The 132,534-nt window shown below is 44.3% G+C and overlaps 5 protein-coding genes and 1 long non-coding RNA gene across 21 annotated transcripts; 3 read left to right on the top strand and 3 right to left on the bottom strand.

The window, feature by feature from the left end:
* Window positions 1–1,596: 1,596 nt before the first annotated feature.
* Window positions 1,597–5,771, bottom strand: LOC147652647 (uncharacterized). Its single transcript, XR_015288299.1, has 2 exons — window positions 5,647–5,771; window positions 1,597–5,537 (listed from the first exon to the last, which is right to left on the bottom strand). It is a non-coding gene; the product is annotated as an uncharacterized LOC147652647 (long non-coding RNA).
* A 14,646-nt stretch (window positions 5,772–20,417) lies between these two features.
* Window positions 20,418–43,392, bottom strand: AREL1 (apoptosis resistant E3 ubiquitin protein ligase 1). 6 transcript variants are annotated; one of them, XM_086893315.1, is made up of 20 exons: window positions 43,292–43,392; window positions 38,184–38,444; window positions 36,979–37,038; window positions 36,090–36,316; window positions 34,187–34,424; window positions 33,035–33,204; window positions 32,776–32,956; window positions 31,817–32,064; window positions 30,027–30,104; window positions 29,378–29,519; window positions 28,869–28,990; window positions 27,068–27,143; window positions 26,553–26,662; window positions 25,864–26,043; window positions 25,600–25,725; window positions 25,295–25,424; window positions 25,155–25,213; window positions 24,875–24,964; window positions 23,726–23,901; window positions 20,418–23,551 (listed from the first exon to the last, which is right to left on the bottom strand). In XM_086893315.1, exons 2-20 carry the CDS (start codon window positions 38,272–38,274, stop codon window positions 23,449–23,451), a joined length of 2,607 nt encoding a protein of 868 aa, XP_086749441.1. In that variant the 5' UTR covers window positions 38,275–38,444; window positions 43,292–43,392; the 3' UTR covers window positions 20,418–23,448. The 6 variants fall into 6 exon arrangements, with proteins under 6 accessions (XP_086749441.1, XP_086749443.1, XP_086749442.1 ...); XM_086893317.1 differs by having other exon boundaries at window positions 36,120–36,316; window positions 43,292–43,378; XM_086893316.1 differs by having other exon boundaries at window positions 43,283–43,370.
* On the top strand, window positions 43,358–48,732 carry FCF1 (FCF1 rRNA-processing protein). Its single transcript, XM_086893324.1, has 8 exons — window positions 43,358–43,446; window positions 43,534–43,601; window positions 43,747–43,818; window positions 44,077–44,225; window positions 44,638–44,710; window positions 45,600–45,687; window positions 46,132–46,226; window positions 48,338–48,732. The coding sequence occupies exons 1-8, from the start codon at window positions 43,444–43,446 to the stop codon at window positions 48,384–48,386; spliced, it is 597 nt and encodes a 198-aa protein (XP_086749450.1). The 5' UTR covers window positions 43,358–43,443; the 3' UTR covers window positions 48,387–48,732.
* A 4,643-nt stretch (window positions 48,733–53,375) lies between these two features.
* YLPM1 (YLP motif containing 1) lies at window positions 53,376–88,669 on the top strand. Of its 11 annotated transcripts, none has more exons than XM_023927823.2 (21): window positions 53,376–54,487; window positions 59,602–59,838; window positions 60,748–60,942; window positions 62,112–62,854; window positions 64,990–67,302; window positions 69,601–69,706; window positions 71,499–71,976; window positions 73,148–73,240; window positions 73,609–73,783; window positions 73,942–74,087; window positions 74,458–74,612; window positions 75,237–75,299; window positions 75,590–75,709; window positions 75,991–76,167; window positions 76,386–76,469; window positions 76,699–76,782; window positions 78,255–78,341; window positions 81,318–81,369; window positions 86,178–86,308; window positions 87,722–87,903; window positions 88,269–88,669. In XM_023927823.2, exons 1-20 carry the CDS (start codon window positions 53,450–53,452, stop codon window positions 87,866–87,868), a joined length of 6,624 nt encoding a protein of 2,207 aa, XP_023783591.2. In that variant the 5' UTR covers window positions 53,376–53,449; the 3' UTR covers window positions 87,869–87,903; window positions 88,269–88,669. The 11 variants fall into 11 exon arrangements, 7 of the variants coding, with proteins under 7 accessions (XP_023783591.2, XP_023783594.2, XP_023783592.2 ...); XM_023927826.2 differs by having other exon boundaries at window positions 53,396–54,487; window positions 74,425–74,612; XM_023927824.2 differs by having other exon boundaries at window positions 53,396–54,487; window positions 71,736–71,976; window positions 74,425–74,612.
* Window positions 88,670–104,715: 16,046 nt separating this feature from the next.
* Window positions 104,716–113,814, bottom strand: PROX2 (prospero homeobox 2). The gene is made up of 5 exons (XM_086893325.1): window positions 113,535–113,814; window positions 108,811–113,426; window positions 108,206–108,317; window positions 107,548–107,742; window positions 104,716–107,447 (listed from the first exon to the last, which is right to left on the bottom strand). Exons 2-5 carry the CDS (start codon window positions 110,487–110,489, stop codon window positions 107,262–107,264), a joined length of 2,172 nt encoding a protein of 723 aa, XP_086749451.1. The 5' UTR covers window positions 110,490–113,426; window positions 113,535–113,814; the 3' UTR covers window positions 104,716–107,261.
* A 536-nt stretch (window positions 113,815–114,350) lies between these two features.
* DLST (dihydrolipoamide S-succinyltransferase) lies at window positions 114,351–130,874 on the top strand. Its single transcript, XM_086893322.1, has 15 exons — window positions 114,351–114,585; window positions 119,019–119,052; window positions 120,362–120,410; window positions 121,450–121,505; window positions 121,856–121,930; window positions 122,331–122,386; window positions 123,089–123,200; window positions 123,691–123,846; window positions 124,102–124,187; window positions 124,854–124,951; window positions 126,822–126,952; window positions 127,499–127,572; window positions 128,427–128,510; window positions 129,029–129,196; window positions 129,660–130,874. Exons 1-15 carry the CDS (start codon window positions 114,388–114,390, stop codon window positions 129,792–129,794), a joined length of 1,512 nt encoding a protein of 503 aa, XP_086749448.1. The 5' UTR covers window positions 114,351–114,387; the 3' UTR covers window positions 129,795–130,874.
* The last annotated feature ends 1,660 nt before the right edge of the window (window positions 130,875–132,534 follow it).

Consider the following 132,534-nt stretch of genomic DNA (forward strand, 5'->3'; position numbering starts at 1 on the left):
CCCTTCTTAGGAGAGGAGACATTCCAGCAACACCCACTTTGGCAAAGGGAAACAAACTACAACAGAGGAGCTTTAACCCCTGCCTGGCCAGGGAGACCCGGCCGCCGCCGGTCCGGCAGGCGGAGTGCAGCCCCCGCAGCCCGCCCCGACGCCCGGCCCGCAGCCACCCGCCGGGCCCCGACGCAGCTGGGAACGCTCAGGAAAGCGACCCCGGCTTTGGGAGCACGGAGCAGAAGACACGGATGCCAGAAGAATACACCGCTGCCCCTCAGCATCTGGGGACTTCTGGAGCAGCATCAGCACCGCTAGCTCTCTCGCTGCTCTGGATTGCATCTACCAGGAGAAAGGCACGGCAATGAGAAGAGTCTTGTTGGCTATCCCACACTGGCTCCAGAGCTCTTATATCTTCTCAACTCCATTCGGGGCTTTATAATCTTCCTTGTATAAGTTCAGAGTAGAAAAGGACACACCTCTAAACTCCAGGTCCTTTCAGGAGACATATTCCAGGAGCTTAGAGTAGATGTCCATTCTTCTCCCCATCTGCATCTGCCTGAGTACCAGGAGGTCGAGGGAGGACTTAAAATGACTGCTTTGTTTTATATGTGCTGAGAAAGACTGAGAGAAGAGTAGGAGGAGGGAGAACAGGGGCACAAATCCTCTTTCAGCCACACACATCAGCTTGACCTTGTGCTCTGCCACATCTCTACAGATCTCTGCTGCTCTTGGCCATCTTAGGCAAAGAGCAAATCCTCCCACTGGAGTGCAGACACTGTCCTTTTATTTGGGGTGGGCTCATTCCAACACAGAAGCATTGGTTACCTTAGTGGGTGACTAAAGGCCTCCTGCTGCATCTCTACATGCAAAGAGATAGATTAGGGCACTGCAAATGCTCACAGGAAGGAGATACTGAGATTCTGTCCCTGCAGTGGTCCTGTGGTGGCCTCGCGTGCAGCAGCTGGATGTCTGCAGGAGAGCACAAGGAATTCTGTGTGTGCACAGAGTGATCCTTTGGATACACCTTTGCATCTTTCAGCAGCTCACAGGGTAGGGGCTCCTTCAACCAGGTGCTGCAGCTCAGCCGCTGGGTTTAAAAGGCAAATTTTCATATCAATCCATGACTTGATCTGATTTCTTTTGTCCCTTCTGAAGTGTGGGGTGACTGCAACGTAGGACTACTGTCTCCTCTTCCTGTGCCCACTGCACCCCCAGCATGTTACAGCCCCATTCAACGGATGCTCCTCTCCCTTCAGCCTCTCCTACTGCAGGTGCTGCCTTTCCTGGTCCTCACCAAGCTGTCTGCTTTCCAACAGCTTTGTGGCAGAGGGGCCTGTCCAGCTCCCCCAGTTCTCTCTCTCCAGCCTCCAGAAGTTGTGCTCCTAAAGCCTCTCCTACTTGAAACCAGTGGCTCCATCTCCCTTCTTCTCATTGCCCCTCGACTTTCAGGCTCTCTCAGACCACAGCCACCCCCTTTTGGGATGGGAGCACTGCTGCCTACCCTCTAGTGTGCAGAGGAGCGGGGAAAGGAGCAAAAGCACAGTGAATGAATCCTCCTGAAAGCATGCTGGGTCTGGAGTGCAGCAGAACCTCAGCACATCATTTCTGGCTGGGGATGGCAAGTGAGGGAGATGGGAGGTAACTTCACAGGTGAGCAGGTGTCACCAGAATAATGGGCAGAGTGGGTTCAGGCTTCACCTTGGTGCTGGCAGCTGGCTTACAGAGCAGCAGAAATGCCAGAGGGTGCTTTGGCACTTCCTGGGATGCAATCAGCTTGCCTCTCTGTCCTGTATAGGGCAGAGACAGTCACAAGGCAGGAGTTTGCATGGCAGTGGATGTCATAAGCAATGCCCAGTAACAGTCGTGGCTTGTTTCTTTGTTCTGAGGAAGAAGAATGTCCTTTCCATCCTCACCTAATTACTTTCTTATGCAGCAGTGGAAAGAATGCTTATGCCTAAACCTGACACGAGAAAATTATCAATGCCATAAACAAAGCCATAAACAAAGCAGCCAAGAGCCAGGGTAGTGTTCAAAGCCAGAGCAGAAGACCCCAGAGCAGGGGGCACAAATGGATTCCTCCTTCCCAGAGGTGCTGGATCACCCCAGAGAAGAAGACGACTTCAGCATTCCCAGGGGACAACATGTGCACAGGAGCCTGCACTTGGGTAGGCACTTGGTACCCACCAAGGGTAGTGGGGCTGCAGGAGCTTGTGCCTCCCTAATGGGGCTGAGTAACAAGATGTGCAAACCCAACAGAGCCATCAACACCCCCCTGGCACCTCTTGCAGCCGCCCCTGGCTGCGATGGAGCCTGGCCCAGGGAGCTGGCATCCCTTCTCAAATGAGCTTAGCTCTGTGTTTACAGTAACCCCCTGGAGCTGGACACCGAGCTCTTTGCAGCCTCACACATGCAAACACTCCTTAGCTTTTTCAGGGATATGCTGATGCCATTTGATCCCACAGAAGTGCTGCAGCAGAGCAGGGGCCAGCTGAGGGCAGTGGCCCCCAGTCCCCCAAGGGCTGTCTGGCACAAGGAGCTGAGGGCACAGAGGTTATGTGTAGGTGCTCTGTGGCTCATATTTGGCCATTCCCAAAAACAAACCCATTGGAAAAAAGGAAGGATGTGGGGAGTCCTAATGCAGGTTGGGCTTCAGCATGCGGCACAGTGGGGGCTCAGCAGTCAAACATGAAATACCTCATTGCTCAGGAACTCGCACAGGCAGAGTGTGGATGGTTGGGCTGCTTGCTTCTGAGGTCAAGCCCGCACTTGGGAAGAGAAATCAGCAGCAGCAGAGTGAGGATCGGGCAATAAGCTGGCAAGCAGGGTTTGACAGCCCAGCCCCAGCAGCAGGGAGCACAGGGCTCCTCTGGGGACATGACCTTCAGGCAGGCAGCTCAAAGTGCTTTTTACTGCCTTCACTTCCTTTAATTCACCATGTGGCTTTGTCCATGCATTCTAGGGCCAGGGCACTGAGCTGAAAGAGGCAGACCTGGCAGCCGGTTCAGAAAGCAAGGGGCTCATCAGATCCTGCAGAGAAGAAGAGAATGTGTGGCCTGCATTGATGACACTTCTCACCTGGCCTGTCCATGGCAGAGAGGGTGGGGTGCTTGGGCAGCTGAGGATCAAAGCCACAGGGCCAGAGGCAGAGGGGCCAAGCAGGCTGTGACCTGGAGGGACAAGCTTAAGTCACATCATCTTGAGCCCTCTCAAAGGATAGGGAGAAGGGACTCTTCAAGACTGTGCTGATGGGGACCCCTCTGTGCTAGGCCCCCTCACACCTGCATTACCCCACCCATCGGGTCCACACCAGCTCTGCACAATTCTCTTGGGGCAGTAACACCTGGGAGCCATGCTTCCAGGGCCAGTTGGCCCCCAGATGTGGCTCCTGGCACTGTATCCCTTCGATTAATTAGCCCCTTTTCTTCCTCTTCAGAAGGGTTCACAACCCACATGTGCTTCTTCCTCTGCTGTGAGCATACCCGTAACGCACTGCAGATGGAACACATTCCATGGATTCAGAAGCTGCCTGCAGCTCCCGCAGAGGAAGAAGGAGTGATCCCCTTGCTCAGGGCTCAAGGGCTCAAGGGCAGGGGAAGGTTGGCCAGCCTCACTGGCTTAAAAATTGGGGTGTGGAGCCAGCCTTGCAGAGGTACAACTTGCAGCTTCTCTGAAAGGATCCAGCTCACACCAGGAGGGAGAGCAGGGCAGCCATGGGGAGCTGGATAGAGAAACAATTTCAAGGCAGCAGTACAGAGAGATCTCTGGAGAGGATCTCTGTGACCATGGGCATCAGAGAGGCAGGAAAAGCAGCCTCTGAATTTGCAAACAGACAGAAAATCCTCCATGGACAGCACTCCCACCCATTGCCTTTGCCGTGAGACACACGCAGCTCAGCACATTCATATTTATGCCACCCAGGGACGTAGACATTCCACCCAACAGACAAGGCACTACAGCCAGACACACAGCCTGGCCCTTCAGCCACCCCACACACTCTCGGTGCATCCCTCAGAGCCTTGGGGACATCTTGGCTTCTCCCTGGGAGGAGTCCACCAGCAGGCAGCTAAGAGCTGTGTAAGCAGTGGTTTGTTGTCAGAAAACAGAAGAGAAATTGTCCAGTTCTTTAGTCTAAAGCCAAGGTTTGCTGGTTTTATCATTCCTTCTGCTTCCATTTAACCAGGGCAATTGCTGGGATGAAGGCACAGACCAGGCAACTGGGTGTTCTACAACTGGGTTTCTTGGTCGTGCTGTTGGCTAAGCATATGTCCATGCACTCCCAAGGGCTGAGAGCACACGCTGAGAAAGAGGTTACAGGAGAAGACAAAGACATGCAACTAGGAGAAAAGACCTGGAGAGCAGGATCAGATGGCAGAACCCAAGGGATGGGAGTGCAGTGTGAGGCACAGAGGAGATTGCTGTGGGCTACTGCTGTAGAAAGGCCCTGGCTGGGCTGGCTGCAGAGCACAGCTGGTTCCTTATTTATTCATTACACTATTTAGAGCCCATTTGGCAACTGCTTGGGAGAAAAAAGAATGCTCAGTTAGAATGTGACTCATGTAGAGCTACAGCAGCTCAAGGGAGTCTGTCCATTTATAATTAATGAAGTCCTGTTTGAAATTATCTGACTGCAATCTTCCCTCTTCCCAAGAGGCTGGTCTGGCCTCTCTGCTTCTTCAATACCTGTAGCTGGAACTGCATGTGGCAGGGAACAGGGCCTAAAAATCAGGAAAGCCAGATCATGCCCTAGGAGCACAGATGCTGCCCTGACCAGGAAATCCATTCCATCATGTTCCCTGTGGAACAAGCTTGCTCAGGACATCAGCTGGATGGGAGACTTCAGCTGTTCCACTCATTTGTCAGCTGTCCTCACTAAGGAGGGAAAGGGAAGAAGGAAGCAGAACATCTTGCCATCTTTTATAGGTTGTGACCCAAAAAGAGGGAGGTCAGGGCACTGCTGAAAACAGTGGAAAGGGCCCTGATAGTGTGAATTTCCATAACCTTCTCTTCCCCTTTTCACTGGGGTCTCAATGCCAGAAGGCTATTCCTGTGGCAGCTGTTGAGCATCCACAGACTGGAAGGGAACAGGGAAGCAGGAACTGCAGGTTGAGGGTATGCAGGGAGCCTGAAGTGCTCTCCTAAGTGAAAAGTCTCCCTTCCTGGTGTCTGGTACAACTTCACAGGCAGCCCTTCTGAAAGAAACCACAATCTGTAGAAAATAGAAGAGATGCAAACCAGTTGATCCAGCAGTGAGGACAGAAGAAACCAGGCAATGCCCAGACTATGATGAAGAAGTTCTTCCTGAGAAATTCCTCCCATGCTGAATTTCTTAACAACAAAGAGATTACAAAAAACCAACTGAAGTAGTTTCATTCCTACTTCTCATTCAAAGTAATCTTCCTAAAAAGCAATAATTCATTTCCTTCAGGTTACTGTACCTTCCTTAAGAACCTCATTGTGGCTGCCCAGGACATGGGGAATTTTGACTTTTAAGTTCTTCAGCCCATCAGCTTTGCATAACAGAGTAAAACTGACGATGGTAGATCCTGAAATAAGAATGATTGGTGGGGTGATGTTACATCTGCATATTTGATTACTCTGCCATATTGAGATTGCAAGCTCACACTCATCACAGGATTTTAGGTGCTTTCCTACCAGTTTGGGCACTGCAATCGCTGTGTGAGCAGTGATCTCAGCTCATTACAACGCAGTGATTTCAAGGGGATGTTTAATAGCTTATTAATAAGTGAATCTTAGGGAACTGAAAAAAAAGTGGCAATTATTAGGTGGGATGTGTTAGAGCTTAAATAGTCATCACGCAACAGACTCATGCACTGACACTTTACAGTCCCATTGGGTAATTATTGGGATTAGGCTGAGTACCTAATTTCCCAGCTATGACTTCACAGGCTGGGAATCCAGCCCTCTGCTGACATCACAGCTCCACAAGTCTCCCTCACTAGTTACCATGCTGACGACTGTCAGGTGGTGACTACATATAGGTGTGGCACACAGCTTTAAGAAAGGACCCACACTCTTACAGGAAATAAGAATAGTGATGAATGAGAGTCTAACAAGGAAATAAATGCATGTCAGCTGCAGAGAAGATGAGCAAAGCCCCCTTTCTTGCCATACCACATCAGGTCATAATCTTCTGAGAAACGTAAGGAGCTGGAGATGGGGAAGCATCCACTTCCCACTCAGAGAGGGGCCCTGCCCTGCACAGAAGTCCATAACATGATTAAAGAGATGGCATTTGTGATTCTCCTTCCTCTCCCAGAGGAGTTTGGAGCTAAGGACAAAAGCAGGGACAATGTTCTCTGATGACGATGATTACCTCTGTACTCAGCTCCAGCATGCATTATCAGGCTATGCCTCTGCCTTCCCAGCCTCTCCCCATTTCAACCCATCTGAGCAGGCAAGGAAGACTTGCACAGCTCAAGCACAAAGCAGTGCCAACAGCACAGGTGGCCACCTGTCTTCTCTCCAGGCTGGCAAGCCCAGAGAGCAGAGGTGGCAGCTGAGGAAGGCAGCTGGCATCATCAGTGTGGGAGAGACCCTTTCCCTCCCTCCCAGAGCCAGGCCCTCTGCATCCCTGAGCCAAGAGAAGCTCCTGGAGGGTGGCAGGACTGAAGGAGATGGGGAGCTCCTGATATTTCTGGGGAGCATCAGGTCAGAACTGCCTGCTCTGAGGCTGTGCAAGCTGGGCTGGTCTATGGGCAGCAGAGGACCAGGAGGAAGGTACACAGGGCTACAGAGCAGGAAAGTTCTTCCCCAGCCAGGAGTGCAATCTGGGAACTGATGAAAATTAAGCAACAAAATTAAGGACATGGGCATGCTGAATGCTCCTGGCTGGGCACAAAGCTTGGCCAGGGCAACCCCAGGTGGCAGGAAAAGTGCTGTCTCTGGGGACCCCTCTCAATGCCACTTTGGTTCCTTGTTCCACAAGGAGATGGGACCCTGGCCTGAGTCACCCCAACCTTGCTGCCCACATTCAGCAAAGGCAGCTGCTCCTATGGCAGGTTGCTCTCAGTCAGGCTCTGCTTCCCTGCAAGCCTGGCTGGATCTGTGGGAGCTATGGAGGGTATGAACATCACTGACAAAAGCTTTAGGCTACACAAATCACCAAGAGGTAACAGTGAAGCTAAAATCCTATGTGAGAGCAAGTTTGGGGATCTGGGGAGTAAAGCAAAAGGCTTGAGCATGGACCTCATGTTTGAGTTCACCATGTGTAACTCAGGTGGTGTGGTATCAGCACCTTGTGCCCTGCCTCATCCCCACCATCCACAAGCTTCCTGTCAGCCTGTACCTAGGGCTGGCTTTCCTTCCCACACCAGAGAACTGCTGCTCCTCTTTGGTAGCCCACTGCTGCCACCAGTCCTTCCACTGGGACTGTGCTTCTCCCCAGCACAGCTTTCAGAATCCAGATCCAGGCCCAGCAAGACACATTTCCCAGCCCAGAAGGAACACCTGATTTCAGGACAAAAGTGCATGTGAAGTTTGGCCCTAGGAAGCAGCTGCCCCACTTATTTCAGTTCCCATGGCAATGCCAGCAGGGCGGGACTCCGATCTGCAGTGCCTCCATGACCACAAAGCTCCTGGGGATGTCAAGAAAAACCACAGAGGTTTCTCTTGAAAACAGAAACCATTGGTGTGGCCAGCTCTAGCCCTGTGCCTCCTCACCAGGACAGATCCACCCAAGGCCAATGCACCCCAGGGATGCATCTGTGTTACCCATACAAGCAGGGCAGCCTCTTCTGTGACAGCTCCAGTGCTGCTAAGCAGAGCCTGGGGGCTGAGGAATATTCCAGCTTGCCCCTTTCTTCCCTCACAGTCTGACTCTGAGTTGATGTGAACTACAGCTGACCTACAGCTCTCTGCCTCACCTGTCCCTGCCCTAGTATCCATATCCTATATGGCATCAGCTCCTTGGCCCCTGCTCAGTTCAAGCCTCCAGCTGGCTTCAGAGCCACTGCTAGAAACATTATAGCACACCTGTTCTTCAGATGAGGGTTTACAGCCAAGACTAGCACATCTGGATTGTAAAATAGACATTTGGAAGTTTATCAACATGTTTCCAAACAGTCTGAGTATGGCAGAAACTCTGTCTGGTTGCTTTAGTGGAGGAAGCAGCTGGGCTACGAGGATGGTTTGGTGCCCTTCTCACGCCCCATGCAGGTTGGGCTGAGCCTCTCCTCCCTCCCACCTTCCCCCAGAAACTGAACTGCCCCTTCCTGACACTAGTGGTCCAGGAAGCTGTGTCAGCAAGGCTCTAGGAAGGAAACAGGGAAGTGGAATCCAGTGCCCTTCCCACCCCAGAACCCGCTGACGCAGCTACACAAAGCCAAACATCTCCCAGAAACTCCACGTGCTCAGAAAATTGATTGTGAATCTGCACCATATGGGTTGGGAGGGAGGAACTGACTCCATCAGCTTGGTCCTGTGCAAAACTCAGCTGCCAACAGACTCCAGGGCTTTTGCTCTCAACAAAGTCTTGATCAGCAGCAGCACCAAGCTGCCACTAATGGGTTTGTCAGCACCAAGAAGATCTAAAGGAGGAACGTGGCCCACTGCCCTGAATTGTTTTAAGTGTGTAGCCCCTCTCATCGTATTTGCTTCTCAGATGTGCAGCACTCACACCGGTGCTAACAACAGACCTCCCACAGAAGCGTTCAGTAACATACTCTACAGGTTTTGGTTTCTTTCCAGTCATCCCCCACCAGCAGAAACACAGCTGATACTTAGGGGTGTGAGTGACAGAGGCAAGAGACACAACCTGTAAAGCTGATAGGGCAGCTCTACCCCCAGTATGCAGGAGAGCTTTGGTAATGTGGTGGCTGTTTCCCACAAGATCTTCAGATGGTCTGGGCCGAAGTTAATCAGCAGCTGATTAACAATCCTCTCATCTCCTTCCATTTTGACAGTCCATCTGCAGGTGAAGGCAACACTCCTGTCCTGCAGTTCTGACTACCTTACCATGCTCTCATCACCCCTGAAAGAGAAACCACCCTGCTACCATAGCGCTGAGCACTATTGGAGACCACTGAGCCGTTTGGAGACCGGGGCAAACATGTATTCTTTCATCAGCTTCACCCCAGTGAATATCTTCCCTCCCAAAGTCACATGCTCTCAGTAATACTGAATGACCTCTTTGGAGTCACTAATTCAAAGTGGTTCCAAATTCAAGAGGATTTAGTGGAGGAGCCTGGGGAGAGATAAAGGTGAGAAGGTCAGGGGTAACCCCAAAGCTTCAAACAGTGTACTTGTAGTGATGAAGATACAAATACATTTCTATGGTGCTTTGCACTCAGCCAATTTCTTTGTCTTTATGTACCTGTGTACAGCTCTCACATTAATTCAAGTGTTTTCTCCTGCCCTTTGGTCTATGAAATGTGGCAGGAGAAAACGCCTGAATTAATGTGAGAGCTGTACACAGGTCACTGCTTAGGGGGAACCACCATGTTTATCTGCTGCTACCACTGAGCACATATAACATTGTCTGAGGTCCATGCTAGGGCCCAGTTCTGCCACTGGATACTTCTTCCATGGGACTTGAGAACCCACAAAGTTGCTAGAAGGAATTCAGGTTGAAGCACTGCAAGACATAACAGAGAACAGGTTGGAAAATAAGGGAAGGGGATTCAAAACATCATTTGGATTTTGCCAAGCAAAATTCCCTTTTGCTTCTGCGTGTGTCAGTGGGTCCATCTGCCCAGACCATTCCAGATGGTGTACTTTTACTGAGAGAGGAGGCAGTGTAGAATTCACATTTCTCATTAAATTGAGCTGGTCACCTCTAAGAATACAGGTCAATGAGTGTGTTGTCTCTTCCTCCCCCTGGACTATAAATCTGACCCCCACCCCAGGCCCTCCCTCCCTGAGGCAGGCAGGTCCTGCTCATGACAGCCAGTGCTTTGTTTAGCAGCTGAGCCAACACTTCCTCCCAAGGGAGAACATAACTCTGTAGAGGCAGAGGTCAAGTGTGCTCTTCCCAAAGCTGAGGATTTGCCTTTGCCACTTAATCCAGCTTGAGATCTCACAGCCAACACAGTTTCTCCCAAGCCTGGGAACTCAGCCTTTGTGGGCAGACAAAAGCAGGCTGTCCTGGCAGTGGAGATCATCCCCTGGTGCTCTCCCACACACTCACAGACTGGTTGAGGTGGGATTTGACCTCTGGAGAAGGGCCCAGTCCCCTGCTCAGGCCAGGATGCTGGAGTCACATTCGATGGAGATTTTGAACCCCTCTGAAGATAGAGGCTCCACAGCCTCCCTGGGCAACTTGCTCCAGCATCATTAACTCTTTCCTGGCCTCTAACACAGGTGGCCATCCACCAACTTTGCTGTAATGGGTTTGGTCACCATCAGAGAAGGTGGAGGTGCCCCTCTTGGGAATGGGACACCTGTAGACCCACACATGCTTTTAGCTGCACTTCCTGGCTCCAGTCCCAAGGGGCTCCCCAAGTTGCAGGGCCTTGGTCAAGAGGAGCCTGGAGCCTCATTCTCCCCGACCATGAAAACACAGTGATAACAGATTCAGCCCTTGCCGTTTTCCCTGTTTCTTGCTTTCTGTTCAAGATAACTGAAGAAGCAGGGGTGAGGAGCAGGGGACATCACTTGGGAGGCAGACTTTTGTCTTTCAGAGTTGACTGCCTCTGAGATTTAGGAGGATTAACTCTTCAGCCCCTCCATAAATACCAGACTACCCCATGGCCACCCTCCCTACCAACCCTTGCAGTCAGCACAGATCCATGAGAATCCCAGGCCCACAAGCCTGTTTTCACAGGTCTGTGCCATTTCACCTCCTGGTGTTTTCTGGTTCTCATTATCTCTGCAGAGCTGATGACACTTAAGACACTTAATCTCCCTGGAGGCTTTCTCCGGCACTTTAAGTCTGACTTATGCAACATGTGCTGGTGTCCTATTCACCCAAGCTCACCTCTGGCTTGTTAACACCCTGGCTGGCCAAGGACCCTTCCCTGCCTGCCAGCAGATCTGAACCAGGCTGAACCTCTGCACTCACCGGAGTTAAAGCTTTGGCAACTTTCTTCTTCTACCCCTTTCTCTTATTCATTGACGGTCATTTATCACAGCAGCCTCTTCCTACAGGGGGCCCATGTCCACAGACCCAGATCTGCCCCTGCAGCTGCCAAGGAAATCCCAGGGGCAGGCACTGAACAAGGGCAAACCCAATTAGCAGCTGTCAGGTAACACTACCAATGACCTTAGCCTGGTTATGAACCCCAGCTGCTGGGAGGGCACCACCAGTTTAGGATGATCCCTTCCCAGGCCATCAGAATGCTTCTGGCAGGGAACACAGCCTCTTCCCCAGCTTTGTGACTTCTGCTTTTGTTAGAAACCAGTTCAGAAACACAAGAGTTTGGGAACCAAACAGCTCTTAACACTTATCACTGCTTGCCCCCAGAGAAAAGTCTAATTCCAAAGTACAGCTACAGCACATGAATATCTGTTTGCAACACCTCATTGGAGGAATTAAAAAGTGACAATGATACTGTACTTGGGACATGATGACAGCTGCTTCACCCAGCCAAACAAGACTGAGGCCAAGGCTGGTCCAGCCTACTAAATGGTGCTAGAGCTTCAGGCTGGGCCTGGTACCAAGCACTACAGTGGAGCCCCTCTACATGGCCCCTGGACATCTTTGCATTTGCAGGCCTGGCGACCTTGCCAAGCTTTTCTCCACTATCCTGCTATTTCTTTTCAGTCTGTTTCTTGCTTCTTGTCCACACTGCCTGCACAAGCTACTTTGCAGGAGGAAAGGTCATCTCTCACAAGCTGTGTTGTACTAATGTGAGGTGGGGTGAACAGCCTCTGCAGAGCAAACCTTCCACTTCTGCATTGTACTTGGATGCATTGACATCGCTTGTGTTATGGCAAGGGCCTGTCCTCTGTCCAAGCCAACCACCACCATCACACAGAGAGGAAGGCAACAGCACTATAACCTGGATGCCCCACACATTCCCTCCAAGACCTTTGCAGTGCTCACATCCAGCCAGGCCCACCAGGGAGGCACATTGAATGAGGGCAGCTGGACAGGAGCCCTGCAAAACCAACCAAGCCTCCACATACCGGCCACTGAATTTGCATCTGAAGCCACTAACAAATGAGGTGAAGGAAAAGCCTGGAAGGGTGACCAAGCTTGGGTTTGAGTCCCGACTCCAGAGCAGCTGGTGCAGTCTGGCAGGCAGTACACAGCTCAGCTGTCCTCAGCACCCTTGCTGAGCTGGAACTTCTTCCAGTGTTCCCATGAGCCAAGTGTGCCGTTCCACCTCCTTGAACTCCTGCAATCCCCACAATTGCAGATAGGGAAAGGACCCTCTGCCCCCCTCCCAAAGGAGACTTTATGCATCCAGGGTACAAGAGGGGGTAGTCGAGAGCAGCTGCTCAAGGTGGTTTGCAGTGATTCACCACAGCTGAACACCCTCAGCCCCTGGTCATGGACCCCAAGACCCCAGCAAGACATCATCTAGAGCACTAGTGCTCCTCAGCTCTTGTCATGCTGTGAGCTTCTCTCATAACATGGCTGCCCCTTCCCACTCTGCTTGCAGAGCTAGGGCAGGCTTTCTTCCAACTGGATGCCATCCAGAGCCTCCACTGAGGTCCAGAGAAGGGAGCAGGAGGTGCTCCAAGGGGCTGGGAGAAGGGACACAGACCACGGCTCAGGGGGTTAAGGTGGCATTGCAAGAACCCAGTACCTGGGTGCTAGGGTGAGAGGTATCACAAGGTCGGATTTTTCTATTGCTAAAACTTCAGAGATTTCTCTTTCCATCTGCCTTCCCACCATCTGCTGAGGCGACTACAAGGGAGAGGAGGTTTGCAAGGGTCACTCCTGGGCCAAAGCAGATGGAAAGGACCTGCTGCAAGCATTTTAATAGACATGGGCCAGACAGCTGCAATATGCCCCCCAGCCCTGCTGACAGCTCACTGGTTCATCCAGTGCACAGAGTACCACAGTGAAAGCTGGCTCACAACTGCACACACTGCCCCGGAGGCTTGTTTGCAACGACAAAGGGTCTGCAGCTGTACGAAGCAGTGAATTAACAAGCTGTTTAAGTCCTTCATTGGAGGCCTGAACAAACAGATGCTGCCAGGAGCTGGTCTCTCCCCCTCCTGGGGACCATCCTTCAGGTCAGAGATGTTTTTTCTTGGTGCTCTCTGAGGGGAAAAACCAGCAGAACCTTTGCTACCCAGAGCTCCAGGGCCTTCTCCTCTCCCTGTGCCTTTGAACCTTTTCCAAATTTCTCAGCTCTGCAGGCTTCCAGACCTGGCCTGCTGCAAACCTAATTAACTCTCTTGTTCATTTATGGTCTTTTGTCACTAAAGCGAGTAATTGGTGCACACAGGCAGCAGATCCTCATGTGCTCACATGAACTTGACTGCTCCCTTTGGTTTGCTGGGAAAGCCCTCTCCTGCTCACCAAGGGTGCCTGCAGTCCCTCTCTGTGGCCAGCCACTTCAGGATCATCTATGGAGAGCACGCTGCCTCCATTTCCAGCAAGCTCTCTCAGTACTTTTGCAATCAGAAGACGCAGTTCTTCTCAGGACGTGACACCTTTGAATTCAAGCAAGTCTAGACCGTGGACTGCACCTTAGCCCTTCTCCCTTGCCCTTGGGGTTTCTCATCACATGCTGTTGTTTGCTTGCTTGCTCATGCACACACACGCACACTCAGGAGCCTGCAGCCCAGTGGGGTGGCACAGACCCCAGGCCTGGCAGGGTTGCTGCTGCCACAGTAATTTCTCCCTGCATTGGTACTCACTCAAGTTTGCATACAGCCAGATGCATGTAAGAACAACATGACCCTGCTGCTCTTTTACCACCACCACCCTCCTCTGTGTTCCCTATTACCCCTGGCACCACAAGGATGGAGAACAGCAGAGAGAGGCAGGGCCCTTTCACAGGAGGATAGCTGGGCGGGATTATCCCAGGGCTCCTGGACCAAACAGACAGCTCTTCAGCCTTTGGAAACCTCCCTTGCCTCTGCTCCTTGGCCTTGTAGGGGTGGGGGAAGGGATCCCAATGAACATGTTTGTGCTGTTTTTCTTAATAGGGTGTTGTGTAACACAGAGGGAAGTGACTACACCGGGGACCCCAGCTGAGAACAGAGACTTTAATCCTGCTGCCCAGGAAAAACTTGGAAAAAATACCTACATCTGTTCTGTTGCATTAGGCTCATGGCTCAGAGGCTGACAGCTGACCCTGGCTGCTCATGATGCCAAGGTACAGCCCCTGCCAAACAGTGCCAGGGTAAATTACCGTGACTGATTAGAAAGGCAAAAGGCAGCCAGAGAAAACCGTGGAGAGTGCTCTTCCTGGACAGAAGGGAGAAGGCCAAGCCAGAGTTCATCAGAGTATTCCATCTTCTCCACTGCCATACTGGCAGAGAGGAAGGAGCAATAGTGGAAAAGAATAAGGCAGAGGATGAGATGGAGGGAGATGAACGAAGGTGAGGAGGCAGAAAAGAAACTACAGCTGCATCCACCTCTCCATGGGGCTCACCAAGGATGAGCTTCAGGAGACAGCCCTCCTTCTCCTCAAACCTGTTCCAGGCTGAGACCACAGAGGACAAAAGGTACTCTTTTATCTACAAGCAGGCTTCACAGCTCAGGAAGGGCGTAGGGCGGGTGTTGGCCCCACAGAGCAGTGCACACTCCCTGCTATGAGTCTGCCAGCTCCAGGACATGTAAGAGCACAGGTGTGGGGCTCCCTAATGCAGCACCACAACACAGCTCTCTTCCAGGCTCAGGCCTTGTCATCAACAACCCATACAACAATTCAGAGAGTGAAAAAGAAATTAGCTACCAAGCAAACAGAACAACAATACTGAAATTTGACTAACAGCAGACTCCTAGGCACTCTGGAAACATGTCGAAGACTTCTCACCATATTTGGTGGAGCTCTACATTGATACATCCACTGGAAACACAGTAAGTGCTGTGCTGGGACCACACGGAAGGAGGAAGAGCCCGTTTTCCATGTAATCCCTCTTAGAGACACAGCAGGGTGCTGAGGGTGGCCCTCCCCTATGTGAGAGGGGGTTTTCTGGAAAGACATTAGCACCCAGTGTTGTGAAGGATATGCCTGCTCCTTACTCATGTATTAAATTGGCTCAAGTCTAGTTAGCACAATGACAGGATTAAAGCAGATTCTACCTTCTTCCTACCTAGGGCCACCAGCTACCAAACACTCCTCCAGGTCAGCATCCAGCACAGGACAGTGGATAGCTTCAAGAAAATCAGGAAAAAACCTCCTTTCTGACTTCTGTCTGTCAGAGACAGGCTTTGGCCCTGAAGCAGGAATGTTTATTTGCTTTAAATCTTATTTAGCCATGGATGTTTTCATTATCCACATGCATGTCACACTCTTATCTGCCCTTAGGAGGATAGGCAGGAAAGCTCTTGCTTTCCTCAGTCCATATGTGGAGCAGACAGTTTTGATTGGCCACGTGCTTTTTTGCCTTTCAATCCCTGCTGGCTGTCACTTTGACCTTGTTCAACCAGACAAAGGCATGAGAAGCAGTGTGTTTCCTTCAGTCTCTTATAAACTTCAACACCACTATCTCATATCAAACTCTGTTCCTCTCCCCATCTCCATGGGTTACCTGTTCCATGCAATCCTAAACCTCCAGCACTAACTGAGCTTTTAAGGATCAAGGATCCTGCTGAGAAATGCAGTCAGAAAGTCCAGGTACTTTCTGACCAAGAAGCATTTCTGCACTTCCAAAAATGCCTCTTGAGTCCAACATCACCAGTCCCATGACTCTTTACCACCTTCCAAACCTCTGCTGTTGTTGACTGACCTGGTGCCTGCCTTTCCCTCTGCTCCTTACACTGCTGGGGAAGCAGCTCTGTCAAGGTCAGAGTTCAGGCCTGAATTAGCTCCACAGCATCAAGTGCATTACACCTCAGTAATGTATTTGTTACACAGCTCCTCTGACATTCTGCCACTTCAAACTTGAAGCTCAGCCCTGCCCAGGAGGAGGAACCAGAGGACATGAGGCACAGCAGAGACAACTCCTAGAAATACATTCTTAGAGCACTTTCCAAAGGCACTGCCAAGAGGCTTACTGACAGTGCTAACTGCAAAGTGTAAGGTTAGCTGGCCCAAGCCACCTCTACTCAAAAACAACCTGATGCAAAGAGTATTCAAGGAAGGCACTGGCCTGTGCAGGGGCCACTTCAGGACAGTTGCCCCCCAGAGGGTGATAACAGGGTCCTTTTTCCTTCCTGTCCCTGGAGCTGCTGCACTGTTCCAGCCACTTACTCATCCAAACTCACATCAGCTTACACTCTCCCAGGTTCTCTGGAAAGGCCAGTGGTGCCTGCAGTTAATAAAAAAAATCCATTATGCTGTAATGAGTCCTAAAAAGAGAATACCAATTCTTTCCACGCACCAGCTCAATTTTGATTTCCTGGTCCACACATTAAAACTCCCTCTCTCCTCACACACTGATGACTAACCTGTGTCTCAAAGCCTGAGGGAACACATCTAATCTGGTTAGTGTTACTGCTGTTGTTTGTTCGTATTTAAGCACATTACTCTTACTAAGCTATTTGTGCTGAGTCTCCTGAGAGAATGCTGCAAGCTAATCATACATATGTAAATCCAACTTCCTTTCATGCATTTTAAATGTGTTGCCTGTTGGAAAACAAAAGGACAAAGGGAACTGGTGCAACAGGGACTTGTGCAGAACCAGCAGATGCTTTCTAGATGCTCACTTCTCACACACTCCGGTTTGGGGATTAGAAGCACAGCAAGTGATTCTACCAGCCAACTTCTTTGGTAGATTAAGAAGTCTGCTGAACAAAAAAAAAACCAACAAAAAAAACCAACAAAAAAAACCCACAAAACCCCCACAAAACCAATAAAAAATAATAATAATAAAAAACCTAAACAAAAACAAACCAAAACAACAGACCCAGACAAGAGAGCTGAAGCTGGCCACTCTTAAAGGGAGCTACCGGTCCCCCTCTGGCGGCCAAGCACCGCATCAGGGTCTGGCTGCACACCAGGGCTGCCGCACGGCTGCTGGCCCTGCACCGCGGGAGCCACCCCAGCATCCCAGCGCCCGGGCAGGGTGGCTCGGCCAGGAAAGCTGCCGGGGAGCAAGGCTTCACAGCACGGAGCTGAGTCAGGGAGCAGGGCACACCTGGGGCTCCAGGGAGGATGTCGTGGAAGTCTTCTAAACCCGAAAAGATTCATTACGAGAACAGCCAGCAGCTGCCCAGCCCCTCCACCCTGACAGCCCATGGACGATCTATATCTGAGCCCTCGGTTTTTAATAGCAATACTGTGTAGCACATTCCCATCTTGAAACAGGGTCTCATTGTGCATGGAGCTATGCAACATCTGAACACAGAGTCCATAGGCTGTTTAGGATGGGGAGTAAAATGGAGAGAAAGAACAGAAGATGGACAGGAAACTAGTGAGCAGAAGGAAATAAGACAGCACAGCTCAGCATAGAAGAGAGCAGTCAGTGAGATGCTCTCAATGGGTGAGCACAAAGGCAACCATTCAATGTCTTGCTAGAAGACACCAAGGCAACATTTTTGGCCTATAATTTTTAGTTTCACCAATGTAGACAATTGCTACCAGTGTATTGCATGTTGCTCCCAATATAAAAGGGCCTAGGAGGGAGAAGACTGAATACCCCTGCTGACTGCTTTAGTCACAGACAAGAAGAGGCTGCCAATTTTCCCTAAGTGGTGGTCTGAGTCTGTTCCACACCAGCACTACAGTCCTCTGCAAATTTGAGCTAGCTTCTATTCAGCAAGCCACTTCTTCAGACAAACCTGAAACCCCCACAGCTACTTTCATCATCCTCCAAGAGGACTGCTGGGAATTTTATATCCTTGCACTTCTTCACCCACCGCTGTAAAAACAGCACTATCTTATCTCAAGGCAACCTCACACTTCAGCTACTGGAGCACAAGAAAGCCCCAAACAGCTGTTCCTTCTGGTAAGAGATGAGATTTCTAAAATTACTCAGAAAATTGCATGGGTTTACAGGCCTTCAGTATTATGTTAGCACAAATCCCTAAAATAAGGGGTGGGTATGGGCCAACATACAGCTTAAGTAGAGGATTGCTTCAAGAGGGTGAGAAGAATTTGGTTTTGGCCATGTAGTCACTCCCCACAAAACCACCTAACCTCAGTCTGGCCTTCACATGCCTCAGCAAAATCTCTGAAGCAATCTTAGGCCAATTCCAGTTTCTCCATCCCTCATACATTGCAAGAGGTCCATTTCCTTTGTCTGTATTCATTGCAGCTTTATACCAAGGTGGAGAGGCTTGGCTCTCAGCCTCACTCCCCACTTCCAACCCTGTGTGCAACTGCCCACACCTCAACACACTTTGTAGCACTGCATTCCTGCAGAAGGGTAGCTGGAAGCGAATCATCAGGAATTTTGGGTGAACTTCAGCTACAGCTGTTTTGTTTTACTGCAAAGAAGTTACGGCAAATTATGTCTAAAAATGAACACATTTATGCAGTAACACCTCCTCTCCTACAATCAAGTTTCATGCTCTGGAAAGCAGAGATTAGCATCTCTCACACATTCAATGGAAAAACCAAAGAGTAGAAGAGGAAGATTCTAAATCCTAGATTCTGCACTGTACAGCTGATGCCAAGACAGGCTGAGGTTCTGGTAGTCTTAGCTTTTCCCACAAGTGTTTCCCTTTTAGAGTTCCTGTAAACTCACATTCAAACTCTTTCTGTACTCATGTGCCAGGTCAGACACAAGATGGTAGCAGAACAGCCCAAACCACACAAAATGTAGTAATTCACTATGGGAACCAGGAATTACAGCTTGGTTCAACTGACCCCAACTCAGCCATAACACTAGGAAAGTAAGAACAGATCTTATCCAAATCAAGCATCATTTCCCCATTTTCTCATTCAGGTATCTGAAGAAATTCATTCTCCGTAGTTCCACAACGGAGGCAAAGCAAGCTGAGCAGAGGAACTGAATGCACAAAAATCCATTTTCCCAAGCAGCACACCATGATACACCTCAGGTCAAGTGGCTGTGTACGGAATCAAGGATCCAAAGATATCAACTCTGTGCTATTGCTGAATATACAAGCTGGGGCATGTGGGATTCCAGCATGAAGTGCATGGGCATGATTTCTCTCAGAGCCCCAACTCCATGCCAAGTGCCAGGATAAATGGAGGCTGTGGAGTCAGCAACAGGGCACTGTCACCAATCCAAGAAATCACAAGAAACTGGAGATCAGGATGGACAGCGTGAGCAGCCAGATGATATCATGCATCCTGTAAAGAGAGACTGCAACTTTATAACTTACTTCATGCTTAAGTAATCCAGCATGCTGAGCTCTCTCCTTCACACCCAGATAGTTTCTGAAAACTATAGGCTCAACTTTGCCCCCTTCTTATGAATTGTACTGGTCATGGCATGTAAAGGTATGTCCACATGGAGTGCTGTGCATCATTTTGCTCATGCCAGGTTTGCTGGCAAAGACACACACCTTTTAGTACCCTGGCCCCAACTCCAGCAGCTCTAGACTCACAACCTCTGCAATTTTCAGGGGACACCGGAACTTCAGTTTCTGTATTCGTCACCACTGCTTTATGGAATCTCCCTCATCTGAGTGCAGCATAAGACAATTCTGTTGCCACAGGAGCTTTTAAGTAATACCATGACCCAACACAGTGTTAGAGGCAATCCCTAAGAATTGCATGCTCCACTCATGCTCTTCTTTAGCCAGTGCTTATGCCCTGAAAGCCAGAATCAACACTAGATGCTGGTATCACATGTGAGAACATCCACCTAAAAATGTGGTGAAACACACACAGCCAGCCAATGCTCTGCTGGCTGAGGACAGGCTAAATCTTGTACAGCCCAGGAAATAGTGTTTCATCCTTTTACAGGCAGAAATGCTAATAGACAGAGAATCACCTTGAAGAATCATCTCACGTTTTAAAGTTATTATTTTAATCCTTAAGGTGTAAAGGACTCAAAAGCCCCCTCTTCTCCTGGCTTCACCTAATCTTGACAGTACTGTGAAGCACAAGCTCTACAAGCACCTGAAGCTCAAAGAGTCAGTGAGACAAAAAAAGTGATTGCACCAACTGCATTAATAATTTACATAAGAGTCCTTAAAATTATTTCTAGCATTACAAGCTGCTTCATAGTATTTTCCAGCCTACCTGCAATGAGGCCTCGCAGTAGCCTGCAAGCCCCAGCACAGAGTCTTGCCTCTTCGCAAAAGCTCACAGGTCCTGGCTTCAGTCAGTCATCCTGAAAGGCTGCAGGTGAAGAACCATACCCTCCCCCCGGCACCCAGCTTCTGCTAGACATCTGGAGATCTGGAGAGGCCCCTTACCCATAGACATCACCAGTTTGATTCCCTCTATAAATCCCAGAAAAATTGCTGAGCTAAGAAGGCAGCATTTTTAAAATATTTTATTTATTATACAAACTATTTACAAAATCAGCTACTGCAACCACAGGCTTCCAAATTTTGGCTGAACTTTGCCAGAAATTCACCAGAGGGAAGTAGGATTTGACCTGTATCATCCATAGCTCCTGTTTTCTATAAACATGCAACATGGCCTGCAGAAGCAGGCTGAAGCCAGGCCCTCTGCACCTCAAAGCAGCTTCAGGAAACACAGAACCTAAGATGGTATCAGGATCCTAAGGATTTCTACAGAAGAGCCTCACTATTAAGTGGCAATAAATAAGGAGTAAAAAAGGAAAGTAATGAGCCTCTGCCAGAGGTAACATACAAGTATAGGTGACCAAAGCACATCCCCATTGCCAGCACTAAGGGCAGCATTAAAAGTGACTGTACTGGGAAACGGTGTAAAGCTAGAGATAACTTTAGAAATATTATGGTGGAACTCAGGAACATGGGGGCAGCCTGTGCAAACAGAGGGGATGGGTTTAGTTGACTAAGAGTACCCATCCCAGTCCTGACTGCACTTGTGTTAAGAAGGAAGTCCTTGGCATCTTCACAGCTGCTGGGAAGTGTTGGGTGCTGGCTGCAATGAAATGAGAAGCATTAAGGAGCTCTTTCCAGTAGAAGTCCACTCACTGGTCAGCTACTTCATCCTCAGAATAAAAAAAGGCCAGCTCAAGAGAAGAAGGGAGAAGATTCCTGAGGAAGATGTCACTGTCAGAGCTGGCCCACAGCTACAGGACTGAAAACATCCTCAACCAGGTGAGGCTACATTATGGAAAAAAACACCAAGCTATGCCTCCCAATAAGCTGGAGTTAAGCTGAGCACCACCACCTCCTCTCAGTCCCTGGAGAAAACACTGAAGCAGCGGCATGGTGAACACAGGAGCTGTAACTCTACTGACCATGGAAGCCACCTGCAGTATAAATAAAATGGTACCATACTCTCCACCCAGAAAAGGTCAGAACCTTGCAGAATGCAGCCTGCACTTAAAAAGGGAGAACAGCCACTACTAATGTGATCTGTCAGAGCACAACAGTGGCAACTATCAAGCTGGCAGCCTCGCAGCACCTCAGTGCCAGTGAGAGAATGAATTCACAAGGCAAAGAAATCCCCCTGAGTAGTCTCAATGTTCAGCTGACTGCTTTTTGGCACCAAAATGGCTTATTTTTTTCTGTACAGAAATAACACACTCAGCCCAAGAATGACTAAGATGCTGCCTTTAAAAACATTTTATAGATGTAGAATATTTCCCACAAATTCACAGTCAATTCAACTAAGCTATATTTGAAAAGCACACACAGTTAACTTTAAATATCCATACTGTGCTCAAGTCTGACCAGATCAGCCTGAGGACAGCAGAAGGGGACTGAAGAGGATGATGTGACATTTTATCCAATACAAGGTTCTAAAATTAGCTCAGGGATGCCAGTCTGAGAATCCATTCTGGAAGAAGTCCAACAATTCCATAATCCAGTGAAAGCTTACACTGCAGGTAGTAGCAATGCATTTCTCCCACTTTGACTCCTGCATGCCTTTGACTTACTCGTTGACTGTAGAAAGCAAGGATCTTGAATTTTGCTTCGCTGAAGAACTCATCAAGATTCCCAGATTCCCCTTCCCTTTACTTCCCTGGGAAGGGCTGAATGGATTGCCAGCTACAACAGATCCCAATCATAAACTTACTTCTCATTCTGGTCTATCCACTCCTTTCCCCACAAGCCAGACAATGGTGGATGCAAGCTGTTGAGTGACCACATAAGTGAAATTCAAATTAACATTTTGTGCTGGAAAGCTAACAGCACTGAATGGAACATGTGGAAAGGAAAGAAGAAGAAAGATGGTAAGATTGGAAGGGCAGAAATCTAGCTGCGCTCCAGGCACCAGCAACTCCCTGGACACTCTGCCCAAAATGCAGTAGAGAAAGAGAAGCCTCAGGCTGCTGCATGATAGAGGTAGAAGCCAAGATCCTGTGGGATGCTGGGGTGGAGGTACCATGTTCTGCCCAGTAGCATCATCCCAACAACAAATGCAAGCACAGTGCACACTGTAGCTGCTTATTGATCTGCACATAACATACATACCCTGAAGGTGAATGTGGGATAGGCATTGGTGCTCAGCATTGAGGGATCACACTCATGCCCATACTTTCTCTCCTGAGGAAGGGAAGAGAAGGCAAGGGCATGGAATAGCTTCCTGTGCAACATCAACTGTCAGAAACATTCAATGGAGGAGAAACTCCTCTTCCAGTTCGTTTGCAGAGGCTAATTACCAGCCACTGCTGGAGAAGGGCGCTTCTGCTGCTGGGCCCTGGCGGAGGTAGTACAGGATCACTGTCAGGGCCAGCACTTGTGCTCCAGTTAGATTGTTTTCCTCTTTGGGTTACTCCCTCCAGTGGATACTGCCCTTTTTTCTCTGTGGCACAGGCAACAACAGCATCCAGAGCAAGATGGAGAGGGAGAACAGAAACCCTTCTGGGTCAGGTGCTGAGAGGATGGACAACTCTATTTTCCTCACAGATCATAGTGATCTATCAGGGAGCATCACTAGGGGAGTTGAGCCAAGGTAAAGGAAGTTACTAAGACTTCTTATGAGCCAAGGCTTCCAGCAGAGCTCCATGCTGGTCTTCCCTCTTCCTCCTAGAGAGCTACAGTAAAGGCAGCTCAGCAGATCTCCTGCACCTCAATGTAACTTCTGCTTATGAACTTCATCTTCTTACAGAAGGATGGGTATACAGGGTGCATGGAAATCAAGTGCAATATTTCCTTGACAAATGCACCAGTCCTTTTGCTTTTTTCACATTGAACCAAAGGGAGAACGAGGAAAAGGGAAAAGATGAGCTCTTGATGACATATTTGGGATACAGAAAGGCCACATGACATCTTCTGGATGACAAATTCCTTTACATGGAGTCTTTGCTCTGCCTTCACTGCCCAAGGGAAGGAGAACAAGCAGAGGATTGAACCTGGGTCTTGCCACAAAGAGCCGAGAGGCTAAATGGTCTCCTGGGAAAGGGAAATCACAGCATGCCAAATCCCTCGCAACCCTCGCTGATAGCTAGCTGCAGCATCTTGTGCACTTCTTCATAGGAGTCATAAGTAGGGAGGCACAGCTGGTTAAAACTGTAAAACAAAAGAAAAATACCATTCAAACTAGGTCTGAGAGGGAACCATCCCCATTAGCTGACTTTAGACGGATTGACACAAGCATCACACACGACATTGTTTGTCCACAACTAGCTGGTGTCATTCCCAAAGGCACCATGGAGAAAGTTCCTACCACCCCAGGATACTTGCCAGGTGTGGGCTGTCGGCAAAGTACTGTGAGTTGGAGCTGCAATGATCTGGAAAGATGGACAGAGTGCAGCAAACCCTCCTGGAGGCAGCTGGGAGGAACCAGTAGTGAACTGCAAAAGCCTGGCCAGCTCTTCCTGTGTGAAACTAGAGACCACAGTCCAAAACCACCTCATGACCTGTTACAAACCAAGAAAGGTAAACACAGGTCAGCCAAGGAAATCAAGCAAACGTATTAGCAACTTGTAAGAATATCGGTAAATTGCACTCACAAGCAAGTGTTCTATTAACAGTCAGAACTCATTTGTTTTACCAGGGTGACACATAGAGGCAAGTATTACATAGCTCCTAAACTAAGTTAAGAGATGTCCCACACTACTGTCTCCCACCAATCCCTTCCCTTAAAGCAGAAAGGATTCTTCTGCTTCTGCTCTCCCCACAGAGATTTTATTTTTAGAAGTACCTGCCTAGGCAATGAGGTAGGTTTACAATGCAGAAAATGCATTTCCTTCTTACACTATGTTAATGTTTTGGTTTTTCACATCATCTGGTACTTCTTCAGGCAAGTGGAACCATCCCAGTGTTTACAGATTGAAAATACAAGTTTCATCTCTTTTCATGTGGGGTGTTTTGGCAGCTTCCATTATTTTTCTAAACAAAGCTGCTACTATTCCCATACCCCTCCCACTGGGAAATGCAGAAAGGGATGAGAACCATTAGAGGGTACAAATTTAGGCTACTACATCAGTAGTACCACAGCACTGAACTCCAAACACTACATGTGGGCTGCAAGCATGTTTTTCAAGCATTTCTTAGAGATAAGTATATCACCATGAACATTTTCAGTAGCAGTAATTCCCACCAACTCCTCCTGACTCTCTGCTGAACTGTTCTTAATTAGAGCTTTGCTGGATTTTTTTAAAGAGACCGCTGCTGACAATTTTTACTTGTTGGTATCTGATTAAGCATCAGCTCTAGTCAGCCAGGCTGAAGGGATGTCTCTAGGGGGAAACATTATATCGTAATGTGCACAGTCCTACCTGACCCCTGAATTTTTCAGTTAGCCGTTCTGAAAACCTAAATTCCAACCAATTCTGTTGTATTTGTGATGACTGGTTTTGACAAGCAAGAAGGAGAAACCCTGTCATTTACCTTCTCACGGAAGTGCCAAGATCCTCCTACCACTACAGCATGTGCCTTGAAGTCACAGACACTGATATCTCCAGTACCACACATAAGCAGCTGGAAGGCAAGAAACTGCCGTCAGAAAGTCAGGAGCCCAGGAAACAAGGCAACAGCTACTGTGCACATTGCAGATGTTTAGAGTGCTTAGAGAATAAACATTTTGGCTTTTTCCCAGATCCAAAAAGCACTCCATTTGTCAGACAGGAAGGGAAGTAAAGGTAGAGCTGCTTAGGGAGGCAGCGATTACCTCAAGCTCATTCTCATCAAAAATAGCCAGGAGGTTCTCAGGAACTAACTCATTAAGACCTGGAAGAGAAGAGAAGAGCAGCATGTGCTATGCCCTGGGACATAAAGGCAGACAGGAGCAGGGAGCAGGCAGCATGTTACCTTTCAGGAAGTGATCCACCTCCTCTCTAACCTGATTCGCCAGTCTGTACTGTGCAAGCAGATTTAGGTACAAGATTTTGTTTTCATTGGTCACTGGTACTTGAGCCCCTCCTGCCACCAGTTCAACCACCTGCAAACAGAACACTTGGCCTGAGTGTGATCAGTAGCATTCCCCAAATCTGAACTCCCAAACACAAGAAACCCAGAGTAGGCTCAATTTTCTGGGGCATAGCAGAGTTCTCAGTCCCCACTGCTGCAGGCAATAGGGATTAAACTATCCCACTTTCAGGAGTTGCTTCCCTCACCTTCTCCAGCTGTCCTGTTTTGCTATACTTCTCTTCAGCAAAGACCAGATCCATCTCGCTCACATCATTGTTCAGTATGAAGCACACTTTGGATTTATAGAATTCTGGGTCATCCGTTTCAAAATACTGCGTGAAAGAATAAGAAAACGGGGACATAGAGGGAAGAACAAAAAAAGCCCTTACATTGTTAGCCAGAATTCTGGGTTCAACATTCAATTTCTCCCCAAACTAACACAGGCTTCAGACAGGGCTGGGAAGCTTTACCTTGTAATGCATGCGAAGTCCTATGATCTGAGCAAGGAAGGATCGAGTGAAGCGAGCTCGAACCAGTTGTTTATAAGCACCTCCCAGAGATGATTCATAAAGACACTTTCCTACTAGGCGGCCCGCAAATTCATATACTTTGAGTCGTAAATATGTGGGACGCCCTGGGTTTGGATGCACCTGCAAAGAAGAAGCAAATTGAAATATCCAAGCACCAGACTGACTAGCACAAATAGGAAATATGAGACCATTTCAACTCACTACATCTCTCAAGCTGGCCAAGGAGCTTTAGTGTCATGTCCTCAAAGCTAAGCAATAGAAATAAAATGCCTAAGCCTGCATAGGAAGAACATGAAATGTTTCTCATGCACAGGCAAGAAGCTGTATGAGAGCAGAAATGGAGTCTGAAATATTCACACCCAACAAAACCTCTAAACACTTTGATGTCACCTCCTCTTGCCCAAAAATCCAGCCTTCCCTGCTGACTTGCCACCCTCTACTGTTCATCCAGCCAGTTCTTCAGCACTTCAATGAGTTAAGATCATTAAGCAAAGCTTTGAGAAAGGCACAGGAAGGGACTATGAAGGCAAGCTAAAGAATGAGCAATGTAGCACACCACTTAACAGCAGCACTGTTTAACCATCAATGGTCACATTTCTGTGCATTCAGCATAGGAACTGCAGACTCACCAAGGCCTGGTTGTTATCACTAAAGCGGGTGAACAGCTGATTGGTGGTATCAAATAATGCCTTACAAATGAGCTCAAACCACTCTCTGCGTGGACCTCCCCAGTCCAGAGCTACAAAATAAAACAAGTTTGGTCATCCAAACTGGGTCATCAGTTCAAGAGTTTCATGCATACTGCTCAGTATTACCCAACACAAGGGTTCATCGCAATGAACAGCTCTGTAGCAATAAACAGGGACTGCAAAACTATAGGTTCTTCTCCCAAACCTAGTCCTAGTTGGGTTTCTGGTTTGGTTTTTTTTAGGCGTGGAGGGGCAGGATTTACATAAGGCTTCAGGTCCCTATGTAGGTATCGAATAGCACCAGCAGGATAATTCACTAACATCTGTGAGAAAATCAAAGGGCTGGAAAGCCACAGAAGAATGGACATACTACAAGAAATCAGAATTTCAGACTAAAACTACTCTGCCATAATTTCTTTTGTTTCTTCTGCATATATATTCACAGGATAACTCACCTTCTTCATCCTGAAAAATCACTTCAAAGTTTTTGCTCCAGTCAGAAACAGAAAAATTTCGTGTTGCTTTAAAAGACTGAAAAATAGAAAAAGAGAATACCCATACGCACCCCATACTCAATATGCAGTCCTGTACATGTGAACAGGCAAATGCAAAACCCCCATAGTCTAGAACTCAGAAGTATAAAAGTGAAAATTAGAAGCACCTAAGGCCTAATTCTTATTTGTCCAAAGCCACAGAACCCAATTCCTCATCTTCTGTTATGAGACACGTTACCCGCATAAAATACTGCTCATCTAAAATCAGTGTGAGGTCTTAGCACAGAAATATCACTCTCAAAGCTGCAAAGTATTGTTTGAAGTATTAAAATGCCTGTGGGAAGGAGCAATTTATGTAAAGCACTTTCAGCCCACGAATTAGATTTAAAATAGGAATGTTTCAAAGAGCACTACAAAATAGCTTGAAGAGAATTACTGAGTTCATACTTCCAGAAAGTCACGATGCAAACAAGTAATAAAATACCCCAAGTGTCTAAAATTTCCTGTGCCCTGATTCTGGACTCCAATTAAAGAAAATTAAAAAAACTACATGGCAGTCTTCAGTCATAGAGGTAGTTTTGGCTTAGTTTATCCTCAAAGAGGTTAGAACATCATGCTACTCATGCCCCTGGACTAAACACGTTCATTGTGCCTATCAACCTTGGTCACTAGAGCTTATATTTATTTTTATTATTATCATCATCATTGTTATTATGGCACAGGATTTATTTTGTTTTACTAGACCGTAACAATGCTCAAGACAGCGCAGGAATTTCCAAAGTAATAGGAAAAAGTAGTCATGGAAATACTGTTTAGAAATGAAGTAATTTTGTCCAAGCTATTAACTGAAACATAATCTCATAAACACTGCAAGCTGCTATATGCAGAAAATATTCTGAAACACAGATTTACTGAGTATAAATCAAGAGAAATCCCAGCCACTCTTGTTTTCCTCAGAAATGTTCTTTCCAGCTTTACAACATTACTGTTGTGAGACACAGGTGGAAACAGTAAGTCAGGATAACTGCCTTCCCAGCATACAAAGTATTTAGAATGTCACTTAAGCACTGCATTATATGAATGACTAAGTTCTATTTTGGAAACACAACAGGTCAGAAATGGTGAGGATTTTACTAAGGGACTCTGTATACAGAATATTTTATCATCACTCTGAACCACAACTAGTAGCCCGTTGCTGCAAGAGTTTCATTGCATGCAGCTCAGGAACATCTGACTTGACAGCTTATCTTGCTGAATGGCTCTCTGCCCAAAAAACAGTAGATAAAGACACAGGAGCTCTATGTTCTGTTCCCAGATCTAGGGAAGTAGACAGTCTTTCTCCAGGCCTTGAGTTCCAATGTAAAGTAGGGACAGAGTAGCATCAGCAGATTTCCTGCTTTCACAGGCTATGAATCCTTTTACAGAGTCACAGAATAATTCAAGTTGAAAAAGACCTCTAAGATCATAGATTCTAGCCTTTGACTGATCCCTACCTCATCAACTGTACCATGGCACTAAGTGCTACATCCAGGCATTTCTCGAACACTTCCAAGGATGATGACTTCACAACCTCCCTGAGCAGTCCTTTCCAATGTTTAACAACTCCTCAAGCTGCCTGCTGGCATCTGCCTTGAAACAGAGGGACTAACCATTTTTAGCATGGCTTCCCTAGCACATTCCATTTTGGACTTCTTTAGGCACTGAGCAGAATAAAAAGGATGGAGGAAGCACTGGGCTAAAGGAAAATCACTCATACACTCACCGACTCCAGCAGACAGTGGCGGCTGACCTTCAGCGTCACCTTTGAATGAGGCCTTTTCATATGCACCTGTCGTAGCTCTCGCTGAAAGAAGTTCACTTTGTCTTGGAAAGTTTCAGAGCCTCCTGAGAAGAGTGACAATTTGGGTGAGGCCTGAGCTGTCAACACCTCAAACATCTAGAGAGCATTCCTAAGATTAACTGCACAGATCAGCTTTAGAGCCCAGAAGTGCATTTACCACAGCAAGGTTTGGAGACAGAACTCTCAAGGTAGTTTTGCAATTAATCTTGCCGGTATTCATATTCACAGGTGCACTTTCAAAGAGCCTGACAGAGAAGCCAAGCTGAAAAGGAACAGCTGCTGTGATGAAGTACATTCACTGGAAGCATGATACTCCAGGAACCAGAGTTCTCATCAGAAGTCATTCAGTGCTGGCAATCTATTCCCCAGGGAAACTAGCAGACTCAAGTGCTAACTTCCTGACTACTGCACCCACCTCACTGTCCCTTTACCTATGTTTTTATGCAGAGAGCGAATGAAAGTGGCTGCCAAGATGTTCCTCTCCTTGCAGCTGAGCTCCACAGGAGGTTGGATCCCATCATCCACCACCAGTGTCAGTAATTTGTGCACAGGATCAGGACCAAGGTATGAAAACTAGCAGCAAAAAGATGCAAGAAAGGGTAAACCCATCATGCAGAAGGCACAGTATGTTCAGTAGACAGAGCAACACCACCTGTGCTCTTAAGACTTTCTCTGCTCCCCCATGTGTATGCAGTTAACAGGAAAACTATTTCAAGCATTCAGACTCCATTTAGGACGCTGCTTTAAACTTCACACACAAGTCTGAGGGCTTCAATGGACACAATCACAGCATTTTAGGAAAGCTATGAGGAAAATAACCAAGAAAAATGCAAAGGAATCAAGATTTTTGCCTAGCATTGGGACAAAAGGCAGGAAAGAGTGATAAGACTGGCTCCTAGCCACAAATACTAGCGAAACTTAGGCACTGAGAGGGAATTTCAGAGCTGAAGTTTATGCCACACAATGTTGTTCTGTGGGTGGAAGCCTTTCTCTCCAAAAGGAAAAAACAGCCTGTGATTCACAAGGATGACAAGCTAATAACATGGAGGTGCATTGACAGGTATGTGAAAAGAGGCTCACCTTTGTGCCAGGACACACTCTAAAGGTGAAAAGGCGCCATGGAATGATCTTCAGGTAAAATTCTTTCACTGAGAATTGCTGAGCAACCACAAGGAAAAGAAAGCATTAAATGTAACACATCTATTAAGGGGTGTCCCCGAAACACGTGAGGCAGAGGACAGATCCATAAGGCTAGACCTCCCTTCAACCCCAGGAACAGGTTTCTGCAGCATTTGGCACAATACTTACTTGAGAACCTTTAAAGTTCCACACAACTATAAGCAACTTGTTGCGTTTACCACAGCAGACTTCACTGCGTGCATTTATGACGCATGTGGGATGCCAGCATGACACAGATTTTATAGCAGTAAGCTATTGTGTTCAGTAGAACGTCACCAGTTGAATTGGAAAGTAATCTTAAGTACACTTGAGAAGCTAAATTCAGGACAAGATTCTAATGCACTGACAAAAAGGTTTTTGTCAAAGTCACACCAACAGACTACTCCTATTACTCCCAAATTTTCACGACCATTTCAAACGTCTTTTAAAAAGCACTTGAAATTGCTAAATTTATGAGATTTGCAGAAATTTATCCTCAGTGTATTTCTGCCAGAAAAAAAATACTAACTGTGCAACTCCTGTCTTCTGGAAAAGAAGTTAAAATTTTAGCATCTTTAGACAAAAGAAAACCATTTCCTACACAAACCTTTCCTAGCTGCAATGACTGGAAAAATTGACAATCAGCATTTATCCACAAACAAGCCAAATATGGACAGCAACTCTTTAAAATAGCAGCATGGTAACAGTTTTCTACTGTTTCTATTTCTATACACAGAGACATTCAGGGATACAATTATGCAAGCCTAAAAATCACATTTACAACTTGGCCACCCAAAGGGAGCTTCTAAAAGTACCCACTTCTGGTGATCTGCTTTACCAGGTAATGCAATAGAAAAGAGAATGGAAGTCCAAAACAATATACCAAGGTTGAAAGGATGCTGAGTTCACAGGGACATAGCACCCAAAATCAGTTCTTAGAGCCATGTGCAGTACAGATTCAGGAATCTCTAGCAGCTCCCTCCATCCTATAACTGCTTCACAGACTTCTTTCTCCCTTGGCAGGAAAGCAATTTCTGGATTAGTCTTTCACTTTGGTATAAATCACTACATTTTCCAAAATGCATTTGAAGAGATAGCTGAACAAAATGAATTTAAATTCATTATTAGATTTAGAGGAATTGTCTTTCTAGTTTCTGAACATTTTAGGCAGTAATAATGGAAAATGGTTACTGTTAATGTGTTCTTATTGTAAGAGAACCCTCAGTTTCTCCTGTTTCTTCTACTTATAAATTTACCCTTTGATCTCAGATCATTTTTTGTCTTTTCCTTTTCAGCAAAACATTCCAGAAACATGAGAAAGATATAAAATCCAAGAAGGTGAGAATCTCTTAAGTTGAAATTTACAAGTATCAGAAATTGAGAACAGGAATTTCAGGTCTGACCTGAAAAAAGCAAAGGAAAGGCAAACAGTATATCTACTGAGCAATCAGCAAGAAAATGTCCAGTAGGATTTGGATCAGACCTATAAAGATCCTAAAATCTAAAAACACAATCCTAAAACTTCAAGTTCTAAAATACATTCCTAAAACTGCCAAGGCTCATTTTAACATTATCCTCAGTCACAAGCTCCCCATTTGCCATAAGCAAATTTTTTAACCAAATCTGAAGCTAAGATATAAAGCACAAGGAAGCTCTTCAGTTACAGCATATTTCAAACATGCACTCAAGTGTGGTAACTTTATGATACCTACCTTAGGTGACACATAGCAGTACACTTTTTTAGGCTTCTTCACCTTCTCAGGGGTCTGGCTGTCAGAAGGAGAATCTTCATCTTCATCCTCAATTGCAGTAGAAGGACGGCGCTGGGAGGAGCTCAGGTGCATTGGTGGAAGTTGCCACTGAGTGTTGGTATAACTAGGAGCATCGTAAAGGTAAGCTTCAAAATAAATACTGACACCTGAGGTGGACACATTGCGTTCTACAATGTTCTTTTCATTCTCTGAGGGAATAGACATGAAAGAGTTGTGTAAATCCTAATGGAAACAAGAATGAAAAAGAATGCACTGGCCACGACCAAATCAGTAGCCTTGATTTTAAATTAAAGGTTACACATCCAAAGGAAAACCCAGTCAAATGAAACTTTGATAAAGAGAGCCCAGGAGTGGGATGAAAAGATTTCAAGATGGCCAAGTTCAAGAAGTTTGTTTAGTGACTGGTTGAAGAAAAGAGGCATTGAGAACCTCTCTCTCAGAGCACCAGGCTGAAGGCATGGCCACTTGACAGCCACACTGAAGTCTGGTTCACTCCTGAAGAAACCAGGAATTACAACATGGTGGAAAAAAAACCAAAAAAACCACGTAAGTTACATGAAGTGTTCTTCCTCCATATGACTTAAGACACAATACATGACTGGCTCAGATGTCAACAACTAGCAAGCAATAAAAATTGCCTAATTTCAGAGGTAAACCTCCTGAAATAGGGGAAAAACACTTGTTTTTATCTGCTGATGGATCAGAGTATCAGCCCCCAGAGATCTCCCCTGTTACAAGCAAGTTCATTTACCTTAGCGTTTTTAAATGAATAGGCTTTCCTTTAGCAAGTAAGCATGGCCAGTCTGCAGGGAAGCCACAAATAGCTCTGCTACATGACTGTGCAAAGCACACTGTAAGAGGACACCTGGAGAAATAACACTGATTAGGTCTTGACTCACCACTTAGAACAATGATGTCAAAATCACCATTGCTTATGGGCTGGTTCTGGTAGGAGATGCAGGCATGGAAACACCCCCTAGAGTGCAAGGTGAGTCGGAAGAACACCTCGCAAGTCTGCCGGTTGGACACCACAGACTTCTCAAACACCACATCAGAGCTCTCTTCTTCTTGAGGACCCAGCTAAACAGAAAACAAATTAATAAAAGGAGCTCTCCAGCTCATCTGAAGTCATGCAGCAAGGGGTGAGGTTGCACTCACCTCATGGATGGAGAGGCTGTAATTGTGCTCATCTATCAGGGACACAGAATTGCTGGTGGGATTGTCATACTCATCTCTGGGGGCTATCTGCAGAGTGTGCTGCTGCCCACATGTCAGCACCAGAGTGGAGAAATGGCAGACAATTTTGGTTTTGGAGGGAACCACCATTCCTGAAGCAGACAACAATAATTTACAGTCAAACAAATTCTAATGTGAAGCTACAAAAAGCAAAAGAAAAGCAACTAGGGGCACAATACCCTTGAAAATGGGTCAAATCTAAACACATTCTATGCCCCTACATTAAAAAAAGCCAAGTATCTGAGCATCTAAGTGTATGGTGTAGTGCATAGCATGTGCCTTGAATCAGACTTACTAAAGTAAACTAAGTTACTAGTACTCTAAAGAATGCTTTTTCACCATTCTAACTTTCTGTTCAGGAATTTGCTCCCACTGTACACACAAAATATAAGGTAGCTGACACCTAAGAAAACCTGCAAATGCAGCTTACCAATCAAACTTTATTTGGGTTAAACCCAAGCTTCTTTCTGAAGGGGTACTTTAGCAAGCTGTATATTTATTCACAAAGCAATGAACAGAGGTCCTTTCAATGACATGTACATCAAACATAAAAGATGCTAATTTGGGTCAAAAAAACAAAAGTAGAAGAAAACAAATTTTAGATGGACAAAAAGGAAATGTTTTTACATAAGTGTGTAATCAAAGGTATCAATGGCAACTGCTCCAGAAGCTTATAGGGATAGAGTAGGGTATTCAGAAAGAGGCAAATTATTACAGCATCTCCAACACAGATACAAATAACTCAATACTTTCACAAAAGACACTCTCTGACTACTAGATGGATTATGAAGAAGTTACTACAAAACAGAGAATGTGACAGAAGTGGATAGGGATTTTAAGCACTACTAATAACTTGTTCTATAAAGCAGTTTCTGTTTTGTTATGTACTGGTAGTCACAAGTATGTTTTACTCATGGGTCTGCTTCTGGGATCTACACATGACAGGAAGAAAATAGTGAAGTTTGTTAAACCCTTCCCTGTCACCTACCTATTTAAGCTGGAAACACATTTACCTACAGGCCTCCTATATCTCCAAGTCTACTTTGAGTCATTAAAGGGCCACTTAGATCTTACCTGGCTGGAAAACTTTGTAGTAGGGGCTGTATGCCACATTCAAGCCACCAAGTTTTACAGTGATTTCGTATCTCCCAGCCCTACGCACAGTGAAAGCCACTTTCACCACATTGGAATTGGGCTCCTGAAGCACTTCCTGGGTTACAGGAATATCAATCGCTAACTCCACATGGCAGATGTGAACTCGCAGCCCCACAGGCCGGTGAGCAGGGAAGGGCTGCCCATTTTTATAGTATAACTGCATGGGAAACAGAGAAGTCCAGGTCAGCAAAAACATACAGAGCACAGAGGAAGAGAAAACAATTTGCCTTAGGGCAGGGCAAGTACCTCAGCTCAGAAAAGGAAAAATAATTAATAGACATCTCTGTCACACAGACTGTATTCTCCAAATTGAACAGAGGGACAAGAGGGCATTGAACAGTCCCATTCACTTTTGTGCAGGGGTTCAAATGCATGCCCTGAAAAGAACATGCCTCCAGGCATTTCCCATCTGCACTTGTAGTGCAATATTACAGCAGAAATCATGAGAGCCCACCAGCAAAAGGAAAAAAGTAAAGCCATACCCTTTCAGAGAAACAAGCAGATCTTGTTCATTTGTACAGCTAAGCTCTGAAAAAACTCTTACCAATTTGTTACAGAAAAGAGTGTGATGAAGATGGTGACCTAAGGAGCTGACCCAGTCTTTACTGCTAAGAAGCATCATGATGAAAACAACATGTTAGATAAAGTCATAGGCAGCTTCATCACTGAACTGATCTCCTGGACAATCTCAGAAGGTAACATACCTCTAGTTCTTTACAAGGAACATACCTCTATGTATTCTTTCTTTACAAGGAAAGAGCTACACCTTGAAACTCTATATACATGGCTCTTCAAGAGCCAACAGCTTGTTGGCCAGAGCCTGCCTATCATCTGCAATCAGCCTGCGGTCAGAAAAAAGTTACTGTTATTCCCTGATTCTAGGTAAGAGAGGGTGTGGGGCCTGAAGTAGTTTTCATCTTGATTGACATCAGGAGAAACTAGTGTATGCAAAGCTACTGTTGAAGAATAAAGGGCTAAGCAAATGGCTAACAAGCATAAAGTGGAAAGGCACATTGCTGGAGCTCATGAGTGTCAGCAAGGTGAAGGAAATAAATTTAAATAGTGGGAATAGAACAAGCCCCCTTCTCCTCAGCATTTTCCACTGCCTGTCCTGGAGTTAGAACTCTTCACTCACCATCAAGCAGAAGGGTTTTCTTCACCTTCCCAAGAGAGATGGGTATGGCAACCTAGCTCAACCTTTCTTCTTATTTTGATACCCTCTTGGATGGGAAGGTGGGATAGAAAGATAGGCACATAAGCCCAGCAAAACCTGATCAAACCTTCTCCACATAGCTCCAAACTCTCATGTTCACTCATCTTACTTCCCCTACACTTGGCCTTTTGGGTTTAGAGGTAAACAAGAGTCCTTGGCAAGCTTTTACAGGTCTGACAGAATAACAATCCATTTTGCAGTTAATGAGGAGTGGCTATGAAGCTTTACAGCTCTTAGGTTGGTAAAATGCCCATTCCCACACCCTCAACTTCAGCTGCACAACCAAAAGGTAGCACCACGTTTGTTGAAGGCAAGGCTCAGCCTACTCACTTCCCAGTAAAGGAAGCAGCAGACAGGACAAGCCTGGCCTCCTCTGCCTCTTGAGAGACTTCTGAAGTGAGGGAGATGAGACTTTAAGAAGTGCAAACCTCAAATATACACTTACAGACTTTTGCAACATAGTAACAAAGTAAAACCACAGATAGCTTGACTACTCCTCAGTTACGTCTGGCTTAGCCCCAACAAAAAGCCACATTTGAAGAGTCCACTCCTATCTCAGACCTCTGTTCCTGCCCACAAAGCTGCATGGAAACAAAAATATTGCCTTACATGCACTCGGAAGGCCATGCTATGGCCCACCTCATAGGGGTCCTTCCAATCCCAGGAGATCTTGCAGGACCGGGGATCCAGGTAGTTGCCTCGCACGTAGTCATAAATAGTTCGCTCCCCGCGGCGTTCCCGGTCCTCATGCTGAAGGAAGCTGACTATACGTGCGGCAAGCTCAAAGAGGAACTTAATGGTGAAGAAGAAAGCTACAACAGATACTGTGATCCCACCTGCAGCAGGGAGAGAACAAAGGGTGGTTGCAGAAGCCAAGATGGCTGAGTCACGCTCTAAAAGCCCCTCTGTATCAGCCAAAGATGCCTTTCTGTTAATGATATTCCACTCAAATGCAAATTAGGTATTTAAGGCAGATGCTATTGTGTGAATATTTATTGTTTGTGTTATGATACACAAGTAAGGTTAGAAAATATCAAGTCTCTTAAAACTCTGCAAATGACTGCAAACAAAGGAAATAGTTAAAGGTGGCAGAGAGTCTCAGGTAAGGCTTGCAGACATCCCAACAAAGACACAGAATTCCTTTCAGGTAGCAAGTTAGAACTACAGAGATTCCTTTCAGGGAAACAGATAACCAGACAACTTCTGCATATCACATTATGGCTGGATTAAGAAGCATCACAGATGCAACTACCCTCCACTAGTTCTCAGAAGAAAAAGTAAGGGGATGGCTTAGGAATTAGGCCAATAAAAGGACTTTAGGATCAAGAAGAATGGTCAAGAGGCAAGTCTGCCAGATGAAGCGCACAGTGTGAGGTGACAGTAACTTCATGTTTGTTGGATAAACTCTGAACTAAAATTAAATCAAAGGCTTTCAAGAAACACTTCTAAAGCCTATGGAGAGGTCATGAAATACAGTGGCAGCCTTTCCTTCACTTACCAATAATGTAAAACATCAGGTCCCTTCGGTGAGACACACAGCCGAGGATCACAGCTGCATCTAGAACACAAAATAGGCCAAGTCCAGTCTAGTGACTTCCTCACACACACTGGCCTATATTTAATCTATGGTTCCTCAGAAAAAATGCCTACTGATCACTTGTCTTCCTCTCCAAGGATATCCCTAAAGCATTATTCCATAAAATTGAAATACGTGAACAGCAAAACACGTTATAGTCCTCCCTCCATCACAGATTCCCATTCAGATTCAGGGATCCATAAGAAGGACAACATATCAGCCCTTTGAAAACAGTGACAGCAGGCTCTGGGTACTGCAAGAAGGAGGTATTTTTTGCAGGATCACCAACTTCAACAACAGTGGCCAAAGCCACTCATCCAAACTGTCACACCTAGTTGCAAGCCATGAAGTTATCGTCTACTCTGATATGAAAGCATATTACAGAGCCACCACCAAAATGGACAGAAGCTGACCCTTAGCCAGCAACCTTGGAAGAAAAAACTATGGAATAAAAGGGTTGCAGACAAGACCATCCCCATTTGCTCATAGTAAACAAAATCCTTCTAGGCCAGAGGTGAATCTATTTTTGCCCTGCAAGTCCACAGCAGAATGTATGAATGCAACTGGAAAAGAGTCTATTTGTATTTTCCTTCTCACTTCTGCAAACTGGAGCATTTCTGCTGAAACTCTCACTGATCAACACAAAAGCTAAAACCTTCTGTTTGTACACCATTAAGCTTACAGCAATTTTAAGAGACACCAATCTAGACTCAAGTTTTCACTGAGGGGACTGCTAAACAAACATGTAGTAAAAATACCACACCCAGAACAACATGCTGTTTGGTTGATAAGACATAGCTGACAGATGGAACAAGAGCAGCAGCAAGGAACGCGTGTGACAATTAGACAAAGGATTTGGCATACAGTGATGCATACAATATAGCTCACCATGTCACCATTCAGTTAGTGAGAAGCTACATTGTGCATTCAAGCTGCCCTTTTTTTTTAAACACAAAAGGGGAGTTATTCATCAGTCATTTCGACAGCAGCGATAATGGACATCAGCATGCAGAAAGCTTAAACAAGGCATTTCCCCCCAACAATAGCCATGACTTTCTAGCCCAGCAAATCCCCTTTGCTGGCCTCGGCACAAAGTCCAGCCCTCCAACCAAAGAGCAATCACATACCTTTACACAAGTGCCCATGTTCTAAAAGCCAAAAAGATGGTACCCATTCTTCAGCATCCTTCCGCCTTGTGCCCAGATCTGGGACACACATCAGCAAGAAGAGGCCATAGAGAAGATTATCACAGAAAGAATAACTCTTGGAACTTGCATCACAGAATCACTGCTGCAAAATAAGGACTTGAGCACAGTAGTTTCTTCCTCTTTGTGGAAAAACAGTTGTCCTGCAGTGCTTTTCCCTTAGCCCGCAGTTTGCTAGCTTTCCTGGAAAAGTAAAAAAAGAAGAGAGAAACGTTAGATGTCTACATTGTGGATAAATCTAGCAAGCAGAAACACATGAGAGGTGCAAGATGCAAGAGCATCACTAGACATCAAATCCATGAGAGGTGTTATAAAAGTACCACTGTAGATGAGGTGCAAAGCTTAACCATATCCTCAACCTCTATCTGTCATAATCTCATTTCATTATAGGGCCCCCTAAAACTTGCATATTCATATTAAAACAAAACACATCCTTGCCTCCATAGGTTTCATGGAGCAGCTAAGAACCTGCATGCTGTTCATAAAGGAGTATTAAGGATGGAAGCAAGAACTGATAGCCTAGGAGGACTACAGAGAGATTGTCTCAACAGTCAAGGATCAGGTTAGAAAAGCTAAAGCCCTGATAGAACTGAACCTTGTCAGGGATATCAAGGGCACCATGAAGACTTTCTATAGGTACATTGGTGATAAAGAAAGACTAGGGAAAACATGTGTCCTCTCCAGAAGGAAACAAGACCTGGTTATGCAGGACAACAAGAAGGCTGAGGTACTTAACTTTTTCCCCTCAGCCTTCACCAGCGACTGCTCCAGCCACAGCAACCAAGTCACAGAAGACAAATGTAGAGAAAATGAAGAACTGCCCACTGCACTAGAAGATCAGAGGGATTTTTTGCAAAGGCATGTAGTGATAGGACATAGGACAAAAGGAAGGACTTCAAACTGAAAGCGTGTAGGTTTAGATTAGATATAAGGAAGAAATTCTTCAACATGAGTAGTGAGGAACGAGATCAGGTTGCCCAGAGAAGTTGTGGCTGCTCCATCCTTGGAAATGTTCACAACCAAGTGGCTTTGAACAACCTGGTCTAGTGGAAAGCATCCCTGCCAATATCAGGGAAGTTGGAATTAAATGATCTTTAAAGTCTCTTTCAAGCCAAACCATTCTTACAGTCAAGGTAGTCCTTCATACCCAACAAATATATATACTATCTTCAAAATTATTTTGCCCAGATTTAAAAGGCTATTTGTAGTCAAGCCTCAAAATAAAAGAAAACAGGTTTTTCAGAATTCTTGAACCACAAACAAACTAGATTTTGGGTTTGGTACTGTTGATTTAGGTATTCAGGAAATTGAGATCCCCATAAGGGATTTCAGCTTCAGCAGTACTATCCACTAAATTACAGTTTACTGTCAGGATTGAGATAAAAAAATTAAAATTTAACAGCAAGGATTGACGCAGCCCACAAAAACCAGGACACATGCCAGAAGAAAAACCACAGAGCCTACACAATCAGTATCTGCTCATTCAGAGCACAGATTACATAAAGGAGTGAGAATGAAATGAACAGAGCCAGGCTCACCAAGGCAGCTGTGTGTTAAAATAGTCACCTCTTTGGGGATGTGATGTGCTCTTCCTGCCTGCCATTCCACAACCTCAGCTGTCACTTCTTCCTTAGACCCCACTCATCTATTTTCCTCTTCAGATGGCTCTTATTTTCCTCCATGCCAATAATCATACAGACCTGGCTGCCTTTACACACTTTTACTAACCCTTCTAATATACATGAAAATCAACCAGCAAACCTGTGCAGAGTTTTTTGGTTGTGCTGCAGAAACAGCCAGACTTTCACTGTCTTTTCCTCACCCACCTCTCAAGGAAAGTCCCACCCACTCATCTATTTTCTTCCTTCCTCTACTTTTCCTCAGTGCAACAGTGTTGCAGTCCCCAGGGCATAAATTCTCATTCTCCTCCTAAGTAAAGCATCAGCTTTCTAAAATTATAAATTTCTCCCTGTTAAGGACCACACAATTAAGGACCTACCAATTTCCTTGGTATTTTAGCTATTTCAACAGTACATATCCAAGATGTGCTACAAATGACTGGCTGAAACTCTGCTCTAGCTTGGCCTGGCTGTGGAATGCGTGTGACTGCTCCCCACACAGATGGGGAATTTCACAGAAACTTATCAATATTAGGAATCTACAAGATCTCCTTCCAGCATCTTCATGTCACAAAAAACCGACAAAGTTGTCTCTGTGGGTCCATCTACTCAAGCTTCACTATTTCTGCTTCACTCCACAACTTCTTGCCTTCTGTGAGGCTCACCACAGGTCACACAACCTCTCTCTCAAGCATAGAAAGATCCATCAGTTAAACTTCAGGATTTTTAAAGTCAATTGGAACCTGAATCTCTTGATCTGGTTTGCAGAATTTTTGAACTCACTGGACACAGGGAATCAGTTATCTCAGTTTTATTAATTAATCAGCACAGCAACTTGCCATTTTATTATCCCTACATGATGTGGTAAACAAGACACCAATCTGGGTGGTCACCAGAGATGAAGTGGCTGTTATACAATCAACTTCCTTATAGCTTACTCACTGCCAGCAGCCTTAAGGGTGCTCTTGCAGCTGGAACACATTGAGGTGAAGAACATAGTTGTAAGTAGGTGGTATCCAAGATACAGTGCCACTCACTTAAAAGAATGCAGATGTGAATTAAAACGGTATCTGTGCTGAGAACTGCTGGGCAACAATCTGGGAAATAAATTCTGAGAAGCGGCAATATAAGGTGCCATCATAGCTAGGCTGGAAGAAAAAGTGCTGAATAATCCAACAGGTTTTAGTAATCTCAATCCAAGGACAGAGCAAGTGATGGTCTCCTGCCACCTGCAGGGAAAATGGGGATTTGAAAGCTTCATTTCACTCAAGGAGAGAGATGTACTGGCATAATCAGGGTAGACAGCACGGAATCATAAAATAAACTGCATCAGTGCCATTGCTTCCTCAAGTCAGCAAGGAAAGAAAGTTCAGTAACAGGAATACATTTAGTTTGTGTTGCTGCCAGAGGAACACAGTGCAGAGCTCCAGAAGGAAGCACAAGTGTAACACATACAGAAGAAACAGTATGTTACAGAGTAACATAGTAATGGCACATTCATGTGGCCACAGATACAAAACCAGCTAGGGGCATGCTACACAGAATGCATGCCCTGAGCTCCTAGGAAATCCGCTGTGCATCTTGATTTTATTTGGTGCACTGATAAATTGCCATTCTGCTCACAACAACAAACCTTTAATTTTGTTTTAAAGCCTTTCTTCAGGATACTACCTCATCCAATCAAGATAAGAGAACCATTTATCTCAGTGGTGAATCTCTCAATCTATGTGCACAAATGTCCACCCCCAATGGCATGTCTGTCTCATGCCATGCACAGACAACTATTCTCTAGCAAAAGAGACAGTATTTTCTCACACTAAGTAAAGCAGGCATAAATCAACAAACAGAAATGCCCATGAGAACCTAACTTTAAAATACACTCACAGAAAACTGAAAACTCAGCACAAAAAACAGTAAACAGAGTCCAGTATCAGCTGTCAAAGACAAAAACTGCATCAATGGTCAGTGTCTACACAAAACAGTCATTCTCTTATTAGGGATGGGATTTGTCATATACATTTACATACAAGCTATATAAAACAGTGTCAATAGGAAAACAAAAAAAAAGAAAAAGAGACTTCTGTCAACTGCTTAAGTCTGAGGACTTTTTATTGCGAATAAACCACCACCAACTCTGTCAGCTCCTCCTGTCCTCCTCAAACACAGCAAGCCAGCCAGTCTCATCTTGACACCAAATCTGCTTCCTGAACCAGGACAAAATTCAGCCACTTGCCCTGCTGCACATCAGTGGCAAAGCAGATCACCCTCTTCTTCCTCAATTATTTCTCTTCTCAAACCACTCAGGGTCACTTGAACAGCATCATGTGAGCTCTACCAATTGCATTTCTTCAATCAACAGTTAAGATAGGTATGATCACTCAGGTGGAAAGTTCAGCTGTGGTTTTCCTAATAAACACAGTTTTTCTTTCAGTCTAATTTTCTTCCTCATTGTCAGAGCATAAGTCACAGTCCTACAGAGGCCACCACTCGGGAAAAAACTCCTGAGTGGTTCCTCATTGGCTGCTTTTTCTGACCAGCACACCAGATAAAACCGGTTGTATTTGGAAGATACCAGCAGTTACAAGAGCTCACTAATCCCAGAAGCTTCCGTGAGAAAGGGTTTTTTTTCTCCCTTCCCTGCACAGGGCACGAGAAACCAAGTGCCCCGGACCGGCCCAAGAACTTGGAGAACATTTTCGTTCATGTGCAGAAAAGACATTTTGGGTCAGACTACACTATTACGGCTGCATGAAGTACAGCTAAAATTATGCTCATTCGCTAAGATTTCTGATCACAAATATTGGTAAAATCTAAAGATAATGACGACCCACTGTTTTTCATTATGAAATTCATGAACTAAGGCGTGGAAAAACCAGCACTACATCAACTCTTAAAAATACCCAAAGCAGTCCAGCAAGCTCAAGTGAGCGAGCTGAAGACCTCCGTAACGTCCCGGCTCTGCAAAACAGAGACGAGAGGGCAGGAGGGCGATTGCTGTGCTGCGGTTCCCCTTCCAGCCCGCAGCAGCGGTGGGCTCGGTGGGGCCGCCCATCCCCGCCGCCTTTCCACAGGCGCCAGCTCGCCCCCACCAACCCGACGTGTGCCCCGCTACCCCCGCAGCGCCGCGCAGGCGGCGGGGCTGAGCCCGACTGAAGAGCCGGAGGCCGCCACACGGCAGGCAGAGCCGGCCCTTCCCGCTCGCCGGGAGCTCGGCCCCACCGCGGCCCTCTCGGAGCCGCGGCTGTACCAGGCCCACCGCGGGTGCTCCGGGCCGGCAGCGGGGCCGTCACCCCGGGGGACGCCCGGCACGGCGGGGCGGCAGGGCTGCGGCTGCAGCTCCCTCGCCCCGGGAGCCCGTTCCCCGCGCCCGGACCCGAGAAGGCGGGGAGGCAAACGCGCTACCGCTGTTACCGTGGTCTCCGACGACGGCCGCAACCGCGCTGCCGCGGCCCCGCGCTGGCGCTGCCCGGCGCTGGCAGCCGGAGATGACGCGCTCCCGGGGCGGGGCGCAGTGACGCACCGGAGACACCGGCAGTGGCGGCGGCAGCGCCGGCAGGGTCGGCATGGTGAGCCGGGAGCGGGCTGGGCTCGGGGTCCGGCTGGGATCGGGGCTGTCCTTAGCTCATCGCGGCTGTGTGTCCGTGTCCTTGCAGGGGAAGCAGAAGAAGGCGCGGAAGTACGCGGTCATGAAGCGCATGATCAGCCTCCGGGATGAGCGCATGTGAGTGTGGCTGCGGCCGGGCCCGGGCCCGCGCGGGGCCCTGGAGCGTCCTCGTGTCCCGCTCGGGAGAGGCGGCCCAGGTCTCTCCGCCGCTAGCAGCCTTTCCTTATCGCTGCACCCCAGTAGTGCCTGTGTTTCTTTGCAGTAAGGAGAAGGATCGCGCAAAAGCCCCCGTGAAGAAGAAGGAGGACCCAAGTGCCATCAAAGAGCGGGAGGTGTAAGTGCTGCCCAGGCACTGGGGAGGGAGAGAAGGATGGAGGGAGGGCCGGCCACGCTGCAGGCTGGAACTGAGAGTGTTTCTAAGCGATACTGTCAGAAGAAGTTGTACCCCAAACCGAAGGATTGTGCTTGGGCTGCAGCAGGAGGTCTGATGGGTCTTTCCGCTCACTATCTGTCTTTCATCCTGTACAAGTTGTAGGATTGGACGTGATGTTAAATGCAATTAACTGATTTGAATTCTTTGTCTTCCTGGCAGCCCCCAGCATCCCTCTTGCTTGTTCTTCCAGTATAATACACAGCTGGGTCCCCCTTACCACATCCTGGTTGACACTAACTTCATCAACTTCTCCATCAAGGCCAAACTGGACCTAGTGCAGTCAATGATGGACTGTCTCTATGCCAAGTGTGAGTTTCTGCACCACTCACAGCTTCTTCAGACCACACAGTGCAACAGTGGGCTCACAATGTTCTTTGTTACCCCCATGCAATGGGCTGAGAATAACAGAAATCTTGTAAAAAGAATATATGGTATAATCATGGAGCTGTGGTAACCTTGGCAATGTCTCTGGTTTCAGTAAAGTAACGGTTTTAAAGTGCTAATCTCAGCAAAGGTAGAGTACTAATAACTTAAAAATCTAAAATGACCATGGCATGGTTAAACTTGGTGGCTCTGCATTTCATCACCTTGCAATATTATTAGCTGTCACTGTAAGTAATACATTATAGAGTTCCATGATGTTTCTGGGGCATGTGGGCAGTATGTAGGGGTCTGGAATAAATCCTGCTTTATTTTAATATGGGCTTTTTTTGCATTTAGGTATTCCATGTATCACAGATTGTGTCATGGGTGAAATCGAGAAGTTAGGACAGAAGTACCGTGTGGCATTAAGGTAGGTATAGGGCGTTCTTCTCTGGTTCTAGAACTTAATGCTTTAATATAAATAAATGGAAAACGCTTGCTATGACTGGTACTCCTGCACTAGAGGGTGGTTAGATTATTGCAAGATCCCAAACTTGGTTATATTTCTCTGTCTCTATGCGATCTGTATAATGGTTCAAGTTTTAGAAACAAAATGCTACATATGAGTGCACAATATTAATTTGTAAATCTTTTAAACTCCTAAGACTTTCAATGTAATGCTTTATCCTGTTTCTCAAAAAAAAAATAATTCTATAATTTCTAAAAATGAATAAAGAAGTGACCCACATCTTACAGAACTTTTCATTCATACTTTGTGTTATTCCTGTATGAGTAGGTACCAAGTACTGATCATCTAGAGCCAGGTTATTGTGTGATCTGTACAAAACTAGTCCAATGTAGTTCATGTACATCGCTCAGATGTATTGTTCTTTTTATTTTGGCCTGCTGTGTTGTAAAGTATACGAGTGCATACCCTCAACAGCTTTGATGGTGCCCTTCAGACAGGAGGTGAAATGTCCCTTTATGAATGGTGCAAATGATCACATGCCAGAAGTTCTAGTTTTTCCCACAGATAACATTTCAAATTACTTTGTTTGGCAATGACCTAACATTGTACAGATTTTGAATCCAACAAACCAGTACTAAGAAATACTTAACCTATAATAACTACACAAATTGCATTATTTTTTTCCTTAGGTCATTTCAGTTGACTTTTGTCTACCATTTACTCCATCCCTCCATCCTTTGTTTTGAGAACAATGTTTTGTATGTCAGAAAGGAGTGTTCTTGTTCCTCCATACTGTGTTCCTGTACTCTCTGGTCTGATTGTTGTGATGCTGTTTTTTATGTCCCCACAGAATTGCCAAGGACCCTCGCTTTGAACGCTTGCCGTGTATGCACAAAGGAACCTATGCTGATGACTGCTTGGTGCAGAGGGTCACTCAGGTATTTCCCTTTCTGACATTTTCTATACTGTCCTAACATACTAAAAATTCCTGAACACTCCTAATTACTGACTGACTTAAACAGAGTAAATATACAATCTCACCAAGGGGCATTTACAGTTTTAGCACCTCTTTATTCAATGCAAGGCATTATCTTCCCTGAGCATTCTTGCTGTATAGGACAGCATCAAGAAGCACTTAGGATGGGAAAGCTGTCAGCTTGAAAGGCTGGACAGAGTTTCAGAGATTTATTGAGTCTATTTTGTTGGGCAGAAGGATATTATTAGTCTGCTGCAGAATTCTGTATAAGTCCTGATAATGCCTTGCTAAGGACTCTCAGTCTTCCTGTGTTCAGTGAGCTCACTGAATAGGAACATTGGTCAGCCATGACTCCCTTCTGGGGTTCGCTGGTGTTGAATCTCACTTGCCTTCTTTTTTTTTGCAGCACAAATGTTACATTGTGGCCACAGTGGATAAAGAGCTCAAGCGGAGAATACGAAAAATCCCTGGAGTGCCTATAATGTATATTTCCAGGCACAGGTAAGGGCCCCCTGACAGGAGGGAATCCTGCCCAGTGCAATCCATGTCTGACAGGGATTCTGTCACCACATACTTGTCTCCTTCATTGCCTGTAGTGCAGGCTGCAGTAAAGGGCCTGGTGTTTACACAGAAGTTGAAGTACAGTTACTGCTGGGAAGAGACTGGTCACAGACCGATTTTTATTGCAGTCTTCATGTTCACTTGTTTTTACCTGAAGAAGTGGTTTCCTTAAGGCCAGTATTTCCATAGATAAGTTTTGCTTACCAGCAGCAGCAGGACTACCAGGCAAATGGCATTCTACAGGTTCTTGAAGAAAAGAACCATTCTTGTTCTATATTCTATTTGGTAGCTTTGTGTACCCTAAGAGACTGAATTTGCTTCTTGAGTAAAAAACCAAACCAACTCAGAAGGATACTCCTGCAGCATGAGGAGCTTGATTGCTATAGATATGTGAAGTTTTAACTGATCTACAATTAGAATGTGGCTCAAAAGATTTTTTTCTCAAAACACCTTTTCTCCTTATTCACTGTGACCATGAACTTTTGGAAAAGGCTGTCAAGGGTGATGGAGTCACCATCCCTGGGAATGTTCAAGAAATAACTGTACATGGCACTTAGTGTCATGGTCTAATTCTCAGGCTAATATTCAGTCAAAGGCTGGACTCAGTGATCTTAGAAGTCTTTTCCAATGTAAATGATTCTGTGAATTATAAGTTGAATGTCTAAAATTTTATTTTCTGTGGTGATCTGCTCTTTAATCCTAAATCAGATCACAAAAGAGAAGGCTTTTTTCCTCCTCTGGAGATGGTGAGTTTTTTGAGATGTCTGATTGCTGAGTTTAAGGTAAAGAATAACAGCAACTTTTTGAAGACCTTTTACTTTCAGAAATAATGTTTTTCTTCTTGGGGATCTGAGCTGCAGATAGAAATGCAACAAAGTTTCTTGCTATTCAGTCTGCCTGTAAGCCTGTTGCTGCATGGGTTTCACAAATGAATGATTTCGTCCCCTTGAAGAATCACTGTGAAAGATACACTACCAAAGCAGCTTTTAATATAACATTGTAGCAGTGCAGTTTAACAGAGTTTAATGGCATGGTTCATTCTAATAGTAATGGCTGAAACATACAAAGGAAAATCAACTTGGAATCACTTTAGAATGTTTTGCATGGAGACCAAAGGAGTGCAAAGGAAGACCCTCCAATTGAGTCACGAGGTTCAGTAAGGATCTCCTTGCTTTCCAAACTCCTGATGGAGTGCAGGTGCAGCTGCATCCAATCTTAGCCCCAGACTTGTTCAACAGTCTCTGTCTTAATTAGATTTTAGAAGCACTTAATCATTGACTGATTAAACATTTATAAAGTGATTCAGTAGGGTTTACTACAGTTATAGCAGTGACTTAATTATACTTTCAGGAAGCAATATTCATACTATACTCAGTAAAAAGTATTTCAGCCAATTCACATGCATGCACACTTGCACAAAGATGTATATGTAAATGTATAAAGGTACCAGTTAAAACTTCCCCTCAGGTTCAGTGAAACACATAGAATGCATCTGCATTTCTCAACAGGCAAGGCTTGAGTGATTGTCCTTCAAGTATCTCAGCCTTGAGACTGAGAGACCTGCTCAGAGAGGTTCTGGTGCAGCCCACAGCAGTCCAGGAAAGCACTAAGGGCCTCACTTAAGATTACTGTTTATAGAGTTACAAGATGATTGCTTTTAGTCATGCATAAATTTTCTATCTTGGCCATAATCCAGATTAGTAACTACTAGAATTTCCAAAACTCTAGTAACATTGGTACTATTCCACTCAGGCCATGACTTAGATAGGATTGTCAGAGGATGACTGACAATCTCATCCTTCACCACAGACCAGCAACAGGAGTTCCCAGTATGGTCAGTGCTGTTCTCACCTTAGTCATGTAAGACTTTTTGGTATGGTTAAGGGATGCTTCACCACCTAACTAGTTACACAAACGCCAAGGCCTAGCAGAAATCGTTGAGATGGTAGTACAGCCCTGAGGAGGAAGAGGAGGTTGATGCACCACCACAGTGAGGAAAGGAGCATTGTGGAATGGATTGTCTTCATAAGTTTTCCTTCCTTCTTTCTCAGGTACAATATCGAGAGGATGCCAGATGATTATGGAGCTCCTCGATTCTAACCTGTCCAGTCAAGCCATCAATGCCAGGACATGTGAGCCAGGATAAGGCTCCTTCTGATTCCAGCCATCCTGCTTTCTTCTTCTGTTAGAACTCTGCTCATAGGACTGTGGATAACCAAACTGACTTCTTAACCTTGTTTTTCTAAGAAAAAGCTATTTTGAAGGGTCTGATTTTATTCATCCCTCCTCTGCCTTGGTACAATTACCTACAACTGGGAGAAGCAAATGGGAAATAGAGGACTGCACGACCAAAAATGTGCCTAGCTCAGTTGGACCATTGGCATTGGAGAAAGTGATTTCAGCATTCTGAATTAAATATTGATGATGCAACTCTGGCTGAGAATGACACCACAAGAGATTTTAAAAGTTTCTTACCCCTGCACCTGGAGTGGGACAGGTATTCCTTTGGGAAGCTACCTCATACCTGTTTAGTGAAATCAGAATCTGTATTCTGCAGAAAAGACATCAGATCTGCACAAGTTGGTAGCTTTCTGAAAAAGCGGTCTAGATTTTAATTCAGAATTGATGGGCTTTTATTCAACTGCACAGTGAATTAAGTTTTAGCAGCCTCTCAGACTGCTCTCTGTACTTGGTTAGCTGGCAGCCCGGTCCTTTTGCTTACATTTAGAGTGGTGGAGAGCAGGACAGGGTTGGGTCAGGCCAGATCTTTCCCTCCTGTTTGGGTCCTATGCACCTCAAAGCCTTATCACTTTTGTTACTTATCAGGGACGAGAAGGAATGTGTCTAATGGGCAAAGGTATTAATGTGTGCTGGGAGCACAGTTGTTGTGGAGGAATAAGAACAATGGTTGCAAATAAAGAGTCTTCCAGAGACCTGCAGAATTTGCTGCAGGGAAGGAAGTAGTCAGGGAGGGAAGGAAAATAAATTGTTAAACCACATGAAGAAATGTAGGGGGGAAAGTATTTCTAAGCCATAACTCTGCATTCTTATACCTCCTCCATTATTCCTTCATTTTTAGCAATATAATTTGCTCTTATGATCTCTGCTGAGTGGTGAGGAGGTCACCAGGAGCCAACATGCCAAAGCACACTTCCTGGCCAAAATGCTGGCGGTGTAGTACAGGAGAAGACTGAAAATTTATATTCTTGATATAATTAAGAAAATTTCCAAACCTTAACAGAGCTTTATCCTGTAGTCCCTTGGAGTTTATCCTTGTAGTCCCCACTGATTTGGCTGCAGAGGTGTCCACAAAGGCCAACAGCATCCTTGCCTGCATCAGAAATAGTGTGGCCAGCAGGACTAGGGAAGCAATCCTCCCGCTGTGCTGAGGATCTGCCTCACTTGGTGCTGGTGAGGCTGCATCCTGTGTTTAGTTCTGGGGCCCTCATTGCAAGACAAGACACTGAGATGCTAAAGCATGTCCAGAGAAGGGCAATGGAGCTGGTGAAGGGCCTGGAGCACAAGTCTGATGAGAAGCAACTGCAGGAGCTGGCTTTTAGTCTGGAGAAAAGACTTGGGGAAGACCTTACCACTCTACAACTACCAGAGAAAGGAGGGTGTAGCCAGGTGGGCGTCTCTTCTCCCAGATAACAGGTGACAGGATGAGAGGAAATGGCCTCAAGTTGTGCCATGGGAAGATTGGATATTGGGAAAAATTTCTTCACTGAAAAGGTGCTCAAGCATTGAAGCAGGTTGCCTAGGGAAGTGATAGAATCACTGGGCCTGGAAGTGTGAAAGTGTGGATGTGGCACTTAGAGGCACAGTTTAGTGGTGGGTTTGGCAGTGCAGTGTTAATGGTTGGACTCAATGCCATGGAGATCTCTTCTAACCTTAACGATTCTATAATAGCTGAACTTGGCTGTCTGTATGCTGGACAGCATTCAGTGAAGATCATTTCCTGTCTTTGGGAAATGCTCTGACATCCTGGTAACTTCCTTGCTAGCACCACACCTCTACACATACTGCAGGAAAATTTGGGAACACATCAGACCTACCCCTCCTGCTATCTCTTCAGTTGTTGTGGGCTCACCTATTAAACATCCCTGAAATAACAGCATACTGACACTTTGAAAATTTAGCCCCTTCCAGGCTATCACAATTAAAGTTAATTTTCTCCACTTTCAGCCAGGGAGAAAGTAGCCAACAATGGAGAGATTTTACAGTTAATATATAATATGCACATTTCAAAAATAATATCCTTAGTTTTGTTCTCTCAATCCAATCCATATTTCTTTAAGCTAATGATCAAGTATTGTCATGAACATTGAAACCCAAGTTTAGTCAAGCGAGGACTGAAAACAGGTGTAGGATTAGATCTCTGTTACTTGCTTTTCAGAATAATTCTAGTTTTAAAAGACTTCTTTGAGTCAATAGTTAACTAGAATTGTTCCAGTTAACTAGAATTGTTATTAGAATTAACCTAAGCAGAAGGAGGCTGGAGAAGAAAGAAGAAAGGAATGGATACTTAGGGTAACATTTGATAATAGTCTTTCTGGCATGTAAGAGGTCAAAGGCACAGCAGCCTGATGAATTTGGGGATATATATACCTGCCAGCAGAATGCCTTTTGCAGGGACTTCATGAAAATATATATATTTAGCATGAATGGTGGGTAGGAGTCAAACTAAATGTGCACATTTACTGAAAACTTTTATTCCTTTTAGTCTGCCTTGTTTTAGTAAAAGGATGAGGAATCTGGAATAGGTATAAGGCAATTGCTAAAGATGTGTTAGGAGGGCTGGAGCATGAGCAGAAGAAAGTATTGGCAGTGAGCAAACGCATGAGGAAATTTTTATTATGGTAAGACAAAAAACTTGGCTATTAACTCGAAGAGCCTGGTCAGAAGATAAATATGAGAGGACCACCTGAATGATCACCTATTTCTCCTGCAATGCCAGGGAACCTGTGTACCAAACACTTGGTTCAGAGGAAAATATTTACTTCATACACACAATGGCATCCCAGTGTCTGATCCAATTTACAGTATGTCAGAGGAGGGAAGGATCATTGTCACAGGAAAGAGTTTGGCAAACTAGAATATTTTCATGTTCCCACAAATGAAGAACTCTGTTAGTCAAAACCAGAAGAGAAATTCCTTCCTGACTCAACTCTGGCAGTTGGTTTAAACCTGCACGTGATTTAGATATCAGATGCTTGCAGTGTTTCTTAGTAACTAGAGAATTCAGCCTTCCTGCTAACATCCTGCCTCCTGGTGTAGCCAGTTTCCATAGCTTCAAAAGACACAGAACATACAGGAGCACCACATAAAAAAATCTGAATATATGCAAAGAATGATAGAAAATAATTTCTACTCCTTTCTGGAGCCACCAGAAGGTTTAAGATTAAGATGAAGAAATTTAAGCTGCTGATCCAAGATGTGGCACTGGTTAATTGAGGGGTAACTGAAATGTGGTATAATAGCGTTTAGAAGCAGGAAGAACATGAGCTATTAAAAAAAAAAAAAAGACCTAACCCAAACCAATATGATGGCACCCTTTAATGTTACAGACTGAACAGAATAAATTAAAATAACATATTCTGAATAAAAGAATCAGAGGGCATAATGTGAACTTAACAGGGTTGTTTTAGGGACAAGGTAACATTGGGTAAAGCCATTTTGTCTGGTGGGATTCAACTGTACCGCAATTTAAACCAGATTTGAATTTTGAAAAAGCATCTGTCAAGTTATTTGGAAGTTACATTTTGGCTTCCACAGTGTAGGCTGGACAACAATTGCCCTGAAAATGTTTAGGTACATGTATTCCCTCATAAGGGGAGTAACAAGTCTCTTGACAATATTGAGTAATCACAACAAACAGCAAAAATAGTGGGAGACACCTACCTGCAGGAAATAACTGTTAGTAAACTGATCACAAGCGATCTCATATAGAGTGAACGGATCAGGAGGATAAATTAAAGGATGTTTGCAACAGGAATTCCACATATGGGAAGGACAGACTTTCAAAAGCTTAAACTGGCCCATAAAACTCAGGTATATAAATGCTAAGTACAGCACAATGAGCAGTAGATGAGGGCTAAAAATAAATGCTATCTGAAAGTCATATTCATCGCAAGAGAAATCTAAACAGACCATGCTAAATAGAAAAGGATCAATAATCACTTCTAAATGAAAAGAAGGGGTACTAAAGAATAGAAAAGGCAGTTCTGTAAGTATTAAATTAAGATAGTTTTCTTAAATATTTACATCTCAGTTGAATTCAGTCAAATTTTTTTTGCAGATTCATGGTATAGCTCCTCTGTGGATTTCTTGAAATTTAACAACAAATGAACATAAAGTCCAGCTTTTCCAACAGAGAGGATAAAGCTTCTGCTCTGTCTAACAATGTAATGATCTTGATATTTCTCCTGACTGAAAAGTCTTAGGACCTTTCCTCCACACCTGTCTTTCTCCACTGCCCAGGGATCCTTGATTCAACGGTCATGAACTAGAGACTTACCTTGACAGAAATGGCTCCGGTTTTTTGTGCTTGTACAGGAGACCAAGCAGAGACGCACTGCAGTGCTGGTGTCCTGCTGACCCTTGGCCACTCGAGCTTCACTGCCCAGCTACTACAGTTCACACATACACCCACACGAACCTCTTCCCTACGATGGGAGTCCAGCACTTGGCAAAAATCACTGCTAATTGCCTATAGAACATACTTGTTTGTTTAACTCATACTTTAGTGTGGGTAACCGAGGGCACCGGCACCGCCGCCCCGGGGACACCACGGCCCTCAGGAGCTCCGGGCCCGCCATACACAGCCTAGCTTGCGGAGCGCCTGGCGGCACCCCTACACACAGCGGAGCCCCCCGCGCCGGGCCCGCAGTGGCTCCCATCTGTCGCCTGCCCGTGTCCCGTCCCCTTCCGTCCTGTCCCTTGTCCCGGCGGGGCGGGCGGGATGCGCCGCTCCGAGCTCGCCTCAGCCCTCGGCCTCGCGCTGGAGGCAGCTGTCCGCTAGGCGGCGCTGCCACCCGCCCGGCGGGGCGCTCTGGCGGGGCGCTCATACTCGACTGCCCGGTGGGGTGGGGTCTCCCCGCGCAGGCGCCGTGCGCCGCCCGCCGCCGCCGCCGCCGCGGCCTGTGTCCGCTCCGCGTTCCGCCATGTACCCGGCCTGGGGCTTGTACGGGGCGGCTGGGCACTACCCGCCGCCCCCTACCTCCATCCCGCCCCCGCCGCTGCCCATCCCGCCCCCCAGCGTGCCGCCTCCCGCCGTTCCACCGATGCCGCTTCCCAGCTACCCGCCGCCGGGGCCCGCGCCCCCCGCCGCCGCGCCGCCGCCCGCCGGTTCCTCGGGATTCCTGAGCCTGCAGGAGCAGCACCTGGCCCAGCTGCAGCAGCTCCAGCAAATGCACCAGAAGCAGCTGCAGTCCGTACTCCTGGGCCCCCCGCCGCCGCCGGGGCCACCCCCGCCGGGGCTGCCGCCGCCGCCGCTGCCCGGCTCCTTCACCGACTGGCAGCAGCAGCCGCCGGTGCCGCCGGTGCCGCCGCCGGTCCGCAGCTACCAGAAGCAGTACGGCCACCGCGAGCCGCCGCCCCGCAAGCCGCCCCCCGCGTCCCGGGACCGCGATGGGCAGGAGCCGCCGGGCGGGCACGGTGACTGGGGCGAGCCGGTGCCCGCCGAGCCGGTGCCCATGGACATGGAGCTGTCCTCGCCGCCGCAGTCCCCGCAGCCCGCCGCTCAGCCCTACCTGCCCCCCGCCCAGCCATACCTACCGCCGCCCCAGGCCGAGCCTTACCTGCCCCCTGCCCAGCCGCCCCCAGCCCAGTCCCCGCCGCTCCAGCCCTACCTGCCCCGGGCGCAGCCCTCCCAGCCGCCCCCCTCCTTTTCCGAGCCCCCGCCCTCCTACCTGGAGCCCCCGCCGGCCACCGCCTCGCAGCCCTACCTGCCGCCTCCTGCCCAGGGATACATGGCACACCCCCAGCCCTACCTGCTCTCCTCCCAGGCTTCTCCTTCCCAGCCCGCGCAGCCCGGCCTGGCACCCTCCATCCCTCCCCCGGTCAAGCCCTCGCAGGCTCATTTCCCCCCGCCCCAGCCGTCCTTGCCCCCGGCCGCCGCTGCCCAGCCGGAGGCCGCGCAAAGTGCCGCCAAGGAGGGCGGTGGCACGGAGCAGCCGGACCCCTCCACCATGACTCCCCAGGTAAGCCGGGCCGGTAAGCGGGGAGTCGCCAGGGCAGTGGTGGCGATGGGCCGCTGGCAGATACGGGGTGTTGCAAAGGTCCCCGAGTAAGGGCAGTTCGTAAATACTGAAAGGATTTGGACGCAATCCGTGAAAGTGTGGTAATGGCACAGCTCAGGGGAAGCTTCACAAAGGTTGATTTATCAGGTGGCGGTAGGGGTGTAACAAATTGTCATTTCTTGAGAAAAATTGTTCAGGGAAAGGCGTAAATCGTGGCTGACTTTAATTTTCTTGAGCGTGTGTTGGTCTCTGGAGAATGTATTCCAGAGTACAGCATGTGGGCGACCTAACCCGCACCTGTTGGCTTCGTCTGGCTTGTTGTGAGATGCAGAAGTCCGTTTGTGTCTTGCACATTGTGGATGTCATTTGTTTTCAGTGATTTCTTTATTATAGTTTTTTTAAGGGGTTGAGTTGCAGTTGTCTGCCTGATCAGTGTAGAGTTGTGACTATTTTAATCTTATCGCATGCAGTTAAAACTGAAGAATTGTTTCTGTTGCAGTACATATCTGCCCTCTACTTAGACTTAATCCACATTTTGTGCTACATGTGCTTGATCTTCCAGTAAAAAATTACATAGGGCATTGGAGGGAAATGTTCTGAAATGCCTTGGAGTGAAAAATGTTATTGCTGTGGTTTTTTATGTGTTTACTAGGACCAAAATACTGCAAAATGTTTGTGTGTTTCACTTCCTAAATGAGACCAGTGCCAGTGAGCTCGATGGGACCATTCATCTGCATTGTGAGGGACAATCCAGGCTTAAGGTTCAGCATGCACAGCAAGCCATGTGTGTTGAGGCCCGCAGCTATGTACATGAGCTAGGCAGATTCACAGAGGCTTTTGCATGGGTTTAGAGTTATCTTATTTGGATTCACCTGCAAGAACAAAATTGAAGTGCATACTTTAAAATTTTTTTATTTAAATTTACTTTTTTGGCAAATTTATCTTAGGGTTCTGGTTTGAAGCTAGGTTTGCTAAAATCTTATTGTGTCATATTGAAGTCAGTGGCACTTTAAATTTGCTAATTGCTGGGACACCTTTTTGATTGTATCTGTATAAATTCAATTTTTATATTTGTACCATGTAGCTAATTACTGCCTGGCAAAGTAGTTTCGGTTAATTTCACTCAATTTTATGGAGGTTTTGGACAGTACTAATTGATCTTTTACAGTGATAACAGTAAGACTTATTTTTTTAATTACAAAGCCAAAACTTCAAAAAGTCACATGTAGAAAGTGGTGTTAATTTGGTATTGAGGCAGCTTGTTGACTTCTTAAATTTTTGAGCTCAATGGTAAAATAGTAAACACTCTCCAGAAGAGTTGCAAATAATGCTTTATTGTGGTGCACATATGGAAGCAGCAGAATACTGATGAAGTTTATATTGTCTGATTTATGAATGTTTGTACAAGCAGCTTCTATCTTGAGTAGTTCGCTTGCTCTCATTCACAATTCAGTGTTAATTCAAAAGGAACAGGATATTTTCCTGGTCATAAATTTTTTACAACAGATTGATACAATTTTGGCTATATTAAGCTGTAAAATTAGACAGGATTTGGAGTAAAAAGTTCTTACACAATAGGTATAGGAAAAGCTAAGTGTAGTGATGCTTTGTTGCTTTTCAGTAATACGAACAGCCAAATAAAGAAACAGTGTAATTTGTCATTTGTAGTATCCTATTAAGCTGTTGTTTAAACTGGCAATTGAAAGCAATTCTTTCCATTCTCATCCCACAGTAACAGTGGCTGCAGACAAATTTATCAGTGTTTTTCTCTTAACTCAGAAAATATTACGCAATTTGCCGTGAGTTGGTGTTTTATTATTTTCCTTTCCTGTCTACAATACTGTTCTTTGCCTTGACAGTGTTGTGAGTCTAGTGTAGTTTCTTCCATGGGTATATAGTTTTATTAAGTCGATGGATTCTTGTCAAATCCAGTGAAAATAACTGTGGTATTTCTTAATGTTCCTTCTGATACTTGGGTGATGTCTGCTGCTATTTGTTTACAGTATCACAGAATGGATAAGGTTGGAAGGGGCCACCGCAGGTCATCTGGTTCAATCACCCTGCTCAAGCAGGGTCATCCCAGAGTACATGGCACAGGGCTGTGTATTCCAAACAGTTCTTGAATATCTTCAGTGAGAGAGACTCCACAATTTCTCTGGGGAATCCGTCACAGTGCTCAGTCCCCTGCATGGTAGAAAAGTTCTTTCTCATATTCAGGTGAAACTTCCTGCACATCCTTTTCTGCCCATTGCCCCTTTCCATGTTCCTTGGCATCACCAAGAGGAGCCTGGATACTTCTTCTTAACACCCTTCCTTCAGACACTTGTGTACACTGACAAGGTCCCCTCTCAGTTGTGTCTTCTCATGGCTGAACAGGCCCAGCTCCCTCAGCCTGTCCTTATTAGAGAGCCATGCTCCATTCCCTTGGCATCTTCATTGCCTTCCACTGGACTTGTTCAGGAGTTCAAGTCTCTCTTGTACTAAGGAGCCCAGAACTGGACACAACTCCAGGTGTGGCCTCACTAGGACCAAGTAGAGGGGCAGGATCACCTCCCTCAACCTGCTGGCAATGCTCTTCCTGCTCCAAGGATGTGTGGATACATCTGTACCCATAAATATGCATTTATCTACATCTGTTAAAGCTACCTCAGCTTTATCACCTCACCATTTAGCCGACTGCTGCGCTCTTTAAACAGTCACTTTGTTTTATAGAGGGTGCTAAACCATTCTTTTGCAATTTTCACCTGGAAAGGACATGGTGTCCCCCCAAATAGGTATTATGTTATGACCTTAGGGTCACCTATATTAACTTTTGGCGTTGTCTTTTGGTGTGGACTTCACATTAACAAGTTTGGTGGTATGTCCTCTGGTCAGGAGCTGATAGTGCTGATTTCAGTGTTCATGTAAAATACAACAGGCCTAGTCTCTTGGTCAGCCAAAAATGGAAAAGGGCCTGTGTTGATGCTTGTGTTTTCCTTGGGCTTAAGGATTATAACTGGACTTGAAAAATGGCAAGTCCAGTTGGATGACAAGTCATTGTGAGGACATAAGCGCTCAGATAACTGAACTCTTCATCATGAAAAATTTTCTACACTAGCACTTCTGTTTTGCTCCAACTAAGCTGTAAAAATCTACCATTCTGCTTTTCTCGTGCTTTTCAGGTAGCACAGTAATAGATGTCACTGTTTCATCTGCTGAAAATAATAGGTAATTATATTATCATAGCTCTGGAAAGTCATAATATGAGTTATAGCCCTGTGTCCAGTTAGTGGAATGAGGAGGAAACAAAAGGGATCTGTGGAGACAACAATTTTGTGGCAGTAGAACATGAGCTCACCCATCATAGCATCTAGCACATGATGGCAAATCACCTTATAGTGCCTTTTGAGATGGAGAATTGAATCAGGTTTTATATAGCTGGGAAAGTATGCTTCTTCCTTGAGTTGCACTTATTTCAGCATGTTGTTGAAGGTTTCTGACAGAGTCTGTGCTGCAGTATGAATGCATATCTTCCATCTAAAACTATGGCAGCTCTTCTGAGACATATTAAAAAGATTCATGGCAGGAATAATTGCATGGTCAATTTAAAGTCTGTGAAGCATAGTCTCTCATTTGATTCACCTCATTTCCAAGTTACAGAAGTATTTTTTTAAAAATACAGTTCCATATTTATGTTTACTACCAAGAGAAAACATAATTTCTGATCTGAGCATGAGGTAGGTGTCTAGCAGAAAGTTACTCTTGTTTAAGATGGGCAGAGTGATTCACTTTTGCGAAATCTCATCAGACAGCACTTACTGATTTGATGTTGTCTCCCTTTTATTTTAAAATGCTGGCATCTTTTGAATTCTTTTCTGTTTCTGACTGGGCTTTATATAGGTGTTTTTTCTTAACTGTGCATGCTTGGATGGAAAGGAAGAACAGAAGGTATAAAAAGATGGAGTTCAGTCACAGATTCTCAGAGGTGAGGGAAATGAGAGCACAAGAATGGTTGCACTAGGTTAGACCAAAAAGTACAGTATCTTATCATTCTGTCTTTGATAATGACTAAAAGCAGATGCTAAGAGAACAACTTAAAAATCAAGGGTAACAATACTTTCATAAGATACAGGAGCTGCCTTAGCTGTAAATGGTGTATTCATTATTAAAATATGTAGATTTTTCTGAGCTATGTCTTGAATCAACAGAATTTTAGCCCATAGAGAGGTCTCTAATAGGGACTCCGGTGGCACAAGACAGTGTCAGGTGAAGAGCAGCCTCCCACAGATGTCTTTCTATTCATTTGATGACTGATATTTCTCATATTGGAAAAGATACAGAACTGTTGGCTCTTATACAGGTCTCTTCAAGACACTACTACTTAAGTGTTGAAATACTTCAGTCTTTTGTTCTTCATATTGGTGGCAGCTTACTTTTTGAAGGCTCTGTCATCTGCCTTGAATACTCTCAATTCTACCCTGAAGTATTTAAAACTGAAAGTTTATTATTTCTTAGATGGATCATTTTTTGGGGTGCAAACATATCTCCTTCTTTCTTCAGCTATTGAATGAATCAGGTTAATGAGAATTCAGATGATACATAATCTTCACTATATACTGGTTCTGACTGTTCTTTTGACTTTCCATAGCTTTATTCAAACATCTTCACCACAGTTTCTCAGCTGTCATTTTCAGTCTGTCTGTGTTCTCAGTTCATCCTCTTCATCTGTTCCGTACATTTCCTTCTTTTTCTCTTTATTGTAGTTCTCAGATATAAAAATCTCTAAAACCAATAAATATGGTATTTATTATTGCCTGTGCTCCAGATTTTTGTTAGTACTGTTTGCTATAGTTATAGAATAGTAAGCTTGTTGGGCTAAAAAATAAATTCTGTTGTGGTTTCTTTGCATCACATACTGGTTTCTGAATTCTGATTTGATCTTCTGACATCCATTGCAATACTGTTGCTGAAGAAGTGAGTTTTTCCTCAAAACAGTTTTAAAAACTTTGCTACAGTATGATTCTAGTGACTATCATTAATGATTTTCTCTCATTTTTCTTGTGAAAACTGTCTCAGAAAATTTACATCTGTTACAGGAACAGCAGCAATACTGGTACCAGCAGCATCTGCTCAGCCTGCAGCAAAGGGCAAAAGCCCATGCTCAGGGACAGCAGCAGATGAAAAGTCCAGTAGTGAAGGATGAGCAGAGGGCCAAGTCTGAAGAAGGGAAAATAAGTGCTTCAACTCAGCAGTCTGAACCTTCTCCTCTCAATGAATCCCTGCCTCCAGTATCCAAAGAAGATGAATCTTCTCTTACATCCACTGAAACTCAGGTAGGCTTTGTAAAGTGATGCCACTCCATTTGTGTCCTAGATGAGCCAAAACCCCAGGAAAATTAATGCCATCAAATTCTCATGTATACTTTGTAACGATAACTAAATGCTGCAAAGCAGTCTTAAAAAATTTTGCTAAAGCTGCACCAATTAGGAAATACACTTCTTGTCTATAAAATTACATATTCACCCACACGTGCACCAAGCAAGTCTGAGCTGACTCTCCCTCACCCTCTCTACAATGTTGTTGTCTTTGTCTGTGAGAACACCTCATGATATCAAGATCTGGTAGGTACTCAGTAGAGGAATGCTGTGTTTAAGACATTTCTTAATTCCACCCTGGCAGTTTATGAATTCTGCCTCTCCTTCTCTCTGTGTGTTAGAGTTGGTCTGAAAGCCAAGAATTTTGCACAGAGGTCTTTTTTGTCGGTGTGCTCAGTAACAGTTACTGTATAATAGATGGGAGGTCATGATTGATGTTTGAACAATATGTGTTCTACTTTTACAAACAGTGTGCACGTTCCTACAAAGTGGCAAAAATAATGCACTTGGAGTTACTTTACCCATCTTCAAAAACCACTGTTTCTCATTACATGTGCTTGAGTGAAAGATAACAGATTCTCATTAATCTCTTTCCTGTAGGTAGTTTCTTTATGTGTGAATAACCTAATTGCCATCAGCCTAACCTTTAGGTTGGACTGTTCACATTAAGAAAATATGTGTTCACATTAAGAAAAGGTGGGATAAATATCAACCTTCCAGAAGATGTGGGTGGCTGGAACACTGTAATAGAGTGATAAAGTAAGGAACAGTGAGAAGGTTCCTGTAAAATGTGTAGTGACCAAGTGTATTTTTTTTTTCTGACAGAAACAGCTTTCCTTTATTTATAGTATTTGCCTTTTTCTGTAGCTCAATATTGAACCTCCTGATGACCCTGAGGAAGATTTGAGATTGCAACAATTGCAAGCAGCAGCAGCTCAATGGCAGCAGCACCCCCATCACCGAGTTGGGTTTCAATATCAGAGAATAATGCAGAAGCATGCTCAGCTGCAGCAGATAGTACAGCAGTATCAACAGATCATGCAACAGCCTCCACACTTAGAGGTGAGACACTAAGGAGGTGGTGTTTGATACACATCCTGGGTGACCCAGCACTCAAAGTCTACTGAAAAATACATAGTTGAATAATTTGTGGTGGTTGGCTCATTTGTCTAGCTACTTTTTCTGCTTGGGTAGAAGTTTGTGTCCATTTTCCCTACTGTCACTCAACTTCAGAATGAAAAAGGCATTGACAGATGGTGATGAAGCTTCAGTAGGATGAGAATTAAAAGACTTTACACTTCTCGTAAGATTTTTTCAGATGTACCTAGGTAATACAGGAGCAACACAATATTGAATTTACTCAGCTTTGAATGTTTTGCCACTGGAAAAACAATTCAGAAAGGTCAGATAAACAGGTGATTGCACAGAGTAATTTGGAAGCTGCTCTTTTTTACAAAAATAAATATGTACAATGATAAATCTAGATGCCAAAAATAGACAGTAAATGTAATTAAGAAAATCAGTAGCTCACATTATTTTTAACTCAAGTAATCAGTTGAAACCAGTATTGTAACCTTTAAGCCTTTAAGTAGAAGTTGATTACTGTATTAGAGAGTTGAGTCAGCTTTTACTGGGTTGGTAGAGTTCATACATTAAGCATTTCTTTGTAGATTGGGCTGTCTGCCTTTGTTTTTTTTTAAATATCTTTGGGTAAAACTTTAAAATCTCAGGCAAGATCAAGGCATGAATATTATGATGTCCTCACATAATGAAAGACAGAACTCCTTGAAAAAAGCTTCATTTGTGCAAATAAGATCTGGCAAAGGCTTAGAGAAGAATAATTGCAGACAGCTGAGGCAATTCCGAGCAGGCTAACAGCAAAAACTGGAACCTTGAGAAATAGTCACATAGTGTATATATATGAAGACTGATTTGGGCTTCAGGCATTGTTAGGATCCAGTAATAATACCGTTTATACAGATTATATGTTTCTTCAGCTGTCCTGTTGAAGTGTTCTATACACAGATACAGTATATGGTTGTAAAATACATTCATTTTCACGATGTCTTCAGATGTCTCTGTTGGTGTTTGCTTTTGTTTCAGTGTAGTTCTTCAGGCTTGTGGCCAAGTCATCTGAAATTGTGCTATTACTAGTGATACTGAAATACATGGCTCTGAGAGTAACTGACTGTCTAAGGTGTTTTGAACCTATTCTTGTCCTCTCATTGCAGACAATGTCAGTGGACATGCAGCTGCGACATTATGAGGCACAGCAAAAACAGTTCCAGCAGCTTCATAAAGATTGGGAGCGATCAATGAACCAGCAGTGGCAACATCAGCTTCAAACCTACCCTCATAAAGACCAGCTTCAAGAGTATGAGAAACAGTGGAAAGCATGGGATGAACAGATGAAAGTCACTCAGTCACATCTGCAGGAAAAAGTGACCTCACTCCAAAATCTGAAGAATCAATATCCTGCAAATGTTTCACTGCCACCTCCATTTATTCCATATTCTCAAACTGGTCAAGGTGGCATTCCTATTATGCCTCCAACATTACCTTCAACTACACCTCCACTGGTCCCCCCGCCTCTCTCTTCTGTTTCTCAGTTATCCAATTCCTCTGTCCCTTCAGGATCCAGTTCTCAAAGCAGTCAAGCTACTGAAACACCAAGGCCAGCTCTTCTTCCCACCCCTGGTACCTATTCATCAAAAATAGCTAGTTCAACTAGCTATTCACCTTACCATTCTCAAGTAGGTTCATCCTTTGGCTCATCTGACCACGGAAAATCTCAAGGTCATCTTAGTAAACAAACTGTAAATATTTCATCTGAAAATCAGTGTGGGGAACTGAAAGGCACATCTGCTGTGTCTTCAACACACACGCCTATTGTGCAGGATAAACCAGTGAGGTCAGGTGGATTGCTTCCAGATCCTCCCAGATCTGCACGTTTTGAAGGCCCTAGAGGCCCTAGGTAAGAATGTTTTTGTTGACTTATATATAATCCAGGCTACAAGATTTTCAATGATTTATTAAGAAATTAAATACATATCTTATTCTCAAATCTTTCTGAGGTTGTATGAAGTATGTATTTGTTCAGTGGAGGTTTTGTTTTTAATATATGTACACCATATTCTCTGTATTTATATTTTTAAAGCAAAGATATATAGATGTCTTTCACCTGAGCATAATCTGGAGTAGATTGCTTTTGTTTTTTGGTTCTTTTTGGTAGAGTGCTTGGGGATGCTGCCTCTTTTCATTCACAGAGACACAATGCTGCTTTGAAAATAGGAAAGCTGTTGTAAATATTTGATACGTCTTTGTTGATTTTATACCTGTTATATAATTTAATCCAAGATACTGGTTTTTGAATGTTTTTCTTCGATACGTGATATCAGGGTGCAAAAACATCTGTTCTATCTGCTCATTAGTTAGAGTTGGGTTGGTATGATGTCTGCAGAATTAAAGGACAGTGGTATTCTGTTTACTTGTTTCTATCCTTGCATACACTGCTAGACTTTACAATAATATCTTCATGGTTATTTCTCTTTGCTTCCAAAGTGATCGATCATTAATAATAATTTGTGAATTGCTAAGAATGTACATGAACTTTATATGAATGAATAATTTTCTACCTCCTGATATTTTTTAAAAAAATTATGTGTTCCTGGGGATTTGTTGGATGTACAATGCTGAACAGACTGTTTTCATGACTTGCTAGTGCATGTCTTTAATGTATTTTGGTTTAGAGCTCAGTGATATGCAATGATAGGTACAGGTTTCTGGGCTGCGAGCTGTTTCATGTCCAGCTTTTCATCCACCAGCACCCCCAAGTCCTTCTTGGCAGGGCTGCTCTCGATTCCATCATCGCCCAGCCTATATTGAGGAGTGCCCTGATCCAGGTGCAGGACCTTGTACTTGGCCACATGAGGTTCCCATGGGCCTACTTCTCAAACTTTTCTAGGCACCTCTAGATGGCATCCTGTCCATGAGGTATGTCACCCACACCACCCAGCTTGGTGTCCTCTGCAAACTTGGTGAAGGTGCACTCAATGCTACTATGTCATTGATGAAGATACGAAACCAGGCTCATCCCAGTCATCTGAGGGACACCACTTGTCACTCATCACCATCTGGACATTGAGCCATTGTCCCCTATCCTCTAGATGTGACCACCCAGCCAGTTCCTTGTCCAGGAAATAGTCCCATCCATCAAATCATCTCTCTCCACTTTAGAAAGAAGGATGTTGTGGAGGTGCATGTCAAAGGCCTTAAAGAAGTCCAGATAGATGACATCCATAGCTCTTCCTTTATCCACTCCATCATAGAAGGCCACTAGGTGGGTCATGCAGGACTTGCCCTTGATGAAGCCATGCTGGTTGTCTCTAACGACCTCCCTGTCCTCCATGTACCTTAGCATAGCTTCTGGGATGATCTTCCCAGGCACAGAGGTGAGACTCGCAGATCAGTAGTTTCCAGGGTCCTTCATTTTACCCTTTTTTAAAATAGATGCAGTGTTTTCCTTTTCCCAGTCACTAGGTACTTCACCTGACTGTCCATTTTCGAGATATCATAGAGAGTGGCTTGGCAAGTACGGTAGCAAATTTCCTGAGTATTCTGGGATGTATCTCAGCTGGTCCCGTAGACTTACGTATATTCAGGTTCTTCAGGTCATCATGAACCTGATCTTCTCTTATCATGGGAGTGACTTTGCACCCCTAGTCCCTGTCTTGCAGTTTATCCACTCAGGAGGCATAGGGTTGTCAGTGAAGACTGAGGCAAAAATGTTGTTGAGTATCCAAGTCTTTTCCTTGTGCATTGTTACCAGTTTGCCAGTCGTGTTTGTCCAAGGGGGACCCTTTCTTTGACCTTTCTTTTCTGGCTGACGTACCTATAGAGGCCCTTCTTGGAATACTTTGCATCCCTTGCAAAATTCGACTTCAGCCATGCTTTGGCCTTCTTGACCCATCCAGTGATGTACAGCTGTGAATCCCAAACATCTAAGCAACTTGACTTTAGACATGAGTTCTCTATTTTGTGTAAAATTAAGCTATAGGATTTTAATATGACACGTTCATATGAATAAAATTTGTGTTGTGTCATCTGTAGATTTGATGGACCTCGAGGAAGAGGTTATGACAAATTTGAAGGCCCAAGACAGAGAGGACCTCGTTTTGAATCCCAGCGCTCAGAAGGATACAGGTCACGTTTTGACCGACAGAATACAGATGGACAGTCTTCAAGTAGATGGGGCTCTATCCCACGAGGACCAGCAGGACAATTTTATACAACAAATGCATCACATGGACACGGTTCCCGACCTGGTGGTCCACGGTGGATGGGGCCTAGGCCTCATTTGGGACAGCAGCAGCAGCAGCAGGCACAGACAGACTCACAGTCAGAAAGCAAAGAATCTTTTACAGACACAGCCGGTGAGCAGCAGTCTGTAACCGGAACAGAGTCTACTCCTGACACACAGAGTGCAGGTCCCATTGAGCCAAATGAGGACCTGACAGACACTCAACAGGAACCATCCAAACCTGAAGTCAAAGAACCTAGTTCAGACCCTCCTAAAAAATGGACATGGAGTTCACATGATCCCAGCCAGCAAGTCGAAGAGTCCAAAGCACCCACCCCGCCTATTCAGAACCAGAATACAGTAGCCCCTGTAACAGGAAATCAGGATTTGGATTCATCAGATGGTCAGTTGGCTGCCTCAGATAGCACCCAGGGCCTACCTGGACCGGAAAGCAGAGGAAAAGGGCCATTTATGCATGAAGATAGAGGAAAGGGACCAGGAAGCAGAGGAAGGGGCCGTGGCAGAGGGCAGGGGGATGGCCGTGGCTGGGGAATGAACCGTGGCCGGGGAATGGGAAGGATGGATGGTGGCCGAGGAATGGGAAGGATGGACGGTGGTTGGGGAATGGGCAGGATGGATGATGGCCATGGTCGGGGAATGGGCAGGATGGATGAGGGCCGTGGCAGAGGATATGTATACAGAGGCAGAGGGCAGGCTAGGCAGGCATCCATCCGAGGCAGGGGAATGTTCAGGAGGGCAGGCAGCAGGGAGAGGATACCAGATAGACGGTCAGGCAGCAGGGAGAGGATGCCAGATGGACAGTCAGGCAACCGAGAGAGGGGCCTGGGTGGACGGTCAGATAGCCATGAGAGGGTATTCTCTAACCGAGACAGAGAGCTTCCTGGACGGCCAAGCAGCTGGGATAGGGGACGGGCCGGAAGCCGGGAGAGAGGCCCAGTCAGACGGGCCTGTAGTCGGGAAAGAGAGCCCATGCGAGGGACAGGTAGCCGGGAGAGGGAGCCCATGCGGCGGGCAGGTAGCCGGGAGAGGGTCCCTGTCAGGCGGGCAGGTAGCCGGGAGAGGGTCCCCATCAGGCGGGCAGGTAGCCGTGAAAGGGACCTGGTCAGGCGGGCAGGTAGCCGGGAGAGGTGTCCCATCAGGAGGGGAGATAGCCATGAGAGGGAAGCAGGAAGATCTGAAACAGGCAGTATGGGTAAACCCATTCACCTAGGAGATGACCCTGACAAATTGCCTCCATACCATCGAGATGAAACGTTCAGGGGTTCCTGGGGTCATGAAGATGATACAATGCAGGAGGAATTTCCTTTAGATAGTCAAAATGACCTGTCTTTGGAGCATGAGCAATTGGATAACTGGGAAAGAGAACAGTACTGGAGAGATCACAACTCTGATTATCAGGATGATTCCGTAGATACGTATGACAGAGATGACAGGTTGCAGTCCCACCATTCAATGCCTCCATTGTCTCCCTTACCACCACTACCTCCTTTATCATCTGATCATGACAGACGAGATTCATGGTGGGATGACTGGAAAGGGCCAAGAGAAAGGGAACTAGAGAGAGATTTAGATAGACCTGGAAGATCCTCAGATATTTATGATCAAGATTTAGACAGAGAATGGGATAGAGACTGGGACATGAGACCTATGGATGATAGAGAAATGGGGAATCGTGACCTGGATATCCCCCCTCTACCACCATTACCACCCCTTCCACCTCTGGACAGGTATCGTGAAGACAGGTGGAGGGATGATAGGAACAGAGATCATTATGACAGAGATCTCCGAGACAGAGGGGAGCTTAGGATTCGAGAATATCCAGAGAGATACGACACATGGCGGGAGAAGCAAGACTACCTTCCTGAAAGGACTGACTGGGAGAGGGAACGGTTGTCAGATAGGTGGTATCCAGATGATGGAGAGAGACTGCGGTCTTTGGATGACCGCTCAGATTCATCCCTTCCTCCACCTTCACATTCCTCTGATATGCTGGGAGCAGATTCAAACCTGGACTCTGACCAGTCCTTGGGAGGAGTGATGGTCCTAAGCCAAAGACAGCATGAGATAATTCTGAAGGCTGCCCAGGAGCTCAAAATGCTTCGGTGAGTTGCCTGGTTCTGTGATTTTGAATAGGAATCCCATTCTGTGGGATCCATTTGAATCAGCGCAGTAATGGCTTCATTTCTTTTACCCACAACATGATAGTAGGAGCTCATGTGGAGCAAGTTATTTGGAGTACCTTCATCACAGCTTTTGTAGATGGACTTTTTTCCTGAAGTAGATGATTGTCCCTTTCCCCATGAATATGGTATTCCTTGTATGTTACTTTCCAGGCAAAGATCTGTCCCATCACCTGACCAATCTTTTTGTTAGCCTCAAATAAAACTTGTGGATAACTGCTTTTCAATTCTTTCTGATGATATCAGATGAGCTTAGTGATAACTGCTTTTTAGTACTTACCCCTCCAGACCTACATTAATGTGCTTCTTAAGACCTATTTAATTTTTCTAAAATGGATATTTCTCACTTTTAAGTAAAAGCGTAAATGGGTTTGTTTGTTTTACAGAGCTTCCTCATTTGAAACCAAATATTGTCAGTGAACGATTTTGTCAAATTTGGTTGATATTAAGTTCTGGGAATAAGCATAAAATGAGTGATATTAGGAGGCTATTAATGCAAGAATAAATCAAGACTGCATTTTTAGAAAGCAGATACTAGACTTCCTAAGGCTTTAATAAGTGTTTATTATTAAATTAGTAATAGGAGAGACTGGGATGTATGAAGCTCTCAACAACCTTATCTAGTGAAATTGGGGCTGGAACTAGATGATTTTTGAGGTCCCTTCCAACCTAGTCCATTTCATTATAGAGATGTTTTGCACTTCTCTTCAGGTTGTTTTGTTTTCAGATTCATAAGATGGCTGAGCACATGTCCCATATGGAAGATCTTTGTTGCACGCCAAAATGCAAGCACAATAATTTTTTTTAAAGGGAGAACTTTTATTCTGAATAATTTAATAATTTAGTGCAATTAGATTAATTCAACAGTGTTATTAACTCTGAAATCTGTGTTATAAAGTAGTATCTGCTAAAAGTTTGGAGTAATAGATTATTTTCAGCTTCCTGACTTTTCTATTGTCTCAGTTGCTAGTCATATGTTTTGCTATTTATTGTGACTAGCTGCAAGCCAGTCACTTAGGCTAAGGACCGTAGTTTGGGAATCACTACAAGAGTGATTTATTAGGGCTGAAATATTTTAAACATAGTCACTAAAATGTTTTATGCAATAAGTAATTACATATATTTGTTTCAAAGCCAGTAAAAAGGGGAAGTAAAAACATGATACTGATTTTTAATAGAATATGAGGGTAATCTTAAAATTAGATACACTGGTACTTCTCATTATGTTCTTGTAGGCAGGTGATTTAAGTCTTAACAGTAGAAACAACTTTATGGAGATTACTTATGGAGTAATTTTTATGGAGATTGTTTGAGCCAAGAGTTATACCAGTAGTGTAGTACATAACTGCTTTCATCTCCAAAACTAAAGCTTTCATCTGGCTTTACTTTTATTGTGTGTAAAACTGCATATTCTCAGCTACAGACTGTTCTGTATTTGTGATCTAGTGTAGTGCTCAGTTTATTCTTTGTATTTACAAAGCATTGAGGATTCTTTTCTTTGGGTCAAGTTGCCCTTCTGCTGAACACTGAACAGATGCATTGCTAGTTAGGGTGGTTTCTGTTATGTCTTGTTACAGAGGGATCCCGTTCTTAGTTATTTAGAAACCTCAGTTCACAGAGTTACTAGCAATTGAAATACCCAGATTGAAGAGAACTAAAAAAATTGAAGGGAAAGGAAGTCCTATTCACTTGAACTTTGTAATCCAGTGATTGTAGTACTCACAGCTGAACCTGATCTCTGCTCTGTAGACTATGTATTGGTTGTGTATTAAATAGCATTTTGATATATAAATGAAAGAAGAAAAAAGACTCACTGTTTGGTTTTTATATATTGGAATCTCTTGTGCTTTGTTGGCCTCAATCCTGTTACCATGTGAACCAGAGTAATTTACTGAGAGTACTCATGTATGCATTTCCAAGGGGTTTCTTGCTTTCAGAAGGTATTGACAGAACCTAAAAATCCAGCTTTACTGTTCAAATGGAGTGGTTCTGGCAAAGCACAAAAGCATAACTGTATGCACTAAATGCCTCCATGGTTAGGTGGATGTGAAACAGATTTCTGAATCACAGCATTGCCCATGTAAAGGCTGCTGTGTCCTTTTCTTCTTTTGGCTTAGTCTCTGATGCAAGTGTAATATGTGTTTTCACCACAAGCATTGATTTCTTTAATTTTTCATTTAAGCTATAGACTGATAACACTTTCTTATGATGCATGTACAGAGAGCAAAAAGAGCAGCTACAGAAGTTGAAGGAGTTCAAACCTGATATTTCCACCCAGGACTCTTCAAGACCACAGAACACAAGCACAAGGCCAGGTGCCTTTCAGGTAAATTCATCTTACACTGATATAACGTGTTGGTAGTAATTACTATTTATGTATGTTGAACCAGTTCTACACACTGATGGTCAAATTTCTCTGTGGCATGCCTCCCCAGCAATCCTTAACAACCTTAGCCATCTTCTGTTGAGGCAAAACAACTTCTCATTTTCTTTAAATTTTCCAAAGCGTTTTCTGCTCAGTGAGTCCACCATGTCTTCTGAGTATGACCCATCAGTGATGGTTGCACATGGGGTTCAGCAGTCTAGATTGCTGTGGGACAATGTGCAAAAAGAGGTGAACTCTTCCAAAACAAGGGATGTAAGGTTCACAAGAAGACCCTACTTTTCCTTGCTTAAGTTCTTTCAGTTTGCTTTTCCTACTTCAGGAGCTGTGTCCTCTTTGAAGCTGGAAAAATTTGAGGATACTTCAATCAGAAATTGAGATATTTCAGTGTAGTATGAGCATTAGCCCATGTTTGCTGTTTTTATTGGGAATTCTTATTAACTTCTAGAATTTCATAAAGTGCATGGAAACTCATGTTTGCGTACCTCCATCCTGTTGTGATGCAACTACTCTTTTACTGCTTAATTTCCTGTGTAGTTCTGGGAACTCTTCTCAGATGCTTATATTTGGGTTTTTTGGTAGTTCAGAAATCAACTGAACTTCTGCAGTTATGCTAACTCATGTTTATAAATCCTTCCTAGAATGAGTAAACAGTTTTGTTAAATGTGTATTGGAGGAGATATCTGAGTTGATGCACAGTCTTTATTCTTCATCACACCTTAACCCCAAAGTTACTCACTCCCAGTAAATTTAGCCGTAAGATCTTCTGGGTCTGGCATTTAGCCAGACCAACCTTTTTTTGTCCCTCCATCCAGAGACATGTTATGCAGTGAATGAGGCACTGCAAGTTTTCTTTTTGCCTAGGTGACCTCCTCCTTGTTTATAGTGTCTGTAAAGTGAAATAATGGAACTGATTTGCTACCAGGAGCTGCAGGTATGTTGATGCCTTTAGGAAGTTACTTTACTCAGTTTTGATATTTTGTATCTCAGACTGCTTCACTCATCTGCCTAGAGGTTTTCAAACAACTTTTGTCTTTCTTGGAATTCCTGCCTCCAGATATTTCTGCTGTGACTTTGAGCTGTTATTACAGAGCTCACCTTTGTATCTACAATCATTCTGCAATTTTTATTGCATTTTGCTAGTAAGGCTGCCTGTAGCTTGGCATCTGCTGTGATGCTGAAATGGTGGGGTTTCTTGTGCATATTTGGTTCATGAAGGATTTGGTTTGGTTTGGTTTTTCACTAAGCAAGATCTTCCAATTTCTTATGCTCTTCTGATACTGATTTTATTAAGGGTTTTCCAGCTATTTCTGCTCTCTGTGAATTTTTCCAGTGTTTTCCACAAAGAAACTGGCCTTATCCATCCTTTTGCATCTCACGAAGCTGCCCTACTTTCAGATTTTTAGCCTTCACACAGACAGCAGGAATCTTTGCAGACAGCAGGAGTTTTTGGGAATAAAACAGTAGACACTTTTGAAATGAGATAGGTCTACTGGAGCTAAAATTAGTAAGGTTATTTTGAAGAAGAAAATAAATAGTGTTTAAGCCTTCACATAGTGAGCAAACACAAAATTAAATCAGGCCACCAGTTTCTAAAAATAGTCCTCCTACCTGTAGCACCTTGATGGAGGTACTAGAAAATGTGTATGGTTTGACTCTCAAATGCCATTGCACTTTCTGAGGATGAGAGAAGGTTAGTTTACAGATCTACATTAAAAGTGCTTTCTGCATCTAGGTCTCTTCTCAGCTATCTTCAGAGGCACCAGTAGAAGCCCAAGCTATTAAACCTTCTCCTGCTGTTATTATAAAGCCTCCCGTGTTGTTCAGACAGCCCACCCCTGTGACAAGACCAAGTGCCCCACTGGCAAGGCCTACTACACCTATGACAAGGCCACATGCTCCAGTTTCTACTCCAACTACAACCCCAAGTCATGGTCAATCTTTAAAACCATCACCTTCTGCTGTGGAACAGGAACGCTGGGATGAGGACTCTTTCCATGGACTGTGGGACACAAATGAGGACAAAGGTGCAAACATGGAGTACGAGTTGTGTAAACAGGAGTCAATGATGCCTCCACCTGTCTCCTCGCCTGTGAAAGTACCTGCTGTCCACACCTCCATTCCATCAGTACCAGTGTCCCTTTCTCCAGTTATTCCACCAGTTCCTAAAGCACCCATCATTCAGCAAACGGTGGATTATGGTCACGGGCGAGGTGGGTATTACAGTTTATTTGATATGTATTAAAGAACTAAGAAGGCCTCCTGACTTTTTTTTAAAGGAGTGTTCAATGCAAAGTATGCATGTTCTGGAGTTGATGTGTAGACTTGTGTACATTAATGATGTAATGCTGAGCAGTGCAGCTATAAGGAGTCTCTAACCTTTAACCAGTTATGACCCTGAGTTTAGTGTTTTTCTTGATGCTTTTGGAAAGAGCTGTTTTGTGTTGGTGAACCGTGTGTATTCCATGGCTGCTATTCCATGAATGGTGTACAGCCATGGGTGCTTCTAATAAACACAAAATGATGTGTTGTATTTAGATTGATACTAATACTGTCCCTTAATCCCTTTGTTGGGGAGTATGGAAATAACTGGGCTAGAAGGTACTTCAGATGGTTGCAGTTCTTAGGTGTGACTTAGTGATTTAAAGCAGAATGTGGCTGGTGTTTGCTTTATTTATATACTGCATAATGAGTGTGACATACCCTCTAGCCAGAGAGGGAGACATAGTCTGGTTCTAAAGGGCATTCACCCTGTACAGGTGTTTAACACATAAGTAGTAGAGGACTCTGGTTTTTTCTATTGAGCTTACCAAAGCTAAAATTCAACACCAATTTTTAAATAGACTGGATCTCCCTCCTTTAACAGGAATGAAATCATTTCATAAAGAAGTTCTTAAATTGTGCATTGTCATTTAAAGACTGTTTTTTCTCACTCGAAAGTACCATAACGGTTCTGGAAGCCATATCTCTTCCATTAAGTAGATGTTTTACTAGAAGCTGTTAAAAAAAATGTCATTGTTGTGAGACTTTCAGTTACTATTCTTGACATGACTGGTGTTCTGTGAGTTATTGAAACTTACAGAGCATTTTAATGTTTATAATTTTCCGATGTTGCATGCTACCTGAACTCACCTGAAAACCTAGAAGTCCCATTGTTAAGGTGGAGTGGTTTATGTGCACACACACAAACCCACTTCAGGCTTTAAAAACCATGGTGCTGTTTATTTATATAAAGCCCTTTTTGCATTATCCATTGAAAGAAATTCTGGTAGTTTGTTCTAGTCACTTTTAATGTCATTGAGTGATTACTTTTCATGAAGAGGAAGAAAAATGCAAGATGTGTTTTAAAACCTTAAATTTTTTTTTTTGTTTATTTTCAACCAGATATAACCACCAGTAAAGTTGAACAGATTCCATATGGGGAGAGGGTAACCCTCCGTCCAGAACCTCTACCAGACAGACAAACATTTCAAAAAGGTAGGAGGTGCTTGGCTAGCTTTCAAACAGTTAGTTAGCTCTTAAGAAAAGTTGTAAGACACTAAAAACTTGTTCAAACTAAGTAACTCCTGTTTAAACTACAACCACTTTATTTTCTTCAGAGGTCCATATGAATAACAGTTTATATTTTCAAGAGGAGTGCTGCAGTCAATAACCTAGCCACTTCTAAAATTCAGTTTTGTAGTTTTAAGTAGGATTTGCACGGTATGGTTGTCTGTTACAGTTTGGAAAAGAGTGTCTGATTAAGTCCATCCTAGCTCACACATCATATACTTTTCTTGCACTCTTGCCTGTTGCCTTCTTTTACCAAAATAGTAGTTTATATTTCCATGGGTTTCTCCCTTCAGAGCATCCAGGTCGCTACAACAGAGAAAGAGATCGTGAGCCTTATTTTGAGCGTCAAGGTAATTCCAACACAGATCATCGGGATTTCAAGAGAGAGCGGGAATTGCACAGAGACCGTGGTTCTGTGGACTATGAGCGAGAGAGATTTGAAAAAGAGCGGCATCCCCGAGATGATAGGTACGTGATTTTGGAACACTGTGGAAATCAGTGCAGTTGAGGCTGTATTGTGTATCAGGCTGTCCATTTTGCCTGTGAGGTACGTGTTCCTTTCACTCTGGAATCCATAGTGGAAATTCACAAAAATACACAAAGTACACAAAACACTCCTTTGGCAGGGTTCTTCCTACTACACCTTCAAGAACTCAGTCTTACCGGGACAAGAAGGACCATCCATCCTCCAGGCGAGGTGGCTTTGAAAGACCACCATATGAACGAAAAACAGATCGTCCAGCATATGATCATGGGCCTTCCATGTTTGGAGGTACAGTTTCTCAATCTTGAAGTCATGCTAGAATATTATGAAAAATAATGGACTTGCAGAGGTGAAGATTAATTGATTTGCAGTATTTGTTCAGAATATATAATTCAGGAAAATTTCTTTAGGTGGTGGCATTTAGTTTTGTTTCTCAGTGGTGATGAGATGATTAAAACAGTTATATACTCTGCTAGAAACTGTCTTTGATTGTAATAGATTTAAGATTAGAAATTTTAATTATTTTGAGGACATATCTGTGAATTTAACTGAAAATGATGAAGGTCTGTTTAAATCAGCTCAGCTGGGTATGAACATCTTAATTTTTTTATTTTACTGAACTAAGAAAATTCTTCTGTCCAAACACTGGAATTTGAAGGTGATCGTAGAAATTACCCTGAGGAAAGGATTCCTATTTCTGCTCCATCAATGCCTCGTCAGCCACCACCTGCTCCACGAGTAGAAAGGAAGCCAGAATCTAAAAACGTAGATGATATTTTAAAGCCACCAGGACGGGATAGCAGGCCAGAGAGGGTGAGTATGCATTGTGAAAGCAACAATTGCTTTCTACGAGAGCTTTATTCAGATTAAATGCTGCTGGATGTAATATGTTTGGAGTAAGTGTACATTTGAGGAAGCTCTGGAAATTAGCTTGGTTCCTTTGCAAATGCCTAGAGTGTTGTAGCATAGCTATTAGGAGTCCACAGGAGACCTAAACCTCCTGGGAATGCTCAAAGCAAATTTGTGTGTAATTTTAAGATATTTTCGCCTCTTCTGAGGTCTTCACTTTGGTTTTTGATGTATCAGGGGAAAGATGTGTCTTTACACAGGGATTTGACAATGCACCCTGTTATATAAGAAAGAGCACAATTTAGGCTATAAAGAATTTAGATAAGTTTCATTCAGTTGAATGAGAGAAATTAGTGAAACTGAACCAGATCTATAACATGCAGCCTAAACTGCTGAGATGGTTTAACACAAAAATCTCTGAATTATGTGGAACTACTACCGTTTCTCACAGCCTGGTTTCTAAAACAAACAGTGAGTGCTTGATGCAAAAGTGTGAGCCCACAGCACATAATTGTCTAGAAGAAAATCTTTGCAAAAGAGAATCTGTAAAATGTAGTACAGTATCATATCTTACATGATCTTTTTCAGATTGTGATCATCATGAGAGGGTTACCTGGCAGTGGAAAGACACATGTAGCAAAACTCATCAGGGTATGTAAACAGGCATTCACTGTGTAGTGCTGTTTGTCTTGTATCTTGTTGCTTCCTCTGCTGTTCGCTTTGTTTGCCTGGAATTCAAGTCTGTTGTTATTTCATTTTCTGTGTCTTCATGTGTTGTATGAATCTCCACCACTATTAGCAAGCAGGAGGGATACTACTCTCTTCTTGTTTTGAGTATTGAGCAGGGAACTGCTGTTGACCAAAAGTATTTTGAAATTCCTGTGTAGCAGAATGGAATTTTTACATCCAAAGTATATGCTTGCTTTTTGCTTTCTTCCCAGGATAAGGAAGTAGAATGTGGAGGACCTGCACCAAGAGTGCTCAGTCTGGATGACTACTTTATCACTGAAGTGGAGAAAGAGGAGAGAGACCCAGATACAGGGAAAAAAGTTAAAAAGAAGGTAGTCTTAATTCTGGTGCTTTATTTGACAAAGAAACAAGACATTCCAGAAAAACAGTGGCAATCAGAGTTCTGGTCTGTGGATTTGGAAGAGTGCAGAGGTCTCTGGGCTGTTTTTCAAAGCAAGACAATATAACTTAGGGTGGTATGAGCAAATTCTTAAAAACTGACCTGAAGGGTGTTTTTCTCACACCAGTGTACTTTGTGGTCATGACATCCAGGTGTTGAATATTAGCCATTTTGTAGATGTCCTCTTTCTTAATGCTTTTGTCCTTGGTAAAGGTGATGGAGTACGAATATGAGGCTGATATGGAGGAGACCTATCGTACCAGCATGTTTAAAACTTTCAAAAAGACCTTGGATGACGGCTTCTTTCCCTTCATTATCCTTGATGCCATCAATGATAGAGTGCGACACTTTGAACAGTTTTGGAGTGCTGCAAAAACAAAGGGGTTTGAGGTAATGGAGCCTAAATAGCATTTGAACTTGCTAAAAGCCATATGCTGATGTTTCTAAACTTTTGAATGGAAAGTGTTTCCCGCATTCAGGAAAAATGCTGTGATGTACAGTTACAAGTTTACCTTTCTTAAAGTGTACAACTGCAGAGTGTATGACAAGGTAGAAAAAGAGCTCTAAAAATTGGTTTACAATATTCAATATTGTCTTTCTTTTTCTAGGTCTACTTAGCTGAAATGAGTGCTGATAACCAGACATGTTCCAAAAGGAATATTCATGGGCGCAAGCTAAAGGATATCAGCAGGGTAACTGTATACATCTGGAGTCATATTGTGCTTTTGGGCCCTCTGTTTCTTGAAAACTATAGACTACATGATGCTTACACTTTTCCTCTAAGAAGTACTGGTAGTTATTTCATGGGATTGATTAAAATTACTGAAGTACTGTTACATCTTGTTAGCAATCAGAAACCAAATTTTCCAAGGAATCTGTTAGATTTTTAGAGATGCTTCATTTTTGTGTGTGTTTTGTTAGATGTCTGATCACTGGGAGGCAGCACCACGCCACATGATGCGCCTGGACATTCGTTCTTTGTTGCAGGATGCTGCTATAGAAGAGGTGAGAGTCTCTGTGCTTGTTAAAACTACAGATTAGGTCAATGTGACTATACTGAAAATATGAAGCAGACAAAGATGCGATCACAGCAAGTTAGTTGTAAGCAAGGCACTTTAGAAAGCCAGAATCACTAAGTCAGGAAAGTGTATTTCATTATTCTTATGAATTGCCCCAAACATGAAGGTACTTTTTTACCTTTTATTACCTTTTTGAAGCTCAGACTTAGGCATCTTTGAGCAAGAGTTGAAGTCACTTTGCTCTTAGCAACTGTTGAATACCAATTAAGATGGTTAAAGAAAATCTTTGCACTCTTACTTGAAACTCATCACTTTTTTACAGGTTACTGAATTATTTAGATCATATTTTGAGAAAGTAGTTCAAGAAAATAAGGAAATAAACAAATTTGAACTCAGTCCTTGTTTTGAGAAATACAGATGTTTAGCAGAGGATGAAGAAATAAATAACAGAATGTAGCAGAAGGTTACAATTGCCTTTTTACTTCATTTACAGTTTGCCATGACATGCATCTTTGGTGTGTCAGCTTACTGTATTGTTGAATTCTTCTTGGCAGTTGTGTCAGGAGCTCTGGGCATAAATTAGTGTGTTGGTTGTGTGGTCTCTGTAAATGAACCATAGCTGTTGCTGTCAGAACAGCTCTTGGCATGGCCACAGAAACTGATGAACTGCTGAAGTTGACAGAGGGTCTTTACAGTTTGTCATGATATTAGCAGGTTATTATTAAATTTCCAAATTATTTGTACTGGAAAATAGTAATCTTTGAGGACAGCAAAAAGTGCCACCCTAAAGTAGGCTCAGAGAACAGCATATTGGGATTTACAAGGTTTTTCAAATTATGTAAACAACTGCACATACTTGGAGAGTTTTATGTATTCCAGAGTATATGCATGAGTCCCCAGTACAGCTGTGGAGCCCAAAAAGTGTTTCATTAGATGAGCAGAGTTAGATGTATGTCTTCAAGTGTACTTGTAATTTGTTATGCTGAGCTCTGTGGTTACTGTTATTCTTTACTGTGATTTTTAAATATATAAAAGATAAAGGCTCAGTAGAGATGTTCTATGCAGGCAGCCATTCCAGCTATATATAAATGGCAAGTTTAAGAACTTTTTCTGAGATTGCAAGTTTTGAAATGTGATTATATGGGAAGCGAGAGAAGTATCTTGCTATCTTACAGATAGTGGTAACACAAGGAATGCATGTGAAGGAAGGGAATGAACAATTTCTGCTTTTTCCCCAGAAAATCTTTGCAAAGAATATTGTTTGTCACTCTGTTGCTAGGAGTGGACATGCTTCTGAGGAAAGCCAGAATGGACACAGTATTCATATATATTGTATCATCATACTTTCAAAGATGAATCCTGTATTTGAATTTGGACATCTCTACTTACTCTGTTAAAAATAAAAATAATTAAAAGCCAGACAGTGCCTTTTAAGTCTGTGCATGTGCTTTGGTACAGGTGGAGATGGAGGATTTTGATGCAAATATTGAAGACCAGAAGGAAGAAGTCAAGAAGGACACAGCAGAGGAGGAAGAAAGTGAACTGGTAGGAGACACATCAGCCATCCTTAAAAAATTGTTCATTAATGTGTTTGAGGGAGAATCTCAGTCTTACAAGTGCCAACCCATTGCTGTTCTTAGCAGTGCAATCTTAACACACGTTTCTAGTAGTTTTTACTTAAACATTTCTAGGAGAACTTTAATGATAAATCGTATTATTTCTTACTAATTTATTTCTAAGAATACGTGAGTATGTGCTACAAACAGTATTATCAGAGGAGCATGGCAACATGCCTCTTAGAGACATTTTAAATTGCAGTACATAGTAGTGCTGTCTTCCAGATAATCTAAGAATTACATGAAGTGGAGGGAGGGGATCAATGGGAAAAGATTAATTTAGCTTATTTCCTTTCACGTGTCTAAAGAACTCTCCTCAACTGTCGCAGTATATGACAACAGTTATGAAGACTGCTTTTTCTGCCATGGTTGGCTGACTTTGTTTGTCAGGTGGTATTTCCAACGTGAGGCATTAGGTCTCTTGGATAAATAAAGGTTATAGAATTGCCCTGAGGGCTGGCTTTTTTAGGTATGTATTCAAAAGGCTTCCTGCTGTAACTTCTTGGTATGTGTTGGAGCTGCAACTGGTCCATGCTTGATGAGTTGAACGTCTCAAATCTTGGTTCCCACAACCAAGCAGTTAAAGTTCAATAAACAGGAAGTAACCCAAAATGTCCGAGTTGAGCAAAGTGTTTTTCCTTGATGGAAATTTACTATTCCTTAGAAGTGGCAGGTCAGAAAGCAGTTGAAATCAGAATTTAAAAAAAGATTAGAAAAAATGGATTCTAATAAATGTCTGGTTTTTTTCAACGTGACTCATTTATTCTCTTTACTAAATTATTCTTCGGTGCAGAATATGAGACTGCATAAAGTGTGGTTAGAACATTTCAAAGATGCATCCATGTTTATAAGAATATGGCTGCTAGTCCCATTTCCATGAGCCATAGCTAAAAGAGAAAGTTGTCTTTAGCTTTTGAGACATCTGTGCATAAATTTGTGTGTGTATGTGTGTGTTTATGGGTTCGGGGGAGTGTCCTAATGTACAGCACTTATAACAATAGGCCTTTGAGACAAAGAGAAAGCTTGGTGGTGAAAACTATGCAAATTATTAAATAAAAGTAATCTGCATATAAGAATGTGTTCTATTCAGATTCACAAGATATGAAAAAGAGCAAAGCATTGTCTGCTGTATGTAATCTCTGGAATTCAGTCAGATGGCTAATCTCAGAGAATTATGTCAGACAGAAAGTGGAGCAGGACACTGTATTTGGTATCTCTTGCCTTTTTGAGAGCATTTGATAAGGGTTCTGCAATTCATTTTGCTGCATTTAATCCTATGAGAAAAGGGAGATCTGAAGCTCCTGCCATCTGGCAGATATCCTTGAAATTTCCAACTGTCTTGTACCAAAGGATAAAGTCTGAATCTTTGCTTATCCTGTTTGAGGACCGGGATATTGTATAGGTTCAGCACACAATAGGCTGTTTCACACCATCAAAGTCACTCTTCTTGGTATTATCAACTCCCATAGGATTGTTTGTAGCATTCAGACAATTCTTGTTTTTCTGTGCTTGATGGTATGAATTATTGATACATTTAACTTAGTGTTCTCACCAGTGTATCACACATCACTTTGTTTAATGCAGGCTTTCAGCTGTGGTGTAAACATTCTGAGCAAGCTTTAAAGTGCAACTTGGTTTAAATGTATAAATATATGTATATACATGAAGTTTATTTATTTGTTACGAGGAAACATTGCAGCACAAACTGTTTTGGTTTGCATTAGTTACAGATTTGATTAAAAACAGGAAAATCCAGAGATCAGATAACCTCGAGTCACTGAGATATGCTTGACAGAAAAAAGGTCATTAAAAGCAGTGCTGAACATAATCAAATGCAGTGTGACTCTCTGGAATTTACTGGAATACACTAATTTAGTAACACACAGTGTTAAAAAATACACATATTTTTACCGCAGTGGAAGCAACCTATAAATAAAGCAGGAAAGAAGTTAGTATAATAAAACTGGTTTATGGATTGCTTGTTTTTTCTTGAAATCTTCTAGAGTAGTTCTTTTCCCTCTGTATTAAAAAGCATTCTAAAAAATAATTAAATTCTCACAGGGCTTCTGTTCACTACCTTGAGCTTTTTTGTGTGGTTGCAGAGGAACATAAGTACTTTTATACCAAATCTAAACAGCTGAAATGGGGGTTGCTTAGTAACAATTTACTTGTCAAAGAATATAAAAATAAAAGATAAAAAGAAGCTAACTAATATAAATACCTTCTTGCCAAATTTATTTTCATAATGCTCATTTACAAAGAATAAACTGGCTAAAGATCATTACACATGGTGACGTTATTTGTAGGGAAAAATTGTTTTATAAGAATCACTGCGCTAAGAGTGTTGTTTTAAAATGAAGAGTAATACTTAAATCCTAGTGACTCAGCAGATACTCTCATTTAAAGAAAAAAAAATAGTTTAATTGTGAATTAATCATTCATACATGAATTTAGTATGTCCCTTCAAAAGGAGTAAGTGAAGCTTGTGTGTACTAAATCTGGAAATGCGCTCATAAAAGCTTATGGTAACTTATTAATTTGTGTTTGTAGAGTTTTGAATATGCTTTATGCCTGGAAGTTGTGTTGCAGTGACTTTGCCATCTGGGATAATACAATACAGGAACTGCACACAGTGCCTTTGCTGTCTGTTAGACTTATTCTGGAGTTCTGTGTTTACAGAGGGCAGCACTCTTGTAATGATTCGCAAGGGCTGCTGAAATCACTGAATGGGAATGGATGCAGAAGTTCTGAAATACTGAGTAATTTGTCTCCATCTGATATTGAGAATTGTGCCTTACAAAAAGAAATACCTTGAACTCCCATTGTAATGCTGTTTCCAGTTCAAAAGTGATATGCATGTGTGTCTCTCTCTAATCCTCCGAGCTTCTTTCTGTGTATGATTTAGGGTTACATTCCGAAAAGCAAATGGGAGATGGACACTTCTGAGGCAAAGCTAGGTGGGTATTTATTTTTTCCTGTTTCTTATAGTTGGTATCTAATGATGTTTGCAAGACCTGAATTTTTGTTTTTACTGTGCCTCCTTACAAAGACCAATAAATGCATTGATTTCATACATGTGTCTGAAACTGCAAAAGCGTCTATACAGAAAAGGAATTTATCTTCTGCCAGAGGCAGGAGATGTTACTACTTTCTGATCATCACTGTTTTATATACTCATTAATCGTTGTGCCATATGTTCAAGGAAAGTGCTTTGTCTTCAAATTTTAAAAAAACCCTGTTCTTCATCTTTCTGTGTTAATTATTTTTATATAAGCAAAGAGTCAATTTACATTGCACTGTACTCTTTTTCATATTGCATACCTTTTTTCATCAGTAATTTGCATTCTTGGAGACATGTCTTACAGCTGAACTGTATTGAAGATGTTTCTCACTTTTCAAAATTGACATCTGTGAGGACAAAGTAGTGGCATGCTTTGAAATTGGTTCTGAATGATTTGGTGTCAGTATATCTTTTCAACATCTTAGGCATTGAAAAGTTAAAAGTTCATTATGCTTTGCAGTTCCAGGAGAGCAATAGAATACTTCTTAATAGTATGCAAAATGGACTTTCTAGGAGCAAAAGGGCACAATTTTTGCTGTACTTTTTTTGTTCTCATTAGCCTTGATATTAAGATTCTGTCAAAGTCAAAAGCAACTTTCAGGCAGAAGTGCATGCACCACAGCTATGGTGAAAGGATTATTAATGGAAAGGGGTTTCTGGTCATTATGATCAGTTTTGTTGTGTTTTTTTTAACTGTACAGTAAAAGTTCTAAATTAAGGTTTTATCTAGACAGTCTGCTCAGAACTGCTATTTTTATATCACGTCTGTGAGAAGTCACAAATACCTAAAGGAACATAGCATATCTTAATATTTTGAAGTTTGCTTCTTCATGTGTGGAACAGCCCTATGCATCATAACTTTCCAATAATGAAAATCATAACTGCACCATAGAAATAGTGTTAGAAGGTCTGGCTTATGTAAAGCAGCCTTTCACCTTATGCTGTTAAGGGCTTAGCTGTTAACACCATCTCTTCTGCTGCTGTGCTCTCTTTTAAGCCATATAAATAGTTGTGGATGTCAATATATTATATCGATGATGTAGCATTTGCAGTACAAGCAGAGGCACCTTATACTCAATGATTTTGGCGTACCAAACAGCTCAGCAGTTAGACAATTAAGTTAGGATTGCTCTGTGGTTTTGTTAGAAGCAATGATTTGCTTAATAATGTAAAATTATTTCTTAAGTTTATGCTAAGAACTGTGTTGCGTTTCCTTCCATAATGTAAACCACATGTTTTTTATATGGTCTCCACTTAAATGTAAAATGGGGAGCAAGCAGTAGAGTCACTTTTATGCTTAAGTTACTTGCAAGGCTGTTGAAATAATCCTTTTACAGGCAAACTTCATTAACAAACTGGATGTTAGCATGCTGCAAGACACAGATCCAGGTGCTGAGAAGGGCTTTCTATTAAATTTGTATTCACAATTTTACTTTTATAACTATGCTCTAGAATCTAGCATCTAGAATCAATATGTAGGACTATAGATGAAAAGAAAATCCTGACAGAACTTAGGTTTTAAAAAAGCCAGGCATTCCTAAGTAACAAATGCAGTTTCTTTGGAAAATTACTGGCAGGACAGACAACTTTTAGCTCAAGGTGTACATTAGAAGCACTTGTAGTTTGTGAGTAAGAATTACTATATTTAGTTCACAATAAGACTTCACTGTAGATGACCAATTATAATTATTTCTGGAAAGGCATGTAAACTGTGGTATGCATTATTTACTCTAAAACTGAGTTATATCCTGGGAGTTGACCTGTCCATTAGGTTTATTGTGTTAGTCCCAGAGGGCACACATTTGCAGAATGATGTAAGTGCAGACTCCAAAAATGATGGTCTGAGTCTTGTTTTGCTTTTTTTGTTTTCTTTCTGAGTAGATGTTGTTACAGGAAAGTGCAGTATGATCTTGCTGATTGTAATAAACCTCAGAAAATGTCTGAAAAGTTTGAGTTCTTGAGCTGCAAACACTGACTTGTGACAATCGCCAAACATATGCCCCAGAGCTCTCACTTTAGCACAGATTTACTTTACTCTTACGTTCCTCTTGAGTATGTGTGTAATTTATCATTTCCTTACATGCTGTGCACAGCACACAATTTTACTCTGAAAGTCTATCCATGGGTCTTCTCAGTGCATAGTGCACACAGGGTCTTTTATCGAAATTTAAAATAATGGACTCTCATTTTTAAAATTTGACAGTAGCGTTAAGTTCAATGCTCTGTTTCAAAGTGCAGCTTAGTGGCAAGCTCTACAAATTTTCAGGAATGGAGCAATGAGCTCTGGTGTAGCTGAAACTTTGATACCACTCTAAAATTTGCTCTAGAATACAAATGGGATTCTACGTAAAACTTTGTGGCTTTTGTATAAGAAGGGGAAAATTTAACTGATGGATTTATTTAGGTTTTGAAGGAGCCAAGTAAATTAGTTACTTTCAGATGTTACTTTAAAAATTCTAAAGGTGAGTTTTTAAATTTTGTGGATTTTCAGAACTGCTGCTGCTTTGTTGTTTTTAAATTTGAAATTATAAAATTATGTTCAGTAGTTTAACACTAAAAAATCATCAGCCATAAATAATCACAAGCACCAGTGTTACAAAATGACACCTTGTCTCAATTTCAGAAAAGAACATTCTGAAATAATCCTTTGTGGCAGGTTTTTGACATTTGTGTAGTGTCTACTGCATGACACATGTACCTTGAACCGCAATAGTACGGATGGAAGCAGACCCCTTTGGAAAAGCAATCCAGCTTCAAACATGGAAGGACATAACATTTTAAAATAAATTCTGTGTAGCAGTAACCAGAAGGGACAGAGGGGAACTTCATATTCAGAACAGCTTCTGAGCTCCTCTGCTGATGTTTGAGCATTACACGTTTCTTGGCGATGTTTTCAGTTGTTTGGTGTGCGGCAGGGAGTGGGAGACTTAACTTTCTTTCACATTGGTAACGAGGTGAGCTTGCATCATAGCTTCCTTCCAACAGGAGTATGTCTGTCTACAGGTATTTGCCAACAGAGAGCTCCTCAATTCTCACTTCTTCATGTTCTTAAATGGTCCTCAATGAGTTTGTTGATCTCCTGTTCAATGTTATTTTTTTCTGGAAATGCTTAATGCCACAAATGATCTACACTGGTTGAACGTAATACTGAGAAAAAGTACGTTATGTGCTGGAGTAACAGAGGAATATTGTATAAATCAATTTTGTCTTCTAGAGGGAGTGTCGCCTTTCTGTGGAGATTGAGCATCAGATTTGGCAGATTTAACTTAGTGCAAAAGAAGAACCTTAACTAAATCATGTAATAGATAGAAATATTCTGAATATTTTTCTTAAATGTTGGCTATTTTAAGAAGCAGGGGGATTATAATGTTTTATTAGAAGAAGTTCTGTATCTGTTCTAGGGAAATGGGGCAAAGGTGGATTTTTTAAATGGTTTTGAGCTGTATGAGGGAGAAATAATTTCACTAATTTATGGCTTTTAAATTATATTAGCATGTCTACAGTACCATTGCCTCACATTATCTCCATTGTTACTCTTCTCTCCCATATTGAGCAAAAAAACTAATCTCTGAACTGTGCTTCTTTAAGTACATACCTTTGAACATCATCTTCTGCTATCCAGAAAATAATGTTGCCTTGTATTTGGTCTGTTTCTGAGGCCTTTTGTGGGTGAATTTAATTGCAATAGTGACTTCTGAAACAATATTTCTAACATCACCGATAATGGTTTAATGAATGTAATTGCCAAGCTTAGTGTTCCTTCTACACATACTTGAATTGTTGGCTTATAAATTGGTAGTTTACATCGACAGAAGTAACAGAATTTCCTTTGACCTGTAGTGCTGGTTTTCCTTTTCATGCTTTGTTGTTCATAATCTTAAAATGAATGTTTCATCTCCTTTCCAAAGATAGTTTGCCACATAATTTTAAGAAGGTGTTGTTTTCTTTATTAAGTGTCTAAAGAGGAGCAAAATTTTAGAACCTAGGAACGGAATTGTTTCTCCTCATGTTATATCGGTTCGATAAGAAAAAGAAGAAAATGAGGACTGTTGGACAAATGTACTGCTCAAATATTCATGACTGACCTCTTACACCATGAAAGAAAAGATTCTGAGATATTTTTCTCCCAGTCCTGGAAGACTTCCTAAGTGGTTTGCCTTATGGGGAGAGAAAAAGAAAAGGGAGGATCAGGCTTTTCAAGGAGCATTTTGTTCAGCAGAAACAGTATCTCAAAAACTTGTCTTTTATGCATTAAATTATATAATTGCCACTTGTTCCCTGATACTGCATGTATGCCATGTTTGACACAGTATTGATCCCCAAATTTGGGAAAAATGCTACAGCTTTAGTATTGTGTTCAAATACAGCAAGATGGATCTGTGGTTCCTAGCTATTGTTGGCTATATTGTACCTGTAAGGACAGACTCCATTATAGATCTGGAAGAGCAAACCTTTTCTCCCTAATATAGAAAACAACACTGAGTGTTATTGCCACAGAGTTAACGTGAAAGATCAATAAAACTTGAAAACTGTGTTGAGTCTTCTCTAGTTTATTTCAACTCTCATCATTACACCTGTCAAGAAAAGCTGGATGTACAAATTCTTCTGCTCGTTCTTTTGAAAAGTTTTCCACTCTCGTCTTGTTTGTGTGAATAACAGAAAAAATAATCTCCCTTAACGCTGAGGCTCTGTGTTTGTTCTCAGACAAGCTGGATGGTTTGCGGACTGGAACTAAAAGAAAACGTGACTGGGAAGCAATTGCCAGCAGAATAGAAGATTATCTGCAGCTTCCGGATGACTATGATACACGTGCTTCTGAACCTGGAAAGAAAAGGGTAATAAATTTTCAAATGACTTACTGTGTATATAACCCTTTAATGGTCTCTGTGAATGAGAGTTTATGTCAAGTCATTCAATGTCTATGAATATGGGAATTTCATTGACTCACTTTTCATTTTGCTGTTCCATTAGATTCTATAAGAGATTATGCTTGCAAGTAGGGTCTTCCAGAGGTAAACATATTAGTTAGAGCTAGGAATTGCAGATAATACAGATTAACTATGCATGACATAGTCTGAATACAAAATGCTGCAAGTTTAAATTCTATTGTGAAAAAAAGGGGAAAATCATAGAGGGAGGTGAAAGAGAGGTAATAGAAATAGGTAGTTTTTTTTCTCTCCAAAATAGAAAGACCAGCTTTATCCACTAGAAGTAATTTGAATTAACTGTCAGTGTTTACGTATTGTTTTACTCTGTAATGTCAAATAGAAAACTGATTGTACTGGACAGTGTGTCTGAGAGAAATGGAGATACTTAAGGCATTGGCAGAGGAGATGATGGTGGAAGAAAACTGACATTGCTTATCAGTAGAAATGTCAGGGGAAATCCAGGTAGACTATGGATAGGGAGATGCAGGCAGAAAATTGGTAAGGCTATGTTCCCTAGTAACACATAGGCCTAAATGAGACTAATCAGTATGGCAAAGAAGAACTCCTTCACTCACTGTTTTTTCTTGTCCTGAAATTGTGTGTTTTAGCTGAGTTTCTGGACTGTAGCCTTTGTTCATTGTATCTGTCCTTCCCTCCTTCCTGTTGCTCTCCCTCCCATTGGTGTCTTGTTTTGGGGGTGTCATGGTGTTTGTTTGAACAGAATAAATACAAGGGATATGCATTACCACAAAGAAGTGCAGTGCAGATATGGAGATGTAAAGATGGGAAATAGCATAAGTATGAAAAAGTTACTCAGTGTAAAGAAATAGTGGAAAAATTTAAATAGGAATGTATCACGGAAGATAGAGAAGAAAACTGTCCTTCATTAATTTATTCATTGCTGACTTGCTCTTTAACACTGTCTTTCTGTAGTTTCGTAGTCATCTTCTAGATGTTTCCATTGGGCAATTGAAAGACATATTTCCCAGAAAATTAAAACAGTAAATTAGTCTTGGATAATTCTTCCTGCCCAAAGTGTTGCTTTGAACAGAGAAATAATGGTAGTAGTTACACTTCAACTCTCAGAACTATAGCACTGAAATGGAAAAAGCCTATCTATACCTTTCTTCTACTCCACAGAACATGTGGTATATTAAATTAAAAATAATTTCCCGCTTTACCTATCAGAAAAAAAAACCCAAAAACTTACCTGTTCTAAGGAAAAGTAGTAGAAATTAGTGTTCTTACTTGCAGTGGAAAGCCTAGACTCATATCAGGATTTCTTGGAAGATTATTGTACTGATAGAATGTTCTCCATAGGTGCGATGGGCAGATCTAGAAGAAAAAAAAGATGCTGACAGGAAAAGGGCCATCGGTTTTGTTGTTGGACAAACTGACTGGGAGAAGATAACAGATGAAAGCGGTCACCTTGCCGAGAGAGCCCTCAACCGCACCAAGTATATATGAAAAAGTGGTTATAAGTGGATTTTTGTGCCTTTAAGGTAAATATTCAGTCTTCCTGCGTGTTTGTAGCCTTGATGTTTTTCAAGAGTTGAGGCTGCAGTTCACAGCGTTGTTAGAGTTCTCCCAGAGAAAGCTATTTGATTTGGAACTTTGTATAATAGGTGTCAGCTGTGCCTATGTCAACATATGCACCCTTGTGTACAGCACGTGGCAGTAAAGGGGGAAGGATTATCAGCTATCAAATCTCCCAACCTTGTTAGAAGGAAGCTTGTGGTTTCATTAAGAGTAGTTTAGCTGTGTGCCTAATAGTCCTGTTGAGTTCAGATGTTGCTTATTATAACTTAAGTCTAACTATGTTAATTACTAGTTTATGTGACATAACAAACTTTTCCTTTCTTTGCAGGCCATTTGCTCTGAGGAGAAGTGAACCAAGGTGTTATGAGCATCTTGCATGGGTCATGTCACTCCCACCTTCACAGTTTTTCTTTGTTACTTTAGTTTCAACAATTTTCTTGAGATACTGGCAGATAACCAGTGCCCTCAAAAAACTCATTGAATCCCACTGCTCCTAAGTGAGAGAGACAGTTTACTTTTTAATATTTTTTGAGGGGTGGGAGGGGGAGGGTCAGTAGTTTTAGCTGCTCTTTGTGGGATAAAGTGGAAGGATTAGACAGATGTTACCTCCACTGTACCATCACAGAATGTTTATCACCTTTGCTCTGTGGATGTTCTCGTTTTATACTGTATGTACCTTGTAGCTTATTGTATTAGGAAGCAGAACAATAAATTTCACTATAAACTCTGTGTTCTTGGTGGACCATATGGTATGGTTTTTGTTTGACATTTTAAATGTGGTCTGTGTTCACATTAGTGCTCAGAACCATCCTTACCTGGAAGATGTACTGTGCTCATATTCTGGAATGTGTCCTGTCTTCTAGGTTTTTCACCTGCTCTTCTTCTCATAGACAGATCCATTAAGACCCCAGGTCTTGCTGGCCTTTAGGAGTTCATGTTCCTGGAAAACAGGAACATCATTATGTTTGAATCCTAGTTTCTCAATTATGTCAAATTTTCATTACTACGTGAGTATGAATTCTTTTGGGTGGTTCTGTAATGTTCAGGGTAGCAGTGTATGAAAAACTTGTCTTTAATGCTCAGTATGAAAACAGTTACTACAGATTTCTCTGAGGGACAACCTAGAAAATTGGTTTTTGTCTTACTCCTTCTTTTAGTCGACACTGATGTCTATCAGGGTATTTCATTCTATTTGTAAGTCCACTGAGTCATAGAGATACATAATTAAAAGAAGTGACAAAGACCAGAAGTTATACCCTTCTTTTCCTTTGATAAATGTGTTAAGCTTGATTTAAAAAAAAAAATATATGAGTAACAATCCACACTATTGAAAGTGGTACAGATTCTTCATAGATGCTGGAATATCACTTCTGCAGAGCCTCAGGTTTGCTGATGAAAACTTTCTTTTGTCCTCCCAGGTTTCAAAGCAAATGCTTTACATTAACAATGTTGTAACCAGGAAAGAGGTTTACATCTGAAAATAATTGCTGATTTAATGGTGAATTTAATTTTTTCTCCTGATCTTTCTGAGGGGAGAAAATGAAGTGCTGAATTTTCCTTCTCTGTTGAGTGATTACATTGTGCTTTGCATCTAGGTTGCTAAATCAGCTTGTTTTGGTGTGGTGGTAGTTCAGGTTGTTAAAGGAGAGCATGGTTGTAATAGATGGGTTTCTTTGGCATGTTTTGGTTTACTGGCTGCTTTTCAGCCTTCTCTGTGGTGCATGGTTAAAAGTTCTTCTGTAAACAAGGGGAACAGCTGAATTCGTATTATACCCTGAATATGTTTAATACAAGAAAATTGAGCTCCCTGAATGCAGCTTTTTAAAAATAGGTGGTATTAAATGCACATTTTCTGTGTGTATGTAGTTTACAAAGCATATATACTTCTCAAAATGTTGCTAAGTAAGTACTCTTTGAATTGTTATGGAGAATTGTTGACAAAGGGAAACTATTCGTTAACAAGAAATGAGTACTGTGTATTGCTGTGGAAATCGGGCGAGCTTCACTTTGCAGAAGTTACTCTCAGGTATGTGTAAAATGGGTTTCAGCCTATACTCAGTTTTCCATAACAAAACTGGGGTTCTTGTGGCACACCATGAGTTGATGTTGTTTTTTGACTCTTAAGAATTGATAATGATTTTTGTTGGTATTTTTGCTAATATGACTGTACCAAGTTCTTTTCTAACATTTTTCTTTGCAGACTGAAGAGTACTTTCTGGAGCATTCAAATGGATAGTGTCTAACAGAACTTATAATATTGTTTACTGGTTTCACAAATTTTAAAATTATTTTAGCAGATAATACTGAGAGGTTGTATCATGCTGTTTATTCTCTGGTGCATGTAGAATTAAAGAAAAATGAGTAGAGAATATACATAAAATTACACTTTACTCTGATGAGAACAGACAGAAAATATATCAATCTTGAAGTTTAAAGCAAAATTCAGTTATGAAAACATCATTGTAGGCTGTTGTTAGACTGTTTTCCCAGAAAAGGCTGAAGGGCTTGGATTTAGTTATTTTCGTGAAGTTCAGAAGTTTTCCTCTTCTTTAGTACAGAAATACCAATATATCCATAATCTTTGCCATTTGTTTCAGTTGGTTTGAATGTTTAGCAGATCAATCTCCAACTTCTTGATGGGAAGCAACTGAAAGAGAATAACTTATGCCAGAACTACAACCTATAGCAGATTCTACATATTCTGGACATTCAGCGACTGAAGAAATCAAGCAAAAAGGAAATATTCATTATTGCTGCTGGCAGAGCTGAGAATAGCTAGCTAGTCCCTTGCTTGGCTCCTAACCAGAGGTTGGTGATTAGTGATTTTGCTTTTCTCTGGGAAGTCCTTCAGTACAGTATACATTGTCCTGATCCTGATTTAGTTCTTACTCCTTGGCTCGCTGATATTGTCAGTAGAACCTTTCACAGCACTGAGCAGAATGAACACCTACTTTCATTGGTAACTAAATAGGAAGATATGCATCTAGCAGTCTCATGCAATGCTCCATCTTTGACCATGCATGCAGTTGTGCTAACTCTAAGTTGAGCTGTTTCTGTGCGTCACACTGAAAAATTCAGCTCTGAAAAAAACATCAGCTGCCGCAGAATGGAATTGCTACTTGCTGCCTTCTCAGCAAAGCTGACTGTTAAAACAGTATTTTCTGTGAATTGCAGTTTCTTATGACACTTCGGGTTTTTTCAAGTCAGTTTTCTTTTTTAATATTGAAGCTACCTGTCTCATGAGAGAAGTGTGGTTTTTGCAAGGGAATGTGCAACATGCTGTGCTATGTGAATAGAGCAGTTGTCATCTTCTGTCACCTACAGTGTTTTACTGTAGGATTGCTCATTAAGGTGATCTTCTGACTAAGGTAAGAAAGAGTGAAATAATAGCTAAAAGCATTAGATCAGTTCTAGAAATTTGTTTTTCTGTTTCCTCAAATGTTTACATCAAAGAAGATAAATAACTTAGCTCGCATTATTAGTTCCCAGTCTTTAGAAGGGAAGAATTGGTATTGGTACAAGTTAGTTTTACTTTTCACACATCAAGTTGGGTTTGGCATTTTTTGGACTTTGCATCAGTCATCTTTGTTAACACTGTCCATGAGTTTTTCCTTGCTTGTCTGTCAATACATAGAATACGTCACTGCTCTTGTCTCTTTGTAAGGCATTGTTTCAACTATTTTCAGAAGCCTTTTAATCCCTGAGCAACCATTTAGGTAACCATGGAGATACTGAGTAGGATTTCAGTAGAGGCTTTTCTGAAAGGATTGAATTGGAAAAGTGGAGTTGTGACATTACACTGAAACATATATTAAGCTGTCCCCAAAAAGCCCACATCTAATGCAGTTGAATAGTTAAAAATTATCATAGAACCATAAGTTGCAAGTCACATTAGAAAGTGTGATTCCTGAAGAATAGTCTGTAGGTAGTGTGCTTTTAAATGAGAGAGAAGAACATGACTGCACCAGCCAAAATCAGTTTTTCCCAATTTAAGATTTCAACATCATCGGAACACTTTGAGAATCCTTTTCAAAGGAATAAAGTAATCCTGCCTGTGGGACACCTCGCTGTCACCTAAACAAATTCATTGTTACCAGAAGAAAAAATACTTCATTCATTTATATAAATGCAGCTGTCATGGTGAATAATTTTCACCTTAGGATGCAATTTCACTGAGCAGGTTGTGCCATCTTATTATCAATGTTGCTGCCATCCACACAATACTGGACAGACCTTGGGATTTGAAGAAACATGGTTGAGCTGGGTTTGGAAGCAAGATGTGCTTTTTTGCTATGAAGTTGGTGCTGTCTCTGGCAGCATGCAGCTAGGTAACTGTGACTGAACTGAAAGCCTGGAACTCTTCTGGAGTATTGTAATTCAGCATACAAGGACTGGAAAGGAGAAGCAGTACTGTGTTTTCTTTGCTTGTGGAATGTTCACATGGCATGCATCCTCAGGAAGCTAAATAATGATGGATACATGGTTCTCTTCTGTTATGTCTCCCTTCACTATTTAATGTTCCCTAGATTATTTCTGGAAAATGAATTCTAAATTCTGAACTTGTGGTCCACTGACAATTTGGGATCAAACTGCAGCAGGACAACTTTCATACTATGAGATAAAATATTTGAGGAGTGGAGGTGGCCATCTCAGTTGAGATCTCTACACTTGCAGCATCAACTATTCTTAAACTGTGGTTATACTTAGTTTTCTTGTTATAGTAGAAATGAGAAGAGAAAAAACACAAATTTCATAGAATTTAAAATATGGCACATTTCTGGTTTGAGTCTCTAGGGAAATCATCTTTATTCTCTCATAAAACTTGAATCAAAATTGGTTTCTGTTTATCTATTTCTACATGTGTGTGTCAAAAACCTTCAGCCAACTAAAGGACTATTTACTCCAAGGAACACTTCTAATTTCTGCTCAAGATGAATCACTTCTTCATGATGAAACTGTTTTGTCTTATTCTTACTATGGAGTTATGGAGTGTTCCAGCAAGTGTGATGTCTCCTCCAAATTTGCATGGTACTGTATCTGCAGTCTGGAGCCTTAAGTCTTTCTCATGGATGTAGATAGGAAAATTAGTAACAACAATATTCCGTTTAGGTGAATTATCACCCTCTAGCTGATTAATACCCTTTGGAAGAAGAATGTGTTTTTATTCATGATTTTGCTTAAATCAGGTAAGCTCAAATACTATTACCTAAACAAAGGCACAGCAAGCTACTGCAAATGGAGAGACAAAAGTGTTTTGAAGTTGCTTGTATTTTCTATTATGTGTTAGGTTTTTAGACAGGAGGCTCTAGTCTCTTTGAATTGTAGGATTTAGTATTTCAGTATGGAAAATCAAAGATGTAAATCTGTCTTGGTGGAAGTGGCACAGTTTCATTTTTTCCTAAGGTCTTTCTGCCTTGTGGAACTCTCAGGTTGAATCTTTTTTTGGAGGGAAGACCTCTCCCTATGGCTTGTGCTCTGGAGTGTCAGTCAGTCAAGTGTTTCTCCACACTGTTTCCCTGGTACGTGTGTACAGGGACAACTTTGGTTTCCATAACTGGTCAAGATACACCTGTATGAATGGATGTTCAGTTTTACATAAGAAATTTGCTTACATAAGAATAATGCTTTGCATTAGGGTGGCATCTGAACTGTCTGCTGTGACCAGTATATTCCTATATGAAGTTACTGCTTGAACAGTTAGTACTCTGAGGAATACATGAAGACTGCAAGGTTGTCATCACTTCACCAGTTCCTGTGATATTGCTGTCTTTGGTGAAAAATAACTGCAGTGGTCCTTGGAGGCAAAAAACCAAACCCAAAATAGGAAAAGGAGTTCAGTTACTTTTACTCCAATTTTCAGAGCTGAAACCTGTCTTGTGTGGGTAGAATGTGCTAGCTCCACTGCCTCAGATGTCTGGTTTAGCTACTGGCTGCATATGTGTTTATGGAGGAGAATCTTAAATTAATCCCTGCCATTTTTTTGCCTGCAGGTCAAGAGTATAGTTGAGCAAGCTGATTTAGAAAGCAGTTTGTCTTGAAGAAGCTTTTTAAGGGTTACTTGTAAACTGAAACATTACCAAAAGGGAGGGGGGAAAGTCTTTCAAATATAAATTTTTTTCTGTTGAAATCTCGTAGGATGTTAACTCTGGGATTAGCACAGAAAGGGACACAGAGCTACAACTCTTCCTGGCATCAGAGTGTAAATAGCCTTTAACTGCAGAAAATCTAAGTAATTGCATTGAAAATTACTTCAGTGGTGACAAACACTGTATGCCAAGATGACATGATATCTTGATGACAAGATATCTTAAGCAGCAGTTTAAAATTATATTTCTATTCTGTTTTGGTAAGTTTGATGCAAATAATAATAAAAGTTTTACTTGACTGCTGTTGCTGACCCAGTTACAAGCCTTTGCATATATGTGGCTTCTGCTTTTTTGAGAAGAACGTATTACTGTTTGAAGGACAGAAAACCTTACTGACAAACAGCTACTTTGTTTCAATGTATTCATCTGTGGATGCTCTAAACTCTTGTGCAAGCAATGAGTCTTCACTGCTGTGCTTTGAGGTGTTTGTTTTTCCATTTCCATTGAACTACAGTTGCCAAATTCTTTTCTTTGAAGACATGGACAAGATTAACTGTCTGCTAGCAGATCTTGCTGTAGCCCTCTATCAATCACACAGAAATCAAGATTTTTCAGGTAATGACAACCAGGTGGCACTAAAGCATTGAATTAATTCTAGGATTAAATTGGGGGAAAAGAAACATAAGATTGATTCCACAATGATTTGATATTTTTGTGGTTTCATGTTGCCTGATACAGTTATAAACCAATAACTTCTGCTTCATGAGGGAAGGTGGCCACTTTTCTATTAAAGAAAGACAAACAGTGATTAACATTGTGCTGTTGTGTGCAGTATCACTTGCAGTCCACAATCAAGATTTTGTGCTCCATTGAACCTAACGGCATATAAACATGGAACAAGATCTTTCTTCTGCTTTAATGAGAGGCATCAAAATTAAATGGTCATATATATCCTCCAAAAAACATTGACTACCGCTGGCTTCTAATGGAAAATGGGATTTAACTTACTAATATCTGCTTTTGGAGTGTAAAGTCTTTAAATATATTGTATTAAGAAATAATGCTTCTGAAGCCTTCCAGAGTTTCTTATTGCATTTTCTGTGGGTTTTGTTTTTTGGTTTTTTTCTTCTTGGACTGAAGAAAAATAAGGCTAAATATCCAAGCCAAAACTACTCCTTGTAGAAGAACCTGCTAACTTTACTCTAGCTAAGAAGTCTCAAAACTTAAGCTTGATCCAGAGGCTTTACTGAGGTCTGTCATAATGAAACAAACTTGCAGCTCTAATGTGAACTGTTCAAATAGGTTTCCACAATGTACAACGTGATGGCTGCACAGTTTGCAGGAGGTACTTTATAGTTAGGGAGGAATATGAATATTATTTTCCAAGAAGTTTACAATCTACATGTTGCTTTATTAAGTATATAACTATTTGTATTGCCTTTCCCCTCTCCTAATAGCCAGAGAAAGTCTGATGTAAGGCTGAAGGGATGGCCCTGAAGTTAACTTGGGTATAAACTTCCTCATTTTTACTTCAAAACCTGCCTGTTATAGTCTCATTGCAGTGTATATGGTTCAGATGTAGCTTGAGAAGAATATTCAGGTGCCTTTTAAGTAATTCTTTTACTCATCTTTTGGAAGAGACACTAAATAGGTGAGTATGCTGCATCACTAGCAGTATGCTAACAGTGCATGCCTGTTGTAGTCTATTTGAAGACAGACTTGGAGCAAAATAAAAATGTAACTCAGAAGCTGGATTTACCTCAGTAAAACCAGAAATGAATGTTTGACTTCGGTTCAGTTTTGGAGAGCTGTTGAGGCCTGTAACCTTCAGTGATACATATTTCTTCATCACCTTTCTTATCAGTTGTATCCAGTGCTGGCTTGTAGAAGGTTGTCTGAGTCCTGCAGACTTCCATCCTTCTCTTTTTCCTTGGCTAGACTTAGCAATGTGCTGTGTGGAAGGAAGGGACTTTCTACAAGTTAAAACTGGCACGATTTATGTTTTGCCTATGCAAAAATGCTGAGCTTATCATGTCATACTGCACTATGCTTGGATATTTTTTTGCATTATATATATAATTTCATTTGAAAAGCTACACTTGTCCAGAGAATTTCTTTCTCAAAGGCTATTTTTTACTACATTCTCTGATGCAGCAGCAGCCACTGCAGAGTTTTGGAGACAAGCTCCACAATGGTGTCTATTACTGCTGAACAGTCTCCTGCAGATTGTCTTTCTCAAGGAATATTGCAGCATCTCTCTCTTCATTCAGATGTTTCTTCTTAGCATGTGAAGTTCTTGGTGTTAAGTTCTGTGAACAGAAAATGCAGGTGCTGTGTTCTTGTGCATGGGCAGTTGTTTATCATTCCTAGTGAAACAAAACATCAGAAATACACACTACTTACAAGTCTGAGCATGAGGTCCAGGGTTAGTAATGAGATGACTGCATTCTTGCAGGAGTGTAACACACATTCCTTTTTCTTTTCTGGACTGTTGTGGCATTTCTTTTTATCTTAACTTGTCCTCGGCTGTGTGCATCAAGATGAGGGACATCTCTTTTCAACAGTGAAAGCTACTTGCTACCCTTGAGGTACAGGAGAGACAAAGAACTTCTGTCTTGTGATAATTAACTCAGGCATAATTTTTTTAATGGATTTTCTAGCACAGGTCATGAACAAATATGTAATGTACCTCATATGTATATTATATAAAAACTATATGTGTGATGATGAAATTGGTTTCCTTTACGTACAGCTCTCCAGCTGGATTAGTCCTGTCCAACAGAGATTTAAAATCTGTACATGGCCTTCAGAGCCTTCTGCACTGCCATTTTTCAAGTTTCAGACTTTGCCATAATCTTTTTCCTCAGTGTTAGTGTCAAGTTGCATACACCTGGCAAGTAGAGTTCAGTGTAGCTGGATGTACGCATGGAATCAATATGTAGTAGAGACATTAAATACTTTCTACCTATACATATACCTATATACACCTATAAATATATAGGTGCTTTTTTTTTTTACTGATTTCACCTTTCCAAATCTTAGATGCACAAGCAATAATGGAAATAGTGAGTTTTAAAACACTGACATTATTAAAATATTTTACAAATATGCATATGCTTAGCATGTGCCCTGGCAAAAAGAGTAGAATTGGCAGCAAAATCAAGACTGGACAATATTCAAGTGTAAGAGTGTAGGAATACATTATGGAAAAAACAAGAATTATAGTTCAGCATTCATTGTCAGATTCCTCTTTTTGTGCTGATTTTCTAACTGATAAAAGAAGAAGGTTCTGAAAATAGGATAATATGTAAAATACCACTTTTGCAATTAGGCATGACATTTTTTTTGACTTGCATTGTTACCAGCTAGTATTTTTTTGTTTGGCTATGGTTTTTTGCTGATGTCATTGTCACAGAATTTGGTTTATTTTAAGAGCGGTTTTGCTTTGGAAGCAGCAGCCTATCTCTGGCAGTCACTGACATGTTGCCCTTGAACTCTATGCATGAGGGAACTCTATGCATGTGTCTGAGCCAAGCTCAGAACAGTTAATGTGGAGTAGATAAGCTCTTTTACCTGAGCAGGAATGGCACAAAGATGCATGTCTTCAGAGATGTTTCTCAGAAATCACCTTGTAACTCCTCATAGACCAAGCTGATTTTCATCTAGGGGTTTGTCCTAATGAGTGAGTCCTCTTCAGTTTTGCATTTGGAGGAATGCTACATATTCATGTGGGATAGTGGATGAACATCTCATAATTTGGAACTATGGATTCATGTGCTGAGGCGCACAGAATGTCTGAAGCCGTGCTGCGGTCATATGTATTGATAACAAAATTGCGTGCTCGATCTTAGCAGTGCAGAAATGAGTTGTCATGCTAGGACATTTTCCCAGTGCTGCAGTTCTGTTTAAATATCTTATGGGGAAAGCAGGCATTGGAGAGGCATCTGCATAAAACCTTTGTCCCTGTTGATTCTCAGAGCTCCTTTATTTGTACCAGGATTTAGAGCTGTCATATGTAGATCTTTCCCATGTAGGACCTGATTTTTCGGAATTCCATATTTACCTTGTCATCACTCCATTACTTCTACAGATTTGTTTTACCACCTGCATGATATCTGAGTTACATCTACAGTACATGCATTTCTCTATCCTCTCTACTTCCATTTCCCCCAGCTTTCTTAATTATTATTTTGTATGTCTGAGAATCCTTTCTCGACTGTAGCTTACAGTGTGCTAGAGATGTTCTGTTTTGTGTGTGGACTTTTAATTCTATGGTTTATTTCCAGTGGAAAAAGTGACTGAATGCTTGCAAACACATTCAATAACAGACTGAATAAAGACAATTGAACAGGCACCAAAAGGCTTATAGGAGCAGCTTTGTGAGATGGTGAACTGAGTTTTGCAAACTTCTGAAGCAGCAAGATCCTTGGCTCATGACTATGTCTTAGGGACAGTGAACCTTTCTGAGAAAGCCTTTGGGGCACTACACACTGCTTTCAGGTGATGTCAGTGCAGTGCTCCCAAGGAACACCACCCACACTGGTTCCAGCATTGTTTACAATAAGAAGCTGGTCTGCAAAGCACTGCTGCTGCCACTATTTGCAAGAGAACAGCCTCTGCAGAAGAATCAATTGGATGGCCCTGAGGTTGATGGTTGGCTGTGGCTGATGTAGCAGGCCACAGTAATATTAAGGAGAGGTAAGATCTTGTGGTGGTAACTGCGAGTCTGCTGACTGACTGAGGCCTTCATACTCATTGCTTGTCAAGTTAAAGTATTCCCATGTAAATGCAGGCCTGTGATTCATGATACAGAGAAGAGCTAAACTTGCTTTTCATTGCAAATAAATTTGAAGGCAGATAATCACAGATGGTGTGGTGTTCAGAGAATATCAATACCACTATACTTGTTACCAGGGAATGGGATAGTCATTGGTGTTGCCGAGGGTGTAAAGAAAAGAAATTGCTTCATTTTTGCTTGAAATGCCCAAAGCAGTTTTATAGAAACAGCCTTACAGCAGCTCAGGAGAAAGAGAATTCTGTAGTTTTGTCTTGGCTGCACAAGAGTTCACACAGCAACTATTTGTTCTGCACCAAACAGATGCTCTGTGCCCCTGTAATCTTTTTCACTGTAGCTTGTCAAGAAACACCGGTCCAAAGATAATTCCTCCTACCATGAGGTGGCCTGTTTCTATATGACTCTGGTGGTTAGGTTCTTTCTCCCCTTGAACTGAAATTGATGAGAGGGAGGCAGTTTTTTCTCTTTTTCAGACTTGGTTGTTTATTCTTTTCTTATCTGCATTACATGTATTCAAGGTACAAGGAGCTATGTGCACTAAGATAGGAAGGCGCAAAACGGCTAACAAAGATTTTCTTCAAGGTCTTTTATATGTCTGTTTACCCAATCAACAGATGCCAAGTAAATTATTTTTCTTAGTGACCCAATGACCCGACACCTCTGTGTTGCACTGCGGCATCTTCTATCCAATCACCTACTACTACCCAAAAACCTCTAGAAGAAGAATATGAAGAAAGAGCAAGAACAAGAGACAACACCCTAAATCTTCCATCTTGTCTTCTGTTCTCTAAACAAACTCCAGACTTTAACTTTTTCACCCAGTGTCTTAAGAAAACTTTCTGATTTACACTCCTAATTTTTCTATTTAACTTGAACAGTTGTTTTCAGGATGTTATATGAAATTCAGTGCTTTCTCAGATGTCAGAGACAGGTATCAGAGATAAGGGCACACTCTCTGTGCCTCTGACTCCAACAGTGGCCCCTTCTAAAAAATTATGTGCAGTCATCTTTATGAGTAAGCCCAGGATCTGCAAGGATTTTGTTTCAGTACGACTATTCAAATGCAGAAAACATTGCTGGCAGCATCCTGGTTATATTGCAGGTTGGAAGATGCCTACACAAGCAAATCATACAGTGGTAATGGACATGTCTCCAGTTAAGTGCCGACATATGGTGAGTATAGTATTGTCACTTCTTTACATTTCAATAAATATTCAAAGCTCCATGAAGTTCTTGAAGCAGAACACCAGATCAAACACTCCCACCTTGGCCTGGTCTGTTACAACTTTGTTACAGCCAAGAACCTCTGCCATGAATGCTTTCACTGACAAGACCATTTCCAAGATGGTGTTTCTTACTTCCTGATGCTTCCAGTTCCTGAAAAAAATTACCCTGGTCTTTTGGATAACACTGCCTGTTAAAAGTTTAGTCAGAAACGGAGGTAATTGCTTTGCAGCTCAGGGGTTCGATAGCTGCAGAGTAAGTGGTTTGTTTGAAGTCACAGAACAAATAGTTCATTTGAAGTCACAGAGAAGTGAAGCTCTGACAGCAGTGGTGACTCTGGGTGCTGCACTGGAGCTTGTGCTTTCCCAAGAAGTTATTTAAAGAGCACTGCCAAGTAAGAAGCACCTGGTGTTCTGTGCTCAGAAGGAAATTCCATTGTATGGGCACAAACTTCCTTGAGAGAAACAACAAACTGAAAAATCTGTGGGCTCACAGCTGCAGCCTGGGACATTGCAAAACATGAACAGCTGATGGTTCTGCTTTATAATGATTGCACAAGAGGAGTGAGCACTCTGGGTTTTAAAAACACCATTTGACAGCATTACCTTTTTGTAACTGTAGGTACTATTCCAAAAGTGTTTTGTCTAAAATCAGCCTTTGTATTTGTTTTTATTTCAACACAGGTTGCGTTGCCAATCATAGGGACTCAGTACATGCAGAGATGCATAGGGCTGGCCTCACTTTCCCTTGAGTATGAATTCTTGGTGGCTTTTATTGTTCTCTTTATGGTTACTTTTTCTTAAAAACCTGGAAACTAGAAATGAAAAACAATTACTTAAGCTGTTGAATATTCTGTGCTTGTTCTCTGAGAACCAAATGAGGAGAGGTTTTATATTGAGATGTATAGATATGTTTATATGCATACATGTCAGGTATTTAGCTTTTTTTTCTTTTTTAATAATACAGAGTATTTTTTATCATTTCTTTGTGTAAAGCTATGGATGACACAAATGTGCTTTGGGAAATCCAGTAAAGTATCTTCCTTGAAGTTTCACGGTTTTTCCTCTATTTGTATTTTTCATGTTCTCACCTTTTCACTTCGTCACTTAGGGGTTTTTTGCTTATTTTTTATTATTTCAGTAAGACAAGAGACTGATGCTGTTGGACACAGACTGGCACTTCTAAAAATGGTCCTTTTAAATGTAGTAGAACAACTAGTGAGAAAGCAATAAACACCAGGAGGGAAGCTGCCACTTCAGCTCATGCCAGTTGGACTTTATGCTGTGTCATTAAGAGTTAATTAGTAGGTAATCTGTAGTGCCTGTTTTATTGGATTAGCAAGAGCAAGAACAGTGTTTAACCCTTGTACATAAAGTGAAAATTACCCTATAAATTTTTAATCAAAAGCCTAGAGCTAAATAACATGACTAAATTTGGAAAGCCTGTAGAAATTCTGCAGAAGATGATGACAGGTGGGTTTGCTTGTTGTAAAAATGCTAAAAGCCATCTAAAAATGAGAAAATCAGAAATTTTCTCAAATTTTAGGTCTCTCTAATGTTTGTGTGCTAGCAGAAAAAAGGAAAATCATGGGACTTCACCTGCCACTCAGCAGCCTGTACAGTTGGATGAGAAGGCATTAGTATATTAATATAAACTGTATCCTCACAAGTGTTGAGTGCTGACCTAAATCTGCTTTTCCCTGAGATCTGTGCACAGCTCTCCCTGGTTTTACTTGAATAGCCATTCTCAAGCCTTCTCTTATCAGGCCTGCTTTTAAAAATTGCTTTATTAGTTTGGTGTTTATGTATACATGGACATGTGTGCTTTTCCTCTAACAGCCTGTCTGTCATCTTGTCCCACCCCAGCCACCCCCCCTCCAAGACAAGCACCAGCCTGTGGGGTTTGGGTGGTGGGGACAGCTTCCAGCAGAGGCTGGCTGTGCTCACTCCTTTGTGTACCCTTGACCAGAGTATCTCCCTCCAAAGCCCCCAGGCTACATGATGACCTTCCTGTCATGGTATGCCAGCCTGTGGTGTCTTGTCTGGGCAAAGCTCCCAATCTCCCTTTTCCACCGTGCTAATCTCTGCACCTGAGCTTTTGTGCTTGCACCTGAACTGCTACAGCAGGCTGGTGAGCCAGGGAAGCCCTGGCTGTGTGGCTCCTTCCCCATTGTCCCACTGTCAAAACAGGGCTTTTTGTTGGGTAAGTCAAGGGAGAACTCACCTGGTTGGGCTATGAAGCTGGCACCTGGCAGAGCCCCAGCTCCCATCTCCTGGTCCATGGCTCAACTAATACATTATTTCTTGGTATGGAAAAGGAAAAAGCTTTCACTCTCAACTAGACATAGCAGTCTGCCCTGTTTATTCCTTTAGACTGCTCTCCAGTCTGTGCATGCATCGCTTCCCTTCTCTCCAGGTGGTGCTGGGTCTGCAGCACAGGGCAGCTCTGCACAAGAGACAGAGGAAGGGCTGTCTTCTCCAGAGAAAAGTCAGATCTCTCAAATGTGGTAATTGCACTATAACCTGGATTAATCTGTCCTTCCAATGCATGTAATGAGACAGCAAATACTGGGTTTTCATGGACATGGGCCACTGGCTCACCAAGGGGTACTTATGTGGAGAGCTGCCTTTATGTCAAATAAGCATCTGAGATGTGTATTTGAGGGAAGGACCCTTTCACGAATATTCACTTGAGCTAGGGCTGATTCAGTCACTGTAGACAGGTGCAAGTCATTAAATGGAAGAAAAGGAAAACCAGATTTGTTTTATTGTCAGTTTCCCCCAAGCTATTTTGGCACACAGGGTAAACATTCACTAGGAACTTTTTCAAGCTCTAATTACCTACACATGATTAACAGGGGCTCTTATGGTAAGTATTAACATAGAGGAGTACATAAGGGCTCTCAGGCTCTTGCCAGCTTAGTCAGTGTGGTCACACCTCCCTCTTTCGGCAGCCACAGCCTGGAGGCAGGAATCAGTGATTTTAAATATTTAGCATCCTTTATTGCTGTATAGCTGTGTGGTCTCAGTGTGTTGGTGGGAATGGGCTAGGAATGCGATTGGAATGCGATGGAAATGTAAAAGGATAGCCCTGCAGAATTGTTCCCAGAGGAGATAGTTATGGGTGCCTGTGGGCTTTTTGCATATACCACAGAAATTTGGTTAGAGGGAAGGAAAGGATTTTTTATTTAGAGATGAAACTCAGCAGTAGTGACTGCACTACCCAAATTGCTTCCTTGACTAATTAGTGGGAAATGGTGAAGCTAGAGCCCAGCCAAGCCTGGGAGTTATGACTATAATGTCTGTGTGGACAGCAGCTCTCCCTTGTCCCCTCAGCCCTCCAAACAGACACACTTTTTCAGTAGGAATCTCTCTGTGATGGGCACCCATTAGCCTTTGTTTGAAAATTAGCTTCTCTGTCTTGGGTACAACTAGAACGTAAATGACATTACACACCATACCCTGCACAGCACAAGCATTGAAACCTTAATTTCATAGAAGCATAGAATATGCTGAGTCGGAAAGGATTCACCAGAATCATCAACATTGAGCTCCCCTCTCTGCACAGGACATCCCAAGAGTTATACCGCGTGTATGAGAGATTTGTTCAAATAATTCTTGAACTCTGTCAAGCTTGGGGATGTGACGGCTTCCCTGGGGAGCCTGTGTTAGTGCCCAACCACCCTCTGGGTGAAACACCTTTTCCTGAACCTCTCCTGATTCAGATTCATGCCATTTTCTCAAGTCCTGTCACTGGTCACCAGAGAGAAGAAATCAGTGCCTGCCCCTCCACTTCACCTTCTGAGGATGTTGGAGACACACAGCCAGGGTTGCCCCATCCCAAGTACAGTCTGGCACTTGCCCTTGTTTAGCTTCATACAACTTGTGATTGCCCATCTGTCTGATTTGTTGAGGTTTCTCTGTAGGACCTCTCTGCCTTCGAGGGAGTTGACATTGGTAAACTTAGTATTCTTAGTATTCTGTTGAGTCATAAGTCATTAATGAGGATGTTGAAGAGAACTGGAGGCCTGCAGAGCCACACTAGTGATTGGACAGTGTGGAATTCACACCCTATCTCTCTCATGCCTCAGGCTCCATTGCCCCTAGAGTAACTCCAGTTTTCCCCACCTCCCAGCAGATGTACTGCCTTCTCCATATCAGTACTTCTGTGACCTAGATAGGAGGGAAGGCAGTGTGATCTCCTTCTTACCCAGCTGGCTGCTGCTTTCCAAGCCTCTCACAGGAGCAAAGGTGTTTTGATTCAGCTCACTTGACTTCAGCAGCAGAGTTCTGCCTCACTGAGTGCAAACCCCCTGCTTCCAAACAGACAAGTGGCCCTGGAGGAGGCAGCTGCACCCCAGGCTCCCCAGACAGGATCTCTGATTACAGGAGAACCATAGGGTGACAAAAAGGTAGGTAGATGCCACCTCTCCATCTCTGACACTTCTGTGGTCTCTGTCACACTTGGCTGAAGGTAAACGGGTTAAAAAGCTGCCAAAGAAGATGCCAGCCAATACAAGTTCCCTGTGATCTTGAGTCCTTTGCAGAGTCTCTCCAGCCATGCTGGGGGGGCTTTTCGGTTGTTTTGTTGTTGTTTGGTGTGGGGGAGGTTAGAGAGAGGGTTCAGGTGGGCTTTTGTCTGTTTTGGGGTTTCTTGGATTTGTTTCTCTATGTCTTCTTTGTCATATTGAAAATCTACATGGGCAGAATTGAACCCATGGATACAAGTAGTGAGACCTCATCACAAGCAAAGGATAGCTGATGCCAGATGCTGTTTGTCATGGTCATACTGGCCCACATTTCACAAAAACCAGTGTAATACACAGCTCTCTAGTTCCTACTAGTAATTATATGGTAAGCACTGGAGCAAAATATACTGCTGCAAATAGTCTAGTCCTGTTAAATGTCTTCATTAATGGCCAGGTTGTAGAGTCCCTCTTTACCTGGAGATACCTAAAACCCCTCTGACACAGTCCTGGGCAACCATCTCTCAATAGCCATGCTAGAGCAGGGGGTTTGACAAGATGACCTCCAGACGTCTCCTACAACCTCAGCCACTGCATGACTCTGATTTGGGGCACTGTCTTGTCCTCTGTCCCCCACCTGCTGTTTTACTGACACTCACAGGCTTGCATGTTACCACAGGAAGCAAGAAACTGCTACCCCCACCAGGAGCTCTGTGTAAAAAGGCTTTGTTTCAGCAGGATGTCTCCAGTAAACCTGTCCCTTATGTTCTCTGATTATTCAGCTATGGACAGATGAATTTGCTGACCCTTCCCTAAGCCAGGCCATCGTTTCACTTTCCAGCAGTTTTGTTTTTTGCCTATCCAAAGCATTACTTAAGGTCTGAGGTCATTATTGCCTGCAGGAATGGCACATTCATGGTACCAGCAGCAGCATTTATCCAATGTTTGTACATATGAGTCCAGCACCCATAAGCTTTGGGATATGTCTCTGTCTGCCCCCAGCTCCCCCACTTCCTGATCCTCACAAGCTGCACTTCAGAGCAGACTAATCATGAGGCATTGGGGTGAGGGGGCAGGTTTAAAGGAGCTGGTGTTGGTTAGTGTGTCCTGCTTGACCCCACAGAGATGCTGGCAGGAGGACTGCCCTTTTGCTGGAGTGTTATTTTTTCCTAACAAATAGCAAGAAATTCTTAGGATAACTCTTTAGAACAGACATTATCAAATAGGTCTATAGAGATGGATAGGGGTGACTTAAATAATGTGTTTATTTAAAAAGGAATCAAATAAATTTGGTGTTGGGGTTGTAAAATATACAAAATTGGGGAAATAAAAATACAAAAAGAAGCAGGAAATCTGTGTGGCCACACTCATGATGGGGGGAACCACTGCCCCTATTTCAGAGCTTCCCATTGTGCCCTGATGTTACCACTTCTTTACTCCTGTAGATGCATTGCCTGTGGATCACCCCATGTGCTCATCTGATGCTGGAGCTGCGATTCTCCTCTCAAGAGTCACTTGCTGCACTCTAATACCAGCTGACACCTTACAGCACTCCCAAAATTATTTTGGCCTTTCCCAGTCTTCTTCTCCCTGAGGGTTTTGCATGGGTATGTTGTTGCTCATCATTGCCCTCCCAGTGCCCTCGTGCCAGGCCCCTGTCAGGACTCCCTCCTCTTCCTTTTCCTTTCCACTGCCACCTCTGTCAGGATTAGAGAGCCCTTAACACAAAGCTCCATGTTCCATCAGGGAGAAAAGCAGTCATTAAGCCTTTGCCACAGGATAAAGAAACCTCCTTTACAACCCTTACAGTAATGGAATTGTAGATGTCAAGGCCCAGCTCTTCCCCAGCTTGTGTTAAACCCACAGGGACTGATGGATCCCAAATAACATTCTCCTCTCTCACCAAGGGCAGGGTGCAGAAGAGAGATGCGTGGGGCAGTTTTGCCAGCAGGAACAGGGTGAAAGGAAAAATGTGTGGGTGTTTAACATGGAGTTATCCTCCCAGGTGATGGGCTGATGAAGGCTCTTTGGAGTGCCAAGCAGTGCTGGCTGTGCCCCCTGCTCTCCTCCAGCATCCCAGAGAACACTGCTGAGGAGCACACACTTGCTTGGCTACAGCACACAGCTGCATGGGCAGGGTCTTGTCTAACAGCACAGGGGAGGTGGAGGAGAGTGTTGTTCTTGCTGGCTACAACAAACATCATTTTTACATATCCCAGACAGGAACAACTATCCCCATGGAGTGCTTGAAATGCTGGAATTCACCAGCTGTTTTCTTTGGACACTGGTGTGTTGTATCTGGACAGAAACTGAGTCATGCTTTTTGGACTCAGCACATCCGCTAGTCTGCTGTGCCAAGGAAACTTTGCCCACTACTAGGACTTCTTCCTGTTTTATAAACAGCAAGGCTGTTTGCCCTGGTTTGTGACCCTCTGGAAGAGAGAATGAAGGCAGCTCAGCCAGGGTCATGGGGAGAGCTGGGCCAGGGCAACTTCTCAGGCTCCAGCCTGGTGGCTTTGTCTCTATCCCTCCCTTCTGGCAGTCCCCACCAGTTCTGAGCAGCAGAATAAAACATACATCATGAAACTCCAGCACAAGGCAAGTGCTAGGCCTTACCTAAGGAGCTGTGTTACAGAGAGGCATGGCCCTCAGAGAGAGAATACCCCAAACAACAGGTACTGTACAGCGTGCCCATGAGGTGCTTAGCACGTGGTGGCTGCACATACAACCCAGGGCTGCTTTCACAAAGGCTCAGCTGTGGAGCAGTTCCTGGGAGCAGCCAGCAGCTTTGAACCCTTCTGGGATATCACTGTCCAGTTTGGAAATGATTTTGTAAATGGGTTTCTTCCAGGAGGGGTCGGCATCCTTGCCCGCCCTGACGGCGCTGAAGAACTCCTGCAGTGTCAGGCTGGCCACCTCCAGGAACCGCCCTGGCACCTGCAGCGAGACAGGCATCAGCCAGTGACACCACCAGGGCATGGTTCCTCCTTACCCCTGCAAACACCACCACCCCCTTCCCCCAGATCCCCCTGCTCACCTCGAAGTCATTCCCCTTGTTATAGTGCATGTTGAGGGCACGGAAGAGCTCTGAGTCCCGGGAGACCTGGAGAGTGCAAGCGTCCACAACACCCTCCAGCAGGGCCTGCCGGGCAAACTTCTCCACCTGGATGTAGTAAAACTCACGGAAGTTGCTGAACCACTTGATGAGCTGGGAGGTGATGCAGCGGCTGAACTGGTGGGGGGAGAGCCAGAGGATGGTGTTATGCCACCTTGGATCCTCCCTACCCACGAGCCCCTGCAAACCCAGCCAAGCACTGCTGGACTGACCCAAACCCAGCCCTGCCCCAAGGCTGCAAAAGCACCAGCTGGGGTAACGACATCAGGGTGTCTGAGGTGTTCTCCACACCGAGATTTGGATCCCAGCTGCCCTGCAGTGAGAAGGCGCACTTATGGTGTGCTTTAATCTGAATACCTCGATTGCACAGAGTGAAGAGCTGACAGCCCAGGTCTGCCACAGCCCTGTGCACCTGCTCCTGGGCAGCCCATGCTGAAATAGGTGCTATCCCCCATCTCCTGCCAGCAAGAGACAGGGACACGAGAGCAGCCCTTTCCTCGTGGTTCCCCAGGGAGGCAGGCTAGGTGCCACCACACCACATGGGAGCCCTACCCAGCACCAGCTCTGGCTGCTCTTTTACCTGCACATCAAGGAAGTAGGTCTTCAGCAGAGTGGAGCTGGGGTAGCGGGTGAAGAAAAACATCAGCTTGGCTTTCTTCAGGTGCCCGGGGGTCAGCGCCTCCTGCATCTGCCTTGGGGTCAAGGAAAGCCTACACATAGCAAACCCTGAGCTTGGCGTGTTCCTGAGCACCACCCCAGACACATACATGCCCAGTGCCCACAATAGCCCCTCATGGCCTGTCAGTGGGGCGGAGGGGGTTCATCCTTGGCTGCCACTGGTTTTTCCCTTGAGAATCCCTGAGGAAGCTAATGCTCCCCAAAGCACTTCCCTGTCTTGTGAGAACCAGGATTTCCATGAGACACCTGTTGATTAGTTTAGGATAACAGGACCCCCAGTGTGGCCCAAGAGCAGGCTTGGTAGCTCCTGGCTTATACCCACAGCTATGCTACAGCATCTGACCAATCCTGAGGAGTGGCAGTGCCCCGCTGTAGCTTAGGACCCCTTTCCTGCCCACACCTTTCTATCCCCCTATGGAGAAGCAGGGACCTTGGCCTTGCAGAGACTGGTAGGGACAGTGCCAAGCTGTGGCTCCAGAGGACAAGGGGAGCACATTCCCCAGGGACCTGTAGCTGCCCCCAAAGGATATATGGGTCGAGGCAAAGGGCACTCTGTCATTTGCAGCTGGAAGCTCACTGTGGCCATCCCTGCCAGCCGGGAGTAGTACCAGGTTCTCCATGTTGGCAGGGCTCAGGGGCAGGGGATGGTGCTGCTGCTGTCTCACAGTTGATGACCTCAGTTTAATGGTTCCCCAGTGCAAGTTGAGGGCCTCTGGACAATCCCTCTCCAGAGCAGATGGGCTCTCATGGGAGTCGCTGCCCCAGGGGTTGTGCTGGCTGTAGCCCAACAGCTGGCTCAGCAGCTGGCTGTGCTGGGCAGGGGTGGCTGAGCCCAGTGAATAACCCATGCTGGGTACCTGAGAGGATTTTTTGACCCCCTTTGAATTGAAGGAGCTAGCATAAGAGCCCAGGCTCTTCCTCAAAGCTCCTGGCAGGACCTCAGCCTGGAGTGAGCCCAGGGAGCCTGGTGCATTCATGGGAGATGGCTTAGCAAGTGGCTTTCTGCATTTCCCACCAGCGGAATACTCTCTCCTGGCATCTGGCCCCAGCATCGGAAGGCTGTGGTGCTGCTTCTGGATGTGTCTGTCTGCCTTCGGCCAGAGAGCCTTCAGGACAGAGTCCACTACCTGGGATGTCACCACAGCAAGCTCGTGCTTCAGTGCCTGTGAGAGTACCCTCACCACAGAGGGCAGGCCACCTGTGTCACCTCTGTCCTCAGCCTCCTCCAGCCCACTCAGGACATGCCTCCTGAGAGGCGCTTTGTGTGGGTTGCTGGTGGCAGTAGCACTGTCCTTGTTCAGTCTGTCTTCTGGCTTTCCAGGCAGTGGCTGTACCTTCTCAGACTCTTCCTGGATTTGGGGAGCATCCTCAGAGTCACAGACTTGGTAGAACTTCTCCTGAAGCCACCTCAACTGCTGCTCTAAAAAGCAGAGCTGCTCCTTCAGCTGCTGACAGCCCTTGGCATGGGAAGTTCCCCCTGTGGGAGTCACTCGTCCAGCTGCCCCCTCGCCCTGCTGGGGCACCCTTGGCTTTCTCTTGCTCTCCTGGGGCATCTCACCACCCCTTTCCCTCTCATGCCTAAAAGCTGCTTCTGGGCTCGTGTCAAATGCCTGAGGGGTTGGTGGGAGGTTCATGCCCTGGATGATGCTCTCCACCCTGGCCCGTTTGGCTCGTAAGTGCTGGTCGCAGAGCTGCTCCCGTGGCTGCTGGTTGGAGAGCTGGTCACCAGCACAGGGCACAGGAGCTGGGGCACGGCTCCTGGGGAAAGCCAGGGCTTGTGCTTCTTCTCCAGGACATGCACCACCTTTGTACTCATGAGGCAGGGCCACTGCCTGAGAGGAAGGGAAAAGGATGGTGGGATCCAGGTTCTTGGCAGCCATTGTGCGGCTGAGGAACTGTGGCATCGGAGATGCATTGGGGGAAGGCAAGAGAGAGTCAGTCTGGAAACAGGGTTCCAGTTTCAGCCCCTGGCCATGCCCTAAAGTGACACAGTCTCTGTCCTGCTCAAAGCCAGTCCTGCTGTCCATTGTATCCTCTTCCTGCCTGGACAGACTGGCAGGCTTCACAGATGTTTGATGTTTCAGCCTGTTATTGGTGTGGAACTGGAGAAAGAGCAAGAAACAGGACCTCATACAGCAGTTTTTCAAGCACAGGGACAGAGATTTTTTTTTCTCCCAGATTTCCATGGCATCCCTGCTCCCCTGAAAAAATTATTTCACCAGGGAATGACCCAGGCATAAACCTCCAGGCACTGCAAAACCTGTGAGCAGACTGTCAGATGTCACATGACAGCAGCAATGCCCAGGGCACCACCACACCTCCCACCTACCAGCCAGGTATTCATCGTGCCCAGAGTAATTTCACCTGCTTTCGGGCAGTGCCTGGCAGCACAGACTTCCTACAACACCAGCTGCACCTACACCAGAGGCATTTGGGGAAACTGCCCTCGGGGCTGGTGGGCTCAGGTGTGAGGTCAGGGAGCACCAGGCAGAGCCCTCTGCCACACGCACCTGGGCAAAGAGGTGGGCTTGGGTGCTCCTGGGTGTTGGCAGAGCACAGAAGAGCATCTGAATCCCTGGTGAAGGTATTCACAGCACACAGGCAGCTAGGCCATGGGCACTGCCACTTCTGCTGGCCCCAGCTCCTGCCAGCAGAGCTGGGGATGGGTGGCAGCATCTGGGGGCTGCACCTGCACAAACAGGCTGGTGGAGGAGGGCACGGAGAGGGTAAAAGTGCAATGAGACCTGCTGTGAGCAGGATACACCGAGATGTTCAGGCTAACACGACATGGGGTTCCTAAGTGCTTGGCAAAACACTTAATAAAAGAAATGAGGATGGGGATTATCAGGGGAGAGAAAAAATACCGAGCCAGCAGCCCTAGGCTTAAAACTGTCATGCTGGCTCCAAGCAGGGATCCACCCCCTCCACTCATTCCCCGGTTACACAGCTTTGCAAAAGAAGGTGTAAAACATTGTATCCTGGGTAATTACACAGTAATCCTCCCTTTGGGGTGTTTCTTCCTTATCCACAATAGTTGGCAGTGGCTTTGCACTACTAAATTAGGACAGCTCTTGTCTTTTCCGGGCACATTTAAAGTCTGAGATTCTTTTGTTATTCCCAGAAGTGCCTGAGTGTTTTTAACACCATCAGTCTGCTGTCCCTGTTACTGTACCATGCCAAGTCTTCCAGGCAGTGTAGAAAAGGGGTTTCTTCTCAGTGGTTTTTAGAAGGTTGCCTTTCTTCAAACACCCCTGAATTCCAGGCAGGCGTCTGGGAGAGCTCTACCTTTTGCAGAGCCATAGTCTTGACAAACCAAGTATTTTCTGGATTATCTTACACCACATGTTGATCTGTGTTGTCTCCCCACCTGTCCTGACCATAAGGGTTTCATTTTCCCAAGAGTTTGCTGTAGGGGTCTTTCAAACTGCTCCATTTATCCACAGCCAGCACAAGGCCAGGGTGCCAGCAGGTCTCCACATCATGCCTTGCCCTTGTGTTACAAGCTTCACCATTGCCTGCAGCTGCCTCTCAGCCTGCCATCTGCACCCAACAAAGTCACACAGCAAACACGGCAGTCATGGATTCCATCCACCCTTAATCCTTTCCTCAGTGGTGTGGTCCTGCAACCTCACTTGTTTTTCTACAGAAACACCTTCTTTTGACACTTGCTCACAGTTTCTCTCATCTGCTGTGCTCAACAGCAAGGTCAGGAGCTTATCTGTCCCCTGTGCTGAGGCTTCCCAGCCCTCTGGAACCTGGGTGATACACCTCCTTTAGGGAGATCAACCCTGAGCTGGCAAGGTGACCTCCACTTGCTTAAGGTTTCCAGCACCACTATCTTTCTTCTGGAGCTTTGGAGGGAGGGAGCAGACCCTCCTGTCCCAGGCCATGGCAGCTCGCTCTGGGTGGCCTTGACTCCTCGCTACAGCATCCCCGGCACCGCAGGACCAGAAGGTGCTGCCCTAAGCAAACTCCTCCTGCTGATGCAGCTCTTTCCCCACAAAGTTAAAGGGTGCATGCTCTGGTTCCTGCTCTTACTGGCAGCTTTCACTAGTGCCACCCTCCAGAACACTGAAAAGCAGCCGAGACTCCTCTTACCTCAAGAAAAAGACAGGAACGAAATGAAGATGCTCAGAAGAGGAGGTCAGCGCGCATTCTCCAAAACTGAAGCCACCCCACATGGGCTACCTGCGTGCTCCTCGGTGGGACAGCCGTGCACGGAGCAGCATGCCATCCCTCCAGACGGCAATTCCCAGCCGCCACATCCCTCTGTGTTGCGGCTGCGGGCAGCCCCCGGGGCGCGGGGTACCGGGGCCCCGGGAACGCGGGATGCCGCAGAGGCAGCGCTGCGCGTCCTCCCGCTGCGCCCAGGGCCTTTAAAGAGGGAGTGGGGAGGCCGGAGGCAGCCAACCAGCTGGGAACGACTCCTGAATATGCAGATGGACATCCAGGAGGTCAGGTCCAACACCAGCATCCAGCCACCTTCCCTGCTGTCTCCCACACTCACCGCCCCTGGAGCCAGACAGGCAAGGGCTATCAGGTGCCGAGTTGCCGGCTGCCCAGGTGGGAAGAGGCCCGCAAGAGCAATTTTCCCCCGGAATTTGGCCGGAAACCCCATTCAGGACCCAGGATGGTGAACTGTTGGTGACACAATGCAAATACACCAGGCTGACAAGCGGTGCCACAGGCAAGGAAGGAGCTGGCCCAGATCCTACCAGCTAGCCATCTTCCACGGAAAGCGGCCAGGTGTTTCTGATGTCCCACACCGTGGGACACGGTGGGCACACAGAGGCATTTTGGCTGTCCTGGAGGTCTGCAGCATAGGACATGGCTAAGAAATGGGACATGCAGCAACACAGAGTCCCTTGCTTGTTGCAGGGTGCTTTAGAGACAGCACCAGCAGAGCTCACATCACTCCCAGCTGAGCACATCCTGACCCCAGCCCCAGGACAAACCTACCTGCCCCAGCAGCACATGTGCTTGTCAGACACTTCTCATGCAGGAGCTGTGGATGGGTGGGCAAAGTCTAGCCGTGCATGCCATTCCTGGGGCTTCATCTGCTTTGCTTCCACATGTTTACTGAGCATGGCAATGCCTAGTGTATTCATTGGGTAGGCAGGAGGCTGTGGTTAAAAGCAGTTGACATCAGGTGGTCAATGCTTGTTCAAGCATATTAGCCTCTGAAAGATCACAGAGAAATCCCTGGCAGAGACCCTTTCTGGCTTGCTTACTTTCTATTAGAGCAGTCAGCTCATCCTCAAAGCCTCAGAGACTATCCCCTGTTGATTTTTATTCAACCTCTTTCCTTTGAAAACGATCTCATATTTTGAGGCTTGCAGTTTACTGTTCATATATTATTAAGCAGTGGCTAAATTAAGCACATGTGCATAACCCAAACTTGGCTCCTTGAGAGATGACTGGCTGCCAGACAGCCTTTTATAACTATCCCAGGCTGATTCTCAGAATCTGTAAATAGGTTCCTTGGGTTTTCTTCCACCTGTGGTTCCCTGCCTGGAAGCAGAAAACAGAAAACAGAAGCTGGCTGGGGAATTCTGAAATGTTTACAACATACAGAGCACACCTGAAGAACAGGGCTTACTTATGGACCCATTTTCCTGTTTGCCACGGTGAGGTGAGCTCATTGCCCATTTCTAAGCACGCAGCATCCCACGGGGCGGTGCTTGCAGCAATATAATCGCACGGGAGCTCAGCCCCATGGCTCGCCAAGGTGAGCAGGAAAACCACGGCCACAGCTGCCCTGCAGCCACCCAGAGCTGCTTCCAAGAGCGTCGTGAAACGACACTCTTCGTATTGCATAGAGCTATTTATTACACATGTACATATACAGTTACATATTATAACATCTATATATACATACGCGTGTGTTTATACAAACATATGTAATACATAGATATTTTATGTGAATGTGATCTATATATAATACTATTTAATATGACATATATTATATGGAATGCATCAATACACGTATTATTACCTACATGGCGAGGAATATTACGTAGGAACATTACGAGCAGACCCTCGGTCCCGGCCTGGCCCTGCCCTACAGCCCGCCCCCTGCCCGCCATGGTCCCGCCCCCGCTGCTCCCCCCGCTTCTGGGGAGCTTGGTCCGGCCCCGCGCGCTTCCGCCTCACGCCGGGCCTGGTTCCGGTGTCCGCCCTGCGGCCCCTCCCGCCGCCGCCGCCGCTGCCGCGATGGTGCCGCTGTGGCGGTCCCGCTGCCTCGGCCGCGCGCTGGGCCGCTCGCTGCGCGCCCTCCGACAGGTACGGCCCGCGGGCACCGGCCGCGGGGAGCGGGGCAGCGAGGGAGGGCGGCGGCCGGGCGGGTGAGGTCGGCGGCGCCAAGGGCACCGGGACGCGTCCCCTACTGCCTGGCGCTCGGCGCCGCCGCCCCGGGGACACGGCGGGGCCGGACACAGGAGGGGACGGCGAGGCCGCCCCCAGCAGGGGCCGCGGTGAGCGCGGCGCTGCCCCTTCCTAGCGGCTGCCGCTGCCTCACGGCCCGGCCCGACCCGGCGGGAAGGGCGGCGGCGGCGCAGCGGCACCGGGCAGAGCCGACCGGCGGGAAGGGCTTCTGAACGCCGCCGCTCTCGGGCTCCACCGTCCCCGCCTGTCAGGGGCTGTAGCATTTGGGGCCCTCGCTGCTGGCAGCCACCGGCCTGCGCTGGCAGAGACCCCTCCCCGACCGGGTGCGCCCGGTGCAGGAACGGAAACAAACCGGTATGCGGTTTGTTGTTTAAATTCTGTGCTCGGCTTGCAGGGCAGTCAGTGACCCGCTGCAAAGGGCGGAAACCTCTGCTGGCTGCAGCGGGGGCTGACAGAGCTCAATAGCTGCTTAACCCTGGGGCTGCCCTTGGCCAGCTGGGTCCTGTCGTTCAGTGACTGCTGCACACATCTTCCATTTAAACAGCGAACATGCACAGCTTCATGAGCACACACATACATGTGCGTACCGACAGGATAAGGAAGGTCACTTCTCTTCCAGTGACCAGCTGCAGTCTTAGAGCATAAGACTTGATTTTAGACATCCTGTAAATGCAGGCGACCAAATGTTGACAGCCGATTGTATTGTAACTTCACGTTTGTGTTTATAAATGTGCGTGTATCCATGTAAAACTTTGAACAACTTACAAGTGACTGTATGGTTAAAGTTTGTTATACACATATGTAGAGACAAATTTACTGTAATGCAGTTTAAGCAAGCTTATTAAAGTGGCGTTTTAGCAATTTTTACACTTTGCCAGCTCTCAGTGGTGCTGTGTAATTCTAAAGAACAGGGAGAAGTGAGATGGAATATTTAAACCTTTTACAAAACTAGTGTGAAAATCAGGAGGTTTTAGGCTGAATGGTAGTTAACCTGTTAGATGTACTGGTAAAGTTGTAGTAATGGTTTGATATGCATTTCAGCAGCAATATAGGAAGTAAATTTTTGATTATGATGTGATACAGGCTTTTTGGAGAGGTAGAAATTCCAGAACTTCGCAAACCTCTGATGGCAGAAGTGAGAACAGTAGACGCATACAAAATTCAGGAGTGGGGGATTGAATGGGAGAGGAGTGGAGTCAGTGAGGGTGAAGAAGGGTTGAGTGGGTTTTGACTGTAGAAGAAGAAAAGATCCTGAACTCATATCAAGTAGAAACCATGACTGTGCATCAATAGCGTGTAGCATGTAAGAGTCGGGGCAGGGGCAGGCAGACATTGAAGGATACGTGAAAAAGTCCAGAGAAGAGCTAGCCTAGAAAAGATCCATTTGATCAGGAGCTGTGTGAAATGGTTTGAGAATCAAATCCTTCTGTTTACCTGGGCAGGAGTTCATAAAGAACTTTTTCTTCCGTGGTTGATCTTCCCTCATGCTGGAGGAGTCCTGAGCCTGTTGTCTTAGTAACAGTATCCTTCACCACTCAGCATTGGTTACCTCCATCCTCTCTTGGCATCTGCCCTCCCATGCTACATATAATTGTTTTGGTACCTGTGAAAGATGCACTGTGGGGTTTTTGCAGGTAGCAGTGGTTTGTGCTCATCCTTGTCGAAGCAGCAGCTGCTTTGCTCTCAAGAAGCCGTGGCTGGAGAACCAATTGCTGCTTTGCTTGTTGTTGGAGCTGCACAGCACTGGCCTTCTGGTTTGCCTCCGTTGAAATGGGCTGCACGGTCAATTTCACCAGAATCCTTACCTGAGCTGGTCCCTCGCTGTTGGTATACAGGCTGTTGCTTTATGTATTATATATAAATAAAGGATGTATTCCATCCTTCATTTCAGTGTGTAGAGACCTACTGGAAGGTGGTGGCTCCTTGAAAGGTGTGGACTGGGATGGTGCATGCCAGGGTCACTTCAACGTAATAACAGTTATAAAAGCAATTCTGAGAAGTCATGTGAAACGAGAGGGAAATATTAATCACTTGGTACATGAGTCACTGGCTAATTGGAACAAGACTTCTTTCCCCAACTGAAGACTGTCTTTTAAAAGTGTCTGTAAGTGCTAATGCCAGTTAGCAAAACTGAAATATTTCCATTCTTACTGAAAAAACTCCAATAGAAGGCAGAGGGCAGATTTAGACAAGTGATCCAAGAACAGATGCAATCAGAATGATTCCTTCAGGGGAAAAAAGAGAACAGGAAGCAGCCCTGTCCAGAGTCTCCTAAAGCTGAATATTCATCTCTGAGGTACTGTAGTTAAGAGATAGACATGCATCAGTTCTGCAGAATGTAAGTCAGAGAAATCACAGTATCTTTTAGTAGTGGCTTCCTCTTCACATTAAGCTCTTTCCCTAATTTCTTAACCTAAAAGACAAAAGGTAGAGTGATACCAATTTTTTCCTTAGTTTTGCTGCATTTGTAGAACACAGACTTGACACCACTGATGGAAGGGAGCTGTAGATGTGTTTTCTCACAGCGACTTATTTTAGGACAGGCCTTCTAAACTTTCCTTTTTGTTTTAACTCCACAGTAAACTGGTCCTGAGCAAATAAAATTGCCTGGTTTTGCTTCAGTCTGAGGCTGTTCCTTTCTTAACAATTTACTGTCTGGCATGCTAGGAATGCCTTTAACCACTTTTTTTTTAATAAAGTGCCCAGGGAAACATTAATGGATACAGGGATATTCAGGTCGCTTGATACTCATTTTGTGATTGACTCCATGCTATCTGGGACACTACAGAAAGTGGGAAAAATATGATTGATACAGAGTGCTGAGGATTGTGGTGCTCTAGACAGCTGACCCAGTAGAGTTAAGTTGGAGTTTATCTTACTGATCCTGGCTTAGAGCTGGCTCTACAAAAACCAGATCTAAATTAGCAGGGGCCAGTGCTGCACCAAAATCAGGCATTGTAGCATTTGAGATGACTACAAAATCTGCACAGTGCTTCCTGCTTCCCCTTACCCAGCCAGACTTAGGGCAGGGGCTCCAGCAGGTGCTGCCAGAAGCCAGTTTTGCAGGACTGTTGGTTCAGGATCATTGATCCCTGCAGTGAACTGGCAGGCATGGTAGCTGCATGGTGTTGTACTGGAGCTTAGCAGTAAGTCAGACTGGCTGCCTGCATCCTTGGCACAGCTAATCATAACCCTGTTGAATTGCCTATTGATCATTGAGTTGACTGTGTTAATATCCAGTAAGTCAAATCTGTTTGTGAGCTTGGATAATTAAACCACCAAGGGCTTGATTCCAGGCCTGTTACTAGTTTTGATACTAAGTGTTCATGGAATGTGTTTTCCTATGCTGCAGCACTTAGTCCTGTAGATGGTGTGCCAAACTTAGGTATATTGTTGGTCCTTGGTCTCTGTGTTGTCTTGCCACACAGCTCCTCAAATTTTGATATTTAAGGTCAGTTATATCCCATCCAGTTTGCTTTGCTGAAGCTGAAATCAGGGCTTATATGCAAACTTCAGATGCTGAAGGTGTGAAGGAAATCTAACTTTTACCTTAGCTGCTGGATAAGGTTGGTTTGAGCTCTTGAGTTGCTGTTGTTCTAAGCCAGTCAAGTGCATTTCAGTCATGGTGACAGTGCTATTGCACTTACTGCTCTTAGCTTCTCCAATCCTGCAGGTTTGATGTGAGAGAAATATGCAATAACAGTAGGGGAAGCAACTGGAATATTTTGAAATGTCTTCTGCTTTTGAGCACTGTTTTACTGAGCTAGGAGTGCAGTCAATGATTACACAGGTATGAAGTGAAACATCAAAGAATGTGGAATTCCTGGCTAACTGACAGCAGTAGAAATTTTGCCATTGAGAGGGATTCTGGCCTTCTGGAGTTCAAAGGCTCCATAGTTTTAGAAAAAAAATTAAAAAAAAAAAACTAGATGCTGCATTCATGACTGTAGGAGTAAACATCGTGGGATATTTTTTCATCATATCCAGTAGCTACCCTTTACCTTCTCATTCATAGCAAATTTTTTTGGAAATCTATTCCTTCTTAAAGAGGAAAGTGTGCATGAGAAGGTCAAAACTTCTGAATCCAGAATGGAAAAGGAAAGCATCAAATTTAGCATCACTGCATCATAAAGCACCCTGGGAGGAAACGAAGGCTAGAGAAGGGCATAGGTGCTCTCCTGTTCTAGCACACTGGGAAAGTGGCATGCCTGCAGAGTGGAGTATGAGAATGGTGGATTCTGCGTCTGATTCAGATCTCAGGGAAAAACCAAAGTCCTTCTAGGATGGGTTTGTCTTCTTGCAATACTGATACATCCTCTTCTCTCTGACAGGGGAACTGTACTCTGGCAAGATGCCCTCTGTCTGGTGAGTCTTACACTTTTATTTCATTTCAGACTACCTAGAAAAGAACAGAGCTGATGATGGAGGTTGGTAATAGGTCTGATTGGGGTTTATTCCTGTCAGTCATGTAGTGAAGAAGCAGTGGAATGAACTAAGTTTCCATGGGAGTGCCTCCTTTGCCTGTGGTACATGCTGCCTGATCCATTTTGCTCTGGTGAAGATTTCACAGCAGCAGCACAGTGTATTTCAAGCACTGCAGTGCATGAAGCACATGCTGTTGCAGAGCCTTAGCTCTCTGATAAAGTCCTTTGAAAATGATGGGTAAATATTAAGTGATGTGTCAAATCTCGTGTGCCTGTGAACTCTGCTTCAGTGCTTAAACTGTTTTTCCTTAGAGCTCTGTTTTTTTCTAGCTGTACTGTGTTTATATAGCATTACTTCACTCACTTCTGATTCCACTTTGAAAAACCAGTTAAATCTGCTTATCTTTTTTGGTCTCTAGAGTTCCAATATCAATTCTTTAGTAGGAGATGGTGTAGAAATTGTGCTGCTTTTTTGAAAAATCAAGTGGGGAAATGGTTCTTCCCTCTGCCATTGTGTAATTGAGATAATTATATTCTCCAGTTACTACGCTGACCCTCTTTAAGATCAGTCTGGAAAACTGCCCAGTGCCCTATAAGAGACAAAGGACAGGAGTTCAGTTCATAGTAAAATTTGCAGTGTCAGGGCATATGGGCAGTGTGGGAAGGGAACGGTGGATTATGTGAAACTGGGAGGCCGTGCAAGTATTTCCCTGTTGTGAGTTTTGGAAAATGATTTCTGTGGGCAGAGAAGAGTAATGATGGTGGCTCATTAGTCTGCCCTACACCCTCTTTTCAGTCCTTTTTTTCCTCCTTAGCTGTCTCTGTGACTGTGAGGCTTCTTGGGGGTGCCTCTTACGGGGCTGATACCTTGCTCCTACCCTTCATATGGGTGTGGATAACTCAGCAGTCTTGGAGGTGGTTCCTCATAGCTGTTTCCTGATTTTGCTCTCAGCAGGGTAGCTCCTGCTTTTTTTGCCCTTTTCGAGGTTATCCTTATTAGCTTTGTTGTCAAGCTATGTCTGTTTTTCCCATCCCTATAAATCTAGATGAAGGCAAGACCACTGTTCTTGGCAAGTTCTGGGCAGGTTTGATGGCACTGAGGTGTCTCTGCATGGATATATTCTCTGTTTGGTCCCAAACTTCTTTCAGGGTGGGCAGCGGTGTTCTCTGCCTCCTTTTATCTGACGGGGACACTTGAGGGCTGGACAGCTAGATAATATTGCTGTGGGTAACTCCTTTCTCATTCACAGGTGTGTCTGGGAGCCAAGGACTGGCTTACACAAACAGCAGGAAGCTTGTGTAAGTATCCACAGGAAAACTGTCATGTGGGGAGACTGGGGCTGCTCTAGCCATGATAAGATTTGAGGTCTGAGAAACAGAATGTCGCTGGCTGTCATGAAATCCTTGTGTCCATCATAAGACCATGGAGCTAGCCCTAACAAAATCTAGGTTTTGCAGGTCGGGAACTGAAAACAGGCTTTGTCTGCAGCCAGATACTGGGACAGGGAAGGGACTGGAATGAAGAAACCAGAAATAAATGGATTTCTATTGTTTATCTGACTAGAGGTGTTGTTTGTTCTGTGAGGTTTCCTGGTAGATTTTCTGTCAGGAGAAGTGGGGTCATTCACAGCACTGTTTTTCATGTCAGGTTTTGCATTACTGAGGTGGTCTTATGAAAATGTATTTGGAGAAATAACCATAAGAGTACATGCATTAAAGCCCAAATACTGGTCTGTTTGTACAGAGTAGCCTGTGCTAGAGGAAATGCTAAAGCACGTTTGTTTCAGTTTTCCAAATGTGATGTCAGTAGATATAAAAATCATTCTTTGGAATGCTTGGGGTTGCCAGCTCCCTGTGAAGAAATGTGGTGGAGGGAAATAGCTGTTTTTTGAATGTGTTGCCATAGGCAATTTATGGTGCTTTTCTCTTTTTTTTTGGAGCAATCTAACAACTTCTGTAGAGATGACAGTCCTAATCTGGAGGTAAAAAAATTGTTGCTGCACTAGTCTTGGGCATTGTGTGGGCTGGCCAGGTCACCCTTTAATCAGTATTCAAACCACAAGGGTTCTGTTGGGTTGTCTGTCTAAATTAAAATTCCATACATGTCAGTTCTCACTCAGTTTCTGAGAGCACTAATGATGGTAGGATGTAATGTTTCCTTTCTTACTGGATTGTTGCAGCTTGAACAGTAAGTAGGGGTCCTTTGGAACAAATACATCAGAACAGCCGAGCAGCCTTTCAGATCAGTTAAGCAAATGTAAATTCTATACTTGAGCTTGGTGCGGACAGCCTGCAGAGGAATGTTCTTCTGTGTTCATACTTGTCTCTCTTTCTTCAGAGTAAATAGCTCCAGTGTCTTCACTGTCCGCTACTTCAGAACCACTGCAGTACATAGTAAGTAAAAAGTCAGGATGTGATGCTTCTTTTGCTACCTTTTGCTGTCCTGCCAACAGCTACCTTCCATCCTTAGTCAAGGCTCACTGCTGTCCTTCTTGCATGGATGACTCAGGGTTTATATCCCCAGGGCCTTAAAGATTTTGTCTGGCATTCCTGTCACAATGTGGCTTTCAGTCAATTGTGAGTTTCTCTGGTGTTTAAATGTTGATCAGTGTTGAAACAAAGAGACGGGCAGCAATTGATGTCTGATGGCCTACCCCCGTTACCAGAGTTGTGGTGACAAGAATGAAGCAATGCCATAATTTTTTAGCTCTGAATGCAGTCAAGTCTGTTTGTCTCTGTAACAGGGGATGACGTGGTTACTGTGAACACACCAGCCTTTGCAGAGTCAGTCACAGAAGGAGATGTCAGGTGGGAGAAAGGTAAGCAACTGCCTCTTCCCTGAAATTCTGATTGCTCTTACTGCTGTGTTGAACACCTTGGGGATGCATTACAGTTCACTGGCTGACATCCTGCTCTGTGCCTTTCAGTCTGTGACAAATGAGGCATTTAATTGCAGCTTTCCTGAGGGGAAAGGATTGCAGTTAACTGCCTCATCACCTCTATGTCAGGGGTAGTCTTGGATGAAGGGAGATGTCTAAGCCGGAATCAGACTCTTAACTGTGCAGTAGATTGCTTGAGCTAGTCTTTTCTTTAGAAAGGAGAACTTGTGGAGAACTGGGGTGAAAAAGTTATGGGTTAGTGTGGGAAACTGCTGTGGGTAAAGAGGGGAGGCCGGAGCACACCTCCCTCCTCACAGTGGTCTTCATATCTGTCATTCAGCTGTTGGAGACACAGTGGCGGAAGATGAAGTGGTGTGTGAGATTGAAACAGACAAGGTAGGAGTTTCTGGACCAAAACTTCGTCTAGTTCCGTAGCAGGTACCTTGTATGGCTTCTCTCCTGCTCAGAGCTCCTAGAGCCTGCAGGGCCTTGACTGTGTCTCCTATTCTCTTCATGGAGAAAAGCTTTTCTCATCTAGTATGAAAACTTGCTGTGCCTTAAGTTAGAATTCTTGATAACTCTTACTCATCCATTTGACTGATCATCATGGTGTTGATGTTTGTTGGAGCTGTAATTCTACTCCTCCTTCCAATTTGAGTGCTTTGAGTTTTGAAACCTGTTTGTGTTTAAACAAAAGGATAAATCTGTAAGCCGTAGGTTGTCTTCAGATTGTTTTAAATTTAGGCTTTGAGTTTATCCACCCCTGAAAGGACTGTTAAGCCTTGAAGTTCTTGCTGAATTCTCTGCCAAGTTCTGTTTTCAGCTTTGCTGTCAGGAAGATGCTGGCAGTAGGTCAGTTCTTGACTATACCCTGGAGATCAGGCTATACATTACACTGCCAGCATCTCCTAAAGCTTCTAACTATTGGCACAAAATTCCAGTGGAGGGTGTGAAAAACTTGTGCAAATAGTGTGAGACATAGCTGCTGTCTCTGCCAAATTACAATGTGTATCTGCACATATTGGCATCTTATATTGGGCACTTGTTCTCCAACCAATGTTTGGGAGAATTTCACTGATTTTTATTTTTTTTTCCCAGACATCAGTGCAAGTTCCAGCCCCAGCAGCTGGTGTGATCGAAGCCCTTCTGGTACCCGATGGTGGCAAAGTGGAAGGGGGGACACCTCTATTCAAACTCAGGAAAACTGGAGGTAAGTCAAGCATGTCTAACTTGCACCGGCATTTGTGTATCCACCAGTTTTTTCCAGAAGATGAAAGCAAGGCATTTAGAGGGATCCTGAGAGAGGTTAAATAATATCTCCATCTGCCTCTGTAACTGCAAGGGAATACTCCTATTCTGTGGTCCATTAGAAAAGTATAATTTTAGTCCTTCTGAGGGAGGTCTTCTCTTTTATTCCCTCTGGAGGATACTGAGCTCTTAGCTGTAACTAGTTGAGAATTCCCCTAACTCCCTTCTGTGCCCTCTTTGTAGCATCCAGCCTCCCAGTGAGGAGGTCAAGGGTGTTGATGAGTAAAACACTTTCACAATGGCTTTCTCTTGTGGTGACTTCTGTCAACTGAGTAGTGCTGAGAACATAAAGGCACTCTGCCTGAGGGTTTACTTTTGTTAGGTTGGTTTGACTCACAGATCTCTGCCAGTGGAAGCTGGTGCCCTTACCATGGTTCTTCCTTGTCTTTCAGCTGCGCCTGCCAAGGCTAAACCAGCAGCAGCCCCTCCTCCTCCTGCAGCCCCTGAACCTGTAGCTGCGCCTGCTCCTCCCCCTGCTGCAGCACCAATTCCCACTGCAATGCCACCAGTGCCACCTGTGTCAACTCAGCCCATCGACAGCAAACCAGGTGAGGCAACAGCCATTTGTTCCTGTTCTCAAGTCTCTGTTCTTTGGGGGAGATTGTGGAAGGTTAAAGACAGCAAAAAGAGGCATGTATGGTGAAGGCCTTCTGCAGTATTACCCCACATGCTCAGACTGGATTGCTCAGCTATGTCTGGAACCTTCCCAGCCTAATTCAGGGCTGTTTCCATTGTTTGTTGCTTAAGCACAAATGTGTTTTCTACAAATGTGCTTTTTTGACTGATGTGTTTTTTATCCTCAGTGTCTGCTGTGAAGCCGGCTGCAGCCCCAGCAGCAGCCCCTCCTGGAGAGGCAGTGCCCACCAAAGGTGCCAGATCAGAGCATAGGGTAAGCTGTGGGAACAGGGGCCTTGCCAGCACTTCTGTTGCTAGGTGATAATCTCTGGCATAAGCCTTGAGCTTTCCGGATGTGTCCATATCCACCTGTACACACCCAGTGCAGTAGAGCTGTGACAGGTGGGAAAATTCTCTACATGAGGGAACCACTTACGAGTGGTGTGGAGGAAGAGCCTGGACCAATCTGGCATGGGTCTTTTCTAGGCAAAAGTCTTGTCCTGAGCTTTGCTGACTCAGGACAGAAGGATTCAGTGTGATCTGCTTGGTTTGTCCACAAGCCCTCAGCAAAGGGTTGAGGCTGCTGAAACTGCCTTATGCATTCTTAAGAGAGCGTGGTAGAGCAACCTGCTTTCTTAGCAGTCTTAGCTCTTCTCACATTGGCCACATGGAAAGCTGTGCATGCTTGGAGGTCTTGAGGAATGCAGAGATCAGAAGTAGCTATACTGTGATGCACTTCTGCACTGCTTTTCAAGTGAACTGTGTGTTGAGCTGAGCAATGAAATAAACTCAGCCCATTGTGCTCCTGACCTAGAGTGAAAACCTTGGCCCTAGGCATCTTGTCAATCAGATGGCAAGAGAAGGGCCTTTTGGGTTTCTTGTGCATTTTGCCCTTGCATGAGCTTGAGGCAGCTTCTGCGTATACTTTTTTAATTTGCAGGTGAAAATGAATAGGATGCGTCAGCGTATTGCTCAGCGGCTGAAAGAGGCTCAGAATACTTGTGCCATGCTGACCACTTTCAATGAGATCGATATGAGGTGAGGAGCAAAGCTCTTTTTCCCTTCATGAGTAGAACCAGATGAAGGCAGTCATCTTTAAACAGCAGTCAAATCCTTGCAGGTTTTTCTTGGGAGAGATTGGCAGCCTGATTTTTGGGACCTCTTTCTTAGGTGTGTACAACAATCTGTGCGGGTTCTTCAGGACCATGTTGGTATTGTGGTATGAGGAGGTACATAGCTTCCTAATGGCCTGTTGTTCCTTGGGAATCATCTGCTACTTGTAATAGGGGTAGTCTTTGGTTCCTCTTCTGTGGGCTTTTTGGTGGAAGACTGGTAAATGTTGAGCAGAAGACCAAAAGGGGCTAGTATCACTTGAATATAGTAGCTGTTAGAAGACAGCAAGATGTAGCACCTGCTTTCTGCCCCTCCATCAGATTACTGCTTTTAGAGGTATTTAACTTCCAGTGAGTTGGCTCTCCAGGGCTCATCAGCTTTTCAGGTGAGCATTGCTTAGGCCGAAGGCCTTTGCTGTCAGATGGTGCAGCTTTCCAGAGACAGACCAGCATTCCCTTCCCCATCCTCTCAAGCAGGTGGGGGGCTCCTGACTCAAGTGCTTGCGTGGACTGAGCACGCTAATGTCTTTGGAGGGTGGGCAGCTTATGTTACAGTGCATTAAGGGGAAATTGTGCCCAAATCAAATTGCCTTGTGAAATCCTATGCTACTCCTTAAGACAAAACATGTAAATATTTGGGTCTCAGAACAATAAGGCTGGCAAAATAGTCTTGATTGGAAGGAAGTGCTGCAGCTTTATCTCCTCTCAGAGGCTCATTGAGGTGTCGCTTTACGCCAGCCTGGGGCTCTCATTGCATCCAGTAATGTTGTTTGGATTGATTACGGTGAAGTTGATTCGTGAAGACCTATGCTGGGGCCTCCTGCTTCCCCTGGGGGTCAGTGTCTGAAAGGAGGAGGCCTTAATGAGCCAGTTCCATAGCAGGCTGCATCCTTATTGCTGCAGTCCTTGTGTCTTGGGAGGCACTAATGTCTTTGGGCAGTAATCCTAACCCTAAACGAGGTTAGGTGCAGAAAAACAAACACACTAAACTATGGAAGATCCTGCTCCTTGGTGAAGCTGTCTCTTCAAAGACTCAAGGTCTCTGAAGGGGGAAGGGATGAGCCATGCAATTCCACAGCATCTGGTGTTAGCCTGGAACAGGCAGAGCTTGTAGCCACAGCCTGGTTGATGTTTGTAAATGGCCTCAATTTTGATAAATAGAAACAGTGGGAAAACGTGATTTGTCTGGTCAAGAGCTGTGGGTAGACTGGCACCCACTACCATAGCACCTGGGAAAATTCCTTTAATATTCACTCAACTCCCAAAGCCAAAGGGTTGGGTACAAATGTGGTGTTGTGCTGTCTGGTGCTGAATTTGCAGAGTGATTGAGGTATTTTCCTTTAATCGCTTTAATTTCCTGCATGTTTACTGCTTTTGGCATTTTCTGGCTTTTCACCCTTCTGTGTCAGCCCAGCCACACCTGCATTTGCTGTCTGTGTTGCCACACTGGTATGAGCACTGGTGTCTCCAGAGAATAGGTGGCAACATCAGGTTTAATCAGGAAATACACCATGCCCCATCTTGCTTCTGTGCCTGGCAGTGTGGGCCTTGCAGGTTTATCCTGGCTGTGGAGTTCGTGGTCCAGGACCAGTTTCTGTTTGATCCTTTGTCAGGAACCTTAGAGCCATGTTGATATAATACATGAAGAGTTTTGCAGCAGACTGGAGGTGTGCAGCGGTGTTCCACTTGGTGGTACAGATTTGCATCCTTGGGGCTGGCACTGAAATGTGTTACAGAGTGAGGAAACGGTGTTTTCTTGAACTCCTCATTTACCAGTGTTATCATGTGTTTCATAGCAACATCCGGGAGATGAGAACTGTACACAAGGATACCTTTCTGAAAAAGCACAACCTGAAGCTAGGATTCATGTCAGCTTTTGTGAAAGCTGCAGCCTTTGCTCTGCAGGACCAGCCTGTTGTGAATGCAGGTAAGTGGTAACCCTTGCTGGTGACTTGCATGTCTGGGGAACATGGCAGAATGGGGAAAAGCAAATGGCCAAGTCCATGGCAGGAGTAGTAGCTTGGAGAAGCAAGTCAAATACATAGGAAAAACAGGGACAGTCCTGCATGATGCAGCTGATTTTGCTAAAGCCACTTACATAGGTAGAGGACAACTTGCTGAGAGGGACTGGATTAGGAAGGGGTGACAAGAGAGGGCCTGGGGCCGTGCATATGCAGCCTGCAGAGGGCAGAGCCTGCTGGTTGATGTACAGGTGGCTGCTGCAGGTGTCAGAGGTGCTTGCTGAAACACAGAAGAACAGAATAACCAAGGGGAGAATTACTGATGAGGACTGAGCTGTGTGAACTGTTTTCTTTCTGTCTATCCTGATGCCTCTCCCACAGGTACAGCAAGGTCTCATTCTTCTCTGGAGTTACATTTAAGCTAGACATGAGCAGGTTGTTAGGATTTTGTAGCCTGTCAAACCCTTGATCTTAGGTTCTACATATATAACACAAGCTTTTTCTCTTCCTAGTGATCGATGACACGACCAAAGAGATTGTGTACAGGGACTATGTGGACATCAGTGTCGCTGTAGCAACTCCCCGGGTAGGTACCTTGGATGCTTTGTCCATGTTTCCTGCAGCCATTTGTGTGGGATGGTCATATACTTTGAGGCAGCTCAGCTTCATGCTCTGCTGCAGCAGAAATTAACTGATAAGACTGATTGTATAAATGAGACACCTGATACATTATGGAGTGCTCAGACAGGTTTTGAGAGAAGACGGAGGAGGAAGAATATTCTATATTCATCTTAATAAGAGATTTGGTAACAGGGTCAGTATAGAGCTCAGTTGTTGAGAGGAGTAGGGCCAGGTTAGGGAAATCCTTTCTTGTCATGAATCCATGACATAGGCAGTAAAAGCTTTGAACATCGTGTCATCTGAGTAACTTTGCTGTGCTGTTCCACAGACATGTTTCTGTCCAGGGAGATCATGGGATGGAGTTACAAATGTTGAATTAGTGAATTACCCTCTTGATTACAAGGTTCTGCTATGAGGCAGATGTTTGAGGAGGACTGAAGTTCTGTCACTGTCTTCTCCCAAAGTCTAGGGGAGGCCCAGCATAAGAGGTGAGAGAAAGAGGTGCCAGCTGAAATCTCCCAGTGCCTCACCTAGGAATTTTATCAATGTGGAGCTGGCTCCAGACAGACCTGGCTGATTTTATGAGATAGTCTAACAAAGGCAAAGATGATGGCTCAGTTTAAGGTGTCAGTCCTTGATGTGTGTCATGCCAGGTTTCCTGTCAGGCTACCAGGATACAAGGCAGCTCTGCCAACCAGCTGCTGTGGGCTGAGGGGGAGGCAGGAACTCTCCGGCGCTGTGTCGAGGTTCCTGCGGCATGACAGCTATCTGTGTGTCACTGCATTGAATTTGCTATTCATGGACTTTGCTTCTCCCCAGGGTCTGGTGGTCCCTGTGGTTAGGAATGTAGAAAACATGAACTTTGCTGACATAGAGCGTGCTATCTACGAGCTGGGGGAGAAGGTAAGAAAAGTTTTCTGAAGAGGGTTGGAAGGAATGAAGTGCTGGATTGGCATGTATTGATTTGGTCCTCTGTGTCATCATCTCTGACCTCTGACACACTGAGTTGTGCTGTGGGAAGTGATCCAGTTATATGTCTGGCTGTGCCTCTGCCTTCTAGGACTGCTCTACTTGTTGCCCTTGCAGAAGACTGCAGTCTGTGCATTAGTGACATAGTGTATCTTCACCTTTGTCTTTAGAGGCCAGGGCTGAACTGCCCTGGGGTAGAAGCCCCTGTGTCTGTCTCCTGCAAAAGCAGGAGTTGGAAGCAAAGGTGAGAGAATACTTCCCCAAAGCCACTAGATGTTCATTCTAAAAATAGGATGCATTTTCGAGCAATTAGTGCTGGTTTTCAGCTGAACAAATCAATAAACAAAGCTCTTGCAATCAGTATTTATTCCTGGAGAGAGTGTATGTCCAAACTCTTGTTTTTTGTTCTCTGTAATCTGTGTGGCTTTCTAAGACCTTACTTTTACTTCTAGGCACGGAAGAATGAACTGGCCATTGAAGACATGGATGGTGGCACTTTCACAATCAGCAATGGTGGGGTTTTTGGGTCACTCTTTGGAACACCTATCATTAACCCACCCCAGTCTGCCATCTTAGGCATGCATGCCATCTTTGACAGGCCTGTGGCTGTGGGAGGCAAGGTAAGTGGACCTGCACAGGGGTTTTAGTGAACAAAGGACAAGGCTCAGCAGACTGAGGACTTTCTTCTAAGGGATTGGTGTCACTTCTGAAACACTGTAGTGTGAAGCAGGAGCAGAGACTAATGGGTATAGGGCACCTTTGCTGGCCCTGGTACTTGCTTGAGCTGTGCAGGGGACTTTGTCCTATCTGTGAGTGGGCAAACTGGTTATAATCTGCTTAGGTGTGGGAAGGAGGAGATTGTAGCCTTTGTGGTAGGGAACAGTTCCGGGAAGGGACCTTATCTTGTACGTGGCATGGACCCAGCCTAGGTGGGTGGGTAGGTAATTTTGCCAGGCAGCACACATCCAGGAGGGCCTGAGCCCAAGATTTGGGGTGGGAAAAAGCCAGGTTTTCCCCGAATTCACAGGAGGGGACCGTGCAGGCAGGAGTGCTGAGTTCACTAACCCCCGTGTCACTCCTCAGATCGAGGTGCGGCCTATGATGTACGTGGCGCTGACCTACGATCACCGGCTCATCGACGGCAGAGAGGCCGTGACCTTCCTGCGCAAGATCAAGGCAGCGGTGGAGGATCCCCGCGTGCTGCTGCTCGACCTGTAGGGCAGCCACACCCCCACACAACCCACCCAGGACAGGGCCGCAGCACCAGCAGGGACAATGCAGGGCATTCAGGAACTGGCAGGGGTCATTCCAGTCTTTCTCCCTCCGCTGTGATTGGAGCTGTTCCAGAGGGAATTACGGGATAGCTCCTACCTCCTTTCCTATTTTGTTTAATGAAGGTTTAGTATCTCACAAGAACTGCCATGCAGTGGGCCAACCACTTAATGGCACTGCCTTTCCAGAGCCATCTGTGTGGCATCCTCTCCTTCACAGCGCCAAACTCTCACCTCTAGCTTGTCCTATACCACTGGAAACTGCTTGCTGCTGCTGTGCTAGGGTACCCTTCCCTGCCCCTCCATGGCAGGTTCAGCTTTATTGCCTAGCACTAAGGTTCCTGGGAGGGAGAGGAGAGGAAAGGCTACTGTCCTGTCCACATTTTGCTTGAAAATATTTCACACTCATCTGCCTTGCAAGGGTGGTCTGACCCCAAGGACACTTGCAGGAAACGTTTTGGTCAGAGCAGGGCTTGAGGTAGGTGTCATGCTTCTGTCAGTGCCCTAGTTACACTCCCTCCACAGACAGTAACACGGGGTGGCAGCTCCCTTACTTTCCCTTGGAGATTGTCTTTCACCAGCCCAGTCACTGTGGCATGAATGTTTTTGTCGGGGTGGGCAGAGCCCGTGTCCTCTGTGGAGGTAGCACTGTTCCTGGGGACAACCATTTCACCATTACTTGCTCGACATGGGGGTGAGAACCAGCCCCCAGCAACCCTCCTTGACTCACAGCTCACTGGCAGTGGATCTGACTGCTGGCTTCCTGCGTGCAGGGGCTTGGCCTGCTCCCAGGGGACACACAGCTGGGGGAGCCAGGCCCTTCACTGTAATGTATATCCCAGCCCACGGGTGCTGGTTTTGGGGGGAGGGGGGCAGTTCTTAATCTGATAGCGCACACATGAATTGAGGGGTGAGGGGGTTGCTAGTGCCTGCAGAGTCTATTACTCTTACCCCCTACACAGAACTTGTAACAAAAATATTTAACACAGCGGATTTTAAATGAAATAAAACTGTGCAACGACTGCAAGGTGGGGTGCGTTTGAGGGGGCGAGGACTGGCATCCTCCAGGAGTGTAGTGCGTGAGTGCTGTTATCTGGTGGTGAAAGAAAAGAGGCAGTGGCAGCTGAAATTGAGTCTTCTCTGCCTGGAAACACTGCTGTCCTCAAACTCTCTGCCAAAGAATTGGCTCTTCCCAGCAAAGAGTATTTTAGGGCTGGAAATCATCATTTTCTAGCAATAGAACTGTTACAGATGGTGAGGAATTCCCAGTGTTAGCTAAAGGGCATGATGGCCAAGAGGGAGACTTGGGACAGGCTCATAAAGTTTTTCAGAAGTTTTTACTGCTGCAAGAGGGGAGAGTTGTAGTTCATGCAGCTGTGGAAAAGACTGTTGAAGAGGGAGAAAGGAAACAAGAACAAGGAACAGTGGAAGCTGGTTGTGATGCTGGGTGTTTCCCAAGAAGCAGACATTGTTGGGACGAAACAAAATCTTTCCTGGATCATGGCAGGGTTTTCCCAGCTCTGACATGAATTTCAGAGATGGTTCACTCTTCCCAGCTACAGGTGAAGAGGGCAGTCCCTTCTGACAGAAAATGATTGGACTCACGGCTGCCATGTGGATGAAAGGGAGAGCAGTTCCTAGTAGTGGTGCCTGCATATTCCTGGCAGCTGAGGACAAAAGCAGAGTGCAGAGTCAGCTTTTTTTTCTGGCCCTGGCTAAGTTAGGTTAGGGCAAGCAGAAAAAACTCTTCCTTGTTCTGGGAAGGGTAGAGAGTCTAATGCTTGCACAAATAAGTTGAGTGGAAGAGAAGGTTTTGATTAAAAACTGCTGCTTGCACTCAGCCTCTCTGCTGGTTTAGGATACAGAGGGTCCACCTTCACTTTGTATATAAGCCTGGGGAAGCGTTTATTCTGTCTGGAGCTGCAATAAATGAGGCCTTTGCATCAATTGGGAAAGGAATATACAATCAAGGTTTTAAAATTATGCAGCTTAGCAAACTGCTTTATTCTGCCCTGTCAAGGTATGCTGAAAGAGAGCAGTGCTTGAAACTTCCTTTTGACTTGGGTGACACCCATGGCACTGAGTTGCAAGATGCCATGCCGTGGCTTTGGACACAGGGTCCTTCCTGAACCTCCTCTGAATCACAGGACTAGGGAGCTGGTACACAGGCATGCAAGGCTGCAGCTGGAGGGTTCAGCCAGTGTGAACTGCCATGGTGAAGAAAAGGCCCAGGCTCAGCTGCTCCTGCTCTCTGGCCTTCTGTGGCAGTAGTGGTCAGCTCCTTGCTCAGTCCTCCAGTTTCTGCACAGCAATTGAGGTGTCCATACCTTTGCTGCTGTAGGAGATGAGTTTATCTAGAGCTCTGCTTCCCTCTGGTGGGCGAGCACACCTGCTGCTGCCTCGGAGGGTGTCTTTACTGCTGAGTGCAAGCAGGAGCTGGAAGCAGCTAGCCACGGAGATGTGCTGCTGGTACCAGTAATTCCTTACTATGGGTGGGAACTGAGCAGTGTGAGGGGGTGCTGGGAGAGGAGGGCCAGAACTGCACCACTGCCATTGTGAGCTCATCCTTTAGCCTGTGGCTTTGACTTGCACAGCTGAGCACAGCAGCCTCCACTTCAGGCTGTCAGCAGACACATCTGTTTGTGCTGCTTTTCCTTTAAGCCAGGAGTTTGTACACTTGGCCTCCT

The sequence above is a fragment of the Cyanistes caeruleus genome, chromosome 6 (assembly GCF_971803275.1).
Source record: "Cyanistes caeruleus chromosome 6, bCyaCae1.hap1.1, whole genome shotgun sequence".
NCBI lineage: Eukaryota > Metazoa > Chordata > Aves > Passeriformes > Paridae > Cyanistes > Cyanistes caeruleus.

Bases quoted from the DNA above. Each gene is read 5' to 3' on its own strand.
- AREL1 (XM_086893315.1), bottom strand. From the start codon at position 38,274: ATGTGTGTCCCAGATCTGGGCACAAGGCGGAAGGATGCTGAAGAATGG. The intron at 29,520-30,026 runs GTGAGCCTCTTT...TTTTGCTGCTAG, and splicing joins GAGTGTGTCCTGGCACAAAG to TTTTCATACCTTGGTCCTGA. The intron at 28,991-29,377 runs GTAAAGGGACAG...CACTCTTCTCAG, and splicing joins CTCTCTGCATAAAAACATAG to GAGGCTCTGAAACTTTCCAA.
- FCF1 (XM_086893324.1), top strand. The intron at 44,226-44,637 runs GTGAGTTTCTGC...TTTTGCATTTAG, and splicing joins GGACTGTCTCTATGCCAAGT to GTATTCCATGTATCACAGAT. The intron at 44,711-45,599 runs GTAGGTATAGGG...ATGTCCCCACAG, and splicing joins AAGTACCGTGTGGCATTAAG to AATTGCCAAGGACCCTCGCT.
- YLPM1 (XM_023927826.2), top strand. From the start codon at position 53,450: ATGTACCCGGCCTGGGGCTTGTACGGGGCGGCTGGGCACTACCCGCCG. The intron at 75,300-75,589 runs GTATGTAAACAG...CTTTCTTCCCAG, and splicing joins ATGTAGCAAAACTCATCAGG to GATAAGGAAGTAGAATGTGG. The intron at 76,470-76,698 runs GTAACTGTATAC...GTGTTTTGTTAG, and splicing joins AGCTAAAGGATATCAGCAGG to ATGTCTGATCACTGGGAGGC.
- PROX2 (XM_086893325.1), bottom strand. From the start codon at position 110,489: ATGGAAATCTGGGAGAAAAAAAAATCTCTGTCCCTGTGCTTGAAAAAC. The intron at 107,743-108,205 runs GTAAAAGAGCAG...TCCCCCCACCAG, and splicing joins CCTACTTCCTTGATGTGCAG to TTCAGCCGCTGCATCACCTC. The intron at 107,448-107,547 runs GTGAGCAGGGGG...GTCTCGCTGCAG, and splicing joins ACAAGGGGAATGACTTCGAG to GTGCCAGGGCGGTTCCTGGA.
- DLST (XM_086893322.1), top strand. From the start codon at position 114,388: ATGGTCCCGCCCCCGCTGCTCCCCCCGCTTCTGGGGAGCTTGGTCCGG. The intron at 122,387-123,088 runs GTAGGAGTTTCT...TTTTTTTCCCAG, and splicing joins GTGAGATTGAAACAGACAAG to ACATCAGTGCAAGTTCCAGC. The intron at 126,953-127,498 runs GTAAGTGGTAAC...TTCTCTTCCTAG, and splicing joins CCAGCCTGTTGTGAATGCAG to TGATCGATGACACGACCAAA.